Source organism: Heloderma suspectum, chromosome 1 (genome assembly GCF_057233095.1).
Source record: "Heloderma suspectum isolate Gila_16-S chromosome 1, 16-S_ref, whole genome shotgun sequence".
Taxonomy (NCBI): domain Eukaryota; kingdom Metazoa; phylum Chordata; class Lepidosauria; order Squamata; family Helodermatidae; genus Heloderma; species Heloderma suspectum.
In genome coordinates, this window is record NC_139458.1 from 440741580 (window position 1) to 440876556 (window position 134977).

Consider the following 134977-nt stretch of genomic DNA (forward strand, 5'->3'; position numbering starts at 1 on the left):
CCAGCGCACCTCGCGGCGGCGCGCGGCCGGGCCTGGCTGCTCGGGGCGGGGGCGGGGGCGGGGGCGGGTCGTCTTTTCGAGCCAAGATGGAGCCCAGAGACACACCGACGCCTCCAGCAGCTAAATGGACACCGCGGAGGCCGCAGGCGGAACAGGGAGCGGCGCCCAGCGTGCAGACTGGCCCCCCACCCCGCGCCCCCGCCACAGAGGAAGGAGGCCCAGGCAGTCCCCCGAAAGTATTTATTCCCCACGTGGAGCAGCGGCATAGCAGGACGGCTCCCCCACAGCACCCATCTCCCGGAGAACGCAAGAGCAGCTGGGGTGCGGGCGCGGAGGGGCACGCTGGCCTCCGCCAAGCACGGAGGAGGAAGGGGGCAATGGCGGCAGCGCGGGGCAGCCGCAGCCCCCTCTCCGGGAGCGTCCCGCTGGGGGAGGGGCCGCCGGGTCTCGCTGGGATTCCAAGCACCGGTCCCGTCCGCGGGGCGCGCGCTTGGGGGGGGGGGCGCTGCCTCCGGGCAGACCTCCTCTCTTGGCCCGTCCAGGCAGGAGCTCAGAAGTCCTCATCCCAGCCAGAGAACTCCTCCTCGGGCAGCTGCCGCGAAACAGAGAGCCGCTTGAAGTTGGCATAGGAGGCGCCCTGGAAGATAAAGAAGGGCTGGCGAGTCGGGGCAGCAGCCCTTCGCCCAAGTGGCCTGCGCTGTATGGGACAGCAGGAGTGAGCGTGCGGGTGCCACGGAGCCCAGCCCCGTCCCATACCTGCTTGAGCAGCACTGTGGTGGGGGCTTCGATCTGCCGCAGGGCCAGCTTCTTCCAGGAGAGGGAGCTGAACCACCTGCGGGCAGGAGGCGGCAAAGGCTTGAGGAGGAGCAGGTGGCCCAGGAGAGCCAAAGCCCCTCGTGGGAGCTGGCCCAGCAACTGAGCCTTTGCATCCATGGCGGCCGCTTGGCTCTCCAGCCCTGCGCTCTCCCTTGGCTCCCCCTCCCTTAGAGAGAGTCCCTGGGGCCACAGAAAGAAGGCAGCAGTGCACAAGAATCTGGGGAGCGTGCATGGGTTCCTGGAGCTGGGCAGAGGGGACCCAAGAGACCATCTGGTCTACCACAGACCATCTCTAGAGCAGGAGGACATATACTTGTAGGATGCACTAACTCAGAAGGTGGGGATGGCCACTGACAAAGGGGCTAGACCATAAATGGAGAGCAGGCCTAGCGATGGCTGTTGGCCAGGATATCTGATAGAGCCTCCATGTACAGAAGCAGTATCTCCCCCTCTCTCACTCTGAATACCTGATGCCAGGAACAAGCAAACAGGAGGGTCCGGCTGTCGCTTCCGCCATGCCTCACTTCTCGTTTGCTTCCCAGAGCAGCTGCTGCTGCACTAGAGGGAGCTTTGGACACGCAAGTGCAGTCCGCACAAAGGACGCTGAATCTGTCACATTCTGGCCTGGCAGAAAACACCTTTGCACGGTGCAGAGCTCCCAGGAAAAGTTTGGGGCCTAGAAGCTGCCACAGCCTCGTGATGGGCTGTGGTCAGAAGCACCTGGCCCCTCCCACCTGTGGCCTCACCTCCTCTGGCACTCGAGGGGGGGGAACTCCCTGCCACTCCTTCTGGCAGGGGGGCCCTGGCATCTGCCCTGGCCTGGCCACTTGCCCAGCCCTCTTCCCTGCAGGCCTACCTGTGCTTCCGGATGCCTCGGATGCCACTGCTGGTGTTGCCCAGTCGCTGCCCTGGCCGGCGCCTGCCATGGGGGGGGGTCAGGGGGAGAGGTCAGTGTTATTTCTTTGCACAGGACAGAAACACACTCACACAATAAGAGTTCGCTTATGGATCGATAACCCCTGAAACAACAGGAAGCTTTCCATAAATGAGCAGTTCTCACAAGGAAGGGATGTCAGCGGTGGGACCCCCCAATGATCTGTATTGGGACTGATGTTTTTTCTCTTATTCATAACAAATGATCGAGAGTCAGGGGTGAGCAGTGAGGTGGCCAAGTTTGCTGATGACAACAAATTATTGCTGCTTAAAACTAAAAGGTACAGCAAGGATCCCCCAAATGGGTATCAAATTGGCTAATGGAATTCAACATAAGCAGGCGTAAAGTGATGCACGCTGGGGCAAACGTATACACTGCTGGGGTCTGAGCTGATGGTGACTGTCCATGAAAGGGGTCTTGGGGTTGTGGTGAAGCACAGCTCCATGGAAATGTCAGCTTGGTGTGTGGCTGCTCTGAAAATGGCAAAGTCCATGTTGGGGATCATTAGGAAAGTGATGAAAAATAGAACGGGAAATATTGCAATGCCTTTCTACAAATCTATGGTGCTGCAGCTGGAATGCTGAGATTCCCGACAGACAAGAAGTCCTTTTTCACACAGCGCATAGTTAAACTGGGATTTGCTACCACAGGATGAAGCGACGGCCACCACTTTGGATAGCTTTAAAAGGGGGTTGGACAAATTCCTGGATAGAAGCCATCCCGGTGCTTCTAGATGGCGTCCAGTCCTGATGGCTGCATGCTCCCTCTCAACGCCAGTTGTTGGGGAAGGGGGGAAACAGCCAGTTGGGAGCAGGCAATTGCCTCAAGTCCTGCTTGTGGGCTTCCCAGGAGCATCTGGTTGACCACTGTGGGGAACAGGGTGCTGGGCAAGCCATCCATCTGATCCAACACTCCTCCATTTCTTCCTCGGAACAACTGCCCTTTGTGAGCAGCCCTTGTCCTGCTACACCTGCAACAATGCAGGTTAAGCTGCAAGCTCGGGGTGGAGGGAAGCACAGGCACAACGGGCCTCGATCCACGCATCCTCCCATGCCCTGTTCCCACTTCCGCGATGTGCTTCGTGCGAGTTCACCCGAGTGTGGTGCCCACCAGTCCCCACCCTCTTTCCTACTTAGGGCGTGGCCTGAGCACCCCGCAGCCCTGCCTGCCTTCAGGGTGACCTGGAGCAGGAATCGGCGGGAGACGCACCTGCAGAGCCTGGACACGAGGGAGCAGGCAGCCTCACTCACAGAGACGGGGAACGAGAAGACGCCATCCAGGACCTTGCTGTAGATCTTCTGGGGTTCGGCGCTGTGGAATGGGGGGCTGGAAGCGTGGGGGGGTGAGTGCTGCTGTGGGGCAGGCCCAGCCACTGCCCAGCAGCCAGAGGCTCCTCCCCCTCGCCGCTCCGTCCTCGCCGCCTCTGTGCTTGGCACGGGCTGGCAGGACGTGGCTGAAGTGGAATCTGGAAGGCCTCCCTGCAGCAGCCTTGATGGACCCCCACCCCAGCCAGGCTAGTGGCTTAGGGACACCCCTCAGAATCCGCAGGGCACCCCTGATGCCCCCTACAGCTCCTGCCCTCCGCAGCTGCTGCTGGGAATGCAGAGGGGGGAAGGCACACACAGGAAGCAGCTTGCCCCGTTGCCATGCTGCATGTGCGAGGGGCAGATGTGGGGAAGGCCTCACCGTCCTACAAGCATCTCAAAGATGAGCACACCAAGGGTCCAGAAGTCCACAGCACAGTCGTGGCCTTCATGGCGCAGGATCTCAGGGGCCAGGTACTCAGGGGTCCCACAGAAGGAGTAGGTCTTCTCCCCGCGCCTCAGGGCCTTGGCAAAGCCAAAATCCACCTGCAAAGAAGCTGGCAATTGGGAGCTGTTGGGGGGGGGGAGAGCAACAGGCAAGCCCCCTTCACTTGTGTCCCCCAGCCACGCAAACGACAGGCATGACATGGCGCCCCAACTGCCTTTGTGGCTTCACCTAGTGCATTGTTTCATGGAATGGCCATCAACTGAAGTGTCTTTCGAAGAGGGCCAGGCAAATTCATGCGGGAGGAGGAGGCCACATCCACCCTGGGCTATCAGCCATGGCAGCTAAGTGGAACCTCCATGTTTAGGGGCAGTCTGCCTCATAAATCCTAGCTGCTGGGTGGAGAGGAACAAGGCGGGGGGCTGTTGCCTTCCTGCCCTGCTTGTGAGTATTCTGTGGGTCTCCAGCTGGCTACTGTGGGGAAACGGGGATGCTGGAGGAGGTGGACCATTGACCCCACCAGCAGGGCTGTTCTTATGTTCTTGCCTCCCCGTCCCCAGGAGAAGGGCCAGCTTCGCACCCCTTCAGGGTTCATGGTGAATTCTGCCCCCCCAAGCTATCCTAGGGATCTTTTCTGGAGGCGGCAGGGGCTTGAGGCATCAGGCCCAGAACTATCAGCCTGAGGCTAATGCAAAGCACCCCTGAGCATGTTATGAGTTTTTGCCCAGTTGCCACTCATGGCATCCATCCACCGCACCAGGGGCTTCTCAGGCAGGCAGGCAGGCAGGCCCGCAGGCCCTGGCCCCCGCCTTTCCAGGAATCAACTCAACCCACCCACCCCCGCCCCAGTACCAGCTTGAGATAGCCCTGGGCATCCAGCATCAGGTTCTCGGGCTTCAGGTCACGGTACACGATGCCCTGGGCATGCAGGTAGTCCAGGGCCTCAACTACACAGGCTGAACAGAAGATGGCCACGGGCTCAGAGAAGCAGCGGCTGCAGGGGTGAGAGTGGGGCCGGGCTCAGCCAGGGCCAGCCTGGGTTCAAGCCTCCCCCCCCCGGAGAGCAGCTGCAGAAGCCTGGTGGGGTGGGGCGTCTTCCTGTGGGCCACACCTGTCCTGTAAAGGGCAACGGGGCTCCCTGGGGCTGAGACAGTGTGAGCAGCAGCTTTCTCCTGGCCAGGACGTGTTTTTGGGGAGCTCGACATCTCCAGGGGCCCTCCCGAACCAGGCGGGCACAGCGGGGGCAGGCATGGCTTCGAAAAAAGTCGGGGCCCTTGCAGTCTCTGGGCTGAGCGGGGCACCACTCTCAACCCAATGGCCACATCAGGAGAGGCATTGCAGGGGGGACCCAAGAGGGGCAGATTGGGACCCTGGCCTGAGCCCCCACAGCCCCTCCAAGGGATCCCCCTGGTTTTTTGGGCGGGGGGCATTGGCCTGGGCGGGCATAGTCTTCCCCTCTGGGATGGGGCTTCTCTGGGGCACGACCTGGCTCTCAAGCTTGGGGCCCAACACCGAGCCCGAAGCTCCCCTTTGGCTGAGGGCCTCCCATGCCAGCCGCCCCTCCTCGCCCACGAGCCCCTGCCCACATTTCCTGCCCCAGCAGTCCCCCCTCTGGCCCCGGGCTGCCTCTCCGTACACCTCGCGCAGCTTGGCCCACAGCTCGCCTCCTTGGCAAAACTCCAGCAGCAGGTAGACGTGGCGGCTGTCCCGGAAGGTCGCAAAGAGCCTGTGGGGGGGGGGGGGAGGGAGTTAGCGCTGAAGGCAGGGAGGGGCCTCTCTCGAGCCACAGTCCCACCAAGATTATCCCGGCCCCGTAAACCCCCTTTGCCGCAGCCCAGACTCTAGGGGGCCTTCCCAGCAGTTGCTCCCCACAAAAGCCCGCCTGCTCCCAGAAAGGGCAGCCGCGGGTATCCAGCTTAAGTCTGTTTCCGATCAAGTGGCGGGGCGGGGGCAAAAGACCACAGCATCCCCCTCTTCACACACACACCCCCCGCCTGTGCAGAAAAACTCCTCCTCGGGCTGCCTCTGCTTTGCAAGAACAATGAGAAGCCCTGCAGCTGAGCCAACCCCAGGTGGCTCCATCTAGCCCAGCAGCCTGTTTCCAGCTGCGTGCAGCCAGGGGCTCCCGGGAAGCCCCACTCTCCGCTGCAGGCATTGGGGTAACGCCCTCTCCTATCAAGCTGGGGCAGGGGCTCTCTCAGGGGAACCAACTGGCTTTGGCGTCCTGCTGTCGCTGCTTGCTGTTCTGCCGCCCTGCCCCAAAGTCGTCCGTCTTGGGAAGTGGTTACATGCTCCTCCACCGCCCCTTAGCTGCTTTCCTTCAGTCCCCCCCAAGCTCACAACCTCGTTCTTCTGGAAGTGATGATGCAGCAGCCAGCCCAGCTGTATCTCCCCAAGGCTGCAGATAATCCTCCTCCCGATGGCAGCCCCATCACACTCTGCCTCCCCATCTGTTAGTGCGGCTGAGAATGGTGTTAGCCTTTTGGGTTGCAGCAGCACACCAGGAGGTCAAGTCAGTTAGCTGCAACTAGGGCACCCCCTCTGTGGGATCCCGGACACAGCTCACTCCTCCCGCCCCCGCTGCTAGCCTTCCCCATGTTCCCTGGATGCCTCCAGGCAGGGTGGGAAGGGCAGCTGGGTGGCCCCACCTGACGATGAAGGGGCAGCGGCTGTGCTGCAGGACCTTCTTCTCCATTAGCACATGGTCCTGCTGGCATTTCTGCACCACATGGTCCTTCCTCAGCCGCTTGAGGGCAAAGAATCCCTCCTGGGCCCCCTCCTCTGCACTTCGCACCTGTGGGGAGAGGGAGGGAAACGGGAGGGGGCACGAAGGGACTGTTGGGACTCCAGCTGGGGAACCACAGGAAGCTCAGCCGCTCTTGAAGCAAGATTGCTCTGCCAGCCCCCCCCCCCCGAAGGGATGTCAGCTCTGGAGGAAGCAAGGGGGGCAGGGGATGACCTAAGGGCCTCGCCAGGGGGGCTGCCAGCGTGCACTCTTCACAGCACTGGGGCTCCAGGGTGGTGCTGCTGTCTGAGAACGCAGAGTGGGCGGGGACCCCTTGGTGACAGCACCTCTGCTCGCTCGCTCACGGCACTTATGTGACCCAGCTTAGGAGGCTGGGGGCCAAGGGGCAGTGAGGTGCAGGGGAGCCGTGGCAGGGGCGTTCCCCACTGGGCAAGAAGGAGACCACTTCAGACAGGGTTGCCAGGGACACATTGCTGCTGCCTGAGGCAAAGAATGAGAGGGAGCCCGCCACCCACTCACCACTCCACCGGCAGACAGGTAGAGAAGACAGCATCCCCCACAGCACGGAGGGCAGCGGGCCAGCTTGGGGGTGGGCAGGTTGCCTGGGAGGCACTGCTCAGTCCAGCAGCAGAGGGAGTGGCCCGGGGGCTGCTGCTGCTGCCCACTCTACAACATCCAGCTCCTGCTGCCTGAGGCCCCCGCCTCGCTTTGCCTTATGGTAGGGTCGGCCCTGGAGGAGCAGTCGTCACAGCGGCATTTGCCCTCCAGTCACAGCCAGTCCTGGGAAGCACTTCTGTCCCCCTTCCCCCATCCCACCGTCCAGGACCATGGAGCTCCTGGACAATCTCTTGTTGCCTTGCCACGTTTGGCTGTCCAGCATGCTGGTGCAGCTGGCAAACTTCCACCCTGGGCCTGGGTCTCCCTATGCCTGGGGAAATCGAAGCAGGACCCGGGAAGGAAGGACAACCCCGGGGCCCCCTGGGCCAGTGTTTGGGGGCCAAGGCAGAGTCGGGAGCCTGGCGGGGTTGCAGCCAGATGCCCAACGCCTCCACCTGTCTGGGCCATGTGCCCCTCCCCTCCCCAGGCTTTACCAGCTCCACAGTGCCAAAGCCCCCGGTGCCCAGAACCACCGGCCTCCCTCGCTGCTCGCCCTCCTCGTAGAAAACTGGTAGCAGGTCCTGGAGTCGGCGTGGGGCTGGGGGCCCCTCTAGGAACGACCCGCTAGGGGGAAGAGAGGCAGTGAGAGCGCGCGCGTGAATGCTTGGAGCGGACCCGAGAGCGCGCAAGGCCCGTCAGCAACGCAGCAGCCTCCCCGCCGCTGGGCGTGCGGCCGTCGGGGCAAGCCAGCTCCCCCCCGCGCCTCCCGGGACACCTGCTGCAGAGGATCTGCTGCTATGCCTTGCCCCCCACCCGCCTGAATCTCTGTGGTGGGACGGGGGCAGATGCCGAACGGCCTTTGCTGCTGCCCCGATTTGAGCAGGATTGTAACTCGTCAGTGGATGTTTCCAAATCTCAAAGATTGGCCTCCTTTTTCCAAGCATCAGAGCCCCACAGACAGTAACAGCCCCCCTGCTTTCACAGAAGTAATGCTGTCCCCGCTTCCTGTTCTGCACTGGGGGGCCATGACCCAAATGGGACCCTGCATTAACATGGATGTTTTTAAAATGCAAATAGCAGCCCCTGGGAGCAGGAGGTGGGGGCGAAAACCTCGTCAAAGCTGGCTGCGGGGGGGGGGGGCTCCCTTCCTGCAGCTATCAGAGCTGCCCTCTCAACAAAACGGCAGCTGCGGGGCCACGCAGGGCCCACGTGGGTGCAGAGCAGGCACAGGACTGCTGCAGCCCCCTTTGCTGGGGCGCCGCGGCCGCCTGCTCCCCACGGTGAAGCGCCCTCTCCACTTCTCACCCTCGCCAGCCCCACCTCTTCCTATGAGCAGGGCCCAGAAAAGCCCCAGCCCCTCACTGGCTAGAGCAGCGCTCCTACAGAGGCTGATCCTCTGAAGCCTCAGGCTCCCTCCCCCGCCGCCAGGATATTTAGGGGCCATCAGCATAAGTCACCAGGGTAAAGTCTGGGCTGCCCCTCAACACCTGGAGGGGCTGATATCGAAATCAGATTGATTATGTCCTTTGCAGCCAAAGATGGAGAAGCTCCATACAGTCAGTAAAAACAAGACCTGGAGCTGACTGTGGCTCAGACCATGAGCTGCTTCTTGCAAAATTTCGGCTTCAATTGAAGAATGTAGGGAAAACCACTAAACCATTAAACCACTAAACCATTAAACCACTAAACCATTAAACCACCATTAAACCACTAAACCATTAAACCACCATTAAACCACTAAACCATTAAACCACATTAAACCATTAAACCACTAAACCATTAAACCACTAAAACCACTAAACCATTCAGGTATGACCTAAATCATATCCCTTATGAATATACAGTGGAGGTGAGGAATAGATTTCAGGGATTAGACCTGATAGAGTGCCTGAGGAACTATGGATGGAGGTCCGTAACATTGTTCAGGAGGCAGCAACGAAATCCATCCCAAAGAAAAAGAAATGTAAGAAAGCCAAGTGGCTGTCTGAGGAGGCTTTACAAGTAGCTGAGGAAAGAAGGGAAGCAAAAAGCAAGGGAGAAAGGGGAAGATATATCCAACTGAATGCAGAGTTCCAGAGAATAGCAAGGAGAGACAAGAAGGCCTTCTTAAATGAACAATGCAAGGAAATCGAGGAAAACAACAGAATGGGAAAGACTAGAGATCTCTTCAAGAAAATCGGAGATCTCAAGGGAACGTTTTGTGCAAAGACGGCATGATAAAGGACAAAAAAGGCAGGGACCTCACAGAAGCAGATGAGATTAAGAAGAGGTGGAAAGAATACACAGAAGAACTATACAGGAAAGATCTTAATGCCCTTGATAGCCATGATAGTAATGTCCTTGATAGCCATGATAGTGCGGTCACTGAACTTGAGCCGGACATCCTCGAGAGTGAAGTCAAGTGGGCCTTAGGAAGCATTAGTAACAACAAAGCTAGCGGAGATGACAGTCTTCCAGCTGAGCTATTTAAAATCCTAAAAGATGATGCTGTTAAAGTGCTGCATTCAATATGCCAACAAATTTGGAACACTCAGCAATGTCCGCAAGACTGGAAAAGGTCAGTTTACATTCCAATTCCAAAGAAGGGCAACGCCAAAGAGTGTTCAAACTACCGCACAATTGCGCTCATTTCACATGCCAGCAAGGTGATGCTCAAAATCCTACAAGCTAGGCTTCAGCAGTATGCGAACCGAGAACTACCGGAAGTACAAGCTGGGTTTCGAAGAGGCAGAGGAACTAGAGATCAAATCGCCAACGTTCGCTGCATCATGGAGAAAGCAAGAGAATTCCAGAAAAACGTCTATTTCTGCTTCATTGACTACGCTAAAGCCTTTGATTGTGTGGATCACAACAAACTGTGGCAAATTCTTAAAGTGATGGGAGTACCAGACCACCTTACCTGTCTCCTGAGAAACCTGTACGAGGGTCAAGAAGCAACAGTAAGAACCGGACATGGAACAACCGAGTGGTTCAAAATTGGGAAAGGAGTACGACAAGGCTGCATATTGTCACCCTGCTTATTTAACTTATATGCAGAGTACATCATGAGAAATGCTGGGTTGGATGAATCACAGGTCGGAATTAAGATTGCTGGGAGAATTATCAACATCCTCCAATATGCAGATGATACCACCCTAATGGCAGAAAGTGAAGAGGATCTCAAGAGCCTCTTGTTGAGGGTGAAAGAGGAGAGTGCAAAAGCTGGTTTGAAACTCAACATTAAAAAAACGAAGATCATGGCATCTGGCCCCATCACTTCCTGGCATATAGAAGGGGAAGAAATGGAAGCAGTGACAGATTTTACTTTCTTGGGCTCCAAGATCACCGCAGACGGTGACTGTAGCCATGAAATTAAAAGACGCTTGCTCCTTGGGAGGAAAGCTATGGCAAACCTAGACAGCATAGTAAGAAGCAGAGACATCACCTTGCCGACAAAGGTCCGTCTAATCAAAGCTATGGTTTTCTCAGTAGTAACGTATGGCTGCGAGAGCTGGACTATAAGGAAGGCTGAGTGCCGAAGAATTGATGCTTTCAAACTGTGGTGCTGGAGAAGACTCTTACGAGTGCCCTGGACTGCAAGGAGGTCAAATCAGTCCATCCTAAAGGAAATCAACCCTGACTGCTCATTGGAAGGACAGTTACTGAAGCTGAAGTTCAAATATTTTGGCCGCCTAATGCGAAGAGAAAACTCCCTGGAAAAGACCCTGATGCTGGGAAAGACTGAAGGCAAAAGGAGAAGGGGACGGCAGAGGATGAGATGGCTAGATAGCATCACCGATGCAATGAATATGAACCTGAGCACACTCCGGGAGAGTGCGCAGGACAGGAAGGCCTGGCGTGCTATGGTCCATGGGGTCACGAAGAGTCGGACACGACTGAACGACTGAACAACAACAACAGCAATCCAGGTGGGATGCGGCTCAAGGGGGGCTCCACCTCTGCATCCCAGAGGTGGGAGGGCTGTTGCTGCCTTCATGCCCCGCCTGCTTGAGGGCCTCCAGGAAGCACCTGGATGGCCAGTTTGGGACGATGATGCTTCTGGGCAAGGTCAACGCAATCTAGCTTGATCCAGCAGGGATATTCTTATGAGTCTCGCTCAGTAAAGACTGCCTGGATTGCTTGCGATCAGGATATGGCTGGTCACCAGCGCATGTTCTCCATGGCCTTATTGGCGAGTGACTCAGCAGGGTGTGGGAGGAGGGGACAGTTCTTGCCTTTGCCTGTTGTGTGTGCATGTGGCTTGAGTCACTCACTTGAGCCACCTGGACTCTGGGCTCCACAAGCCCCTTTTTGGCACTGACTCCTCTCCTCTCTGATCACTGACATCTGGCATGTGTGGGTTGGTGTGCAGAGGGCAGGTGGGCAGATGACCCCCCCTCTTGCAGCAGTGTGTGGAGCCCCTGGGTTTCTGGGAGTGACACGTCTCTAATCTGAACTCAAGCCTTTCCTAGAAGATACTGGGATGAGCTGCAGGGAAAAAAAAGCCCTTGCAGCGGCGAGCTCTTCCGGAGCATGGCAGCGCAAGGTGCTCAGGAGACAGCCAGAGGCTTGGCACTCCTGGCCAGAAAGGAGGTGGGTGGCTGTGCTTGCGTTGTGTTCACCCTGACGTGGAGGGTGGGGGGTCTCTGGGAGGACAAGATTTGTCTGCCCTCATTACAGTGGCTGTCCCCGTCTCCCCTCAGCCCTCCCCATGAACTGCTCCACAGCGTGGCCAGCCTGGGGCCCAAGCGCTGGTGCAGCCCTTCTTTTCACACATTCAGTGCCGCCGCTGTGCGGGGCAGCCTCCCCGAAGGGGCTCCGCGCACCTCCAAACGCCCAGCAGAGGCCCAGCTAGGGATGTCAGAGAATTCCGCCACGGATCTCGGGGAGGCCGAATGCCAGCGCATTCGGCCCCCCAAAATCAGTGGCAGAACGGTCTGCCCCCCCGCCCCCCCCCCCCGGGATGAGACTTACCTGGGGCGGATCTTCCTGGTGGCGGCGGCTCCGGCGGCGGCTCCAGCCGCAGTTCGGCGGCGGCTGCGGTGGCCAGTCTTCCGACTGGCTGCCGCTGCCACCATTTCCAGTTAAAACAACCCCCCCCAAAAAAAGTGATAGGCTACGTAAAGATTTACGTAGCCTATCACGGCTAGATTTTAAAAAAACACCGTGATAGGCTACATAAATGTTTACGTAGCCTATCACGGCTGACTTAAAAAACAAAAAAACAAAAACGCACGTATGCAAATGGCGGCACCCATGGGCACCACCATTTGTGTTCTTTATTTTGGCACATCTTAGTCTACGTAAACATTTATGTAGACTAAAACGGTGAACATAAGGGGAACGCAAATAGCGTAGCATCTACGCTATTTGCGTTCCCCCTATTTTCACCGCCTTAGTCGACGTAAATCTTGACGTAGACTAAGATGTGCCAAAATAAGGAACGCAAATGGCGGCACCCATGGGCGCCGCCATTTGTGTACGCGCATTTTGTTTTGTTTTTTGTTTACTCAGCCGTGATAGGCTACGTAAACATTTACGTAGCCTATCACGGCTGACTGCAGGGACGCAAACGGCGGTGGCTACGGCTGCCGCCATTTGTGTCGCTGCTAGCCAGCGGCCGGATGTCCGGCTGCTGGCGGAGCCGGCTGGCGGCTCCGCAGAATTGCTGCAGAGCACAGCTGGCCAGCCAGGATTCCGGGGGGGGGGAGGAACGGAGCGCCTTCCCCTCCTGGCGAGGATTCCGGGGGGAGGGACGGAATGCCTCCCCCTGTACCATCAGCATAATCCCCGAAAGGTAAGTACCGTTCGTACATCCCTAGGCCCAGCATGGGGCAGGAGGGAGGCGGAGCCTTGACGCAGGTTCACATGATGGCTGCAGCTCCTCGTGGCTCATTTAAGCCACGACGAGCCGCAGCACCCATGGGCACCATGCTGAACACGCACAGCTTGTTGTGCCGTCTGGACCTGGGGAGCACAGGCTACGCGAGAGGCAAGCAGCCCTCGCAGAGCCCACGGCAGTGGAGGCCGGTGGCTCCATTGTCAGCAGGGCAGTGAATCCACACTGGACGCAGTCAGGACTCTAAAGGGGCTCCGCACCTTGATAGCTCCTTTGGAGTTCTGGCTGAAACTGATTGAGATTCTCTGCCCCACTGACATCGGAGCCACCAGCCTCCACTGACCCAGGCCCTGTTTTAGGTTGTTTAACCCTTGCATAACCCGCAGTCCCCGGGTTCGGATGGCACGGCAGCACAACAGGCTGCGGTTGTGGCTTGACTATTCAAAAAGCCACAGCAGGCTGCTCGACCATGCGAACCAGCCTGCCTAGCTGAGTGGAATGGACATGGCCTGTGCTCCAGTGCAGGCAATCACGAAGTGCAGGAAACGATTCAGGCAAGAGATCTGCCTTGACAGCTCCCTGCCTGGCTGTCGCTGCCTCCCTTTCTTCTCTCATGATGGGGCTGCCTGGAGCAGCAACAGCACCAACAGGGGTCAGAAAAAGCAGCTGTAAGGCTGGAAACCAAAATCAAGAAAGGAACAGCGGCACCAGCTGAATTCCCAACACATTCCAACACTGGCCTTTATCAAGGGAAAAACACCTGGAGATTCTTCTGGAGCATCCCCTCTCCCTTGCTTCTCCCAAAGAAGACTGGAAAGTATTCTACCTTTCCAGGCATATGCAGGGCACCATCTGATTTTAACCAAATTAAATTGGGCTTAATTCACTCCAACTGGGGCTGACACCCCCAGCAACGCCACACCAGCACACGCATGCACAGAAGGGTTAGCACTGACCGCCTGGACTCTGAGAATGGGAGAACCTCTTGCACCATCACTTCCCTGGGAGCGGGAAAGAAAGAAGACATTAGCAGAGCCACACGTCCCTTCTCCCTCAAGTGCACGCGCGCACGCATGCGCCTCTTTCCAGGGCCAGTGGAGCCGCCCACCCCCTGCAGGAGCACACGGGGCACTTCCTGGGGGCTGGCAAACCCATGCCCACAGCCCCCTCTCAGGGCAGGCGGGGGGTGCGTGGTGGCAGGAGCTGTTTGACCCTCACAGAGCCCCCAGTGGCCAGCTTTGGACAACATGCCGCAACCCCATTGGGGGTTGTATATTCAACATGGTGCCTGGCAGGGGTCATGGCTCATATAACCCACAGTCTCTCTCTAGGGCTCCATACAGCCCATGCTGAACCCCAGAAGGGAGGAGGGAATATGCAGGAAAAACACAGCAGCCAGGAATTGCCACAAAATAGCGTGCGAGATTTTGAGATCACCAGATCTCTTCATCAGACAAGATGTTAAGAAAAAAATAGGGTGAGGGTGGGAACTTGATACTGAAGTCATGAAGCCTGCATGGTCAGAGTCCTAAGGTGCAATGCGGAAAGAGGTTCAAATGTGGCTCTGCCCAGCACTGTAATGGCTTGTGCCTAGGACCGCCCCAAGTTGTGCATTGGGATGAAGAAAAGCATGGCTGATCTCCCATTTGGGAATTAGAAAATCCAGCTGTTACTTAGAACTGTTACTTAGAACAGTGTTTCATGTCCTTACATGAAACACTGAGGTCCCTTGGTAGATGGAGAAGAGGGAAATGTAACAGTTTTTCTATTAATGTTCCACTTTCCACCTACTGAGAACCCCGTGTGCTTTGCCCAGGGATGGAGGCAGCATGGCCCATGCCAACCATAGCCCAAACATGTAGAAATACATAGAAAGGAACTGGGTGGGTGAGCCCACCACAAGCTCTGGGCCAGCCCCCATACACCCGCAAGCCCCAGGGAGAGCCCTCTGTGCAAGGGCATCAGCGGCGGGGTGGTGGGCACGTGCGGCTGGGAGCACCTTGCACCAGAAGGAAGCCTTGTGCTAGATGTGACCCAGTGCCATGGAGCAGGGGGTGCTCTCCTAGATCTGTGGAGGCCCAAAGCTCATGAGGGGGTGCACAGCCCCAGCTCTTTTCCACACGATTTGGCTACAACTGGCATTGGCTCGCCCATCTGGCAGTGCCTTATTCCCAAAGGAAGCCCTGGGCTGGATACCACTCAGTGTCATCATATAAGGGACATTCTCCTGCACATGTGGGTGTCTGATCTGGGCAGGGCCAAAGCCTACTGTGGGGTTCATATCTCCAGTTCCTTATTTGTAACTGACTTTCATCTGGGCTCATCATGCAATAATATGCGTTGCACAAAAATGACAGTTCTGATTGAGAGAATTGTTGTTGTTGATCTTGAAGGGGGCAGTTCCCTAATCACAGAGGTATGTGATACGGGGTAATCCAAGGCTGACCTTGGGGCACATACTCTTTAACTCTATATTCCGTTTACTGCTTGACCTCCGTTTCAAATTTTCATGCAGGTGAGGAGCTGGGAATAATAACCAACTACAGCTTCACCGTGTTGAAAAGACATCAAGTTGTTTCATCTCTACAGATAGCAAGGGGATCCATCCTGCAAACATCTTGCAGAATCCAGGTTTTTTTTAGAGGTGAGTGGTGTTCAGCCTGTTGTGGAAGGGGCTGCTCTCCCCTTAAAGCAGGTGTGCAGAACCATTTTTAGATGGGGGATGAATTGCCCCCCACCAGGCCATCTGTCGCCATGCCTGCCCCCTATCTTGTCTCTCTCTCTCTCTGTGCTGGGAGAGGCACAGAGTTCTTTGCCTCTGCCAGGATGGAAAAAGGGATGCTGCTCAGTCCCCAGCTTTGGGCGCCACATGAATGGGCATGGCCGGGGCTTGGAAGAACAGCTGTTCCTCCCACACCAGCAAGTCACCCACCTCCCTGACGTTCTCTCCGACTGGGGATAGCGGAGGGGGGAATTCCTCCGGGGCAAGCCCCACCCCCTGGAGGAGCCCAAGGAGGTTCTGTGGGTGGAGGCGGAGCTTCCACAGGCCAACACTGCCGCACTCCTACCCTGAAGAACCAGGTTCTGAGCTTGTGGGGGCTTGTGGGTCCAACTTTGTCACTAGAGGCCCAAGCGTCTTCTGTGGCATGGAGCACCTTTTACCAGCTTAGGCTGGGTAGGCCAGCTATGACCCTGCCCGGAGAGAGACAAGCTGGCTTCAGTGATCCATGCCTTGGCAACCTCCCAGTTAGATTACTGCAAAGTAATGTATATGGGGCTGCCGTTGAAGACAGTCTATAAACTGCAGTTAGTATAAAATATGGTAGCTAGGGTACTGACTCAAAGTGGATGCTATCATGCCGGTATTGTGCCACCTTCACTGGTTCCCAGTTCGTCTCCAGGCCCAGTTCAAGCTGTTGATAAGCAGTAAAGTCCTTCGCAGCTTGGTGCTACAGTATCTGAAGGACCTCCTCTTCCCATATGCTCCTGCCTGTGCCTGGAGATTGTCCCGAGGCCCTGCTCTGAGTGCCCCCGCACACGGAGTCTTGTGAGCAGGCCGTTTCTGTGGTCATCCCAAATTGTGGAATCCCCTCCCCAAGAGGTCCACCTGGCACCTACTTTGTTGACTTTTCGGTGCCAGGCAAAAGCCTTTCAATTCTCTCAGGCCTTTAAAAAAAAAGTCTTCTTAACTGCTGCTTGTTTTATTTTCAGTAGTAGGTTTAAAGCTGTGTTTTAACATCTATTCCATGTTTTAACTGCTTTGACATTTATTTCTCCTTTTAAAATTATTTTAAGTTATTGTTGCTGCTGCTTTTACATTCTTTTAATGTTTTTCATCGTTTGTTTTATTGCATTTACTTTTATTATATCTGTCACCGTGAGAGCTTCAGCTATAGGGCAACTCATCAACTGAAACAATATTTTGAGTGGCTTGCCTGCACATGTGGCTGGAGTCTTGGGGCCCACTTTGGGTGGGGAGCATGCCTTGTAGGGTGGGAGGGAGACACTAATGGGGTTTGCCTGGTGGGTCTACTAAACTGTCCCAAAGTCCACCACAGAAGCCCCACTCAGCACCCCCTCTCCCCTCAGTGGAGAGGCAAATACTTACGGCTCACGAGCACACATTGGACTCAACTCCTGGAAGTCTCTGTGGGGGCGGGGGTGGGGGGGAGAGGCAGGAAAGAAAAGCCATCAGCAGAGATCCAGCTTGGAGTGTCAGCTAGACACCCCCACCCGCACTGGAATAGGGGTGAGTTTCTGGGATGATGGAACCAGCACCATTACAGGCAAGGCAGCTTTTGAATCGGATGTTCAGACCAAGCTGAGGCATCGTTGGTCTTAACCAGGAACCGTTGGGCAAGGTGATGTGAATGCCGGGGTACCTGCTACGTGTATGTAGCAGAACCCAGGCAGTCTTAAAGAGAAAGACCCCCAATGGAAAGCTGCTGTTGGAGGGGCTATTTTGAGCAGGGCAGAGCCCGTTCGCCCCTTGGCCGCTGGCGTCCCTTGCTCTGCATTGCCCCCTCTCCAGACTGCGCCCCTCCAGCTGTGTGCTTGCATGGCTCTCCCTCTCGGCACAGGAGGCATCTTGCTGCCTGCAGACTTTGTTTGGGACACACGTAAAACGTTTTTGCATTGTGTATCACTATTTGGACTGTGAGCCGCCTTGAGTATTTGCTAGATAAATGGGATTCTGAGGACCACGATGATGACAAGAAAAACCACCACCACAATAATTCTGTTCCACCCTTCTTACGTGTCTGTCACTTCTATATTGTGAGCCTGCCGGCAGGGGGCTGTCTTTCTAAAAATGCATTGCACATGTTAGGCATTTTATGTGAAAGTAAAACCTGATGATGATGAAACCCACATTTGACTCAGAAAGTACATTTATTTATTTTTGTTCATTACATTTCTGTACCGTCCAATAGCTGAAGCTGTCTTTGAAGCTGGCATAGAAATTACCCTCTTGTGTTTCAAGGAGCCTTTCTGGCTCTGCCACAAACCTCTCATTTGATATAACTCTCTTTGGCTACAGACAGAAGATTGTTTTTTCAGAACACTGAAGGTGGTTTGCAAGCAGGAGAGCTTGTGGCTGTACATTCATCACACTTTCATCCCGGGGCAAACAGGGGTTGCCTGTTTTGCATTGTTTCAAAAACCTGCCAAATCTGTTGGACCAGCAGTAGCTGCGGATCAAAAGAAATACATCGGCACATACCATGAGCAGCAAAGCCTTTCTGAATCCACTTTTAGCTCTATCAAAATCTATGTTCTGTCTGTAGCCTTTGTTTACCTGTGTCTTAACCCAACATTTTAAACATTTAACACTCCTAAAACAACAAAGCATCTTGTGACCCCTTAAAAAGCTAAGAGCTTTATTGGGGCAGAAGCTTTCATGTATTAAAGTCCACTTCATCAGATGCATGAAATGCTCTCCTCCACTGGTGTATGTATTTGCCAGCTCACAGAAATATATGGACACAGAGGTCGTGGTGGAGTAAACAGCGGGGCCAAAAGGCTACTGAAATGCAAGAGGTACTGTAGATCTGTTGACATTTTGATGCAAAGCTCAGATTTGTGCAAGACAACACTGGGATTCCCAACAGAATGTCTACTGTCCTTGCATATATTTGAGCCTGGCATAGAAATGGCCCTCTTGTGTTTGAAGGAGCTCTACCACAAACCTTTTCTTCACACTCTGTCCCCACATGCAAGTAGAGCCTACTCAGGAGAACACCACCTGCACCTGATGAAGTGGCTGCTAGTCCAGGAAGTTTCTGCTGCAATAAATTGGTCTGCCTTTAGGGTACCACAGGACTCTTTCTCACATGTGCTGCAACAGACTCACACAAGGACTCCCCACCCTGAACCTCCTGTGCTTGCTTGTCCTACAGCTGGGCTCCCTTCCAGGCAAGATTTGGTTCGCAAGGGGTTGGCTTGACTCCTCTCGAGTGTCTTTGCCCCTCTGGACCAAACACATCTCTCATATACCTGGTAAGATGCCCAGCAGCAGTAGCCCAAGGCTCCATCGAGGCCCTTCAGAGAGCGGAGCTGAGGCAGGGCTGGCAGGCGTTGCTTGCGGGACCTGGCTCAGCAGTTCCAGCACCCCGCCAAAGAGCACGGGAGGGCTCCGACAGGGCAGCTTTGAGCGGCAGGAGGGCTACTTGGGCCCCCAATGCCGGTGCCCCCCGTGACCCCCCCGCACACATAGGCGGCTCCCCCCCCCCCGTGTTACTCACTCCTTGGCTACTGCGATGCACGTGACCTCGTCCTGGGCCCGGCAGCTGGCTGTCCGGCGGATGTTGCTGCGTGCACGGAGAAGTGGAAAGATGGGCATGTGAGGGGAGCAGCCAAGAGCAACAGCTTCCCACCGCCGTCCCTCCAGCCAATGTGGCTGCAGCTCCGAGAGTGGAGGAGCCCCCAGGAAGCAGGCACACGTGTGAGTGGCCTGGTCCAGAGGCACACAAGCACGGGGGTCCCCTCTGAGGGTGCTGGCTGGGGTCAATGGAGTAAGGATGCTGCCAGGGTGCAGGGGGAGGCTCAGCTCATGCGCGCCATACGTCAAGGCCCTGGTCCCTGCCCGCCCCCGGCACTCCCAGGCCCGCCGTGTGCTCCTGCTGTTCACTCTGCCTTGCAAAAGGTGGGTGCTGTGTCAACATTAAGACTCTTAAACAAGCCCCTGTGGGCTCAAGCCCTGCTCCTCCCTCTGTCACGGGCTCATTGGGTGGCCCTGGAGAAGACAATTTGTCTCAGTTCCCGTCTGTGAAATGGGAGTAACACGGATCTATTTCCCAGAGTTGTGACGGAGTGGCCATGATGCCTTGCAAGCGAGCAATGCTCTCACGCTGATCCAACCCATCTTGCCACATCTTTCAAACAACCTATCTGCCTAGCTGCCAAAGCATCCCATTTTTAATCCATCATCTCTCACCCAGCAAAGGGAGAACCAGCATCTTGACGCCCACTGCATAATTCAATAGTGGCTGTCAATTAAATCCACCTCCATCCAAATGTGACAAAATGGACGAGGGTTCTTTGTTTCATCATCACTAGGGTCCTGTGTCACCTGGACATGCTGCCACTCTGACACCCCCAGCTGACACCCCCTTTCCAGGCCAGGATGAGGCATGCACAGCACTCCCAATGTCCCCTGTGTGTGCGTTGCTTCCAAGTATCCAGCGTATGTTACCTAGATTCGTTCTATGTTTTAATTTTATCTTACAGTGTCTTTGCTCCCTTTCCTGCCCCTTTTGATCTTCCCTTCAATCTGAGCTGGCATTCTGGAGTGTGGATTTCCTGACCCAGGACCAGGGACAGATCCCCCCCTACGATGCCTTGCCACTTACCAGCTCCTCCGGGATATTTGGATTCATGTGTATGGGGAAGGAAACGGGGGCTCATGCGAACAAGCCCAGCTCGGGGCTCCCCCACCCCTCCGGTCTAGGCAGTTAATTCGCTCATGCCTCTGGAATTGTCCTGGCCCAGAGGAAAATGGGAATGGGGCAAGCTCAGTCTGGGGGCAATTCACAGAATCACAGAATAGCAGGGCTGGAAGGGGCCTCCAAGGCCATCGAGTCCAGCCCCTGCTCAGTGCAGGAATCCAAGATGAAGCATCCCTGGCAGGTGGCTGCCCAGCCTAGGCTTGACTGCCTCCAGCGTGGGAGTGGCCCCCGCCTCCCCACTTTACTCCTGGGAGGGGAGGTTGTGGAGCAGGGGGCAGGAGGCACCATCGTCACAGGATGCACCTGTCACAGGTGTGCTTTGCAAATGGAAGGTAGTATATAAAAAGCAAGAGGTCAAGATAGGGGTGGGCAGAAGGCCGCTCTCCCGATGCTCTGGACTTCAGCTCCCAGAAGCCCCTGCCAGCATGGCCAGAGGCCAGGAGTGCCGGGAGCTGAAGTCCAGAACCCAGCGAATGCTGCCTTCTGCCCACCCCTGCTGCCCACCACACAGGAATATACAGAAGGGAAAGGGGGCAGCACAAGGCCGGCGAAGTGTTTGGGGACTGGGAAGGGCTGCCATTTGGTGATGGTGGAGGCGGCGGAGATCCCAAGCGCCTCCCCTTCAGGGCTGCCACTGCCGCTCCGAGCCAAGGGCCCACTTGGCAGGATGAGCCCCAGGTGTGAGCCAGGGCCAGCCTGGGCCTCGGCGCTTCAGGGGAGCGCAGCCCATGTCAGGGCCACTGCTGGGTCTGCAGGAGGGCCCCAGCCAGGGTCGTCCCGGAAGCCCGCGCAGGTTCAGGTGGATGGGCTCGGGGCCCGCCTGCAGCCCCCAGCCCCACACACCCCGGGAGGCTCCCACCCAGGTCCTGCTGGGCTGAGGGGGGCTTGGGTTCCAGCCCCCTCCTGACCCTCCCTCAGCCATGGGAGCTGGGCCCCCGGCAGTCCTGTTGCCTCCCCCAGGCCGATCCCCCAGCCCAGGGAGCCCACTCGGGCCCCACACTTACCGGAGGAGGGCGAGCTCCCCGAAGTGGTCGCCGGCCGTCAGCACTCGGATGCGCTCCTCCTGCCCCCCCACACTCCTGGTCACCTCAACCTGCGGAGGCCGGGGGGGGGGAATGAGGGCGGGCCCGTCCCTGCACCCTGGGCGCCTGGGGGGCGGTGTGTCTGGCCATCCCCTCCTGCCCTCCTCTGCAGCAGGCATGGCATGCAGGGGGCACAGGAGAATCGTGGGCCTGGCCCTCTGCCCTGTCCAGCTCTTGCCAGGGGGCTCCGGCAGTGGCCCAGCAGCCCCAGGAAAATGGTTCCTGGGCTTGGGGAGGGGTGGAGCGGATTCCTGAGGGCAGCTGTGAGGCGCAGGGGGGCAGGGACCCTGGCAAAGAGCCTCAGCTGGCGTGGAGGTGCTGGGTCGCTCCGCCAAGCCAGCAGGGGCAGGGCGGTGGTGGAATGAGGGGCGGGGCCGGGGCATGACTGGGAGCCTCGCTCCCTGATCCCACACGTGGACAGCCCTCTGGGGCAAGGGGAGGAACTCTGCACACGCTCAGAGGCTCTTCACTCTGATTTCACAAATTCCGGGATGGTGCAGCGGAGCGTGAGCGCGGACCCACCTGCCCACGAAGGATGAAGAAGAAGCTTCTGCCCTCGTCCCCTTCCTGGATGATGACTTCATTGTGGGTGAAGGAGCGCTGCAGGGAGCACAGGCAGACAAACGGGCGCTCCCTCTTCTGCGAGCGGCAGCAGGGGGCATTCGCCAGGACCCTGGCTGCCCCAGCCAACTCCGTGTGGGGTGGGGCGTGTGCTTACCTCCTCTGCAGAGTCCAGCAGCTGTGAGAGGGCAGCATCTGACAGACCTTGCAGGGGCTTCACCCTGGGGAGGGAGAGGAATGGTCCAGACACCCCAGGCAGAGAAGTGCTGGGGCTCACACCCACATGACAGCCACACACAATCATCTGGAACTGAAGCCTCACCTCCCCACTCATTCCAGACAGAGTTACTCAGCAGTGGTGAAGAAATGCCCTCCATGCATGCTCAGAGGCACCTTCTTCTCACTTGCAATTCAGTTCCACAGTCTGTCAGTCCTCAAAGGGACCCCCCACTGCTTCTTGTTTCCCCACAGGACCCCCCCCATCTGCTCCCACTCTGGCTTCTTATTTCTCCCACTCTGATTTCCGCTTCCTCCCTCCAAGCATCAAGCAGTCACCATTCTGGGAACCACATAGCTCCCTCTGTGGGGAAGCCTTCATGTTGCAAGAAACCCTGCTGCCCCACCTTTTTAAATACATTTATTGCATTTCTGCCCCACCTGTCCTCCAGCATGCTCAAGGTGGGGTTTCCTCCAACCCATTGTCCAGGATCCTAAAGGGAGGTCATTCTGCCACCACCACCACCCTTCACTCACCCACGGAGGCCTGCGAGGATCTCTGCGCGCCTCCGCTTGGCATTCTCAGTGATGATGGTGCGGTACGTCTGCCGGTCAATAGCCCACAGCTGCACCACAGTGAGCGCTGGGGAGACAGGGGCTGGGTTTAATCAGGGAGGGGGCCGCCATGCACCCTTCAACATCTGGCAGTGAAGAAGAGGCATGCATTCCTCGGGTCTGGCTGAGCAGAGAGTCTGCTGTCCATTGGTGTGCAAACGGATGCCATGGCACCTGGCAGTGGCATCCCCTGCTAAAGATGCTGGAAAGATTTCTTTCAAAATACATTTCCCCACATCTCCCAAAGCACAGAACTGTCAGATTTCAATGTCATAAATGTGCACGAGGGTGTTTCAGAACAGAATGGCAATTTTCAATATACAGCGTGGGCAGCTCTTTTGCCATTAACGATCTAAAACACCCTTGTATGTCATGATTGACACATAATGCTTCAAAATCCTGTAATAGTTCAGAGCGCACAAAATCTGAGGGGTACCAAAGTTCTCATTCTGGTACTAGGAAGAGAGTGCCAATTCAGAGGAGTAAACATGCCCCAGTGGGAGGGGCACATTCAGAACACGCCACCAGCCACTGGCCATACACACTGGGAGGAAACAGAGAAAGCAGACACTGTCTCTGTTTGATATGTAGAGTGAATGAGAGAGGATGCAATTGTACCATTGCCATGGCAACAGAACCAAGGATGCCCCAGCATCCAGCATGGCTTACAAAAGCAGAGCCCACCAAGGCCAGAGTACTAATGCACAGCTGCCTTCCCACCTCCACACCTCCCAGCCTCCCCAGGTCCAAGGAGACCGAAGTGCCCCATGCCACTGGGGGACAGTGGTCAGAACCCTTGGCACAGGCAGACACTCATCTGGGCAGGCTTGCTGCTAATGGGCGACGTGCAGGAGGAGAAGCCTTAGAAGGGCCATCCTGAAAACAAGAGACGCATTCAAAGTGTCCTCTCCTGGTTCTTGGTCTAATTATTTTAGATGGGTGGAAATATTTCCCAGCAGTTAAATGTTATGAGTAGCTGCGATCAAATTATTGCATCAAATTCCAGAAGGGCGGCCATGTTAGTCTTTTATAGCAAAAACAACAGAGAGATGCTGAGCACATTAAAGACTAAAAAATATCTGCATGAAAGCTTCTGCCATAACGCCTTTGTTTGTTTTTAAGGTGCCACAGGAGTCTCTTGTTCTGGCATTGTTTTAAAATCATTTTCATAACAATGCACAAACCTCCGACGGCGAGTGCAGCTGACACTCCCTCCGCTCCGCTCCGCTCCTGCCCCCCCCCCATTAGCTTCCCACCCTCCGCCCACCCAGGGAGCCGTATCCGAGGCCGGCTGCGCGGAGCGGGGCTGCGAGGGCCCTCCCATGGCTCCCAGCGTGCGTGAGCGGTGCCTTCGCTGCGCGTGGAGACACGCTGGCGGAGAGTGTGCGGGGCGGGGCGCCAAGTCCCGTGCCAGAGATCATCAGCAGAGCAGCCTGCAGAGCCGGGCGGGGCCGGGCCGGGGCCGGGGCGCGGGCAGCAACACCCCCGCCAGCGCCCTCCCCCTCCTTACCCGTAACGGTCGCTGTGCGCTGGCAGTGGTACAGCACCGCCAGCTCCCCAAAGACGTCCCCCGGGAGCAGCATGCGGAGCTGGCGCCCTTTCTGTGCCACGCTGAGCTCCCCCTCTGCAACACGAGAAGACGCCTGGGTCGCGTGCCTGGAGGCGCCGCTGCCGCTCACCCCGCGACGCCGCCCGCGGGAGCCTCCTCGACAGACACACCACGGCCACCGCCTTCAGTGCCGCTGCAGGGAGCCCGGCCAAATCCGGGGTGCGGGCGGTGGCGGCCACCTCTCTGTGGCGGCCAGCCGTGTTAGCGCGCCCTCCCAGCTCTGCTGGCGCGCTCCAGCTGGACGCAAGGTGCTCTGCGGCTGGCCAGCCCTTGGGCGCCCGCTCCCTGCAGAAACAGCCCTCGTCCGTGAATTCCCGCGCACCCACTTGGGGTCCACACGGCTGCGACTGAAGCTCGCCTGCCTGTAGCCAGCCTGGGGACAGAGGCCTGCCGTTTGGAAGGGGGCACGCGGGCGCTCCCTGGGACCAGCTCGGGACTTGGGCACCAAAGGCTGCGTGGCATGCGGCTCTCCTCTGCCCCGGGCAGCCATCCCGCCCTGTCTAAAGGGGCCCCGAGCTGCTGGCCACCCGCGCACCTCCACGGCTGCCCTGCATCGCTGCCAGCACCCGCTGCCGGGGCGGGGGGTGCCTCGACCAGCAGGCGGTTGCCCTCTCCCCACCTGGCGGGGGAGGAGCCAGCCTTCCTCCACTGTGCCGCCGGCGGGGTTTGAAGGACTCTTTCCCCAGTGGTGCTCATAGGCGCCCTGCACCAGGATGGACAGGCCCTTGGGAGAGCGAGCCCCCCCGCCCCGCCTCCAGCCGGCAGAGCGATCCAACTAGAACTGAGCCAAAAATCCCCAGAAGACCTTTTTGGAGAAAATGTCGGGGGGGGTCTCACGCCCCCCCCCCAGGCCCACCGTGCTCTGGAATGTGCCGGCTCTGGATACTCCTGGAGGGCGCAGAGTGGTGGCCAGTCCAGCCCCCGCCGCCTGAAGCAGCAGCCAGCCAGCCCCCTCCGGGGAAAAGCGGAGCGGCGCTCCTGCCTCCGCGCATGGCGAGCCCCGCCCCGGGACCCTGCTGCAGAATTTCTCCTCTCCCTGGGGAAATCTGCGAGGTTGCCCCCCCGCCCATTCTCTGCTGACGAACGGGATGGAGAACTGGGCTGCGGGCGCAGGGAGGATCTGAGGCCGGCAGGAGAAGCGTCCCTTTGGCCCTGGCTGGGAGAAACCCAGCTGGGTGTCCTGGGCGGGGGGCCGGCACTGCAGCACACAATGCCGTGGGGGGAGCCCCCCACAGAGCTGGTGCCGGGGGTGGGGGGCTGCCTACTGGGGGGCCCTCCTTCCTGGCCTGAGCCGTCCAAGCCAAGGGCGCAGCAGGATGGGGCCTCTGCAGCCGGCAGCCTGGCCGGCCCCCCTCCGCGGAGCATGCCCCTGGCCCCGCCCCGCCCCTCACCAGCCACGATGTACATGGTGTGCCCATCATCGCCCTCAGCCACGACAGTGTCGCCCGGCTGGCGCTGCTCTGGGGCGAAGCTCTCCACAAGCAGCTGGCTTTGCCCGTCACCCAGGCGCCGGAGGAATTCGCTGTGTTTCACCGCTTCCAGGATTAGGCCAGCATCCCTGGGGCAAGGGGGGAAAGGTGCAAGGGGCTGCTTATGCCTGCTGCCTCCCCCCACCCCCAGCTGCCCGCCACCCCAGAATCACACCAGTGGCTGCTGCCTCCTTGCAACCCTGGGGAGAGCACCCCGCCTGGTTACCTGGGGGACTTGGGGAGACGTGGCACCTGCCAGTCCCCCTCCACAGCGAGGGGCTCAGGGACGATGGCCTGCCCCCTCCTGCCGCTCCTGGCTTCCTCCACGGGGGATCGGTGTGGAGTGCCCTCCCCCGCCGGCCCTCCGGCATGCTCTGGATTCCCAGCTACAGCGGGCGTGGGTGGGAAGAGGGGGAGAGAGAGAACGTCTTGGCCTGGCATCCATTAGCTCCCTCTCTTCTCGCACCCCAGCTACACCAGCTCTCTTGTCTGCTGGCTTAGACAAACTGGTGTTTTCCTCCAGCCACCTTCCCGTCAGACTCGCCGGTCCCCTCTTCTAACTGGATGTGGCTCTTCTCTTTCCATACTCATCAGGGGCCACCACTGGATTGCCCTGAATTGTCCCTCACTCTGAAAGCACCACTTCAGAGGCAGCACCAGTGCAGGGGCTATCTGGAGCGTTGGACAAAGGGGGGGGGGACCAGGCTGACTCTCTAGGTGGCCTTGGGCCAGCCCCATCGCTCGCCCAGCCTCCTTCATAGGGTTGCTGTGGGAATAAAATGCAGGGGGCGCGGGGAGAGAGCCATACACACGAAGCTGAGCTCCTTGAAGGACGGGTGGGGCATTCAGCAGACCAATGGACAACGTGCGTCAATAAGTGTCCTGGCTGAGCGGGAGCTAGGGACGGGGCTGCCTTAGAGTGACAACGCCTGAGAGGGGCAGCGGGGGGATCCTTCCGACCAGATGCCCTGGGGCCCCAGGGGAAGGCCTGCCGCACCTGGGCCTGGAAGAGCCCCTGCAGGGATCGCCAAGCCCCTCGCGGCTGGGACGCCCTGATGAGGAGGACGCAGCGGGGCAGCCTTCCCCGACCTTGCGCCCTGGATGCGTTGGACTACAGCTCCCACGCTGGCTGGAGAGGATGGGGGTGGCAGTGCAACACATCTGGAGGGCGCCAGGTCAGGGAAGGCCGCAATAGGCAGGAAGAGCTGGAAAGGCCACCTGTTGAACTGCGGCCGAGCTCCCCCGGGGAGACTGGTTGCTGCCGAAGCCGAGCGGAAACGCCTCGGGGCGCGGCGGGGCGCCACCTGCGAGGATCCCACAGGCGCAAGGGGGTCTCCAGCCTGGAAAGCTGGACAAATCCGCAGGAGGGGGCGTGGGCGGAAGCAGCCTTGGCGGAGACAAGGGGGCGCGGCCCTGGCAGCTCCGGCGCCCCTCGGACTGGCCCACGCGGCACAGTCTCCCAGGACGTTCTCCTGCGCAAGCCCCGCTCACGCGCCCCTGCCCAGAGCCCCGTCGGGTCCGCGGGGAGGGCGCCGGCGCGCGTGGGTTTCCTTCCGCCGGGGCGGCTCTCGCCGGCGAGACCCCGAGGGCCCCCCTGTGCAGCAGCCGTCCTCCTCCCGCGACCCCCTGGGTCCGCCTGCCAGCCCGCGCCGGGGTGCCCCCTTACCTGGCTGGGGCAGCGCCATGCTCTCCAGGAAGCCCCGCTCCTCCCGCAGGCGCAGCTCCCGCAGGCGCAGGTCCATGGCCCCTCCGCGCTTCGGCTCGCGAGTCGGGGAGCCGCGACACCGTTCGTCGCGGCTCTGCCAGGAGGGAGGGAGAAGAGTCCGTCGGGGCTGGGGGAGCCGGAGCCGGGTGGGGACAGGTCAACCCGGGGAAGGGGCAGCGGCCCACCCCCCACCCCGCGGCGCGCCCGGCCGCATCCTGCGCCCCGCCGAGCCTCCCGCCGCCGCCCCCTCGCCCCGCTGTCACCCCCGCCCTGGCCTCTCGCGGTCCTCCCCCCGCGGCGCCCCCGCCCCCGCCCCCGGCCAGCGGCACCTGAGCTCAGCTCCGGCGGCGGCTCTGCTGCGCTCTGGCCGCCGCTCCAGCCGCCGAGCGAGCGCGGTGCTGCCGCCGGGGAGGCAGTGAGTCACCCCAGCCCCTGCGGGCGGGGGAGGGCGGGCAGGTGGGCGTGCCGCCGCCTCGCCGAGGCTCGGCCAGGCTGCTGGCGCTGCCGCTGCGGGCGCGCCCCTGCCTGCCCCGGGCGCTCCGGCGCCAAGCAGGATGCCCGGACGTTACCAGGCAACCAGCCGGGCAAGCATCTCAGTCACTCCCAGGATTCTCCCACTGCAACAGGCATCGGGGGGGTGGGGGGTGTCCCCGAAGAATCCGGAGCCAAGGGGCCCGCCCTCGGGGGCTGGTCGGGGGAAGCTCCCCGGCCCGTCGGCCTCGGGTCAAGGGGAGCAGGTCAAGTGCGCCGCAGACCCCCCCACCTCCCGGGGAACGTTGAAATGAGAACCGCGGGGCGGGCGGAGCCAAACCCCAAATCTTGCGTCTCTGCTGCACTTGTCCCAAGAAACAGAACGAGGCACGACTCCCGGGAGGAGACTCTGTCGCGGGGCGCCCACACAGGAGTGGGTCTCCGTGTTTCGTAGACGGCTCGACGCGGCTCTCTGCAACCTGGTGGCGGCGGCTAAAGACACCCCCCCCCCCCCCGCCGGGAACTGCCTGCGGACTCCCCTGCCCCGCGCCAGCAAGGTCGCCACGGAGGGAGTCGCGCTCAGTGGCCCTCCCACCCACGCCGAGTCCGGGAGAGCTTATTCGGAGCCAGGAAACGCCCCTCCCGCCCCCCAAATCCTGCGTCTCAGTGTCACGGCTCGCGCAGTGGAGGCTGCGGGCTCCGTGAATCCATTCTGGGTTTCAGTCAGAGGAGCTAAAGGAGCTATCCAAAGTGCCGAACCCTGTCCCTAAAATGGGTTCAGAGTTCTGGCTGAGACCCAGAGCGGATTCACTGCCCCACTGACCTCGGAGCCGCCAGGTTGCACTGGCTCGGCGCAGCCCAGCTGGGATGCGGCGTTAGGAACGCCCGCCCACGAAAGCAAATCATGGGAAGCCATACACCGGAGCAGCGCGAGAGTGCCCGTGAGCATGTCAGAGGCGCTCTTCCCTAGCCACTGCGAGGGCGCCCTCCCGGGACCGGAGGCGAGGCCGTGCCAGGGCCGCTGGCCCTCGCATGAGGCTGGCAGAGGGAAGGCGCTGGAGGCCGGAGCCGGCCAGCGCTCGCCCGGCTACCCCTCCGGCCCACTGCCCGCTGGCTTGCCCTCCGGGTCAGCGGGCGCTCGTGTGCAGGGGAGAAGGGGGCGCCTCCGGCCCGGGCCGCCGGACGTCTTGGGCCGGCGGCTCTGAAGGCCGCCAGGGGGCGCGAGGAAGCCCCAGCAGCGCCCTTAGGAGGGCTGGGCCAGATGGAGCAGCCAGGCTGTCGCTCAGCAGAGCCCCCGCCGGCCTGCGGGCGATCCTCCGCGGCGCGCCAGCTCCCTGGCGAGGCCGGCGCACTGGCCGCCTCCCCTCGGGGCAGCTCCTCCCCGCGCGGCGGGCCGAGGGCCCGGCTCGGCCCGTCCCGGGGGCACCTCTGCCTCCGGGGAAGGGAAGGGAGGACCTCCCAGCTGGTTGCACGTGGCCGCCGGCTGTTCCGGGGGACCCAGTTCGCGGGAAAGGCCGCCTGCTTGGGGCGCTGGCGCTGCGCGTGGGGCTCGCCGCCGCTGGCTTGCGACGGGCGTCCTCGGCCCTGGTCGCAGCGCATCGCGCGCGGGGAGAAGGGCCGCCGCCGCCGCCGGCCTCCTTTCGGGCTGGCGTCGGCAGAGAGGGCGACCCGGCTCCCGGGGGCGAAACGCGGCCCGTGCGCGTGCGCGGCAGTGATGTGTGGGGCCGCAGGCCGGCCCGGCCCCCACGTTCCGGAAAGCTCGAGGCGCCAGGACTCTCCTCTGCGAACGCGCGGCCGGGCCCAGGGTCATTAAGTAGCAGTTACAGGAACTCTGGGGGAAAGCGACCAAGTTGTACTTGAGTTCTTGGTTCTAAGGGAAGCAAAAGCCGAGTGTAGTCAAACGCGTACCCTGGATTTTAGGAAAGCTGATTTTCATAAACTCAGAACAATGATCAGGAAGGTCCCATGGCAAGCGACGCTAGCGAGAAAAGGAGTCATAGAATCATAGAATAGTAGGGTTGGTAGGATGGCCTACAAGGCCATCGAGTCCAACCCCCTGCTCAATGCAGGAATCCAAGTCAGAGCATCCCTGACAGATGGCTGTCCAGCCTCGTCTTGAACGCCTCCAGTGTGGGAGAGCCCACCACCTCCCCAGGTCATTGGTTCCGTTGTATTGCTCTTACAGTCAGGATGTTTTTCCTGATATTCAGCCGGAATCTGGCTTCCTGTCACTTGAGCCCATTATTCCGTGTCCTGCACTCTGGGATGATCGAGAAGAGATGCTGGCCGCCTTCTCTGTGACAACGTTTCAAGGACTTGAAGAGTGCTATCATATCTCCCCTCAGTCTTCTCTTCTCAGGGCTAAACATGCCCAGTTCTTTCAGTCTCTCTTCATAGGGCTTTGTTTCCAGTCCCCTGATCACCTTTGTTGCCCTTCTCTGAACCCTCTCCAGTTTGTCTGCATCCTTCTTAAAGTGTGGTGCCCAGAACTGGACACAGGACTCCAGATGAGGCCTAACCAGTGCTGAGTAGAGGGGAACTATTATTTCCTGGGATTTGGAAGCGATGCTTCTATGAATGCAGCCCAAAAGAGCATTGGCCTTTTTTGCAGCCACATCACATGGTTGGCTCATATTCAGCTTGTGATGGACAACAATTCCAAGATCCTTCACGCTTGTAGTGTGGTTGAGCCATGTCTCCCCCATCTTGTAACTGTGCATTTGCTTTCTTTTTCCTAGGTGCAGAACTTGGCATTTATCCCTATTCAATGTCATTCTGTTGTTTTCTGCCCAGCGCTCCAGTCTATCCAGATCACTTGAATTTGGTTTCTGTCTTCCAAAGTAGTAGCTATCCCGCCCAATTTGGTGTCATCTGCAAATCTGATCAGCATTCCCTGCACCTCCTCCTCCAAGTCATTCATAAAAATGTGGAAGAGCCCTGGGCCCAGGACTGAGCCCTGCGGTACCCCACTCGTTACCTCTCCCCAGTTGGAGAAGGTCCCATTGATAAGCACTCTTGGAGTCCGAGTCTGTAGCCAACTGTGGATCCACCGGATCGTTGTTTCATCTAGCCCACTTTGAGCTAGTTTGCTCATCAGGATATCATGGGGCACTTTGTGGAAAGCTTTGCTGAAGTCGAGGTATATGATGTCCACAGCATTCCCACGGTCCACAAGGGAGGTGACTTGATCCAAAAATGAGATCAGATTTGTCTGGCAGGACTTGTTTTTGACAAATCCATGTTGGCTTCGAGTAATCATGGCATTGTTGTCAAGGTGCTTCCAGATGGATTCCTTTATGATCTGCTCCAGAATTTTCCCAGGGATTGATGTCAGACTGACTGGTCTGTAGTTCCCAGGTTCCTCCTTTTTACCCTTTTTGAAGATAGGGACAACATTAGCCCTCCTCCCGTCATCTGGCACTTCCCCCGTCCTCCATGATTTCTCAAAGAGAATAGACAGCGGTTCTGAGAGTTCTTCTGCCAGTTCCCTTATTACTCTAGGATGCAGTTCATCTGGCCCTGGAGATTTGAACTCATTCAAAGTAATGAGGTGTTCCTTGGCCATATGCCTATCGATCTCAAGCTGCAATCCTGCCCCTTCAGTCTGTAATTGGCCTTTGCCAGGGGGGTCATAGACCCTCTTTTGGGAGAAGACTGAGCCAAAGTAGGAATTGAGCACCTCTGCCGTTTCTTTGTCATCCGTTATCGTTTTCCATCCTGATTTAATAGCTGAACCACGTTTTCATTCTTCTGTCTTTTACTCTGAGAGCAAGCATAGTGTAGTGGCTAGAGTGTTGGACTGGGAGCCAGGAGATCCAGGTTCTAGTCCCTGCTTAGCCATGGAAGTTCACTGGGTGACTTTGGGCCAGTCACAGACTCTCAGCCCAACCTACCTCACAGGGTTGTTGTTGTGAGGATAAAATGGAGAGGAGGAGGAGGAGAATATAAGCCACCTTGGGTTCCTTGCAAGAGGAAAAAAGGCAGGATATAAATGCAATAAATAAATAATAAATAAATACTCTGCATGTCTCTGAAGAAAGCCTTTTTGTGGCTTTTAGCATCCCTCGCTAACCTCAGCTCATTCTCAGCTTTAGCCTTCCTGACACCATCCCTGCAACTCTGTGCTACCTGCCTGTACTCTTCCTTTGTTACTTGGCCTTCTTTCCACTTCCTATATGTGTCCTTGTTTGTTTTCAGGTCATCCCTAAGCTTTTTGTGGAGCCACATTGGCTTCTTCTGTTGTCTTCCACCTTTTCTTCTTGTTGGAATTGTTTGTGATTGTGCCTTGAGAATTTCCTTTTTTAAAAGCTCCCACCCATCCTGGACTCCTTTTCTCGTTAGTGTTGCTTGCCATGGGACCTTACTGATCACTGCTCTGAGTTTATTAAAATCAGTTTTCCTAAAATCCAGGGTACGCGTTTGACTACACTCTGCTTTTGCTTCCCTTAGAACCAAAAACTCAAGTACAACATGGTCACTTTCCCCCAGAGTTCCTGTAACTGCTACTTGATCCACTCGGTCATCTCTGTGGGTTAGGATCAAGTCAAGGATAGCCGATCCTCTAGTTCCTTCCTCTACTTTCTGTAGGAGGAAGTCATCCGCCACACAAATCAGGAATTTCCTGGAGGGGCCATGTTTTGCAGAATTTGTCTCCCAACAAATATCGGGGAAATTGAAGTCCCCCATTACTACTACATCATGCTTCCTTAAAACATTGGCTATTTGCTTTTCAAAAGTTTCATCCTCGTCTTCTCCTTGGTTGGGTGGCCAGTAGTAGACTCCGACCACCAGGTTCCTTTTATTCTTTGCTCCATTTATTTTGATCCAGATGCTCTCGATGGGGCTACCAAGCTGCTCCTCCTGTATTTCTGCGCAGAGATATGTCTTTTTCACATACAGTGCAACCCCACCCCCCTTTCTGTTCCTCCTGTTCTTTTTGAACAAGTTATATCCTTCAATTGCTGTCTTCCAGTCATGAGAGTCATCCCACCAAGTCTCAGTTATACCTATCAGGTCATAATTTCCCTCTTGTATTAAGAGTTCAAGTTCATTCTGTTTGTTTCCCATACTCTGGGCATTAGTGTATAGACATCGAAGACCATGTGCTTCATAGTCTGACTTTCTTCCTACATGTGTCTGAAGACTATTATTGGGCGCTATCAGAGCTGTTCTCTCCGTTGCAGTGCATGCGCCTACGTCCATTGTTACCCCCAACATTACATCTCCCTTCCCCGTAGGTTTCAGTCTAAAGCCCTCCTGATGAAGTTCAGGATAAAGAAAGAAAGAAAGAAATGGAGCAAAGAATAAAAGGAACCTGGTGGTTGGAGTCTACTACCGGCCACCCAATCAAGGAGAAGACAAGGATGAAACTTTTGAAAAGCAAATGACCAATTTGCTTTTCAAAATAGCCAATTTGCAAATAGCCAATTTGCTTTGACTTGATCCTAACCAACAGAGATGACCGAGTGGATCAAGTAGCAGTTACAGGAACTCTGGGGGAAAGCGACCATGTTGTAGTTGAGTTCTTGGTTCTAAGGGAAGCAAAAGCTGAGTATAGTCAAACGTGTACCCTGGATTTTAGGAAAGCTGATTTTAATAAACTCAGAACAATGATCAGGAAGGTCCCATGGCAAGCGACGCTAACGAGAAAAGGAGTCCAAGATGGGTGGGAGCTTTTAAAAAAGGAAATTCTCAAGGCACAATCACAATTCCAACAAGAAGAAAAGGTGGAAGACAATGCTGTAGACATCATATACCTCGACTTCAGCAAAGCTTTCGACAAAGTGCCCCATGATATCCTGATGAGCAAACTAGCTCAAAGTGGGCTCGATAAAACAACGATCTGGTGGATCCACAGTTGGCTACAGACTCGGACTCCAAGAGTGCTTCTCAATGGGACCTTCTCCAACTGGGGAGGGGCAACGAGTGGGGTACTGCAGGGCTCAGTCCTGGGCCCAGTGCTCTTCAACATTTTTATTAATGACTTGGAGGAGGAGGTGCAGGGAATGCAGATCACATGTGCAGATGACACCAAATTGGGTGGGATAGCTAATACTTTGGAAGACAGAAACAAAATTCAAAATGATCTGGATAGACTGGAGCGCTGGGCAGAAAACAACAGAATGACATTGAATAGGGATAAATGCCAAGTTCTGCACCTAGGAAAAAGAAAGCAAATGCACAGTTACAAGATGGGGGATACGTTGCTCAACCACACTACAAGCGAGAAGGATCTTGGAATTGTTGTCCATCACAAGCTGAATATGAGCCAACCATGTGATGTGGCTGCAAAAAAGGCCAATGCTCTTTTGGGCTGCATTCATAGAAGCATCGCTTCCAAATCCCAGGAAATACTAGTTCCCCTCTACTCAGCACTGGTTAGGCCTCATCTGGAGTCCTGTGTCCAGTTCTGGGCACCACACTTTAAGAAGGATGCAGACAAACTGGAGAGGATTCAGAGGAGGGCAACAAAGATGATCAGGGGACTGGAAACAAAGCCCTATGAAGTGAGACTGAAAGAACTGGGCATGTTAAGCCTTGAGAAGAGAAGACTGAGGGGAGATATGATAGCACTCTTCAAGTCCTTGAAACGTTGTCACAGAGAAGAAGGCCAGCATCTCTTCTCGATCATCCCAGAGTGCAGGACACGGAATCATGGGCTGAAGTGACAGGAAGCCAGATTCCGGTTGAACATCAGGAAAAACTTCCTGACTGTAAGAGCAATATGACAATGGAACCCATTCCCTAGGGAGATGGTGGGCTCTCCCACACTGGAGGCATTCAAGACGAGGCTGGACAGCCATCTGTCAGGGATGCTCTGATTTAGATTCCTGCACTGAGCAGGGGGTTGGACTCGATGGCCTTCTAGGCCCCTTCCAATCCTACTATTCTATGATTCTATGGTGCCAGATGCGTGGCTCCTCGACGGGTGGGGCATGCACTCTACCCATGCCCAGAGCTTCTCTTCTTTCTGTTTCATGTAGTGCAGAGTGGGGCCGTAAAGAAGTGTTGCCGGCTGAGTCTTGCCACGGATCCAGCTCTGTGCATGGCCCCATTTCCCAGGCACATATACGACTCTTGCAGGTATCGGAGAGATCCGCGCAAAACTCTTCCGGGCTGTGGCTTCGGATGCAAAGACATGCCATTGGGCCCCCAGCAGACGTCCTTGTGGGCCTCCCGCCCCACTCTGATTTGGGGAGGACCCAGTTCCAAGGACTGTGGCCTCGTTCCCTCCCCTCCACACCATGCTCACCCCTTCCCCAAGCGGAGGCCACCCCCCAACTGCCCCCCACCCATTCCATTCACCTCTTACCCCAGCCTTGGCCAAACCTGCCCTGTGCGGGGTGCTGTGTCAGCCTTGCCGGAAGCCTTGTGGGTCCCTGATCTGCCTGGCGCCTGCCACACCCTGCCTGTGTCAGTTACACATTAATCCGGGAGCTGCTCTCCCCCCGCCCCCCCAGATGATGTCTCACCAGCCAGAGGCCTGCAGTTGTCGCAGCAGCCTTTGATCGCAAGGAGACGAGCCGGGAGTCCGGGCCATGGCACGTCGCAAAAGTAGCAGGCGGGGTCTGTCGCATCGCCAGAGGTGGACCTGGAGGTGGAGAGACGGTTGCTGAAACAGCCCCCTTCTGACCCTGGAGGGGTGGACCACATCCATGAACGGGAGGCCCACGCAAGCCCTTGGCCTTTTGCTCTGACGTCCCGTGTTTGACACGGGGGGGGGGCTCTTATGAGGGGTAGAATGGGACTGAGACCAGGTGTGAGCCCCTGAGAAAGGTCTGAGCCCACCCCAGGAGAGCCTGGAGGGGGAGGGAGGAGCCATGTTGCCCCTCACAGAGCCAGCAGCCCCACTTAAGGATGGCCCATGGCGGCGGGGGCGGGGGAGGGAGAGGGCCAGCCTTGATCTCCACAGCCTGTGCCGCTTCTCCCCTGAGGCTGCCTTGGAGCAGCAGAACAGAGCTTTGGCAGCTCCACGGCCCACAACCACAACCGGCCACAAAGCAAGAGCCCTGCACAGTTCCCTCCACTCTGTGTGTGAACAGAGAGGGAAGTGGATTTGCAAAGCGCCAGGCCAGCACCGCTAGGCCAGAGAGCCCTTCACAAAGTGCCTTTCCTTTGTCAGGATGTTCCCTTGCTAAGACTTGGAGATGGAAGACTCAGTGGCAAACCCCAGCTGAGCGGCCTTGCTGCTGTTGGGAGGAGAAGAGGAGCGAAGAAAGAAGGCAAGCAAGGTGGACATCCGCAGTGACTGTGGTGGGTTTCGTTGATCTGCTTTTAACAGGGGCGTCCTGAAAATGCAGAGGGGGGCATTTGCTGGTGAGGTTGGTGACCCAGCATGGGAATGGCAGGAATGCCTGCCTGCCTCTCCGTGACAGATGCACCAGAGAGGAGACGCGGAAGACGCAGCCTCCTGCTGCGTAGAGGGGTCCTGGCCCAGCCCACCAGCGCTGCCCTCCGCTGGCTGAGAGAGGCGCTCCTTCGGGTGGGGCCTTCTTTCCCAGCCCTCCCTGGAGAAGCTGCTGGGGACTGAACCTGGGGCTCTCTGCATGCCGAGCAAGGTTCTGCCCCTGAGCGACTGAGCCCCCCACTCCCCCGCAGAGTATGGCCATGTGGTGAGGAGAGGTGGGCTTGGGGGGCCATTGAGGGGAGCAGAGAGGCAGACAAATCCAGCCCAGGGGGCATGGCCCATCCCCTTCCACAAGCCCCGTGACATGGGTGTTGGAGGGATTCGGGCCATGAGTCGCTGAACCCGAGGTTGAAGGGCTAATATGCACCTGAGTCAGGTGGGAGGGGTCTCTGGGAGATCGCATTGCCTTTTCCTTATCTCCTCCCCCTGCTTGCCTACTCTTTTTCTTCCTCCTTCCTCCTGCAAGGGTTGCTGACCATGAGGCTGACCTCAGCCATCTTACCTTGAGACGTAAGCTTGTTATATCTCCAGCGAAGCCTGTCCTTCACCCACCACTCACCACAGATCTCTTTTGTCTGCATCTGTGGCTACTGACAGGGGGCTGATTCGGGCTTCAGGTTATGAGGCCCAGCAGCCAATAAAGAAGAAAAAGGCTTCCTCAAGCATAAGGATCAAGTACTGAGCAAGCTGAAGCCCACGTCAGGAAACCTGTTACGTGCAACGGCGGGACTAGCAGTTGGGCCAGTAAGAAGCAGGGGGCAGCGGCCACGTCCTCCGCAGAAGCAGAATACGTGGCAGCAGCCAGTGCATGTCAGGAAGTGATTTGGCTCAGACGATTCTTCACTGGCATGGGACTGGAGAACACGCAAGCCACAGGGCTGCACGAAGACAATCAGCGGTGCCTGAAGCTGGCATTGAGCGAGAAGCTGAGGCCACGGACGAAGCACACTGGCGTGAGGCACCACCAGATAAGGACCTAGTAGAGCAAGTGGTGACTGACCAGAAGCATTGCCCAACTGACGAAACGGTGGCAGGGGAGCTGACAAGCCTCTGCCGGGGGAACTGCATCAGCGCCACCTGAGGGACATGGGATTAGTGCAGTGACCCATTGCCCTCAAGAAGGGGTGTTGGAGGATAAGGGCCATGAGTCACTTAACCTGAACTTGAAGGGTTAATGGGTACCTGAGTTGCGGGGGGGATCTCTGGGAGGTCGTCCTGCCTTTTCCTCGTCTCCTCCCCCACTCGCCTATTCTTCTCCCTACTCCCCCTGCAAGGGATGCTGACCATGGGGCTGACCTCAGCCAACCTACCTCGAGATGGACGTTTGCTATATCTCCAGTAAAGTTTGTCCTTAACCCACCACTTGAGTGTGCTTTGTCTACATCTGTGGCTACTGACGGGGGCAAGGGGGCTGATTCAGACTTCATTGGGGAGCTGAACAAGAGCACAGCAGCTCCTGTTCAGGAGGATGTACAGACCATGGTGGCCTTTGGATCTCTGCCTCAGGCACACCCATTTCTATGGCCCGCTGACATGCCTAAGCACGCACAGGCACACACACAGTGTGCCCATCCTCAGGTGACATAGCAGCATGCAACACGTGTAGCAACTTCTGGTCAAATTCTCCCCTTTCCCCTGAATAAAGCTCTGGGCCTTTGAGACTCCTGCAGGTCTAATTAATTTCAGCAGGGGTGGCATACTTCTGGTAGATTGCTCCCCATGTAAGTGGGGGTGGGGTGGGGAGGAGGTCTGGAGAGGCTGTCTGCTAGGGGCATGCTGTGCGGTCTGTGGGGGCCTGTTGCGCTTGTGCTGCTCTTGGCCAAGGGGGTGCGGCTGTGGCCTCTTCTGACCTGGTGATTCCACCATGAAGAGACTCATTCCTGCAGCCTCCTGCACATGAACAAACACTCCCTTTGCAAAGATCTGCCCACATAGCTCATTTTGTTGTCTGTGTGCAGCATTGTTAAGCTCCTCTTGAAGACAAGCACAGTTTGATGGAGCCAGGAAGAGCAAGCAGAAAAGAGTATTTCATTGTTCTATTAACACCAGCCAATTGCACGTTTTAATGCATCATCCTTTTCTACTCCTCCCCCTTGCACCAACCCTGTGATGTAATGCACCTGTTGTACCCATTTTCTGGATGGGGAGCTATAAGTGACTTGCCGAGTGCCCCTCACCATTACACAAGTCTCCTGGCCTTCCAAGAGCCAGGAGACTTGTCAAGTTCTTGTCAAGTTCTGCACCTAGGAAAAAGAAACCAAAGGCACAGTTACAAGATGGGGGATACATGGCTCAACAACACTACAAGCAAGAAGGATCTTTGAATCGTTGTCGATCACAAGCTGAATATGAGCCAACAGTGTGATGTCCAGTTCTGTGTCCAGTTCTGGGCACCACACTTTAAGAAGGATGCAGACAAACTGGAGAGGGTTCAGAGGAGGGCAACAAAGATGATCAGGGGACTGGAAACAAAGCCCTATGAGGAGAGACTGAAAGAACTGGGCATGTTTAGCCTTGAGAAGAGAAGACTGAGGGGAGATAGGATAGCGCTCTTCAAGTACTTGGAAGGTTGTCACAGAGAGGAAGGCCAGGATCTCTTCTCGATCATCCCAGAGTGCAGGACATGGAATAATGGGCTGAAGTTACAGGAAGCCAGATTCTGGCTGAACATCAGGAAAAATCTCCTGACTGTTAGAGCAATACGACAATGGAACAAATGACCCTGGGCGGTGGTGGGCTCTCCCACACTGGAGGCCTTCAAGACGAGGCTGGACAGCCATTTGTCAGGGATGCTCTGACTTGGATTCCTGCATTGAGCAGGGGGTTGGACTCGATGGCCTTGTAGGCCCCTTCCAACCCTACTATTCTATGATTCTATGTGGCTGCAAAAAAGGCAAGTGCTATTTGGGGCTGCATTCATAGAAGCATAGCTTCCAAATCCCAGGAAGTACTAGTTCCCCTCTACTCAGCACTGGTGAGGCCTCATCTGGAGTACTGTGTCCAGTTCTGGGCACCACATTTTAAGAAGGATGCAGATAAACTGGAAGGGGTTCAGAGGAGGGCAACAAAGATGATCAGGGGACTGGAAACAAAGCCCTATGAAGAGAGACTGAAGGAACTGGGCATGTTTAGCCTTGAGAAGAGAAGACTGAGGGGAGATACGATAGCGCTCTTCAAGTCCTTGAAAGGTTGTCCCAGAGAGGAAGGCCAGGATCTCTTCTCCATCATCCCAGAGTGCAGGACACGGAATAATGGGCCCATGTTACAGGAAGCCAGATTCTAGCTGAACATCAGGAAAAGCTTCCTGACCGTTAGAGCAATACGACAATGGAACCAATGACCTAGGGAGGCGGTGGGCTCTCCCACACTGGAGGTGTTCAAGACGAGGCTGGGCAGCCACCTGTCAGGGATGCTCTGACTTGGATTCCTGCATTGAGTGGGGAGTTGGACTTGATGGCCTTGTAGGCCCCTTCCAACCCTACTATTCTATGATTCTCTGATTCTATGATACGACATGGCAATGGCAGCCATATCGCTCGAGCTACGGAGCCAGCCAGCAGTTCCGCATGATCGCCATGAGGAGGACCTGGTGGAGGAGGATCCCAGAGGGTGGTGGAGGAGAGTTGTGCTGTTCTGCCACGGACTCCGGAGGCTGGAGTCTTTATATTCTTTAGAATCCGGTCTCATTGGGGTCCATGTCAGAATTCTCCGCCATCCCTACTTCCGCATCAACGCTGAGTTCTGTGCTGCTGCTGTTGTGTTGTGAATTTCCTTTATAAACTAGTTTTAGCAGTATATTCAAGGCTTTTGAGTGAACCATAAAACCAGTCTTCTGCAGAAAAATAAAGAGACTATTTCATCACTTTTGGTGACCATAAGGCTTAAGGGAAGTAAAGAGCCATGTGGGAATGATGTCTTTAGTCCAGGATGTTCAACGTGACTCATTTACTGTTGTATTAAAACTCTTCACGTTGTATCTTGTGAAAATCCTGAAGTTTGGAAACATACATAGACCTTGTGTGGAGTCAATCCAGCTTTGGAAAGGCTGGAACATGAAAAACACACTGACACAAATCATTGGGATCCATCTTAATTGGGCTTCAGGCCTTGGCATGGGACAGAAACAGCCTTGGTTGCCTTGGTGGATGATATGAGGAGGGCTTTGGATAGCGGTGAATGCTCCTTCCTTGTTCTCCTCGACCTCTCAGCAGCTTTTGATACCATTGACCACAGTATCCTCCTGGACCACCTGAGGGGTTGGGCTTTGGAGACACTGTATCACGGTGGTTCTGGTCCTTCCTCTTCAGCTGGTACCAGAGGGTAGCACTGGGAGAGGAGGTTTCGGACCCGTGGCCACTCACTTGTGGGGTGCCACAGGGTTCCATCCTCTCCCCCATGCTATTTAACATCTGTGTGAAGCCACTGGGGGCTATCATCAGGAGGCTTGGGGGGCAGTGTCATCAATATGCGGTTGACACACAGCTCTACCTCTAATTCAAATCCTCACCAAGGTTGGCCGTAGAATCCCTGTCCAAGTGTCTGGAGATGGTGAGTGGCTGGATGGAGAGGAATAAACTGAAGCTGAACCCTGACAAAACCGAGGTACTTTTGGTGGGAGACAGGGGGAGGTTGGGGGATGTCGACCTGGTGTTGAATGGGATATGGCTACCCTTAAAGACCAGGTCCGCATCCTGGGGGTCATTTTGGACTCCCAGCTGTCCATGGAGGCTCAGGTGTCAGCTGTGAGCCGGACAGCGCTGTACCAACTCCATCTGATACGGCAGCTGCTCCCCTACCTTCCCGACCATCTGCTCCCATTTGTAGTACATGCCCTGGTCTCCTCTCGTTTAGACTACTGCAATGCACTCTACATGGGGTTACCCTTGAAGACAGTTCAGAAGCTGCAGCTGGTGCAGAATGCGGTGGCTTGCCTGATTAAAGTGATCACATCACTCCGGTGCTGAAGGAGTTGCACTAGCTACCAGTTGTTTTCTGGGCCAAATTCAAGGTGTTGGGTTTGACCTTTAAAACTCTATACGGCTCCGGCCCAGCCTACCTCAAGGAGCGCCTCCAGCAACACCAGACAGGCCGTGTAACAAGATCAGCCTCTGATGGCCTTCTCTCTGTCCCATCAGCCAGGACAGCTAGCCTGGTGAGGATGAGGGACAGAACCTTCTCTGTGGTGGCCCCCGACCTTGTGGACTCCCTCCCTAGAGAACTTTGCCATGACCCCTCTCTAATAAGCTTCCGCCATGCATTGAAAACCTAGTTGTTCAGGCAGGCATTTGGGGTGGGTTAGGGTATTTTAGAATATAATGTTTTAATGTGTGATTTTAATGTGTAATTTTATTGTTTATATTGTGTACAACACCCAGAGTGGCTTGGTGACTGGCCAGATAGGCAATTAAGAAAAGTAACTAATACATAAATAAATAAATTGTCCAGAAGAACTGATAAAAGAGAGACTTGGGAACTGGACAAGCTCCCAGGAAGATCAGGGGAATTCATGACACTATGTTAAAACTATCAAACATATCAAAAGTGCATTACCTGTATCCCTCCCTATGAGATAATAAGCATTTACAATGTAATGTATTTATTCAGGCAGGTCACTCATTTGCTAGACAAGATGAAAATGGAATGCACTGCTGCGGACTGAGAGTAAAATTGCATATGGGAGTTGGAGAAGGGGATGCTGTATCACGGCTTCCCTAAATTGTTCATAGATGAATCCCATTGCAAAGTGGCCCCAGCATTTCTGGTTTTTGCTACTTCAGAGAGGAGGCTAAATTTATTTTATTTATTACATACAGTAGCTGAAGCTCTCTGGGCGATTCACAACAGTTAACGTCTTGCCCTCCCTGCTGCCAAGCAGAAGACACCGGCATGCTGCGTCCACACTGGAATGGGGGCTCCAACGCACCAATGCCCATTGGGTCGCAATGCCCCCCCGGCAACCGCGAAGGGCTCTCTGCCCCACCCCCCGCCCCGCGGGTCTTGCGTGGACGTGCGCGCGCCGACCTTCGGGGCCAAAAGCGTCGGACACCCTGGCCTACGCTGCAGGCGGGACGGCGTGGCCCTTCCTCTCCACCGCCACTGCATCCACCCAGGGGTGCGGCTTCATAGCCCGGCGGGGGCTTCTTACGCCTGAATCCGCCGAGCGGCCCTCCGGCAACTGGCTTTGTGTGGCGGGGAGGCAGCGGCGCCCCTCCACCCTTGCGCAGAGGGAGGTGCGCAGGGGCAAGGCTGGGACGGGCGGTGCCCCCGGGTCAGCGGGCGTCTCCACGCCCACCGAGAGCGTCTTGCGCGGAGGGCCCGGCCCCACCCAGCCGCACTTCCCGGCCGAGGGTTCCGAGGGAAACGGCGCAGCCGCACGCACCGCTCCCCGGAGCCGCGTCCGCGGCGTTCCGAGGCGCTTCCCCCCACGGAAGGGCACGCAGGGCGGCAGCCTGGGCTGCCCGGCGGGCAGTCCTCATTGAGGGGCAGACGCGGGGCGCGCCCAGGCCGGGCTGCGCCGGCCAGGGGACGCTGCTGGCTCCGACGCCAGAGGGGCGGGGAGTCCGCTCCGGCCTTTGGTCAGAACCAGCCAGCCGGGACTCCGACGGCGCCGCCCGAGGCGCGGAGCCTATTTGGGGGGCGGGGCCCGCCCCTCGCCCGGCTCCTCCAGGGTGTTGCCCGCTGCTGGCTAAGACGCAGCGCCACCGAAACGGAGCCGCCAGCCTCCACCGGCCCCGCCCCAGGGCGCCTGGCGGCGGGCCGGGGCCGGGCGGCGGCGGAACCGGGCGCAGAGCGCCAGAAGGCGGCCGGAGGCCCGATGGGTCGGGCGGCTCCCCCCGCGCGGGCGAGGGGGCGGGGCGGGGCGGGGCGCCGATTTGCATGTTCCGAGAGCAGCCAACGAGGGCCAGGCCGGAGCGCGCCGCGGCCAATGACTGCGGGGCGCCCGGGCCTGGCGCGAGGGGCCCGCCGGACGCGGGGGCGAAGGCCGCGCGCGCCCATGGGGGAGAAGCGGGTCCTGTGCGTCGGCCTCGCGTGCCTGGACATCATCAGCGTGGTGGACCGCTACCCGGCCGAGGACTCGGACACCAGGTCCGCGCTTCTGCGCCGCCGCCGCCGCCGGGGCGGCCGGCAGGCAGGCAGGCAGGCAGGCGCGGCGCCCGGGGATGGCGGCGGCCGCCGGCGGCGCGGGGGCGAGCGGGGCCCCGGCCTGGGCGCCTGGCGCGACTCCGTCCCGCGGAGCAGCGCCCCGCCCCAGCCTGCTTCCGGGCGGGCGGGGAGGCGGCCGAGGGCGCCCAGGGGAGCCGGCCCGTGGGGAGCCCGGGCCCCGCCGGGAGAGCTTGGGGCCTTGGCCGTCTCGTCCGCCGCGGCCCCCCGCTCGCGAGCCCCGGAGCGCTGCCGGGGTTCGGCCCGGCGCCTGGCCTGGGCGCGGAGCGAAGGGCCGCCGCCGCCGCCTGCCTGAGCAGGGAGGCCGGGGCGGGCGGGCGGGCGCCGGCGCTTCCGGCCTGGCTCGCTTCCCTCCTGGCTTGCTTGCAGGTGCCTGTCGCAGCGCTGGCAGCGCGGGGGGAATGCCTCCAACACCTGCACCGTGCTGGCCCTGCTGGGCGCGCCGTCGGCCTTCATGGGCTCGCTGGCTCCGGGCAGCGCTGCGGAGTAAGTGCCGGACCGGCCGGGGCGCGGCGGGCGCGATGCCTCCGTCCGCTGGCCTGGTGGAGAAAAGCGATGGGGGGCGGGAGCAGCTACCAGCAGGGCCGCTCTCAGTTTGCGGGGGTCTCCGACGCGGGGCGCTCCCCCCCGGGCGGGTCCCTTGCCCAGCAGCGCTTTGGCGACGCCCGGGGCAATCGGCTAAGAGGGTCAAGGCAACAGAGCCCAGTCTGGCGAGGCGAGCGTCGGCGCCCCGGTGGCAGCGTGCCGCTGGGCCCCTCGGAAGGCGCCCCCGCAGCCAGGCCTCAGGGTGGCGGCGGTTCCGTCGCCCTGCCCTCCCGGAGCCGGCCCCCTTTGCTCATCCTTCCTGCGTCCCTGCCATGAAGCCGGCTTGTGCCCGCCCTGGGGTGGGGGAAGCCTGCCGGCGGCTGTGCTAAGGTCTACTCAGAAGTAAGTCCGATTGAGTTCAGTGGGGCCTACTGTGAGGTAAATAGGTTTAGGATTGCAAAATAAATGTATTATCACAGAAGCTTCCCTGGACTGCTCTTCCTCGTGTGCATGAAGTGCTACCCTCAGCGGGCAGGTGCGGTGTGTGTTTTGTATATTGGGGGTGGAGAATGGAAACTGTGGCTAAATTAGTTAGTTAACATTACAGTGCTAAGATTGGCAGCGTTATCGCCAATTACTGCTACTGTGAATGATCAGCTGTGCTTATCTTGCATACATTTAACCGAGTAGTCACAAACAGTGCTTTTTGCATTCCTTGCCCTTTGACTGCACAGCTCACCAGCGTTTCTGTGTGTGCACGCGCATTGCACGTGTGTTCCACCCGTACCTGTCAAATGAAGATAACATTCCATGCATCTGATGTGAAGGTCGCAGGAGCCCCGAAGTTGAATCAGACCCAAGGGGCCTCTCTGGTCCAGCGCTGCCTTGGGAAGCCCAGGAGGAGGAGGAGATGGGGGCAACAGTGACCTCCCACTCATGTTCCCCAGCAGCTGGCGTGCAGTGCCTCTGACACTGGCGGGAATATATGTCATTTTCCTCCTTAAATTAGCACCCTCTGGGCACATGGCACTATACAAAAAATAGGCATGATGGGTCACTGCTGCAGCAAGGTTATAATCTGAGCTAGATACAGTGAAGCAACAGAGGACGGGGGAAGCGGAGGGGGCCGTGGGTGTGCGGGTGCATATAGGATTATTTCAGTTGCACATGCTTTGTCTTACAGGATGGGCACCTTGTGGCCCTCCAGATGTTTTGCTCTAAAACTTCCGTGATCACTCACCACTGACTGTGCTGGCTGGGCTGATGGGAGTTATAGGCCAAAATGTCTGGACGGCCACAAGTTGCCCACCAAAAAAATAAGGCATAGGCACTGGGGGATGATCCAAAGGCTTCACCCCAAAAATGAGATGTGAGGAGGGGCTTAAAAGAAAGATAGGAGGTGGCCACATCAGATGTTCTGGGAGGCTGTACCAGGCATTAAGGGTAGCCACGGAAAATGGAGGGAGTTGTTTTGGGCAGCAGGAGACCTTTGTGTGGTTGAGGGTGGTGGAGTTGGATGAGCAAAGGCCACGGGGAGGGACGTATTGGGATAGAAGTGCAGAGCGGTCAGTAGGGGTGAGGCTTTGAAGGCAAGGACAAGACTGTCATGTAGGATCCAAGAGTGGATAGGAAACCAGGGGAAGGATATCAGGAGTGCCTGAGTCACACCCTCAGAACAGGGGGATTGTTCTGGCAGCAAAGTGCTGGCTGGATGCGGGTGAGACAGTGGAAGACCAGGCAGAAGAAGGACGTGGACTCCAGCCCATGAAAGCTTCTTGCATCTGATGAAGTAGACTAGAGTCCATGGAAGCTGATCCTGTAATAAATGTGTTAGTCTTCAGCATGCGACAAGATTCTTGGGTCGTTGCTTTTTTGCTGCAAGTGTTACCCTTCTGGAAATTGCTACAACATTTGTTTGAGCACAACCACTAAACCGCACTAGCTGTGCAATCCAGTGCCGGTTTATTTGGAGGAAAGCCTGACTCCCAAGGCAGAGGGGCTACACTGATTCCCACCCCCACCTCCCAAATTTCAGTTCAATTATTTTGGACTAGGAAAAATTTGAGATAAATAGCACATGAAATTAACTTACTTTTAACAGCATACTTTTCCCTCTGTCTACTAAATATAACTCAGACATGCTGAATCAGATCTCAGTTGCCTTAAAGCAGCAGAATATTTTCCAAACCAACCTTTTTCCAGGAAACCTAAAGCAAACTGGTTTCTAGCCACACCGCACATTGTTGACTCTGGAGGGAGAGCTGGTCCTAGTGTGTTGCTCAGAGCCACAAGTCCCGCTGGGACTCAGCATTTCATCCTTGCTGTCTTACATGATTTCCAGATTTTGCCTAGGTTTTGCTAAGATGTACTTGGCTTAATTCAGCTCTGGAGCCCAGTACAATGATGGGACTCAGCTTTGAAAAATATGAAATGAAAAAGCAATAATAAATACAAAACCATCAAAGAGTCTTGCACAATTAAAGACGAACACATGTATTACAAGTCAGGAGCAGTCCTTGCTTGAGCCAGGGCCCAGTAAGAGTCCTGGCGCTTGGCTTCAGGCAGTGGGGGAGAGTAAAGAAGCACGTGCTTCTGTGCATGTACAGAATGCCTTGAGTCATCTCTGAGCAGCCCCGCAGCTGAAAGGCAACCCCACGCTTTATTCGAGGCGAGGGGGTGGGGCATTCCCACGATGCCCCTGCACCTCTGGTTTCTAGAAACTAGCTGTGAGTATTTGGAAGTGGGATTCTGCGTTATTCGCATGATGGGGACCCCAAGCACGCCGCTTGTAGCGAAGGGAAAGCGGGGCTGGCGCCATCCGCACTCGGGCCCACCGCCTCCAGCGCTCCCGTGGCCTCACGCCTCGCCTTAACGCAGCTGGAATCTCATCGGTTCGCCTCTGTTCGGCGGGGCGGGGGGCAGAGGTGACGCGGCTCTTCGGCCGTCTCAGGGTTGTCGGCTGGGCTGGGCTGGAGCCGGAGGGCGCCCGGCCGGGGGCCAGGCTGCTGGGGGGGGCGCGCCTGCCGCTCAGGAGCTGCTGCCTCCCTCGGGCGGTTCCTGCCGCGCCGGGCTCTCCGCGGCGCCAGCCCCCGCGAGCCGGCAGCGGCGCTCCTGCTGGCTGGAGGGCCCCGCGCGCCTGCCTTGAGAGCCCCCATGCCGCTGTTCTCCGCCCCCCCAGCTTTGTCCGCGAGGACTTCCGGCGCTGCGGGGTGGACCTCGCCCACGTGGCCGTGCGCCCGGCCTGCGCCTTGCCCATCTCGGTGGTGATCAGCAACTCGGCCACAGGCACCCGCACCATCCTGCACGCTGCGAGGTGCGTAGGCTGAGCGTCGCTCGCCCGGAGCCCTAACCTCTCTCTCTCCCCCCGGCCCCAAGCTTCATCCTGTCTGATTTCCAGCGCCGCGGCGTGGATGTCGCCCACGTGGTCTGGCAGGGGCGCGGGGAGACGCCGTGCGCTTGCTGCCTCGTCAACTGCCGCAACGGCTCCCGGACAGTCACTCTCTATGACACGTAAGGCCCGGCCCAGCGCGGCTGCCGCCGCCTCGACCCCCCCTGCCAGTGGGGGGCGCCAGAGAGCTCGCTGCCTTTTGCGCCCGGCCGGCGGGGGGGGCAGGGAGGCCCCGGCAGCCCGCCAGGCGCTGCCACGGATCTCGCCAGGGCCACGTTCGCGCGCACAGCCCTTTGGGCGCGAGCTTTTAATGCTTCCATTCCGCTTGGGGGGAAGGAGAGCCCTGCCCTGTTCAGAGCCTCCCCGGAGCCCCCGGGCTTGTCTGGAGGCGGCAGAGCGAGCCGGCCCCTCCCCTTGGCGCGAAGAGAGGCATTCTGGGAATTGGGCAGCACTCCCCCCCCCGTAAAGGCAAAGCAAACACATTCGGGGGCAAGGGGGCACGTTCTACACCGCGAAGAGCCGAGCTCGGGGGCCGGTGTGAACCGCCGGAGCGGCCGCCCTGTTCGCCCGATGCAGCGAAAGCAGCAGAGTCTTGGGTGCCACAAACCGCCTTTGGCGTTTTGCTGTAAAAATTAAGCGCCCCGTGCGCATTTGCGCAATTTAATCTGCATCTTAACGCGCTTGCGTGATCTGTTCTGCTAAGGATGGGCAGGGGCCGGGCGCGACTCAGGGCGCGGAGGGGCCGTCGACCAGCCGCGCCTCCCGCCCGGGGCGCTTCGCTCAGCCGCCCTTCTCGGCTGCTCCGATTTCAGCGGGCGGCCGCTGCTCCGCCGCTCCCGCTGAGGCCTTTCAAGGGCCAGGGAGACTCGGGGCCACGCTGCACGAGGCGCGGGGAGGCCCCGGCTCTCCTCACAGCTGGGCGAGAGGGTTCTGTAGCCGCGTGGGCGGGGCGCGGGATCTTCTCCTGCCCGACCGCCCCCCCCCCCCCCAGCTGCTGTTAGCCCCGCGGCGCTCTAGATGGAGGCTGTTTCCCCACCGCAGGGCTCTGAAGAGGCCGATTAGATCGGGAAAGGGCTGCGCACACGGGCGCGCGTGCGCGTGCATGGCCGCCTGAGCAAATAGGCAGCGCTCTGCAGCTGTGGGAGCCTGCTGGGAGGCCCAGTAGCATCGTCTGGCTCTGCGCTTCTCCCTTGTGTGAGATTTCAGCAGCAGGCACAGCAGCTTCCCAGCCTGGACATTTACTCCCAGGGCTTCACTGCACGTGATCCTCCCTTGTCGCCCCCCCCCCGCCTCCCCCCTGAGCCGTGCTTCCAAGAGCTGCCTTGCAGGCCCAAAGGAAGCTCCTGGCGGCGCCAGAGGCGGGAGGGGGTGTCCTTGCTTCCAGCGCCTGCTCTGGGGGCAGCTTCCACTCAAGTTGGGCTGGCCAGAGGCGAGGAGGCCCAGGCTCCTGTGCCGTTGTAGGAGGGCGGGCGGGCGGGGGGCAGGAATGCTGCCCTTCATGGCAAGCGGCAGCCCTGAACTGCCCCTTCTGTACTGCTGCTCCAGACAAAGCCCTTGCTTGGCCCTGAGCACCAGACACCTTTGGCCTTGGCTCCCAGGCAAGGGAGCTGCCTGGGCCCAGGACTCCTGGGTTCCCCGGCAGGGAGTAAGAATCAGGGAGCCAGGACTTTCAGGCACTAGCCCTGAGCAGGAGCCCTGCAGGTCACAGCTTCCCTTCTCTCTGTGAGGGGCCTAACAGGTGGAGCGATGAAGAGTGAGGTGACATCTAGCATGCACTCCTTCCACCCCACTTCCTCGTATTACTAATTATTCCTAATATTAATGATTAATCTAGCATGTTGAATGTACAAAGTGCATTGTAGTTTTTATCTTGTTGGTCATTACTCAGTAGCAAAGTTGCCCCTTTTTTCTAGCAAGGCATTTCCTTCTGCCTTTAACAGCAACACAGCAAGCAGGGGCTCCAGAGGCATCAGGGGGCAATGCCCCACAGGCCAAATTTCTGCTTGCCACACAGCGGCTAAAGGCGAGTTGTCAGCCCTGCATGCTCACTGCTGTTCCCATTTTACTGACAGGAGGCCATGAGCCTGAGAGATGGGGGCTGCTCAGTAAGTCAGAGGCTGAGCAGCTAAGATGCCCAGGGTCCCATGTAGTGATAATCTTTTTTCCTTTTTGAACTGTGTTTATTTTCTACTAAGAAACAACACAGGAACAGGTCCCCCCCCTTGAGATCTAATCATAAAGATACATTCAGACAATACAAAAAATGCAGTTCAGAGCCACATCACAGTGGTCATAACTCCCCAGTACATGTAAATCAGGGAATATTGGGCACCCCTGTGGCTGCAACAGACACAGATGCTGTGTCAAGTCCCAAGACCTGAACTTGTCTGTAACCTCTGGCTTACGGCCCAGTTTAGGAGCCAAGTAGAGAGGCTTGCTGGAGCAGGTTCAGAAGGGCGTAGATTCCCCTGTGCAGTACCCCGGAGTGATGCCACCCACTGGGAGAAAAAAAGGGAACATCCCTGCATGGACAGTCAAGATCTCATTCACTGTTAATTCTTGGTAGATTGCTAATTCAGCCCAATGCAGCCAATCAACTTCACCAGTGCTAATTCCTGATCCTCCTTCCTGGGAATTGTGTGCTGCGTTTTTTTCGTGACTTCCTGTGATCCCCCACGAGCCTCTTTGGCTCACGGGATGAGAGTTGCTGGTGTTCCAGCCCAGAGCAGGAGCCAAACCTGGGCTCTGGATCATAGCAGGTGAGAGGCTGGGGCTGCCCAGGACCCCACCAAGGAAGGCAGACACCAGCCTCCACCCTCTGACTGTGCTTTTTGGAAATTGCAAATAGCTAAAAGGGCTGTTGGGAAGAAATGGGGCAATGCTTGTGTTGGAGAGAAAAGGGGAATGGGAAATCCCCTCCTTCTCCCCCTCAGAGGGCTTTGAGTAGTCCCCCCTCCATCATGTCCCTCCTTCTTAGGAGGCGGTGGGGCACGGGTGGGGGCGGCTCCATTTGCCCCTTCCCCATCCTGGCCTCTCAGTGTTGGAGGCTGAGGGGAAGGGCTCAGCCTTTGAGAAGGATGCAAGTCAGCTCCTCCAGGCTGGGGCGGGGTGTCCTTGGCCTCTCTCACCTGCTGGGAGAAATGCACCCTGCCCCACCAGCAGGCTGTTATGGCCTGGTTAATGATCCCCATGGCCAGGATGCCGCCCACAGCACTTTGCAAGGCAGCTGTGGTGGCCTTTGTACTGGGGGCCAGTCCCACCTCTCTGGTTCTGGTGGTTAATCATTGAAATGGGCCCATTTGGGTAGAGTTCAGCCTCTGCAAATGGAGGCTGAGAGCCCAATATTAACCCTTTGCAGGATGAGCATCTCCATCTCCAAGGGCTGCCCAGTGTGGAGCCCTCAAACTCTGCTGTCAGCGTGCAGGATCCCCGGCAGAAAAAGACAGGTGTTAAGAGCATAGGAGGAGCCCGTTGGCTGCAGCTGGGTCAGACCAAACACCACTGTACTCTAGCATTCAGTTCACACAGGTTCAGATCCCTGACAGAGAGTCCCCAAGCAGGACATGAGTGCAACAGCATCCTCCTGCCCATGTTCCCCAGCAATGGCTACACAGAGGCAAACTGCCTCCAATACTGGAGGCAACCTATAACCATCCTGACTAGTAGCCATGGATAGCCTTCACCTCTCTGAATTTTTCTAGTCTCCTTTTAAAGCCATTCAAGTTGGGGGCCATTGCTGTACCATGTGGTTCTGAATTCCCTAGTTTAACGCTGCACTGTGTGGAGACGTCCTGCCATGGTTTGTTTTCATGGGATGACCCCACTGGGTTCTAGTATTATGAAAGAGGTAGAAAAACTATCTCCGCACCACGTATCCTTTTATGTATACATTTTATGTATAATTTTATGTGCCCCTCGCTCGCCTTTTTGAAGCTAAAGATCCCCAGCCTTGTAACCTTCCCTCAAAGGGGAGCTGTTCCAGCCCCTGGACCATTTTGGTTGCCCTGTTCAGCACCCGGTGCCACAGGGAGATCAGAATTCTACAGTGCACTCCAAATCCAACTTCCTTTGGCTGTGGAGAGCATTTATTTCCATGCATGCTGAATAGACACAGTCAGGCTCCACAGCGCTGGGCTCTTGGGCAAGAGGGAGCGACTCTCCCAGAGGTTTCCACTTCAGCCCCTCTCCGTGGAGGCCTGCAGCGTCCCTGGCTTGCCAGGCAGGCAGTAGGCACAGGACCAGAGACTGCTGTGCCTTTGCCCCAGAAGAGCCAAGGGCCGAGACATTATCCCGGGCTGGGCTGGACCAGAGGCTGGCACCGAGAGCTCCAGTGGCCCCAAAGCCCTGCCAAAGGCAGCTGCCCAGGGGGTTGCGTCCCCCCTTGGAGTTTGCAGAGTGGAGGGTGAGCGCATCGGGTGGGACACACGTATCAGTCCATTCTAGTCCGTCACACCTTGGAGAACATGAGCCAAGAGGTCCGCCACATTAGAATTGCACTCTGAGATCCCTTCTGCCCAGACCCTAAGGCCAGCTGTTGGGCATGCAAGTTCAGGAGGAAGAAGGGCCATAGCAGCTGGAGGGCAGCTGCCAGGGTGGGGTGCGTCACGCATCCCCACTGTCCGGATTTGGGAGTATGGATGCCCAGGCTTCTCAGTCCAGTTCAGAGACATGCTTAGAGGCAGCCACTTAGAGATGTGTGGTCCAAACATCATGGTTCTTTATAGGACTATCTGAGAGAGGTACTGGACAAATTCCAGCAGGCACTGGTCAACATTAGCAACATTTATAAATGTTAAGAGAATTACAATTTTTTATGAACATTAACCACAAAACTGAAAGTACTTTAATATCCCTATAATCTCTCATAACCCTGTAACTGTTGCAGCAGTTCACTTACAGGCTTTCCTTGTCTTTGGAGAGCTGTATCTTGCTCTTCAAGACAGCTGGTGATCGGTGTCTCCCTCTGTCTCATTCTGTAGCTGCAGGCCTCCCGATCTACCTGCTCCTCACAGCCATCCTGTCCCACACCATTCTCTCCACATCCAGTTCTTCACTGTCCACAGTTCTCTCCACATCTAGTTCCTTCCCGGTCCTACTGGCCAACTCAGCACCCTGTCACCCCATCAGGCTTCGCTTCCCTCCATCCTTCCAACCATCTCTTAACTGCTCCCCCTGTCCATCTTCCTCCTCCCCAACATTCCACTATTACAGCACTTGCCACACAAAACTCTTTGGGATTGGTAGATCAAACCCAATACCATGTTGTTGTTGTTCAGTCGTTCAGTCGTGTCCGACTCTTCGTGACCCCATGGACCATAGCACGCCAGGCCTTCCTGTCCTGCGCTCTCTCCCGGAGCGTGCTCAAGTTCATATTCATTGCATCCGTGATGCTATCTAGCCATCTCATCCTCTGCCGTCCCCTTCTCCTTTTGCCTTCAGTCTTTCCCAGCATCAGGGTCTTTTCCAGGGAGTTTTCTCTTCGCATTAGGTGGCCAAAATATTTGAGCTTCAGCTTCAGTATCTGTCCTTCCAATGAGCACTCAGGGTTGATTTCCTTTAGGATGGACTGATTTGACCTCCTTGCAGTCCAGGGGACTCGTAAGAGTCTTCTCCAGCACCACAGTTCGAAAGCATCAATTCTTCGGCGCTCGGCCTTCCTTATAGTCCAGCTCTCACAGCCATACATTACTACTGGGAAAACCATAGCTTTGATTAGACGGACCTTTGTCGGCAAGGTGATGTCTCTGCTTCTGACTATGCTGTCTAGGTTGGCCATAGCTTTCCTCCCAAGGAGCAAGCGTCTTTTAATTTCATGGCTACAGTCACCGTCTGCGGTGATCTTGGAGCCCAAGAAAGTAAAATCTGTCACTGCTTCCATTTCTTCCCCTTCTATATGCCAGGAAGTGATGGGGCCAGATGCCATGATCTTAGTTTTTTTAATGTTGAGTTTCAAACCAGCTTTTGCACTCTCCTCTTTCACCCTCAACAAGAGGCTCTTGAGATCCTCTTCGCTTTCTGCCATTAGGGTGGTATCGTCTGCATATCGGAGGTTGTTGATAATTCTCCCGGCAATCTTAATTCCGACCTCTGATTCATCCAACCCGGCATTTCTCATGATGTACTCTGCATATAAGTTAAATAAGCAGGGTGACAATATGCAGCCTTGTCGTACTCCTTTCCCAATTTTGAACCAATCGGTTGTTCCATGTCTGGTTCTTACTGTTGCCAATGAATTGCTCCCAATTCACATAGCAGGAAAGAGAAACTGACATTCTCCTCGTCAGTCCTCTGTACAAGACAGGAATAGAGCCTCCATGTTCCGAGGCAGTCTGCTTGTTTACTGGAGCCTGGAGACAAATGCCAAAGGGTCCCTCTTGTCATCCTGCCCTGCCTACGAGCGCCTCAAAGGCATCTGTCTTGGGGCTGTGGAAACAGACTGCTAGACTGGATCCTTCGGCTTCCAGTCATGGCAACTCATGTTTGAGCTGGGGTGGGTAGTTGGGAGGAAAGGTTTAGCATTGTTATGTCTTGGTACTTTTGAAACAGGCATGCACTTTTTAATCCGTTACCTGCTCCGTGCCTTCAGGTTTCTTTCATAACCTTGGGTGGGAGAGGGATCCATCAAGCCTTTGTGTCCATCCATCTCATAGACTTTTGTTCCCCCCTCCGTACACAGCAACCTGCCAGATGTGACAGCTGCTGATTTTGAGCAGGTCAACCTGTCTCAATACAAGTGGATCCACTGGGAGGTGAGTGAGCAAGATTCTGACTGGGAGACGGGGGGATCCAACCTGCACCATCTGTTTGCATGAGGGGCACTGGGGGTGGCAGGAGCTGCCAAGATTAGGCTTCCCTGGCACATGGCCATCTTTTTGCCCACTGGCGGCTGTGGCCAGGTGCTGCTCAAACTGTACCCTCCCCCTCCCCGACAGTAGCTGGCCTGTGGCTCACACTTGGCTTCCAGGCTTCTCCAGTAAGACGGCCACTGCCACTATGCCACCCGCCCACTGCTGTTGGCGCCCCCACCTGCCTTTATGGGCTTGAACATTTGGGGACATTTATTTGAGGTTTTTAGGCCACTTTTGGATATAAATGCCCAATGTGGTGTGCTACATTGAATTATAGCTATCAGATCTTAAAACAACAAACACACAAATACACAATAAAAGCAAAACCAATAAATAAAGGAGGCCCAACTTCCCAAAGCACAATGGAAAAGGGTTTTACTGGCTTCTGGAAGGATGACAAGGAAGGAGACACAAGGGCCTCCCACAGGAAGGCATTCCAGTGTTCCAGGGCCCTGGCAAAAAAGGCCCTGCTCCTCATGGAGGCCATCCTTGCATCCACATAAACTGGTATTTTTGGCAGAGCATTAGTAACTCTTTGCAGTGAGCAGGGGGAGCTCGCCTGGGAGGAAAGGTTCCCTGGAATCAGATGGGCAGCCAGTGCGGATCCTTCAGAGTGTGCCAACTTAGGCCTATTAGCTCTTGGGAAGGCAGCATTCTTCACTAGCTGTGAAATTTCCTGACCATCTTCAAAGGCAGCCCCACACAGAAGGCGCCGCAATAATCTAGCCGAGAAGTGCCCAAAGCATGGATGACGGCGGCCGGCTGGCGAGTGGTGGTGCAGCTGGCCTAGCAGCCGAAGCGGAGAACGGGCACCACGAGCCCTGCCTGGGCTCGCAAGAGCAATGTCTGGTGCCTGCCCCCCAGCCGAACACGCTCTTCTCTCCCTCCCAGGGCAGGAACGCCTCAGAACAGGTGAAGATGCTGCAACGGGTGGAGGAGCACAACCACACCTGCCCAGCCCCTGAGCGCGTGACCACATCTGTGGAGGTGGAGAAGCCCAGGCCCGACCTGTACCAGCTCTTTCCCCACGGAGATGTGGTAGGGAGGGAGCCCGGGGCGTGTGCATGGCTGCCCTGGGTTGAAGGAGAAGCCACAGTGCTGGGGACCAGCCTGCCCCTGCCCCGGGCTGCTCTGTGTGGCCGCAGAGTGGTGCCTCTCGCCCTCTGCACCCTGGCTGCGCTCGGGCGGTTCCCATCGTGGCCTGGCCGTGTGCCCCCCACGCCCCTTTGTGCACAGGGAGGGTGACGCCATGCAGAGCTTTGAGGGCTGACCCAGGGAAGCAGTGGTGACCTTGCTGCTGCTCCCCCCCCCGCCCCTCCAGGTGTTTGTCAGCAAGGACGTGGCCAAGGAGTTTGGTTTTGGCTCGGCCCCTGAGGCAGTGAAGGGGCTTTTCGGGCGTCTGAAGCTGGGGTAAGTGGGGGAGGGGGCAAGGTTCCCTGGGCCCCTGCAGGGAACCTTGCAGGGAACCTCCCCTGCACGAAGGGGAGCAGCGGAACGGTGTGGAACAGCCTCCCCAGCCAGGTGTGGGCACTGCACCTCCCATAACTCCCAGGCTGAGGAAGGCTGCAAGGGAACCCCAGGGGTGGGGGGCACCAACCATGGCACGGGGGATGGGCTGGGCGGAGGGCCCCTGCTTGGCATGCAGGAGGGCCCTGGTCCCATCCGCTGCAGCATCTCCAGGCAGGGCTGGGAAAGGCTCCTGCCGAGAGCCCGGAGGGGGCCGGCAGCGCTGGTCTAGGCGGACCCAGAGCCCAGGCAGCTGCCGGCGTTCCTCAGGGAGCCCCAGACAGCTGCCCTTTGGCTCCTTGTGGAGGCCTCCCGGTAGCAGCCTGGACTGAGGGTGACTGTCCTTTTTGGGGGCGGGGGGCGGCCACAGTGCCGGGCTTCCTCTCATTTGGCAGGGCCACTGAATGCTGGAGAGCGGCTCCTTGCTGTTGCCTTTCTCTGCCTGCCTTTTGTTAGGGCTGAAGGAATCCCTAAGGAGCGAGTGTCATAGCTGCCCCCACGACCCTGAAGTCATCCCCTCACCAGGTCACAGATGACAGGGGTACCCACCCGTCTCCTCCCCGGGCCCCCAAGGCAGGGGGCCGGGCTCGGGGTGGAGAGTGGGTGGGCCTCACGGGGGGGGGGTCCCGCGCTCCGTGAGCCAGTTTAGGGACCTCCGCAGGCCAGAGGGGCTCACCGACAGGCCCAGCGCCTCCGAGAGAGAACCTGGTGGGGGGGAGTGGTGCTGGGCACGGCCATTCCTAGGCTCCACCCACAGTGGGCGGGAGAGAGAAAGGAGCCGCCACCCCCCACCCCCCGCCGGCCAGGCCTCTGCTCTCAGCACCACTCCTGCCAGCGGCCGCGGGGTCAGTGGGACGGGAGGCAGTCTCCACCCCCCTCCACCCCAGTGTTCCCTTCCCAGGGCCACCTTGATCTGTGCTTGGGCCGAGGCCGGGGCCGACGCAATGGGGCCAGATGGGCTGCTGGTGCACTCAGACGCCTTCCCCCCAGAGACGGTCGTGGACACGCTGGGCGCCGGAGACACATTCAACGCTGCCGTGATCCTCGCTCTCAGCACGGGTGAGTGGCGGGCGCCGCTCCTCTCTCCCCTGCCAGCCCCGTGTTGCCTGCACGGGGCCAACGTGCTGCAAAACAGCAGGAGGAGGGAGGGGTCAGGGGCTCCATCCTGCCCCCTCCAATCCCCTCTGTGCCCACCTGCCTCGGGGCTGAATGGGCACTCTGCTCCGTGGCAGGGAAGCCTCTTCACGCTGCACTGACCTATGGGTGCCAGGTGGCTGGCCGGAAGTGTGGGCTGCACGGCTACGATGGGATCGTGTGAGCTGCGTGCCGGAAGCCGCACCTGCTGCTGGGGTTGTGACCCACCAGGTGCCAGGTCTTCCACTGGGGCACAGGCGCTGCATCTGGTGCACGCTCCTTGGGCGGGGGGGTGGGCTCAGCCAGGCTCTCTGACCTGCCTATACTGGGTGGCTTTTCCTGGGCTTCTCCCCTTGCTGGTGCAGGGGAGGGGGCTGGCCTGCGTGCCACTTCTCAAATGTAGACCAGTAAAAGGCTCAAACCTGAGGCTGGCCCTCTGTGCAAGCAGCTCCACCCAGGAGGGAGGATGTAACGCCTCGGGCCTGTAACCTGAGTAGTTTTAGGGGGGCCTAGAGATCCACAACACTTAGCTTTGGTTCATTATTAAGTGCAATTTCCTTGCTAGTGGGCCTCTGAGCTTGTGAGATGAGTCAAAGGTCAACATCGCCACCTCAGCACATTCCATGCTAATGCACTACCGTTTATCTTATCAGGGCCTAGGAAGTGCCTGAGAAGTGAGGCTCTGTTTACAGGTGCTGGGGAAGTTCTGCTTGTTTTCCTCCTGTTAGGCTATGCTGGAAAAGTTGCAGATGAACGCTAATTAATGCTTGCTGCTGTCATGCTGCCTCACTGCTAACATGTATGGTGTAAGACCCATTGTACTCCTTGGCTCTGGGTTCAGAGAAGCTGTCTGATCTGACCACTGGGCATGCCTGTGTACTGTAAGCACTCAATAAAGTCTCCTTGTAAGCAAACCTGGATCTGGCTTGTCACTTCCGTGGAACCTCCAAACCTTAGCAGCCCACGGCTGGGAAATACGGAGGCGCTCTGCCCCAGCCAACCAGGAGGCGGAGGAGCAGCGCAGGCCAGGCCAGAGGCACCCGCAAGAGAGCGGGGTGCTCTCGGCCCACCTGTTGCTCCTCAGGTGGCTGGGCACCAAGTGAGGCGGGAGCCCTGACCTGGGACCCAGATCATGGCTGCTGCTGGTGACTAGCAGGTGCCTAGCTGGCCATGGTCCTCGGAGGCCATGGCGAGCAGAGAATGGTGAGCGGCGCCACTGGCTGCCTTGATCCGGTATGGCTGCGACTGCCTCGCTGCTCTAGGCCCCGTTGCAGCAGCTCCCTCCTGTGGCGAGTGCCAGACACCAAAGCCGAGCCCAGTGGCCCTGTACGCCTCCCCTCCCTGGTTCCTTGGAACTCATTGCTCCCCTCTTCTGGGGTAGAAACACGCGCATGTTAGAGACGTTTTATCGGCAGGCCGAGGGAGGGGGGAGAGAAAGGACACCGAGGCACAGCAGGGAAGGGATGCCACCGCCACACGGCACGGCCCCTCCGCCAAAGGAACTTGCCAGGAGTGGCTGGGCAGGAGGCAGCTGGCCTCCCAGGCCCAGGGAGAGGCCAACCCTCGCCCTCTGCTCTCCAGGAAGGGAGGAAGGAAGCCGCCTCTGTTCTAGGAGGAGACCTCCTCTTGGGCCAGGCCTGGGGCTGAGTGAGACTGAATGGGTAAACCCAGCCAGGTGGCAACCCGGTGGGGACACCCCTTGCAAACTGCTGAGAGCTTCGGCTGTTGGGCAGCGTAGAGGTAGAGATGATGACAGTGGCGAGAAGAAGGGCAGCCGCCTGTGTCCACCTGCGGAAGGAAGGGGTGGCGGGCCAGGGAAAGCGGGGCCATCTGGCTGGGCAACATACTGTTGCTCCCCACTCTCAGCCGCCACCCTGAATGGGCCGGGCTGGGGATGGGCATCCATGCTGAGGCCGGGAAGGGGGTGTCTGTGGAGATGCTGGAAGAGCTGGGTGCAGACTGGACAAGAGGGATATTTGGGACTCCTCTGGCAAAACGGGCTAGGTGGGAAGCAGCAGCAAGCCGGGATGGGCAGCATGGGCGGGGAATGCCACCCTGGCTGCCCGCCTGCCAGTGCCCCTCCCTGAAAGTGCCCCTGGCAACCTCTGGGCCTCGGCCCCAGCCACCCAGTGATGGCTCTTCTCCTGGCCCAGGCAAGTCGGTCCCCTGGTGCAGGAGCCTCGACCCCTTGTGGCGGTGGGTCCCTCAGTGCTTCCTGGCCGCTGCCCCCTTCGTGCTTCTGTGGGAGGGGGCCTGGCGAGGGGGCCTCCGCCCCTCCCTGCTCCTGAACTGCCAGTGGTGCAGCCGGGGGCTCTGCTGCACCTTCCAGGGCATGGGGATCTGGGCCCCCGCCCCAAGTCTGTCTGCATTGGGAGGAGCCCATAGCTCTGCTCCATCTTCTTCACTGGGGTGGGGGCAAAGAGGGCCTTGCCCTGCTGGGGGCATGAAACAGCTCGGGGGGCTCTAACAGTCCACCCCAGGTGAAGTCCCAACTCTCCAGGAGGCAGAGGACAGGGCGGAGGGAGCATTTCCCGTGTTAACACACGCCTCTGCCAAGCAAAAATGTCATCCTCGGTGGCTCCCCTTTTCCTGTGCTTTTGTTCTCTGCTTGCACGTCTGTGTTCTTATTCAAATATGAACATAAATGGAGCCATGCAGGATCAGGCCAAAGGACCCTCTGCTCATAGGCATCCAGTTGGCCCCTGCAGGAAGCCCATGAGGAGCACGTGTGCGCAATAACCCCCCCCCCCCAGCAGCAAGCAAAGTGCAGCTGTCTCCGATCCTGGGGGGTGGCACACAGGACCCACAGACTGCCACTTCCTCCACAAACGTCTCTAGTCTGCCTTTGAAGCCGTCTGAGCTGGTGGCTGCCACAACCTGTGGAGGCTGCTTCCACAGTTAACCACTCGCAGCATGGCAAAGGCTTTCCCTTCCTCTGTCCGGAGTCTCCCACCACCCAGAACTGGATTGAAATAGACCTGAGGACAGCCCAGGGTGCCTTCTGTCTGCGCCCCGCATCTTCCATCCAAGCCTTAAAATTGCCACTGGCTTATCCGTGCCAAAGGGAGCCGCGGCATAGAAGAGAGGGGTTGCGTGGCAACCAAGGGCAGGCTGAGGCCCTGTCTGATGCAGAGGTGGGACACCAGGCAGTGAGAGCCAACCCAGCCTCGGGGGCTGCTTTGGGGGGTGGGTGTTCCTACTCCAGCCCTTTGTATGAGCCGCCTGTGGGTGATGCTACAGGTTTGGGCCTGGACTCTCCGCCATCTGCTCTGGTGCCACCGTGACTGCTGGCCACAAGCCGAGAGCCAGGCCCGTGCAGGAGCTGCATGGAGGACCATGGCTGCCCACACAAATACCGCTGCTGGAAGGCAACTCCATGGCCCCCTGCATTACCTGTGGCTGACCCTGAAGCTCAAATGGTGGAGGGGACTCCATGGCCTGATGGGGGACTGCCCGGTCCCAGCAGCCTCCCACCCTCAGATGTCTGAAAGCTCCACAGAACAGGTGAGTCCGGGGGAGCCCCACACTCAATCAACAGGTTCCCAGGAGGCTCCAGCTGACTTCCCCTGCAGATGCCACCCCCACCGGACACCAAGAGGTGGAACCGTGCCTATCACGTCAGCTGTGGGCTGCCTGTGGGCCTGTTGGGATGCCAGGTCATTCAGCAGCTGCATGAACTCCATGCTGTTCAGCTGACTGCTCTTATCCTAGCCGTGGAGAGCAAAGAGAAGCAAGTGCACTACAGACATGGGGGGGGGGGGCAAGGATGATGTGAGCCACAACGAAGCAGTGGCCCAAACTGCCCAGAGTGAGAGCCACCACTGGGGACCCACTGGCCATTGGGCTGCTGTTTGTCTCTGGCATAATACAATCACAGAATAGTAGGGTTGGAAGGGGCCTACAAGGCCTTCGAGTCCAACCCCCTGCTCAGTGCAGGAATCCAAGCCAGAGCATCCCTGACAGAGGGCTGTCCAGCCTTGTCTTGAATGCCTCCAGCGTGGGAGAGCCCACCACCTTCCTGGGGAATGGGTTCCATTGTCGTATTGCTCTAACAGTCAGGAAGTTTCTCCTGATGTTCAGCCGGAATCTGGCTTCCTGTCACTTGAGCCCGTTCTTCCGTGTCCTGCACTCTGGGATGATCGAGAAGAGATCCTGGCCTTCCTGTGACAACCTTTCAAGGACTTGAAGAGCGCTATCATCTCTCCCCTCAGTCTTCTCTTCTCGAGGCTAAACATGCCCAGTTCTTTCAGTCTCTCTCCACAGGGCTTTGTTTCCAGTCCCCTGATCGTCTTTGCTGCTCTCCTCTGAGCCCTCTCCAGCGCATCTGCATCCTTCTTACTACCCACCTCTCCTTCCTGCCCACCGGAAGAGCCACCGCAGCCCAGCAGTCGCTTGTGCAGGCTAGGCTCCTCCCCTGCCAGTAGCTGCTGGACTGGGGTGGGAGCGGGAGCATCACCACTATGTTGCTGAGCTTTCTAAAAAAGCACCAAATCAGTCCTTGGCTGCTGACGGAACCAAGAGGCTGGCCTGGAGGCACTTCGCTGGGTTTGAGCAGGGCTGGGTCTGGTCAGCGAGTGGCTGGATGGGGAACTGCTTGGAAGCCCCCCCCCCCCCCCATTCCATCACGGAAGAAAAGCAGATTATTAAGTGTCAGAGATATATTTGCTAAACTTTGTAGCATGGAACAAATGTGCCCTGAGACACACCACCGTCAGCCACATCTGTCTCCACACAAGAATCCTACACTGGATTACATCGTTCAATTTGTCCACGGTCATCAACCTCCTTGACAGCTGGGCTGCAAAGCAGACTTTTCTTGGGCTGGGAAGCAACTTGCACGTCTGCCTGGAGCTTGCTACAGATTCTGCAATGGGTGGGGTGGGTGGGGGGAGACTTGTGCAATTCTCACTGCGTGCTGAAAGCCTACATTTGTAAATGGACAGATTACTGGAGGGGGGGCAGACGACCACATGCAACCCCCTCCTCTCCCTACCTGGGGCAAAACAGCCAACCCAAAAGTCGAGGCACATGGGAACAGTGGGAAATTGCTTGATAAATCTGCAGACAGCAGTTGCAATCAGCAGTCTGTTAAGACTTCTAGTCAAGGTGAAAAAGAAGATAAAAAACTTTATTCAAGGTAAAAAAAGAAACACACTTAGTAATCCCAGCTGTCGGAAAATAAAACAGCACCTCAGTGTAGACGGTGGAGAAGAAAGTGAGGAGGCAAGATCAGAAGAGAAGTGGTCAAAACAGAGCAGCGAAGAGGGGCAACTAAAGATGGTTAGGCAAGTTAACCTCTTATTTAGCAGAGGGAGGATTAGTCAGCAAGGGCAGAAAGATGATCACAGCTCCCGCCTCCTGCCAGCCCAGACAATTGGCTAGCAAGCGTTGTCGCCCTCCCTAACAGTGCAGGCAGGGTTTGCTGCAGCTGGTTAAGGCTGAGCACAAGGTGGGAGCAGCAAGAGAGAACTCCAGAGGGAGCTGTGTGGGATCGGGCCACCCCTCAGGGCTAGAAGCATGCATCTTTTAATCCGGGATCGTTGCTGGGCTTGCTGCAGTTCAACCCACAACTTAAAAAGCAAATGTTTCACATCTGATGCTCTTTGGCAGTTTCAGTGAAATACAGGAGTGGCTTAACTGCAGCAGAGGAGTGAGAGCGGGCTGCTGCTGCGGCCCAGAAAGAGCCCCCTGCCCTGCAAGCTGAAGGGGGCAGCTGGGTGGGGCTACTTTCCCGTCAGCCTGGCGAGCTGACTAAAAGGAGAGTGTTAACTGCTTTCTGGGTGGGGGAGGGAGGAGAAGGGGTCTGTGTGTTGCGGGGTGGGGTGGGTGGGAAGCGTTGTGTCCCTTGGAGAGGAACCAGGGCTGAGCTGCTCACCTTGAGGATGTGGGGCAGGGGAGAGGCACCTGGGGTTCAGATTCGGGGGGGAGGGGAGTTCTTGAGGGTATCGGTGGGATGGATGAGAGCTAGGGTGTGAATTAGAGGTTGGGTCAGGGGCGTGTGTGTGTGGGGGAGGAACCTTCCTGCCAGTCTGTCCCCATCTAGATATGGCCTGTGCCAAGTCTGTGGCCCTCCCCTGGCCCTCTGGCCTTCTCCAGCAGGCAAAGGGGTGATGCTGGGTCCAGTGGGGACAGGCGGTGTGATGCCAATGGGAACTCAGAGACACCTTCCCTGGGTGAGGGGGGTTCAGGATGGCGTGACCCCTGGAATCCTGGGGGTGGACCCCAAGGCAGGGAGGGGCGCCAAGGAGCTCCCAGGTCCCCCTCCACATGCTCTGCTGGGATTAACGGGGCCCCTTCAATGCCCACAGCCCCCCACCTCTGTGCCAACTGCCGCCCCCCGCTCCTCGTGCCTGCGGTGCTGCCCGGCTGGCTGGCAAAAGGAGCAGCGAAGCAGCCCGCCGCCGCCGCGTCCCCTTCGGGGCCTGGCCTGGCGCCAGAGCCCCCCCAGGTCACGTCCTGCTGCTGCTGCCGCCAGTGCCAGAGGTCGGTGCGGTGGCAGAGTCAGGCACCTGCAGACACAGGGATGCCAGAATTGGGCCAGTGACATGGGGGCGGCTGGAGAAAACGGCACGGGGCGCATGGAAACGGCCCAAGAAGGCGGGCCGCCGCCCAGCGGGAGCACGCATCCAGCCCCCAGGTCCAGCGCGGAGTGCTCCCCGGCATTCCGTCTCCGAGTGCGGTCAGCCAGCCAGCCACTCCCGCGGCCAACGGCAGCCTGGGCGCAAGCCCTTCACACGCGCGCACTCCCGCGGCCCCCGAGAGGAGGCGGCGGCAGAAGCCGGGACCTCGGAGGGGGGGGCTTGCGGGACGGGCTCTCCCGCTTCCAGCGGCGGGGGCTACTTTCCGCACATCACGCCCGCAAGCAGAAGCCCAACGCATCGGGGAGAGCGGCCTTCTCCCGGGCACTCCGCTGGCTGAGCAGGGAGCGGGCCGGCGACTCCCGGAGAGGCCAGAACCGGCGCCGGACGGCTTTGGGCTCCAGGGCCTGCACCCACCCGCGGGGGCCGCCGGTGGCGGGGGACACAGACCTCCCCGCTCCTGGGACTGGTGCGTCGCTGCCGCCAGCGCACGCCCGGGGCCACGACGCAAGGCGGGCGGCGCTCCCGCCTGCCCCTGGAGTTGCCTCCGGCCCCTGGGCCGCCCAGTCTCTCGTCGGCTGCCCGGGCTTTCGCCACCACGGGCAACCTTCGGCGCGTCACGCCCCGCAGACTGCCGAGGGCTGCTTTCGGGTTTCACAGAGCTCTGGTGAGCGTCATGCCAGGCAGGGCGCCTGCGCAGAAGGGAGCGTTGCGAAGGTGCACCCCCTGCCATCCTCGGCCTTTGCCTCCCCCCCCCCCCCCCGGCCCAGATGTGGCTCCGATCAGAAGGCCGGAGCGGCGCGGGAGGGGGTTTCAATAGCTGAGGGTGGCGAATGGCCCAGTTCCCAACACCTACCATGAGATAACTGAAAGATTAATTCCTGTCATAAACCAACATAAATACAATTAATTTCTCCAATCCTATTCTTGCTGCATTTACAGGTGATGGTTGTTTTTGCAAATATCTCAACTTGATGTTCACTGAACTAAAACAGCCAATTCACTTATCCAAAGACATCCTTAAATCTAACAATCATTTCAGTCGGATCTCTGCATAAAATGGGCAGTATATGTTGTGTGACGCATGCAGCCTCTCCAACCCAGGACATAACCTGCATGCAGCCAAAGGCATGCCCTGAAATCTCCTTTGTAGCAGCAGTACAGAGGATAAAACACTGACCCACCCCACCACACCACACTAATCTTAGTATTTTGCCATTTAATCCCTTGATTGGCATTCACACCCACAGGAACTGGTTTCATGTTCTAGAGACCGAATATTTGGGAGGTCTAAATCCTGGGATTCTCTGAGACAGAAACTTTTAGCCTGAGTAGCCTCTTATCATGATCAAAACCTCAAAGGGTGTATGTGCGTGCAAGAGCCTGTGTGTGTCTCTTGTTCCAAAGCAATTTCATCCATGCAAAAAGTATGCACTTTTTTGCATTATGTAGCTAGTTCCCAGACCCCTCGCACAGACCCTACAGCTTCCGCACAATGCACCTGAATCCAAAGGCCTACGGGGGCCTTGAGTCAGGCTGGAGATCTCACTTCATGGAATTCTATCTGTTCAGGACAGATCGGAGGAAGGGCTTCTTCACACGGTGCAGTTAAACTATGGGATTCGCTACCACAGGATGTAGTGATGGCCACCAGTTTGGATGGCTTTAAAGGGGGGCTAGACAAATCCCTGGAGGAAAAGACTACCAATGGCTACTAGTCTTGATGGCTATATGCTACCTTCAGTACCACAGCAATGAGCCTGTGTGCTCCAGTTGCTGGGGAGTATGGGCGGGAGGGTGCTGTTGCGCTCATGCCCTGCTTGTGGGTTCCCAGTTGACAGCTGGTCGGCACTGTGTGAACAGAATGCTGGACTAGATGGACCCTGGGTCTGATCCAGCAGGGCTCTTCTGATGTTCTTATGAAACCAAGCTCCAGATAAAGAGCTGAGGCCCCAACACAGTGTGGGAGGCCAAGAACTGACCCTGCGAAGACTGCTGGCACCACCCCACTCCTTAAATCCAGACTGCAGTTGGGTGGCAGACTTGAACTTCATTTATTTTTTTAGTGTTGAGGGAACATGGGAACTACCTTTAAGCTACAATCATATATTCACTTACCTTGGAGTAAGTCTCCTTGAACTCACTGGGGCTTACTTCTGAGTAGCCATATATAGGATTGCACTGTTCACTGTAATAAAAGCAGAAAATTGCAGAAGCTACATTCCTTGCCCCAGCCAAAGATTTAAAGTAGGTACCCAAATGCTTACAGTTTGAGACTTGCTCCATCTGATTACTATTGTCCATGTTCTCCTACCCCTACAGAAAAACACCTTAGCTTGATCATAATTAATAATTGAATTGTGAGATAAAAACAATCGAGAGGCATCTTCATGATCAACAATTTTACTGTGGCGGAAGTGTTCATGGACCTGAGTCAGGTGAAGCAGACTTGAGTTGGGGAACGCTTCTGCAACGATAAACCTGTCCCTCCTGAAAGTGCCCCTAGACCCTCTCGTTTTCCCCTTTTTCCAGAAGGGGCCTGGAAATTGTTAGACCCAGTGGGTTCCTCAAGCCAAGTCCCTTTCTCAGTCTCAGTTTAACTTTCCTCACTGGGTTGTCATGTGGAATAAAATGGGACAAAACCCTGCTGCCCTCAATTAAAAGCTTGATGCAAATGTGATACACAAGAAGAGGTTCAGGGGATTGAAATTCCATGCCAGGAACGTGAGAGGCTGGCCAGGGAGCCTCTGGTGAATGTGACAAGGGTCTTTTGTCCATGCTCAACGGCACTCCTTTCATATCTCATGAGCCAGGGCGTTCGAAGCCCCCCCCCCCGCCGTTTTTCCCCTCAGAGAACCACACCAGCTTTCCCCCCAGGACTACAGTCTTAGCAGTCCTCTCCCGAGATGCCACTCTCTTGTCCCATGCGCTTTCTCCCTTCGGCCCCCACAAATGCCCTCTTCCGGCTCATTCTCTCTAATTCTAACTGCCCGCCCCCCGCCACTATCATCCCAGGGGCCCCGCCGACGCTCCTGCTGCTCCCCTCCCCGCGGGCAGGCAACGTTAGGCCGTAGTCTTATGGCGGGGGTCAGGGGGGCGCACACCTACCGCTCCTCTTCCGCACAGCGGGCCATTCCATACTTTGAAACTGCTTCTACGTCGCTGATACGTTAGGCAGCGAGAGGAGAAAAGGTCCTACCCGACCCTGCTGAAGAAGAGGAAAAAGAAGTGCTCTGCGCACGTGCAGCTCCGCATTCCAAACGCAGCGGAGTCGTACACCGTCAGGCTAACGGAGCGCGCCTGGCGCGGAACGGGGCCGCGAGAGTGGGGCTGGGGCTCCGATCTCGGCGGGCCGCGCATCCCTAAGAGCCAAATCGCTTCGGCACCTCGCGCCGCTCCTGCGGAGTTCCGGCTGTTCTGACCAAACCCCAGAGCCGGTTCCCTGACATCGGAGCCAGCCGCCTCCGCGGGGAGCGGCCGACGTTTTGCTGCAGAAAAGGGGAGCGGGTCGAGGCGCGACCGGCGAGGGGGCGCCTCGGACCACGGCGGCCTTCCTCGCCCAGCGCCCCGGCCCGGCCGCACGCGCGCCGCCTCCTGCCCGCCCGGCCGCTGGAGCGCGCCGGCTCGCCGGGCGGGCGCCCCCGGGCGCGCGGAGAGCTCCCCGGGGCTCGGAGGGCCGGGCGCCCAGGCAGCGCGGGGCGGCCCCACCACGGCGGGCGCCCAGAGGCGCGGCCTGGCCCGGCGCCCGAGGCGGCCCGCAAGATGGCCGCGGGTGGGCGGGGCGGGCGCCGCGGGAGGGCCGCCCTCGCGCCTCCGTGGCCGCCGCCGGCCGGGCCGGGCCGAGCCGAGCAGGATGCCGGGGCTGCCGCTGCCGCTGCCGCTGCTGCTGGGCTTCGGCGGCGCGGCGCTCGCCTACTACTGGGCGCGCGTCTCCCAGGTCAGTGCCCCGCCGCGCCGCGCCCCGCCGGCACCCCGGGAGTGAGCCGTGGCTCGGCCGGCCGCGCCGCGCCGCGCCCCGGCCCTGTCGCAGAGCGCCTTTCGCCCGCCGCTGAGAAGCCGCCAAGCACGGCACCCAGGAGGGCAGGCGGCGGGCCGGGCCGGGCCGGGCCCCCGACGGGCTTCTAGGCAGGCGCCGGCTGCCGCTGCGCCTCGCGCGCCCCCCTCTCGGGTGCCCCGCCCGGCACGGAGAGCCGCCGCCGCGGCGGGCGGGCGGGCCGGCTGCCTCCCGGCCCTTGCTGCCCGGCAGTGCTGAGCTGATGGCGGCCTTGGCGCAAGGCGGCGTCCTGTGTTCTAGACAGCCTTTGAAGGCAAGCGCTCTGCACAGCCTCAGAGGCATGCGTTGTTACCTCGGGTGTGCTAAGGCTGATCCTTACTCCTGCAAGCAGGTTCTGGAACTTTCAGTTGAGTATCGGCCCCGGGCAGTCACCAGACACGTTCCGCCGGTGCTGCGCCCCGCCTCCCACGGCCGCCGCCTCCTCTCGCGCTCCCCGCCCCTCCGCAGCGCCCGCGCTTGGGCCGGGGGCTCCGCGCGCCCCGGGCCTTGTCCGCAGGGGCGCCGCTGCCCTGCCGCAGGCAGCCGGGGCGGCCTGCCGGGGCCTCGCCTCCGGCGGCTCAGGCGTTCCTCCGTTCCCACAGAGACGCGGCTTGCTGGCTTGCGCCTCCGCCCTGCCTGCGGAAAACACCACACCTGGCAGGGTGTTCTTGTGCAAACAAACGCCTTCGTAGCAGGGCCGGCCCAGACTGCTGGTGGGTCAGGAAGGGGCTGGCCCAGACCCCGCCAGCGGGCAGCCTGGTGGGATCATGGGCCCAGTGTGCGGCTGCTGTTGAAACGGCGAACTCCAGGCTAAGCGTCATTAGAAAAGCCACTGGGGACAACACAGCCAAGATCATGCCAGCAGCGGCGTGGTGGCAAAGCCAGAAGTGTGGGGCCCCTTTGTGGCAGTCACTGCCACGCTCCCTTCTAAGCTTGTACAAGCTTGTAAGATACACACAGTGCAGCTGAGAGTGAGGCCGGGGGATTTCCATTGGACATTGAGAAAAATGCAGGGTGGGAGAATCTTTTCCACCCACTCAAACACAAACGTTTCAGGTTTTCAAAAGATGATACTCTATGGAATCTCCACCCTCATGGACAGATCCCGTCTCCTTCAAACAGCCCCCTGGCACACTCCCTTAACACCCCAACATTACCCATTAGCCTTTCCTAAGCTCCTTCATTATATCTCTCCCATCCTGCAACAGAAACATCCACACACCCAGCTGGATTGAAACACACACACCTTCTTTCGCCCCTGAACTGATTTTTTTCTGTTTCCCTCCCCTCCCCCAAGGTTTGTTTGCCCAGATACATGCCAACCTTGCACCAAAAATTGTAGCTGGCAGAGCATAGAATCATAGAATAGTAGGGTTGGAAGGGGCCTACAAGGCCGTCGAGTCCAACCCCCTGCTCAGTGCAGGAATCCAAGTCAGAGCATCCCTGACAGCCTCATCTTGAAGGCCTCCAGTGTGGGAGAGCCCACCACCTCCCTAGGGAATGGGTTCTTCCAAAGTATTAGCTGTCCTGCCCAATTTTGTGTCATGTGCAAATTTGATCAGCATTCCCTGCCCCTCCTCCTCCAAGTCATTCATAAAAATGTTGAAGAGCGCTGGGCCCAGGACTGAGCCCTGCGGTACCCCACTCGTTACCTCTCCCCAGTTTGAGGAGGCCCCATTGATAAGCACTCTTTGAGTCCGATTCTGTAGCCAACTGTGGATCCACCGGATCGTTATTTCATCTAGCCCACTTTGAGCTAGTTTGCGCATCAGGATATCCTGGGATACTTCATCGAAAGCTTTGCTGAAGTCAAGGTATATGATGTTCACAGCATAACCACAGTCCACAAGGGAGGTGACCTGATCAAAAAAATGAGATCAGATTTGTCTGCCAGGATTTGTTCTTGACAAATCCATGTTGGCTTCGAGTAATCGCTGCATGGTTTTCAAGGTGCCTACAGATGGATTTCTTTAGCATCTGCTCCAGAATTTTCCCAGGGATTGATGTCAGACTGACTGGTCTGTAGTTCCCAGGTTCCTCCTTTTTACCCTTTTTGCAGATAGGGACAACGTTAGCCCTCCTCCAGGCATGTGGCACTTCCCCCGTCCTCCATGATTGCTCAAAGAGAATAGACAGCGGTTCTGAGAGTTCTTCTGCCAATTCCCTTATGACTCTAGGATGCAGTTCATCTGGCCCTGGAGATTTGAACTCATTCAAAGGAATGAGGTGTTCCTTGACCATATGCCTATCGATCTCAAGCTGCCCCTTCAGCCTGTACTTGGCCTTTGCCAGGGGGTTCATAGACCCTCTTTTGGGAGAAGGCTGAGCCAGAGAAGGAATTGAGAACCTCTGCCTTTTCCTTGTCATCTGTTATCATTTTGCCATCCTGATTTAACAGCTGAACCACCATTTCTTTCCTCTGCCTTTTACTATGCACATAGCTGAAGAAGGCCTTTTTGTGGCTTTTAGCATCCCTCGCTAACCTCACCTTCCCCAGCACCAGATGGCAATGGCGCAGTCTCAGGCGCAGGTGTGGTGGCAGCTCCTCCATCTCTCCCTCCCAGAGTGAGAGGAGGCGGGCTGCAAGAGAGGGTAAATTCACCCTTTGCCAGGCGAGGCTGCCTTGCCCAGGCAGTCTCTCAGGACAGGGGAGGGGGGAATTCGCTGTTTTTCCTGCCCCAGGCCTGGAGCTTTGGGCAGAGTAGCTGCTGTAGCAACAGCAGCACCCCCTCACAACAGCATCTCAGGCTCTTCCGGCCGCCTGCCCCAGAGCGGTAGGCTGGGGTGGGAGGGACCCGGCTGAGACTTGGCTCTAAAAAACGTCATGGGTTTTTGTCCTGGTGAGACCGCCCACTCCTACACCCCTGCATACTATTCTTCCACAAATCTATGGTGCAACCATACTTGGAATACTGTGCAAGGTTCTGGTCACTGCACTTCAAAAAGGAGATTGTAGAGATGGAAAAAAGAGCAGGAAAGGGCAACCAACATGATCAAGGGGCTGGAGCATCTCCCCTATGAGGGAAGGCTACAATGTCTGTAACTGTCTAGCTTAGAAAGAAGGCGAGTGAGGGGAGACATGACAGAGGTGCATAAAGTCATGCCTGGTGTGGAGAAAGTGCACAGGGAGACATTTTTCTCCCTCTCTCACAATACTAGAACCCAATGGGGCCATCCCATGAAACTGAATGGTGGGAAGTTCACGACAGACCAAAGGAAGTCCTCCATCACACAGCCCAGGGTTAAATCACAGAATTGGCTACCAAAGTTAGTGATGGCCACCAGCTTGGATGGCTTCAGAAGTGGATTAGAGAAGGCCACGGTGGAGGAGGCGGCGGCCATCAGTGGCCCTGCTAGGACGATCGGCGGGGGAAATGGTGCATTGCGGCTTGTTTCGCCTGCTCCCCCACGTGCCAGGTGCGCACCCAGCATTTCTTTAATTTCCTGTGCTGCGTTGCGGTCGCCATGTGGTCCGAACCAGGTGCACGGCATGGTGGGGATGGTTTCTTGCCCACCCTACAACCCGAGGCTTGCAGTAGGGGCTGTGGGGTGGGTGAGAAGCTTGATGTCGCCAAGTCTTGCGCCAGGTTTGGACAACACAGCCCCTCGTGGCGCAGTGCGTGTTATTGGGGAAATGCTGGCCGTGCGAGTGCACGGGGGCGGGGGAGCAACTCGTGCTGTGCCGCTTCCCCAGCTGATCATCCCAACGTGGCTGACATCTGCTACTCCTGATGGCGCTATGCTGCCTCCCGGATCAGGGGCAGAATGCCTGTGCACACCCGTTGCAGGGGAACCTGGGCAGGGGGATGCTGTTGCCCTCCTGTCCTGCTTTTTCCCCTGGGCAGCTGGTTGGCCACTGTGTGAACACGGTGCTGGACGAGGTGGTCTGATCCAGCAGGGCTCTTATGTCCTTGGTCCCAGGGGCAACTGCCCTGGCTTTCAGCCAAGGGCCAGGGAGGCCACAGCCCTCCTGCCCCCCATTTGGATGAGCTCAGCTCCTCTTCACCCAGCCACAGTGGCCACAGAGGACGTCTTTGGGACTTGCACAAGGAGGAGACCCACTCAGAGGGCAGGTCCTGGGGTACCTCCTGCTCCTGCCTCAGTTCCCTGCTGGGTTTTTTTAAAATTACAGATTGGGTTTTAAGAACTGCAAAATTGTCTTTGTGGACAGAGTTGCTCTGGCTTCTCTTGCAAAATCTGCCCTGCTTGCAGATGCTGTCTTCGTTGTGATGGCCCTTGGGGTGCTGAACTGGGAGCTTGAATTTGGGAGGAGGCCCTCTTTCATGCTCTCTTATTATTAATTAATAATACTAATATCATCTTTCCTTCTCAGTAGTTTGGCATCTCTGCGGCAGACACTGGGCACGGCTCCTCTTGCCACAGCCTTGCCAATAAGCCCACAATAACCCCACCTTGGCTGCCCCCCCCAGAGACCATGTTTGCTGCTTGTGGCACCCTGGCAGCCTGAAAGAGGTGCAGGGCCAACTTCCTTCCTGCTTGGGAATGCTTTTCTGCCTGGTTGCCTCAAGGTGATTCCTGCGCGCCACAGGAGACCGGGTGGCTGTCTGTCTGCGAGGCTGAGCCCAGTCAGCTTGCGGCCTTCCTCCCTGGAGGCCGGGGGCCGCAGCGGGGCCTCCTGGGGTCGCCCTGCTGCCTGTGACCTCCCTCCGGGTGGCCTTGCTCTCGCCCTGCAGCGCCCCCTGCTGGTGGCTTGCCCGCCATTCCGCTCCTTCCTGGAGAAGTACTGTCCCATCGTGAGCGAGACGTTCTACCCCACCCCCTGGTGCTTTGAGGGTTGGCTCCAGACCATTGTGTGTGTCTTCCTCAAGTCCTGCCCGCCTGTCTCCTACCGCAGGTGGGTCTGAGGAAGTGGAGGGGCTATCGGAAGTTCTGGGGGCAGTTCTTTGGGCGGGTCCAACTGAGCCATCAAGCCAGCTGCTGGTACCTGCTTGGGGAGGTGGACACGCCATCTCGCGCCTGGGTCACCAGTGGGCAGCGTGGCCTTGGCCCGTCCAGCCTCAGCCTCCTGTTTCCCACTCAGTGAGGTGCTGCGGACTGCTGACGGAGGGCAGCTGTTGCTGGACTGGGCTGACGATGACGAAGGTAGGAGCTGTGGCCACCCTGACCCAGAGAGGGGTCCCATTGTCCTGTTCCTGCCCGGCCTGACAGGCAACAGCCAGGAGGCCTACATCCTGCACATGGTGCGCAGCACCCAGCAGCAGGGCTACAGGTGAGAGAATGGAGGCGGCCGGTGTGCATGGCCCTGGGCCCCGTCTTGGGCCAGGGTTCCGCCCTAGCATCGTAGCAGTGGAGAAGAGCGTGCTTCAGCCCTCTGCTCCCTTGCCCACAGTGCCATGTGCTGGGGGAAGGGGCCCTTGCCAGGCTGAGGTTGGGCACATGTTGCTCTGTCGGCCAGCCGGGGGGGCAGCTGGGGGGCAGGGGGAAGAGCTGGGCAGAGGCACCTCAGGACAATCAGGGTGGCGCTGGGCAGAGGGTGATGCGAGCTCTCCTCCCACCCAGGGCCGTTGTCTTCAATAACCGAGGGTGCAGAGGAGAGGAACTGCTGGTAAGGGCTGCCGCGGCCTGTCCCGGCCTCCCCGTGGTGCTGCGGGAGGCTTTGCAGCGGGTGGGGGTGATGCGTTGGAATCTCAGGGTGAGGCAGCGACTGCCTGGGCTGGGCAACCCAGCGCTCTCTCCCGGAGAGGCGGCTCTTTGCTCCGGCGTGCCTCTGATCCGCACCCCCCGCTCCCTCCTCAGACTCCCCGGGCCTTCTGTGCCAGCAGTACGGAGGACCTGGAGCTGGTGGTGAGCCACATCAAAAGCCAGTTTCCCAGCGCACCGCTGATGGCCGTCGGCGTGTCTCTGGGCGGGTGAGGGTCAGGGTGGGGAAAGTGATGCGCAAGGGGAGGGAGGCGGGCAGTCAAGGGGCTCCAGGGCAGCAGCCCGTGGGGACAGGGCGCCCAGCGGCCTTCTAGCGCAGGACTCTCCCTCGTCGGAAGGCAGCAGCCTGAGCCAGCATGAGCTTCCCTGCAGCTCTGGAACGCCACAATCTGACTTCCTGTGGTTGGGCTTCCTCCTTTGGGGCAATGCTCTTGCCAGCCCTGCCCCACAAGCTGGCTTGGATCAGGACCCAAGTCGCCAGGAATGGGTGGACAGTAGCTTCAGCCTCGCGGTGAATTTCCCACTTGTCGGCTGTCTTTATGAACCACCTTTGGCCTCAAAAACAACACCCAGCGCTCAAGGCGATGTAGAGCAAAGTTCACACGTTTCATTTTTTAAGCCACACTGCTTAGCAGAACCAAAGTGTGCTGCAATTCTGCTCCCAAGTCAAGTGCTCCCTTGCATCAATCCTCCTGGATGCTCACTGCCCTTCCCGACTTTGGGCCAGCAAGCCAGGTTCTTCCTCGGTAGTCCAGTCATCCTTCCCGAAGGTTGTAGGTGGACCCCCCACCGTCACCTGGGAGCATTGGGAAGGAAAGGCCTCCTCCGAGGGGGCCTGCGGGGCTTGCTCAACAGTGCCACTGGATCAAACGGGGGGCCAGGGGGGCACTCCGATTGAGCCAGGACCTTCCAGGGTGTAGCAACAACTGAAGCGAGAAATGCAGAGAGCAGGTTCCCAGAGCAAACCAGCTTCTCCGCGCTCTCTCTTGGGACCAGCCAAACACTGGGAACAGCTTGCCGAGAGAGGGCCGTCTCCGAGAGGGGAAGCCCAGACGCTGATGGGCCTGGCACTTGCAGAAGCAGGCGAATTGGCAGCGCCCCGCTGCCTGTCTCTTCCCGAGCATCCAGCCTGAGGAAAGAGGCCTGTGGGATACTGAAGCTTGCTTCTAGTGCCGTCAGCATCTGCTGTCTCCTTGCTTGCATGATGCTTCGGAAGGGGAAAACATTTTTGTGTGCTTGCAGGAAGCCTCCTTGCGCTCCCAGGTAACCATTTTCAGGAGGGATCTGGGCTGCATTTCCGCATGCTCAGCCAATGCTTGTGCAGAGACAAAACTGCAGACAAAACGGGGAGCCGGACAGGCTGGGCAGAGCTCTGGCTTGAGGCAGGTCTGGTGCTGCGGCCCCTTTCCCTGCCAGCGCCGGCTGCTTGTGCAGTTGATCCTTGGCAGCTGCCTGACACTGGGGGAGCAACTGCAGCTGCTGTGGCAAGTGCCAGGTCAGCCTTCTCAGATGCCGCAGGGTGGCTCATTTGGAGCAGCCAAGTGTCCTGGTCCTTCCCACTTTGCCACGCTGAGTGGACCCGGCGGCTCTTGGGAAGCCAACTGTGGCCTCGTGCCAATGCAGAGTTGGGACCGGATGCTGTTGCCTTTGAAGCTGACAGCTAGGAGGGTGAAACAGAAAAGGGGGAGGGCCATGTGCCATGGCTGGGGCGGGCAGAAGATGGATCTCCAGCTGTCTTGGTCTTCAACTCCCAGCATTCCTGACCACTGGCCATGCTGGCAGGGGCTTCTGGAAGTTGCAGTCCAAAACATCTGGAGATCCACTCCCCCCCCCCCCGCTAGGGGAATCCAGTAAAACATCTCCGCTGAAAGCATCTGCTGACCCAGGGTGTCTCTTCCCTCCCCATCTTTGCAAGGGGCCCCCCTCCGCACCAGCACGGTGGACGTTTTTGCTGGAGCAGCCATCTGGGCAGAGAGGCCTTTGGCTTGCACCCATGGCTGTCTGGAGAGGAGTGCTGTGTCACCTGAAAGCTGCCCTAAGCCTTGGTCCAATAGAAGGTGCTGCTGTCTGTAGCAATGGCAGGTTGCAGGAGCTCATGAGGCTGCTGCCTGCTGCCCATTGGGGAGGGGAGGGTGGAGGGCTCGGCCCCAGGCAGCTCTGAATACAGCAAGGCCTTCCATCCTGCGGGCAGGATCCTGTTGCTCAACTACCTGGGGCAGAAGGGCCAGCAGGCTGGGCTCGTGGCTGCCATGACTTGCTCTGTCAGCTGGGACTCACTTGAGACCACCTACTCCCTCGAGAGACCCCTCAACCTGGTACTCTTCAACCAGCGCCTCACAGCCAACCTGCGGAAGCTCATCCAACGGTAGGCGGGGGGGTTTCCAAAGAGGCCCCCACCACCGTGGCTTTGCTTGGCTCAGGGCAGGAGCTTTGGAGGGGGTGGGGAGGCCTCTAGGAAGGAGCCCCCCCCCCCTTCAGATGTCATCTTCCATCCTGAGAGACACCCATGAGAACCCCCCCCCCCCGCACACACCCTGCTTTCTCCCACTGACCTGTCCTCTTTTCAGGCACAGGAAGGTCATCGCGGAGAGGCTGGATGTGGATCATGTTCTGAAGGTACCACCACTGACCCAGTCCAAATTCCCTGCCTGGAACCCCCCCCCCCCACTATCCTTTGAAGCTTGTGCTCTCCCCCCCACCCCCAGGCTCGCAGCATCCGGGAGTTTGACGAGCGCTACACAACGGCAGCCTTTGGTTACAACTCATGTGAGGAGTATTACCGTGCATCCAGTCCCTGCCGGAAGGTGCACAGCATCCGTGTGCCTGTACTGTGCCTCAACGCCTCCGACGACCCCTTCTCCCCTCAGCACAGTGAGTTTTGCCCCCGCCCTGTCCCCTCCCCAGGGGAAGGAGGAACTCTCTGGAGAGCTTGCTGTGACATGCGGACTGACTTCCTTGCAGCTATCCCCATGGCGGAGGCACGGCGTGTGCCCACACTGGCCCTCCTGGTGACGGCAAGAGGTGGCCACATCGGCTTCCTGGAGGGCCTCCTGCCCCGCCACAGGAGTTACATGGACCGCGTCTTGGCCCAGTTTGTGGGTGCTGTCTTTGAGCACCAGGCAGAACTGGCGGCTGCAGTGGGAGCAGAAGGGGGCCAGCCGCTCAAGGAGGCCTTGTAGACCAAGCCCCAGAGCAGGAGCCATGCAGGATCCAGGCCTCTTCTCTCCACCCCTGGCCCAGGCCCTGTGAAGCCCTGAACTTGCCTTCCCTCGCAGGGAGGAGGCCCGCCGGAGACTGCAAGGGCTGGTGCCATTGTGCTAAAGAGCCCCTCTGCCCTTGAGAAAAGGCTCCAACACGCGAGTCACACCCTGCGGTGGGAGCAAGCAGTGAGGCAGAGCCCAATACAGGATCGTTTCCCCAACATCTTGGTGTCGGGCTGTTCTGTTTCAAGCACGAAGGAAGATGGGCTGCCCTGCACAGAGCGTGCTTTCACGGAGTGAGGCCTCGTGCTTTTGTTGAAGGTTCCCCCTCCTCCTGGCTTAAGAAAGCAGTTCATTAAGCCTTTAGGCAGCGAGAGGGGGGGTGTCCATACCAGGAACCCTACTTTGCCAGACGGAGACTATTGCCAAGCTCCCTGCCGCACGCACACGCCCCTCGAGTCCCGCCTCCAGCCCAATCGTGGTACAGCCCAGGCTGAAGGCAAAGCAGCCGGCATTGCCCCTGCACCCAGGATGGGGTGAGTGGGCGGGCCATCACGCGCTTTAACCTTCTGGAACTGCTCCTGCCCAAATGGAGAGAGGGTTGGGCCCCTCCGCTCTGGCACTGCGTAAGACCCAAGCCAGCATACCCCCAGAGGGATGGGGAGGCTGTCCAGGCAGAGCATGGATGTGGGGGCATGTCTACACCAGCGATTCTTACAGGGAAACATCACCATGGGGCGAGAACTCCCTCTCACCATTTTGCGAGATCACTGAAGGAGACACATGGACAACAGGGTGAAATAATCATAAAAGCAGATCACGTTCCAAAGGAAGGAGCCTACCATGCAGTTTGCTCCCCCCCCCCCCCCAGCACACCAGCACTGCAGAGGGTGGGGGGATGTTGCTCCTTCACACTCGCAGCCCGTCCCCTCCAGCTGAAGTGGTTTCTTTCGCCATGTGAGGTGCGCCTACCAGACAGAGGGAAGGGCTATGGCTGAGTGGCGATGCGCACCCCCACAGGTCGCAGGCTCTATCCCCGGCATCCCCAAGGAGGGCTGGCAAAGGTTCCTGTGTGAACCCGACTGCCCACAGGCACCGTCTGGGGCAGATGGGCCAAAGGCCCTGCTCGGTACGAGGCAGCCTCCAAGGTTCCGAGACAAGGGACATGGCCGGGCTGTTCCCCGGAAAAGGTGCACTATCCGCATACGTTTCGGTCCTCCTTGCCACACAGACGGGTGTAGTCTTGGGCGCACACGGATTTGGGGAGGGGCCATGCTTGGTGGCATGTTCTGGACTCAGAAGGCCCAGGCTTGATGCCCAGCGCCTCCAGCAGGGGGGCTGGAGCTCGCTGCCATGCAGCGCTGGCCATCCTGGGCCAGATATATCAAGGGCCGACTCCATCCGAGGCTGCTTCTGTTCCTCTCTATGCTCACTTTCCTGCCGGCCACAGAAAGAGACAAGGCCCTCAGAACGTGGCCTGCCAGAAACCATCCTTTGCTTTCTCCCCAGCCAGAGAAGCGAGAACAAATTCCAACCTTGCATAGCACATGGGAGGACAGAGTAACCCCCCGCCTCCTGCAGAACCTGCCCCCTGGCCTGCCTCACCTTGGCTGAGCTCTCCAGGGCAGAAAGGGGCTTCCACGAAGAGCCCCTCCACATGGCCGAAGGGTGGGTGTGGTTCCCCACTCTCGAGGGCATGCAGGATGACTGCCATTTGCAGGAGGTTATCTGTGGTTGACCCCACAGAGTCCTGGCCCAGAGGGCAGCCCTGGGCCAGAACTCCTCCTGCAGCGAAGAGGGAAGCGCTTGCTGTCTCTGCTCCCTTCATCCTCCAAGTGACGGACTTGCTCAGGGGGTGATGGGGAACCAGGTCAGAGACTGGCCCTGTGCTTCCTGTGAACCAGGTAAGGCTTGCTTCCTCTTCTGCATCCCTGAGCACGTATGGATGCGGGAATCCAGAGGCACCTGCCTCAGCAGTCATTTCAGGATGCAAACCTGCCCAGCCAAGAGCTCTGTCTGCTGGCAATTCTGAGCGGGCACAAGTCTCACCATTGCAAGCACATTGTGCTCCCGCTCGCCCTTGGAAATGCAAGGAGACAAGCTGCAGCCTGGGCAGTTGCAACCCACCTCTCATGCCACGGAGGAAGGGGTCACACTAGCAGGGGCGGGAGGCAGAGAGGAGCTGGCCGCTTCATGGTGAAAACAAGGCTCCCCAAACGGCCGGCCAGAGCCAGGAAAGAGCGGCAGAGCGATGCTGCAGTCCCTGGGCTTTGCCACCCAGGGAGGGGCGGCTGGGGTCTTAGGATGCGCTCTGCCTGCAGCTGGACGGTGAGCCAGCCCTCAGCGGCTCCAAAGGCACATGCACCCCCCATGTGCTTTGCTGTGGCTCAGCCTTGCACCAGCCCTCATCGCTCTATGCATGCGCACCCTCTGCACGGAAAGTGCTCGCACTGCCCGGCGCTCTCAACGGATCACCATGGCCATCTGCCCAGCTGGGAGGGTTCCAAGACACCAGGCCCTCCCACCCTGCCTCCCTCCCACCCTGCCTCCCTATTTTCATGCAGCTGCGGCAGAGGAGCGGCCTGGCTCCACCTTCCCAGGGCCGGCAGGGGCCGTGGCCATGGCAGTCTACCAAGGCCACCTGCGCACCCGGCATAGCCACGTGGCGGCAGCCCCAGCTCCCCTCCCCTCCCCTGGGCCGCAGCCCCATCCCAGCCCCAGGAAGTGGAGAGGCGGCAGGCAGGGAGGGTTTGCGCCATTGCCCTGTTTAATTGTAGCTGCAATTGCCTGTCGTCGTGGAATGCTGCTCACGGAGCTGTCCTAAAGGGAGGAGTCCAGCTCCCCACTGCCCCCGGGCGGGGCGAGAGGGTTGCGGGCCTGAGCCCTGATCCACGCAAGGACCTGCCGCCAGTCAGCTAGGTGCCCCTAGCCAGGCGCGCTGCTGGGCGGCCCTGGCTCCAAGGCTCCTCTCCCGTCCGCCGGTGGGCCCAGGAAAGGACGAGGCCTCCCCGCAGGCAAGCTGGGCAGAGCGAGGAAGGCCCCTGCGCCGGCCAGGACAGAGGCCGCTCACAGGAAGCCTGGGAGGGCCAACCGCAGCAGCAAGACTGCGCCCACGATCAGCCCGGCACAGAGCAGCAGCAGCAGCCAGACGGGGAGACTCCCTGTGAAGAAAGAGAAGCTGTGAGCCGCAGGCAGGTGGGCATCCCCCATTCCAGCCACCACAGCCAAGGCCCCCCGCCTGCCGTTGCCGGAAGGCCCCCCGGGCAGGGCAGGAGCTCCAGCACTGGCACCAGCACCCCCTCCCGCCCCGGGACGTACGCCGGCAGGGGATCCGGTGCAGGTGGCAACGGCTGTCCACAGCCACACTCAGCAGGGCTGCCTCGTTGTCCTTGAGCAGGTCCGGGGTCTCCGGCAGGAAGGCCACAGCCGTGACCACGATGCCGTGGGCCTCCCGGACGTAGTACAGCCTCTGTGGGGGTAGGGTGGGGGGGTTCCTTGAGAAGGGGCGGGGCCGCAGTAGAGGCTCGACTGGATCCAGTGCTCCTGAAGCCGGGCGGGGCGGAGTGCTCAGCATTCTCCCCCTCTGGAGCCCCCAAAGGGGAGAGGCTGATCACGGCAAGATCCAAGCAACGCCCCCCTTGCTTTGCAGCCTTGCCTGCTGGTTGGACCAGTGCCGCAGAAGCCTTTGGCTAGGCGCGTCTCAGCTTCGTGCCCCCACCCGGCTCGTGCCCGGATCCCGTCTCTCGGCCACAGGCTGAAGACTGAAGACTCTTACCTGCAGCGAGAAGGCCACAAAGATGGCCACAGAACCCGTGACAGCACCCAGCCCCAGGAAAGTGCCCGTCTCACTGCAAGCAAAGACAGAGGGGTAGCTGTGAGCTCTGGGCTCCCGCCCAGGTGCGCAAGCCTGCCCACGCGAGGACAGCGCTTCTCGGAGCCTGCCAAGTCTCAGCCCTGGAACGCTCAGGCGTGACTCCCACACCTTCCCTCCTGAGCATGCACTGCACCGCGTGCCCTGGCCACCGAGAATTAGGAAGTGGCCTCTGCCCCTCTTTGGGCAGGAAGAAAACGCTACAGATTTATCCTGGATGGTTCCCCTCCCCACCCCAGAGAAGTGCAGCACATGAGAGGGGCCTCCTCTTACCTGACAGAGAGGCAGGAGATGACCTCACTGCCACAGGGCCGGGTGAGCAGGGGCAGGAAGCTGTGCCCGTCCCACTTGGTGATGTAGCAGGGGGGCGGCCGGCGCTCTCGCTTGTAGGGAATCTGCACCGTGTACAGCCGCAAGGCCTTGGCTTGGTCCTCCACTGTCCCAAACCTGGGCCAGAAGGGGGAAGCATCAGCAGGCAGGCTGCGCTCTCCAGGCCGAGGGCAGCAGCCCTGCCCCACTCGTTACCTGCAGGCCTGATAGCGGTAGGCCTTGTCTGGAACTCCCGGAAGGTTCTCGTTCCAGTGCAGCCCTGCCACCATCTGGTCCCGCTGCCACACGCAGCACCGGAAGTCCCGGCCCACCGTCACCACCTGCAGAAAGGCAAGAGGGCTGGGCTGAACACACCCTGGGGATGCCCACCCCTCGCCACCTGCCCATGCCAAGAGCCCCAGCCAGGCTTTGCCCAGAGAAGCTCGGCCTTCTCAGCTGCCCCGCTTTTCTTCCTCCAGCTCTGGAGACACTTGGGTGCCATGCTCTGCCCTTTCTGTCTCCTGCCTCCAAAGGGACCTGTGAGGCTAGAACGGCGGATGGCGATGTTCCAGCTCTGCGTGCCCTCATCCAGGCCCCGGCACTGCCTTCCCTTTGCTCCAGAAAGCAGCGCACCTGCCTCTGCCGGAGGGAGGAAGGGCTGCCACCCTCGCCTCCTGCTTCCCCCAAGTCCTGGGCCCCAAAGTGCAGAGAAGGAGCTCTCCTGAGGGCCATCAGAAATGGGTCCTGGGCCTCGGATGTCTTGTCCCTGGTGCCTGCAGGAGAGGTCAAGCCCCCTCACCTTGTTGTCAGGACTCAATGCTATGTCCTCAATCTCCCCGTTATGGGCTTGGAACTCAACAGCTTTCTTCATGCTGGGAAACTGCAGAAAGGGCGAGGAGAGACAGAGAGAGAGAGGCTTTGCACTGCCGCCGCCACGTACCCGGAGCAAGCCTAACTCGGGGCAGGAGTGCCTCCCCTTACAGAAAGCCCCCTCCCCCATAAGCAAGCACCTGCCCTGGGCCTCCCTGACCCTCCTCCCAGCGGCAGAGCACTTCCCGGCCTGCCCAAGCGCCCGTACCTCCCAGACCCGCAGGAAGCCGTCCACGCCGCCTGTGGCCAGGAGGGTGTGGTCATCGCTGAAGCAGACGGCCTTCTGCAGGGCGTCCGGGCTGGTGTCTGTCTGGACGCAGTGCAGAGTCTCCACAGCCACCTCGCGCGTCTCGCTGCGTGTGCCACTGCTGTGGCCGCCTGGCCCGCTGGGGGCAGGGGGCTTGCGCCTCCGGGGGCCCTCGCCGCCGCCACCTAACGGCGCAATGAAACTGCTCAACGGCCCTGGGTATGGCACACCGCGCCCTTCCCCACAGCCGAGCGCGCCCTCAGAGGGCACAGAAGGGGGCACCCGGTGGGCCCGGCCAGGCCGCGCCAGTGTTCCGGCCTTCCCTGGGGCCACGGCTCGCTGCCGGGAGCGATCAGGGCTCCTTTCCTTCCGCGCGCTCGCGAGGGGCTTCTGTCGGCTGGCTGCCCTGCGCCCCCGGCCCGCTGCGCTGGGCTCCGCCGCCGACCAGCCGCCAAGCCCTCACCTGCGCTACGGGCGGCGGCGCCCCCGCTGCCCGGCACGGGCCCGCCGCCTGCTTTCCGGCCGGGGTCGCGCAGGCGGAAGCTCAGGACGTGGCAGGCGGCGTCCTGCCCCGCGGCGATGACCTCCCCCGCCAGCGCCATGCTCATGGTGGCGCGCGTCTCCGTGTCGTGGGCGTGCAGCAGCGAGGCGGACAGCTGCCCTCCGCTCCAGCGCAGCTGCAGGAAATGCTGGGGAGACGCGAGAGAGGCGTGTGGGGCCCGGCCCGCCGCCGCCGCCCGCCGCCCGCCGCCCTCCCGCGGGCGCTGCCCGGGGCCGCGCGGCGCCCCGGGCCAGGCCAGGCCGCGGGCGTACCAGGCCGTTGGCGATGCCCGTCTTGGCGGCGCCGCCGCCGCCCGCGATCAGCGCCAGGCCGGCGTCGCGGTGCACGCGCAGCGCGTAGAGCGGGAACGGGGCCCGGTAGAGCTCCGGGGGCCGCCGCCGGGGCGCCATGGCCGGGCGGCGAGGCGCGCGGGGCCAGCGGTCAGCTCGCGCCACCCGCGGGGCGCCGCCGAACCCGCCGCGCTCCGGCCGCGGCTGCGCTCGGGCCCGACTCGGCCGCCGCCGCCGCGCAGGCGCAGCCCGGCAGCCCACGTCAGCGCGCGGCCGGCGCGCCGAGCGCGGGTCACGCGGCCCCCGGCTTCGCGGGCGGCGCGCGCCGTCCCTGCCCAGGGCGGAGGGCGGGCGGCGCGCCCTCGCCGCAGCGCGCGGCCGCAGGCTTCGCGGGAGCGAGCCGCGCCGGCTTCCGGCCCCTCGGCGCAGAGCCGCGCGCCCCTGGGAGAGCCGGCGGCGGCGGCGCGCGGAGGACGCCCCCGCCGCGAAGAGGGGCCCGGGCAGAGCCGCCGCGGGGCTGCGCGGTGCGGCGGAGGCGGCCGCCTCGCGGAGCCGCCCGGGAGTGCGGCGCGCCCGGGGCCCCGCCGGCCGTCGTGGCCACGCAGGGCTCGCGGGCCTGGCGCGGGCGCGGCGCTGGCCGCCCCGCCGCTGCCGCCTCGAGCACGCGGAACGCGCGCCCAGAGCCGGCCGCCCGGGAGAGCTGCAAAGCGCCCCCCGCGCCAAGGACGCGTGTCCAGCCGGCTCAAGCCCGCAGTCGGCGTCTGCTCCGCTTCACGCAGAGCTGCGCGAACGGCGTCCGTCCTCGTGGCCGGGGGAGGGCCCGTTCCGCGCGCGTAGCCCGTCGCCTCGCGGGAACGTTAAACGGGGCCCCGAGACTTCTGGCGCGCGACGCGGCGGGGCCCCTTGCTTGGCGGGCGCCTGGCGCGTCCCGCTCTAGTTGCCCGTGGCGAGCGCAGCTTCTCGGCGCTGAAGCCCATCGCGGCCTGCTCGCGGCCTGCCGTGGCGGATGCGAGGCGCCCGTCGCTTGCGGCGCTAGCCGGCGAGAACGGCAGCGCTCGCAGCCGTGGCCTCGGCCGCCGTGCTACAGTGCGCGCAGGCCAAAGCGCGCAAGGCCCGTCCTGAGCACGGCAGCGCGCTGCCCGCACAGCAGAACTGTCGCACGGTTACTTTCAATTCTCTGTGTCGTGTAGCAGTTCCCATCTTTCGGTAGGGATATTCTTTAGAATATCCATTCTTTTTAACTCTTAAAAATAATAAAGAAAAGTTATAAAGAAGGTATCCAGCCAACCTCTTACAGCTTATGCTGTGATTTCATTACTATTTATGTAGCGTTTATTGTGTTTTGTTCAGTTGTTCGGTCGCGTCCAACTCTTCGTGACGCCATGGACCACAGCACGCCAGGCCTTCCTGTCCTCCGCTCTCCCCTGGAGCGTGCTCAAGTCCATTTATTGTGTTTACAGCATTTTTAAGTGCTAAGTGCTCAGCAACGTTGCCTCAAAGTAAAGTTGTGTTCCTCCTAATGCTAATGTCATCAAGGTGGAAATGGAAAAAGAAACATACTTTCAAGCCGACTGAAGGAAAATCATTTTTGTAGTTAGTAAACAAACAGCCTGTATAGATCCTTGGAAAAAAAGGTGACAAGACACTTGCTTTTTGCCACCTTCGCTCACTGCAGAGTTCATTAAAAAAAACCCAGCCACTCAGCGTCCCCCCACACCCTAGCTTGGCACCCACCCCTAAGGCCAGCCCTGCGTGCTCTGAATTCAGCACTAGAGGCATCCCATGGGCCGGACGGCACTGCAGGGACCAGGCGAGGGTGGGCAGAGGGAGTGGTGGCGGACGCCAAGAGCCCAGGTGTGATGCGAGCCTTGCGGAAGGGCAGGCTGAAGTGTTAAAAAGGTGATGGGAGGAAAGGGGCCCCACTCTCCCAATGGCTCCCAGTCACAAGGGCTGCAAGCTCAGCCCCTCCAGCATCGGAGGCAGGATGCCTCTGTACACCAGTTGCCAGGCAGCACGAGCAGGAGGCCACTGCTGGCGGGCATGGGGGTGTACGCATATGCCCTACCTGTGGTGGTCTGAACTCACAGGGCCACCATGTGTGACTTGTTGGGGAGGGGCCCCTGGGCCAGGTGATCTCCCCCTCCTTTATTTGTACCCAGTTGTCTGGCCTGGCCCCAAGAACCCTGTAACCCCGCCACCACCGCAATGCAGCTGCAGCAGCAGCAGGGTAATGCAACGGCTCTGGATTTCCCCAATGGCTCTCGCAGACCACGTCCCGTGTGTGTCTTGCGGAAGCAGCCCATGCAGTCCAGCCTCCACGGACTCCTGGCCTCCTGCGGCTGCCCCCGACGCATGGGCTCTGCCAGGCCACAAGCCATGTCCCTGGAAGGGCCCATCTCCGTGAGCCGCGGGGCAGTCGCCCCCAGTGACAGCTGCACCATCCCCCCCCCCCCCCGTGCTTCTCTTCACCTTAGAATCAAAGATAGAATCATAGTAGGGCTGGAAGGGGCCTACAAGGCCATCGAGTCCAATCCCCTGCTCAATGCAGGAAACCAACCTTAAGAACTCTGTGTGCATGAGAGCCACTGCCTAGTTGGTTTGTTTTTATAAATAAATCCAGCATTAGCAACAGGTTGCTAATGGCTAATGGTCATTGTGCAATGAATATGGACTTGAGCACGCTCCGGGAGAGAGCACAGGACAGGAAGGCCTGGCGTGCTATGGTCCATGGGGTCACGAAGAGTCGGACACGATTGAACAACAACGGTCATTGTATCCCACTATTATTCTACACCCAATTTCAGCTCTCCGAAGGGACAGAACACCACAACATAATTATGCTGTGACTTATAGTTCTGTGTAACAACTGGCTGTTACTAGGCGTTGTGCTTGTTTCTTTACCTTTTCCCCCGTTGTGATCTCCAGAAGTCTTACCCTTCTCCCCCCCCCCGCCCACCCACCCACCCACCCACCAACCAACCATATTTTTGGAATTGAAGGAGGAACAACTTGAATGTTGGATTACTGCAACGCATTGCCCATGGGGCGGCCTTTGGAAACTGGTGCTTTAGTTAGGCCAGAATACAGTGCCGAGATAGAATCATAGAATAGCAGGGTTGGAAGGGGCCTACAAGGCCATCGAGTCCAACCCCCTGCTCAGTGCAGGAATCCAAGTCAGAGCGTCCCTGACAGGTGGCTGTCCAGCCTCGTCTTGATGCCTCCAGTGTGGGAGAGCCCACTGCCTCCCTAGGGAACTGGTTCCATTGCTCTGACAGTCAGGAAGCCTTTGGGTCACTCGTTGCTGCACCTCCTCTGGCTCCACAATAGCCTTTTTTAGATGTGGCAACCAGAACTGTACTTTGGGTTGTATCGAATGGTGGTTTTACTTAAGAGTAGACCCATTGAAATGAATGGGGCTCACATTAGTCTAACATTGGATACAACCCAGTATTCCAAGTGTGGTTTGCATTGTATAAGGGCAGTATCATATCGGCAGTTGTATTCTCAGTTCCCTTCCTAATTATGCCTAACATGGAATTTGCCCTTTTCACAGCAGCTGCGCTCTGGGCTGACATCTTCATCGAGCTGCCCACCACAGCCCCAAGATCTCTTCCTTGGTCAGTCACCACTAGCTCAGCTCCCATCAGGCTGTGCTTGAAGTTGGGGTTTCTTGCCCCAACGCACTTTGCACTTGCTTACTTTGAACTGCATTTGCCATTTTGATGCCCGTTCTCCCAGTCTGGAGAGAACTTTTTGGAGCTCCTTGTGATCCCTTTTTTGTTTTAACCAGCCTAAATTTGGTGTCACAAGCAAACATGGCCACCTCACCCCAACTCCAGATCATCCATGCCCGAACTGCTTGTCCCCTATTGGTGACAGCAGGGGTTGGCAAGCAGGTGCCCCTGGTTTGGGGGTGGTTTGCTTTTTTGAGCTCGCTTCTGCCCTTGCGTGCCACACCACGGTCTCCTGGAACACAGAGTGTCCCTCGGAAGCACTCTGGTGCGCCAGCTGGACAGCAGAAGGGCACAGAGAGCCGTGCCCCGCTCACGGTTGTGCCGTACGCGTGGCGCACCTCCCCTCAGGTGACGCATCGGCGCCGAGCAGCTGCTGGAGGTGCCCTAGCACCTTCCCACGCTGGCTGGTGCCCTAGGGTCAAAGGCCGGGGGGGGGGGGGAGCTGCCTGCTCACTGCCTCACAACTATTTTATTGCATTGCAAATGGTGTTGGGGCCCCTTTTTCTGTGTGGCTACCTGGAGCAATACTTAGTCGAATGAATTCTTGGCTGGTGCTGTTAGGGGGATGGGCAAAACAGGATGTGGAGCATGCCTGAAAGCGTGCCGAGGAGGAGCTGTGGGGCCACAAGGAGCAGGGATTGCTGGAGGGGGGTGGGGGCACAGCTGTATCTCAGCAGAGCACTCATTTCTTCACCAGCCCCCTCCCTATGCATAGAATCATAGAATAGTAGGGCTGGAAGGGGCCTACAAGGCCATCAAGTCCAACCCCCTGCTCAGTGCAGGAATCCAAGTCAGAGCATCCCTGACAGGTGCACCCTTCACCATGTGCAGGATCTCTTAGGTGGGGACACCAGGAACCCACCAACCAGAGTTCCACAGAGTTGAAACAAGGATCACAACCCTGCTTGGCCCTCCAAAAGCACGGTACAGTCGTGACAGCTGCAGATCAGCCCCACTGTTGAAGCTGCCCCGCCCCACCCCACGGGTGCCTCACAGACCCCTCTGTGGGCAGGACGGGAAAGAGGTGATGTGCTCGGAGGACGGGAGTCCAAGGACAGCCCTGCCTGCGGCCTGCTTTGTGCTTGGAGCTCTCGCCTCCCTCCCAAGGCCACCGGAGGATTCTGTGAGGGAGGAGTGGCCGCCTGGCTGGGGAGCCCAGGGACAAGTGAGGTGGTGGCAGGGCAGGGCAGGGCGGAAGCGGGGTTGCCCCAGCCACCAGGCACAGAATAACAAGCGCCCACAAGTAACTTCTTTTTTTACTAACAGCAGTCATTGCTGAGCATCAGAAAGACAAGGACCAGGAAAATAGAGAGCTTCTCGCAGACATGAAATGCAGAGTACAAAAACAGAGATGACAAGGGGAAAGGGGTGACATTTGGCTTGGCCCCCAAACCAGCTCCCCCCAAGACAAGGCCTTGGGGGGGAAGAGGAGTTGCCACCTGGGAAGCAGGAATGTCGCAGGGCTTTGGAACGAGCAGCCCTGGCCGCCCTCTGCGCAGCGCCTCCTGGCGCGAGGAGGCCCTGCAGGGGACCCTGTGTGCAGAAGGGAGGAGGGTGGGAGGGCCACGGCAGCCGGGTGCCCCTGCTGCACCATCCAGTGGCCTCTTTGGCCAGGCCCGCCCTGCAGCTAGGCCAGGTAGGCTGAAGAGATCTGACCGCAGGGGCGAGGAGTGGGGAAGGAGGGAGGCGGCGCTAGGAGGCCATGGAAATCCCTGCCAGGGCCTTGTGTGCTTGGTGCCGGGGGGCTAAGGCCCCTGCCCGCCCTCCCCTGGAGGCTGGCGCATTCACAATGCGATCAGAGGAGCAGTGCTGAGCGCTGGAAAGGGGTGCTCCACAGGCAGGCTGGCTGGCGTGTGAGGCCTGGCCCGGCCTGCTCTGGTGCTGCTGGCAGGAGCTCCTCTGGGGCCCAGCACATGATGGGCCAGACCTGACACGGGTGCGGGAGAGCTCCTCGCACAGGGACAGCCGGGACTGCTCTCCTAGCCCGAAGGGAGCCCAGGGCCGGCCAGCCTGCCAGTGCTGCCGTTCAGAGAGCTGTCTCCCGCAGGACGTGAGTGGGGGCTCCCTCGGCCTGGGCAAACCCCTCACCCTGCCCCACGCTCTCGGCGTCGCCCCCTGGGGGCAGGCCCTCCGGGAGTCCGTTCAGCATCCCATTGCTGGTTTTCTCCATGGCCGGAGAGGCTGGCCCGGAGCAGCTTCCGTCCTAGGGAGACAGAGAACGCCAGTCAGCCTCCGACCATCCCCAGCTCTCCCGGAACACTGCTCTTGCTGCAGCAGCATCACAGCCTCCCCTCCCCAGCACCACACACACGGCCCCCTGGCCCCTCTACTCTGCCTGCCCCATCCCCGAGCTCAACATGGCACAGCGTTCCAGGCCCCCCCACCCCCCAGTCCTGCAGCTCCAGGCCGCCTCCCCGCGTTGCGCAGGATTGGCCGAACTCAAGCGCGCACCTCCCTCGCACAGCCACGATCGCAAAGCCTTGGTCAGAACGCCACCCAGGGCTCGTGCGAGTGGCGGCCTGCCAGGCACTGCAGAGCACCAGCGCGACAGCACAGGCCCGCCCCAGGGGGCTTGCAGGGGTCTACACGGAAGGGGCAAGCCAGGAACTGACACGCAAGCTGTGTGGTGAGGAGGCAGCGCGGGGTCCCAGGCCAGGGAAGGTTTGCTGGAGGGCGGCTTTAGGGAGAAAGGGAGCGCTCAAGGAGCGGTGGGGCAGGGGCCTGGCTCTGCAGCCGGGGGGCAGTGGAGGAGAAGGCAACACAAGGGCCGGGGAAGGAGGGTGATGCGGGGTGCCTGCGCTGAGCGGGGTGGCGGAAGCAACGTGGGTGGGAAAGTGAAGGAGAAGGTTGTCCGAGCACAGCCAGGGTTCACGGTGGGCAGAACCCGCCTGCTCTGTAAACCTGTCCTGGAAGAAGGGGGTGGCCGCACCTCCGGCCCAGGCCCCTCATACCTGCGCTTAGGCATGTCAGCCGGGAGCACCACCAGCCATGATGGAGCAGTGGGGGAGGGCGGGCCCATGGCAGAGGGCAGGCAAGGCAGAGATCTGGCACTCTGGGGCAGGCCCTTGGGCCCCCAATGACAGAACAGGGGCTAGGAATGTGAAGCCGACACAGCGCATGGCAGGGAAGGTGCGAGCAGGCTCTTCTGTGCTGTGGGGGGGTTTGGGCGCCGGCACCTCTGAGCACCGAATGGAACATGCAGCCCATGGAGGGGGCAGCGTGGCGGGAGAGTGTGCCCTCCCCAACTCTCGCGCCATAGTGTGCTTCTTTTCGGGGCTGCAAAGAACAGGGAGGTCATATCAGGGCTCTACCACCCCTAGAGCCCCCCCCACTTACCTCTGCAGGGTCACGGACCCCACAGCGCAGCTTGGCACGGTACCGCGCAGGCAAGCAGCAGAGTAGGCGTGGCAGCACTGGGAAGATGGTGTGGGGGTTCACATCCTCCCCACGCGTGGGGCCTGTGGCGGACAGAAGGGGGCATCACTGGAGGGAGGAGCCCTGCAGAGCCACACACCCCCTCATGCAAGCCCTGGGCTGGAGGGGGGGGGCACCACCCCGAGCCTCACGCCACCCACAGGGAGGCATGGAGCTGCCCCCCACCGCTGCAAGGGCCAGGGGGAAGGCCCTCTCCCAAGGCAAATCGAAGGGGGGGAAGGAAGGCTGGCTGGAGACCGCCCCCCTCGCCATGGTACTCCAAGCTTTTGCCTCCCCCCACCCCCTGCCGCCGTTATTTTCTTCCCTGCCTTTCTATAAACTATTGTGGCAGCTTACAACAGGAATGCCACAGGCCGTGGTTGCCACGTTCCACCGAAGGAGGGTGTGCTGAGAGGTGGTGGTGCCAGGAGCAACAGCAGCTTCCTCTGGCTGCCCCAGTCTCCCAAGCCCCATCCGCACTGTCCCACGTGCAGAACATGCGTGCGGCACATGCGGAGCCGGGCAGCCTTCAGCGGCCCAGCCCCACATCCCCCCCCCAATCACCCCACGTACCAGTGAGGAAGCTGACCAGCAGCCCCACAACTATGACGGTGGTGGAGTTGTGTGCACTGTACCACATGTACGACAGGTTGTAGAACTTCCGCAGCCCCGTGAGCCTGGAGGGAGCACCAGGTGACAGTCAGAGCAGCCCCCTTCCCGTCCCCGCCGCCATTGGAACGAGGCTGAGCCCCAGACCGCGGTCCTCTTCCACCAGAAGGACCCCCCAGCTCCTGCGGGCCTGAGGGCGCTTGCTGCACTGTCTGGGGGGCCCTCAGTTCCTCCTCCTCTCTCGCACACCGGCTTTCAGGGAAGAGGAGCAGAGCTCTCCGTCTTGTTTCAGAGATCTCCTCTGGAAAGGGGCTCCAGCATCCGCCCCCCTCCCCAACCCACACAGGGCTCATGGGGGAGGGCATCCGCTCCACTCCCACTAACTATAAGAGCAGAGAGACCAAAGCACAAATTGCCATTTATGTGGCACACTGAGTCATGTAAATGCTAAGGACCGGTGGAGGGGTTGGGCATTGGAGACACCGTACTGTGGTGGTTCCAGTCCTTCCTCTCCAGCAGGTACCAGAGGGTAGCACTGGGAGAGGAGGTTTCGGACCCGTGGCCGCTCACTTGTGGGGTGCCACAGGGTTCCATCCTCTCCCTGATGCTATTTAACATCTATGTGAAGCCGCTGGGGGCTATCATCAGCAGGTTTGGGGGGCAGTGTCATCAATATGCGGATGACACGCAGCTCTACCTCTCATTCAAATCCTCACCAAGGTTGGCCGTAGAATCCCTGTCCAAGTGTCTGGAGACGGTGAGTGGCTGGATGGGGAGGAATAGGCTGAAGCTGAACCCTGACAAGACCGAGGTACTTTTGGTGGGAGACAAGAGGAGGCTGGGGGATGTTGACCTGGTGTTGAATGGGGTACGGCTACCCTTGAAAGACCAGGTCCGCAGCCCAGGGGTCATTTTAGACTCCCAGCTGTCCGTGGAGGCTCAGGGGTCAGCTGTGAGCCGGACAGCACTGTACCAACTCCATCTGATATGGCGGCTGCGCCCCTTCCTTCCTGACCACCTGCTCCCATCAGTAGTACATGCCCTGGTCTCCTCTCGTTTAGACTACTGTAATGCACTCTACATGGGGTTACCCTTGAAGACGGTTCGGAAGCTGAGGCTGGTGCAGAACATGGCGGCTCGCCTGATTAAAGGCAGCCGCCGGCGAGATCACATCACTCCAGTGCTGAAGGAGTTGCACTGGCTACCAGTTGTTTTCCGGGCCAAATTCAAGGTGCTGGTTTTGACCTTTAAAACCCCATATGGTTCCAGCCAGCCTATCTCAAGAAGCGCCTCCAGCAGCACCAGACAGGCCGCTTAACAAGATCAGCCTCGGATGGCCTTCTCTCTGTCCCATCAGCCAGGACAGCTAGACTGGGAGAGGGCCTTCTCTGTGGTGGCCACCACTCTGTGGAACTCCCTCCCTAGGGAACTCTGCCATGCCCCCTCTTTAATTAGCTTCTGTCGCGCATTAAAAATGTGATTGTTCAGGCAGGCATTTGGGGTGGGTTAGGGTATTTTTAGAAATATGGTGTTTTTACTGTAGAATTTTATTGTTTTAGACTATTTTTATTGTTGTGCATTGCCCAGAGTGGCTGGGTGACTGGCCAGATGGGCGATTAATAAATTTAATAAACAAACAAACAAATAAATACGGTGCTCCAACACGGAACAGAGAGAGAAAAATCAGGAGAAGGGAACTGATGTGGGAAACGGGACACATATAGCTGGAGAACAGATGGGGAACACTGGTTTCCAAATATATGGAGCATCTCGCAGGGGAGGCGGAACTCTATGCTGAGTGAGAACAGCACACCACAGTCCACACTGGGCATTTAGGCTCAGGGCTAGTCTGCCTGCACAAGCAACCTAAGTGGTCACCTGGGGGGGAGATACTTGCGGGGGGGGGGGCAGTCCAAAGCCGAAGGGGGGCATCCTAGGATCCTCAGCTGTGTATGGTGCATCTGCTTAGTGCTGGCAAACATCTTGCACTGGTCAGATTCAGGTTGAACAGACATGGCAAAGACCATCTGCACTGTGCAGTGGAAAAAGTGGCCCCTGGAGGGGGCGGTGGGGGGAGACTTGACAGGCACCTGGAGGAACTAAAGCTCCTTGTGCCTCCTGGAAGCTACAGAGCCTTGGGGCAGAACTACCTACTGGATCCTGTCCAGGCTGGGTCCACGAGGAAGATTAGGAAAGAAGGTGCAGTTTCGGAGAACAAGGCCCCTGCCTGCCCCAGCCACATCCTCGAGTCTGGGCTCCCCTCATAAAGCAGTGCAGAATTTTGCAAGGAGCGGTCTGTGAATTTCAGAGCCACACCATCCCTGGATAGGGATCACCTGCAGGCTTGGGCTTCTTCGTGGGCTACGTTGTGCACCCCACCCCGCCGCACCCGCCCAGAAGCTGCTGGGACTAGATGCTCCTCTCTTGCCATCACCTCTCTGGGGCTGTTGTGGAGGTCAGCAGCGTTGTCATGATGGCGGTAGTCAGGTTCCCATCAAGTGGGGGGATGCTGGGCACGGGCGGGATGGTCTGCAGGTTGGCAACCATGCTTCCAATCCCCACCCAAAATGCCATGGCCAGTCCAGCAACCAACCCAGCGACAGCACCCTGAGGAGGAAGAGGAGGAAGAGAGCGTGAGGGGTTCCTCCGGAGGCAGAGAGAGCCACGTCCCCTCAGTGGTTGGAAGAAACACACGCTGAGGGGAGAGGCCGCACTCTCTAAAGCACCCGCCCCCCAGGCACAGGTACCCACATCCCAGCACTGCTGTAAGCTGCTCCCACGGCAACCATGCCTGCGCTTCTGAGGGGAAAGCGGGACGTCTGCCCTCGGCACTCCAGCCCAGCCCCAGCCCTTGGTCCCAAGAAGCCCCCCGCCCCTGTCCTCCCCAGGGCCACAGCCCCGTGGGGGCGGGGGCCTTGACGCGCCCCTAAAAATCTGGGGCAATGAGGGGATGCAGGGGGAGGACGGAGCAGGCCCCTTAGGCCACAACACTCACCACAGAGTTGGCACAAGGGAAGAACATGCCCAGGCAGAAGAGTCCCAGCAGCGGTCCTCCCACCATGCCGAAGATGCTGATGGCAGCCTAAGGGGAAGGGGCGACGGGGCATGACTGTGGGGCTTCTCCCTCACTCACTGCGGCTCAATCTTTCCAGGCGCATGAGGCAGGCGAGGTGCTGGGCAGAAGTGAGAGCAGGTCACCTGGCCCAAGATTACCGGGGGCCAGCCGGGAGTCTCCTCCCAATCCAAGCAAAAGCTTCCGGCGAGGGATTTTCCTCAGGACTGAAGCAGGCGAGGAGAAAGGATTCCTGCATTGAGCAGCGGGTTGGACTCGATGGCCTTGTAGGCCCCTTCCAACCCTATTACTATTCTATTCTATTCTATTCTATTCTAAAAAAGGAAATTTTAAAGGCACAATTACAAACAATTCCAACAAGAAAAAAGGCAGAAGACAACAGAAGACGCCAATGTGGCTTCAAAAAAAGCTTGGGGATGACCTGAAAACAAAAAAGGGCACATATAGGAAGTGGAAGGAAGGCCAAGCAACAAAGGAAGAGTACAGGCAGGTAGCACAGAATTGCAGGGATGGCGTCAGGAAGGCTACAGCTGAGAATGAGCTGAGGTTAGCGAGGGATGCTAAGAGCAACAAAAAGGCTTTCTTCAGATACGTGCAGAGTAAAAGGCAGAGGAAAGAAAACGTGGTTCAGCTATTAAATACGGATGGCAAAAGGATAACAGATGACAAAGAAAAGGCAGAGGTGCTCAATTCCTACTTTGGCTCAGTCTTCTCCCAAAAGAGGGTCTATGACCCCCCTGGCAAAGGCGAAGTACAGGCTGAAGGGGCAGGATTGCAGCTTGAGATCGACAGGCATATGGCCAAGGAACACCTCATTACTTCGAATGAGTTCAAATCTCCAGGGCTAGATGAACTACTTCCCAGGGTAATAAAGGAGCTGGCAGAAGAACTCTCAGAACCACTGTCTATTATCTCAGAGAAATCATGGAGGACGGGCGAAGTGCCAGATGACTGGAAGAGGGCTAATGTTGTCCCTATCTTCAAAAAGGAGGAACCTGGGAACTACAGACCAGTCAGTCTGACATCAATCCCTGGGAAAATTCTGGAGCACATGATAAAGCAATCCATCTGGAAGCACCTTGAAAACAATGCCATGATTACTCGAAGCCAACATGGATTTGTCAAGAACAAATCCTGCCAGATGAATCTGATCTCAGCATAGTAAGAAGCAGAGACATCACCTTGCCGACAAAGGTCCATCTAATCAAAGCTATGGTTTTCCCAGTAGCAACATATGGCTGTGAGAGCTGGACTATAAGGAAGGCTGAGCGCCGAAGAATTGATGCTTTCGAACTGTGGTGCTGGAGAAGACTCTTACGAGTCCCCTGGACTGCAAGGAGGTCAAATCAGTCCATCCTAAAGGAAATCAACCCTGAGTGCTCATTGGAAGGACAGATGCTGAAGCTCAAATATTTTGGCCACCTAATGCGAAGAGAAAACTCCCTGGAAAAGACCCTGATGCTGGGAAAGATTGAAGGCAAAAGGAGAAGGGGACGGCAGAGGATGAGATGGCTAGATTGCATCACCGATGCAATGAATATGGACTTAAGCACACTCCGGGAGAGAGCGGAGGACAGGAAGGCCTGGCGTGCTATGGTCCATGGGGCCACGAAGAGTCGGACACGACTGAACAACTGAACAACAACAAAAAACCTCCCTTGTGGACTCTGGGAATGCTGCAGACATACCTTGACTTCAGCAAAGCTTTCGACGAAGTGCCCCAGGATATCCTGATGAGCAAACTAGCTCAAAGTGCGCTCGATGAAACAACGATCCGGTGGATCCACAGTTGGCTACAGAATCGGACTCAAAGAGTGCTTATCAATGGGACCTTCTCCAACTGGGGAGAGGTAACGAGTGGGGTACCGCAGGGGTCAGGGCTGGGCCAAGTGCTCTTCAACATTTTTATGAATGACCTGGAGGAGGAGGTGCAGGGAATGCTGATCAAATTTGCAGATGACACAAAATTGGGCGGGATAGCTAATACTTTGGAAGACAGAAACCAAATTCAAAGTGATCTTGATAGGCTGGAGTGCTGGGCAGAAAACAACAGAATGAGATTTAATAGGGATAAATGCCAAGTTCTGCACCTAGAAAAAAGAAACCAAATGCACAGTTACAAGATGGGGGATACTTGGCTCAAACATAGTACAAGCGAGAAGGATCTTGGCATTGTTGTCGATCACAAGCTGAATATGAGCCAACAATGTGATGTGGCTGCAAAAATGGCAAATGCCATTTTGGGCTGCATTAATAGCAAAGCTTTCAAATCCCGGGAAGTACTAGTTCCCCTCTACTCAGCACTGGGTAGGCCTCATCTGGAGTACTGTGTCCAGTTCTGGGCACCACACTTTAAGAAGGATGCAGAGAGGGTTCTTGGGCTCCAAGATCACCGCAGACGGTGACTGTAGCCATGAAATTAAAAGACGCTTGCTCCTTGGGAGGAAAGCTATGGCCAACCTAGACAGCCTAGTAAGAAGCAGAGACATCACCTTGCCGACAAAGGTCCGTCTAATCAAAGCTATGGTTTTCCCAGTAGTAATGTATGGCTGTGAGAGCTGGACGATAAGGAAGGCTGAGCGCCGAAGAATTGATGCTTTCGAACTGTGGTGCTGGAGAAGACTCTTACGAGTCCCCTGGACTTCAAGGAAGTCAAATCAGTCCATCCTAAAGGAAATCAACCCTGAGTGCTCATTGGAAGGACAGATAATGAAGCTGAAGCTCCAATATTTTGGCCACCTAATGCGAAGAGAAAACTCCCTGGAAAAGACCCTGATGCTGGGAAAGACTGAAGGCAAAAGGAGAAGGGGACGGCAGAGGATGAGATGGCTAGATAGCATCACGGATGCAATTAATATGAACTTGAGCACGCTCCGGGAGAGAGCGCAGGACAGGAAGGCCTGGCGTGCTATGGTCCATGGGGTCACGAAGAGTCGGACACGACTGCACGACTGAACAACAACAACAACAGAGAGGGTTTGGAGGAGGGCAACGAAGATGTTCAGGGGACTGGAAACAAAGCCCTATGAAGAGAGACTGAAAGAACTGGGCATATTTAGCCTTGAAAAGAGAAGACTGAGGGGAGATAGGATAGCACTCTTCAAGTACTTGAAAGGTTGTCCCAGAGAGGAAGGCCAGGATTTCTTCTCGATTCCAGAGTGCAGGACACAGAATAATGGGCTCAAGTGACAGGAAGCCAGATTCCGGCTGAACATCAGGAGAAACTTCCTGACTGTTAGAGCAATACAACAATGGAACCCATGACCTAGGGAGGCGGTGGGCTCTCCCATACTGGAGGCCTTCAAGAAGAGGCTGGACAGCCATCTGCAAGGGATGCTCTGACTTGGATGCCTGCGTTGAGCAGGCGGCTGGACCGGACGGTCTTATAAGCCCCTTCCAACCCTAATATTCTATGATTCTAAGGGTTGAATTCCCCCTCTCCATCTCCTGTGAGCCCTATAATTATCACCCCCACTGATGCTCTTTCCCTTTAAATAAAGGCACATCTAATACCACGGCCCAAAATTACTACTACCGTAGTCACCATCATCCAACTGAAAATATCTTCGTTGAGTAACAAGTTTATTGTTGTACTGAAAATGAATTAAATCTGCACATGAATATAAAATACTTCTGAAGGAGGAAAAAAAAACATTCTCCTTGTTTTTCGGCAATCGTAGACAGGGCCCCTGCTGTTGTGGGAGATACAGGAAAGCCTCTTCCGAGATGGAACCTGCCACCGGCAGTTTGCAATTAAAAGAAAGTTATGCCTGATGAATCAGACTAACCTTTTTAATGAAACTAAAGGCTGTTAGTCATCTACTCTAATCAACTGAATATAAGCTGCAGCCCTAATCACATCACCATTTGAAAAGGGAGAGGGAGGGTCAGGACAGAAAAAACTCTGCCGTCTGCTGGGAAGGCCACAGAATTATGTATTTATAATACACTCAGAAAGCTCTCAGAAATGGAAGCAGGGAGTGAAAATGGGCCAGCTGGTCCCTGGCTCAGCCCCTGGTCTCTTGCCCTGGCCCAGAACTGGGGGGGGGGGGACAAGTGCAGACGCTGAGCCAGCAAGAAGAGACACAAGCAACAGAAGGGGGAGGGTGGCGGCCAGGATGGGGAAGCACATGGCATGAAAGCAGGAGAAGGAGGGTGAGGGACCAGGAGGCGACTTTGTTGGCAAGGTAAGGAAAACCAATGGGCCAGAAGAGATCAAGGAGGGTGACATGAAGAAGAAAAACCAAGGAGGCAAAGAAGTGCTGCAGACAGAAGCCCCTGCTCCTTTTCAGGGACCTCCACAACTGCAGGCGGAGGGATGGGTAGTGTGGGGTTGCGCCCCAAGAAAGTGCCCTTGAGGATGAGATGGGGGATGATTTTCTCATGCTCAGCGGCTGACGAGCCCCACCCCAACAAGGCCAGAAGGGACTGCCCCTCTCAAGGATGCCGCCCTTTGGGCATCGCGCTGCAGCATGCGTGCAGCTGGCTCTCTGCTCCGCAGGCTGGGCTCTTGCCACACGCCGAAGGCCTTGGAGGACTAAGACAGTGGGTCAGACATGGGAGAGAGGAGAGTGCTGGGGTTTGGTGGGGGTCCTGGACCAGGGGGCTCCTGGGTCTTCCCAGCCCACATTCCATGACTCTCATGGGTTGAATGCCCTCCCATGGCCACTAGAACCAGCCATGGGCTGGACTCATTGGCCACTAACAGCAAGATGTGGGGAAGCAAGAGAAACAAAGTGGTGTGGGGAGCAGGGTAGGGGGCTGCCCAGAGGCTAAGCACACAGGACAGGAATGAGGCGGTGTTTGGACACCCAGAGGTGCCTGCCTGCCCCTTCACGGCCATGCTGCGCCCTCACCTGCAGCACGGAGCCCATCATAGAGGAGAGGTATGCCATGCCCAGGCAGAGGAGTCCGTAGCCCAGAGCTGGGGAGAGAAGGGGGCCTGGGATCAGTGTCCCTGTTCTGGGGCTGCATCTGCCCCCATTTCTCCCCCACTTCCTCCAGCCCCACAGAAATGCACCTCACCCAGCAACTTGGAGTAGAGCGTGGCACGTCCCTCGGGAATGCTGGCCACATATGGGCGGATCAGGTCCTCCATGGTCACTGTTGCCAAGGAGTTGAAGGCTGAGGAGATGGTGCTGCCGGGAGAGAGAGAATGGGTGTGTGTGTGTGTGTGTGTGGCAGAGTGAGGCCAGGATGTCCCCCAAGATGGCACCTTGCCCTGGGGCCAATGAGAAGAGACTCACCTCAGGGAGCCGCTGAAGAGGCAAGCCACAAAGAGGCCGGGGAGGCCGGGCACTTCCTGCAGCACATCCATCACGAAGTAGAGGACCAACTGCAAAGCGGAGGGCATGGGGTGAGAAGGAGCGGGGGGGCACGCACAATCAGTGCTGCGAGTCAGATGGGTCGAAATGGCACCACGGTTGGCGTGGATCCAGAACAGCCAGGCGAAGAGCATCCGGGGCACGCAGGACAAAAATCCGCAGCAAAACAGTGGCTGTCGGCGGCATCATCAGCATCAGCTTCTGGAGGGAACACCCCCTCCCTCCCCCTGCAAGGACTCCAGCCACACCTGGGAGCTTCTACCGAGGGAGACTCTGCCGCCGGCCTCTCAGCCTGTGAGGGTGCGGGCCGGGGGGGGGGGGGAGGAAAGAGGCCCTTGGCGCCAGAGGGCCGTGGCGCGCAGTCGAGGCCCGTCTCAGCCCCAGGTGTGGTGCGGGCCGCGAGAACCTGACCCACCTGATCGGGTGAGGCGGCGCTCTGCTCCTGGGACAGCCGATGCTCCTGGTAGTAGGCAAACATAACCAGGCCGGTGAGGCAACTGAGGCACAGCACGATTTGCTGGCAGGGGAACACGGCGTAGCAGGAGCTGGGGGGGCAAGGCAGGGGCCCGCTGGAGCAGCCAGGCACGCAGCCCCCAGCTGCCCCCACGTCCTGCTTCCACCCTGGACTAAGGCACCAGGATGGCGGGGGCCACGTGGCGGTCCAGCGCGGTCCGGCGCGCACCACACACACGCAGGCCCCGCAGCTCGCCGCTCATACTCACAGCACCGCTTGGCGCTCCGAGCGGGAGCTCAGGTACCGCTGGACTTGCGCCTGGTTCACCCCATAGAGCGCGAGCATCATGAAGATGCCCCCGAAGGCCAGCGTCCAGAAGGTGTGCCGCTCATAAGGGTCCGGGTCCAGGCTGCAGAAGAGGGATGTCAGACGGCAAGAGCACATGCTCCCCATCCTCGAGGCCGCCTGGGCCGAGGGGCCCCACAGTGCACCTGGGGGGCAGAGATGGGGGGCCCGCCCAGCCACACTTACTCCATGCCTGACACTTTGCCCTGCTCAGCAGCCAACTGCCAGACGCGGCCCATGCCGCCCACCTTGACGGTGCCCACCACGATCACCGCCACCTGCCCTGCAAACATGACGAACGTCTGGAACACGTCTGTCCAGATCACAGCTTTGAGGCCGCCCTGCGAAGGGAAGGACGGGGGCCTGGTCAATGGGAGGGGGCAGAGCGGCTGGGGCAGGGCAGGGCAGGGCAGGGGGCCAGGCGAGAAGGGCGCCACTCTCCAGCACCCCTGGGGCAGGGAAACCAGCCCAGGGCCCCAGGAGGGTGGGGAGGAAAAGCACAGGCGCGCCTGGTGGGGAGGAGGCGGAGGGCTCAGGCGGCCCCCTCCGCGCGTGGGGTCAGCACTCACCAGGGTGGTGTAGAGGGTGCAGACCAGGCCGATGGTCAGCACTGAGACCCAGAGGTCAAAGTTGGTCACTGCAACCAAGAAAGGATCCTCAGGGAGGAGCCCGCTCGCAGAGCCCCTCCGCCCAGCAGGCGGCCGAGTGAGGCCCCTTCGGGGCCGCGGCGCCCGGCTTCCTCCACCCTGCTCCAGCCACTCCTGGGCAGCCGACGGGCCCCCCTTCCCACTCCCTGCTTGCGGTTTTAAAGGGCAGCTCTTCCTGCCCTCCCCTGCTTCCCACAGGGAAGGGGGGCGCCCCACTCCTCTCTCGGCCCCCCTAGGATCAGGCCCTTTGCTCACCTGCATTGAGAGCCAGCGCTGGGGCGTAGAGGACGACTCCCATGTACACCACCTGTGGGCAGGGGGCAGCGCTGTTGCTGGAGCACGCCTGGCCCTGCTCCCTCGGGCTGGAGGGAGCTGGGGGGGGCGGGCAGAGCCACGTCTGCTGGCTTCTCCCTGCCCTGCCCCCCTGCGTCCCACAGGCTCTTAAGGGGCCCTTTCCCCAAGGCCTCGAACCCCTGTGCCTCCTGCCAGATCTTCCCTGGGGACGGCGTTCCCAGCGGGCAACTGGAATTCTGCTGCTGCATGTTCATCCCACCCTACCCCCCCACCAAGAGATCAGGCGAGAGAGGGGGACTTGCTTGAGGCCATCCAGAGAGCTTTTTATTTATTTAAAACAACTTGGGGTGGGGGGGCTTTCTCAGCTTCATGGCTGAGCAAGGATTTGAACCTGGGCCTTCCCCCTGTCCTCCAGGCAGAAGGCAGAGGGAAGGTGAGCCTGTGGTGCTTCGGAAAGGCTGGCCAGGGGCCAGCGTACCCCCCCCCCCCCGAAGCAACAAAAACAGGTTGATGGCTGGCGCTGCGGCAACAGGAGGGAACTGCCCCTCCACTCCTGTGTTTCATCAGGCAGGACAAGATGAGCGGCACGGCCCTGCGAGGACGTGAGCTGCAAGCCGGAGCGCAGGAGAGGAAGACGAGTGAGAGGGGCAGGGGGGCTGCTGCGCTCCTGCCCTGCCAGTGGGCTTCCTGGCCGAGCCTCTGGTTGGCCACTGTGGGAGCAGGATGTGGGAGTGGAGAGGCCCCCTGGGGTCTGGCCAGCAGGAACCTTCCGGCACTCTTCGGCAAGGTGGCAAGGGACTTGGCGCAGGGCCTGAGAGCCAGGTCGCTCCCGTGGCCAGATCAAGAGCGACTGCAGTGCTTCCAGTACTCACCATCTGGAAGATGAAGGTGGCCGTTCCACAGATCCTCACCACCTTGTTGAAACGCAGCTCCAGGTACTGGGAGGACACAGAGGTGCAGTTAGGGAGAGCCAGTGGGAAGGCCACGGCCAGAGGAGGGCTGCCCGGCCAGGCCCCGTGCCCAGGGAGCCAGGGCAAGGCCACATCCAGGACCGGGCAGGGGCAGCGCCACGAGCCGGGCAGGCAGGCGGCAGCACCGGTGGGGCTGGAGAGTCCCCAAGGAGGGTGTGGCTGGGAGGGAAGTGGCGGACACCCTACCCCACAGCCCTGCCCCAGGCACCTCTCGATTCCCTTGCTGGCCCAGCAACTCGCAGCAGGCACGGGGAGAGATCCCCCCACGCAGGCCGAACCTGGAGCAAAGGGTGACACCCCCTGTATGCGCATGCAGGAGAGTCCCCCACCCCACGTGCACCCCACAAATTGCCTCCTACCCAACCGTCACGTACCTGGGCTTCCAAAAAGCTTCAGACCGAGCTACACAGTGCATGCGGGCAGGGCCGGCCCCACCACCGCGCGGGGTCAAGTGCCCGCATCCCGGGGCGGAGCGGGAAAGGCAGCGGATCGCGCCACCCTGCCCTGCCAGGGGCCGCCACTTCTTCCCATCGCGGGTGGCCAGGCCTTCAGCTGCTGCCCGCCCAGCCTTCCCGCTTGGCCAGCCGCTCCGTGTCTTGCTAGGGCGGCCAGCTGGCCCCTTGCTCCTGCCTGGTGCCCCAGCTGCCTGCAGGGATCCTCCGCCACCGCTAGAGGCTCCTGCTGGCAGGAGCAAATGACCAGCTGACCTGGCCGGCCAAGCGGGGGGGCATGCAGGTGCACGGGCTGGGCGGCAAGGGAAATGGGCGGGTGAGTGGGGCGCACTGCCACCACGAGACCTCAGGCCGGCCCTCCACGGGAGACATTCGACAGGCTCTCCTGCCGCCCCCCTGAAAACTAAAACAGAGCCGGGGGGGGGCTGCCAATGACTTTTGGGCAGGGGCCATTTCTACACACTCTTTCCCCAATCCTAATTCTCCCTCCCCCGGGGACCTGTACCCCTGCCCCCCAAAAGAGCAAGCAGCAGCCTAGTCCTCGAATGGATGGGTAACTGGATACAGAACTGGAGATGGCAGGAATAAACGGGCCATGGAGGGAAACATGCGGTGGCTCCCCTCCTCCAAGCCCTGTCTCGGCCCACTGCTATTTCATGGGAGAGCACGAGGGGCAGTGAGATCTCAGGGGAACAGCGGGGAGCTCCCTGAAATCGTCACTGCTCGGCCCAGAAGGCCAGAAATGCCAGGAAAGTGATGGAAAGCACCAAGGGCAACAGATATGGTTATAAATGTATGCCAAGAATTTTTATTTAGCATTTAGAATATTTTATGCATTCTGGTCACCTGACTTCTAAAGGAAGGGGGATAGTAGCAATTTGCATGATCTGTGGAAAGGAATCAATGTCCTTCTGAGGACAGATGAAAAGATCTGGGGCTTCTCGGCTCAGAAGAGACGACAGAGGAAGGGCCAGAAGACAGGTTTCAAAAAGGAGGCGTAGAGAAAGTGAAGAGCGAAATGCTTCACGCCCTGAACACAAGAAAGCTTGGGGAAGTGTTTTTGCACAGGACATGATGTTGTGCTAGCAACGTCTCCTGCCGTTCAGTTTCATGGGATGGCCCATGAAGTTCCACTATTATGACAGATGGGAAGAAAAGTCTTCTCCCCATCCACTTTCTCCACATCAGGCTTAAGTTTGTGCACCTGTATCACATCTCTCCTTACGCACTTTTTTCTAAGCTGCTCTGTAGACTCGTACGAGGGCAGGATGATCTTGGCTATTTTATGTTCACTCCAAACAACAATAAATGACCCATTTTATTTTTTATTCTTTTCCTAATGAAAATTCATCTTTTTCACTGCTACTGCACATTGGGTTCATATTTCATTGAGCTGTCCACCACAACCTCAAGATCTCTCTTTTAGTATGTCACCGCTGGCTCAGATCCCATCAGCATATATGTGTAGCTGGGATTTCTTGCCCCAACATGCATCGCTTTACACTTGCTTACATTGAACCACATTTGCCATTTTGATGCCCATTCTCCCAGTTTAGAGAGATCCTCGTGGAGCTCTTCACAATCCCTTTTTGTTTTATCCACTGTAAATAATTTGGTGTCATGTGCAAGCTTGGCCACTTCACTGCTCACTCCTAATTCCAGATCACTTATGGACAGGCTGAAAAGCTTTGGTCCTAATACAGATCCCTGTGGGACCCCGTTTACTTCCCTCCATTGGGAGAATTTACCATTCATTCCTACTCTCTGCTTTCTGTTCTTTAACCAGTTACCAATCTATAGGAGGACCCGTCCCCCGATTCCATGACTGCTAGGTTTGCTCGGGAGTCGTTGGTGAGGGACTCTGCCAAAAGCCTTTTGGAAGTCCGAGTACACAATGCCTGCCAGCTCACCCCTGTCTACATGTCTAGTGACGCGCTCGGAGGTTAGGCCTGAAAGTGCAGGGCTAGGGATGGGGGCGAACGCAGAGGGGAGCACAAGAGGCAATGCATCTGACATGGCTGAGTTGCAGGACTGGGGAGCCTGGGGCAGAGGGAAAGACTGAAAGGGGTTGGGGGGGAGAGGGGGGGACATGGGGCTGGCACTCTCCCATCCACTCCGTCGCCCCCCTCATTATGGCGACGCTTCCACACCACGCTCCCAAGGCTTGGTGGGCACTTCCCTCATAACCCGAAGGAGCGGCACTGAGAGCTCAGCCACAGAGACTGGGTGTCACCTTTGTGCTCTGCCTGCGGTGGAGGTCAGAAGGCACAGTGGACCGTGGCTCTGATTCAGCACAGGGCAATTCTGACGCCAGTCCTCACACCCCGTCCCACCTGTGCACCACCCAGCCCCGGCACTCACCTCATAGGTGCTGGTTAGGCGCAGGCGGTAGAAGACTGGGATGAAGACGTGAGCTGGGATGAGGAGCCCCAAGAAGTAGGAGCACCCAAGGAACCAGTACTCGGTCCCAAAGCGATAGATCTCGGAGGGGACACCCAGGATGGCCACAGCTGACTGGAAGGTGGCAAGCAGCGAGAGGGCCACAGGCAAGAAGGTCATGCTGCGATTGGCCAGCAGGAATTCCTGGGTAGTGCGCTGCTTCCCACCGCTCAGTGCATGGAACAGCCCGATGCCTGCCGAGAACACCAACAGCAGCACAAAAATGGCATAGTCTGCTGCGCCAAACTTTGTTGCCGGCATGGCGCAGCTGCAGCCACCAGCGCCACCTGGGACAGTGCCGGCTGCGTGGGGCTGTCGGGCAGTCCAGTGGCACCAGTCACCAGCTCTCGACCATCACTGGGGAAGTGCCCAGGACTGGCAGAGCAGCTCCACTGAGTCCCCCAGGGCACCAGGCTCCAATCACGCAGCCCACCCCTGCCAAGGCTGACACCAGCTCATCACCAGGGGCGACGCGTCCCAGAGGATGCAGAGGCTGCTGTGGCCACGGGGAGCCAACCTGGAAGAGAGGAGAAAAGGCGGAAGATGAGCAGGGGGCCGCAGCACACCCAAGGGGCGTGCCCTCCAGAGTCCAGCCAGGGCGTCAGCAGCCTTCCCTCAGCTGCCGCTAATCTCGGCGTCTCAAGGACTGGGCGCGAGCAAAGTCTTCTTGAGCTAGCAAGTGTCGGCGGGCCGCCAAGTGGGGTGAGAGCGGGCAGCCGGCTGTAACCCTCTCAGGCCCAGAGCCCTTTTGCCCGTCCACACAGAGACCCGCTCAGGCAGACACAGCAGGGACAGGTGGACTTTGCGAAGCCGCCCACACACCAGGAGGGCAGCCCTTCCCCGGCTGAAGCAGCGCCTGGCCAAAGCACACCGTCCGAGCGGCCAAGAGCAGCAGCTCCGCTCAGAGGGCTCAGCATGCAGTGCAGGCTTCCAGCCATGGCAACACCCTGTTCCCGGCAACCCATGCCAGGCCATGCCATGGAGCAGCCAGCCACGGGGATGATGAAGAGAGGCCTTGCTGGCACAACCTGTGGATGTTGTGGTCCACCTGTGTCTGGGCTGTGCCACTCCAGACTGCGTGGCATTGTATGTGTGGGGTGTGCTGCCTACTGGTTATAGCAAGCAGAGAAGGGCCAGGTCAGGATCCTTCCCGCTGCCCCACCCCCCAAATCCTTTCCATCTCTGTCTCTTACGCCTCATTCACACAAGCTGCAGACGAAGTGCTCATCTCATCTCCAGGAACTTAAGACCCTGCTGGATCAGACCGACGGCCTTTCTCCCAGCATTCCGTTCCCACAGTGGCCAACCTATGGGGAGCCCTCCCGGTCAGGCACGAGCGCAGCAGCGCCCTCCCGCACACTGCTGTCTCTGACACTGACGGCAACGCACAGCCATCAGGATGAGTGGCAGCCGCTGATAGTCTAATCGCTTCAGACTGCGCATGCGGAATGCGCCTGCCAGGGAGAGAGCTCAGCTAGAGCTGTATGTCCCTGACATGCTGATCTTCTATGTGCAGCAACTGGGATTGCTGGTTTGGAGGAGCGCTGACGCAGGGGAGCCCCACCTGCAGTCCGAGGCAGTGCAGCACAGGTCTGGGCAGACCAGCTGCTGAGTGCAAGCCTCGGAGGAAGAGGGGCGGGCCACACTGCAGGAGGGGCCGAGGGCCTGGCCAGGCCCTCCCGCCTGCCCTCACTCCGAGGGCGCACAGCCTCTGCGGGCAACACCACGGAGGTCGCCGCGCTTGGCCAGCTGGCTGTCCCTGCCCTCCCGGCACCGTAGGCCCACCGGGGGTTGTCCAGGGCAACCGGAACGTTCTCCTGGACAGGCAGTTGGTTTTCAGGCACGGTTCTGCTGAAGAGGCTCTGACCGAGACCAGTAGGCGGGGGCCAAGAGAAGGCTGAGCCTCTGGCAGCCCAGCCCGGCTGAGGCAGCTTGTGATGGGCCTGCAAGGCAGCCAGCACAGCCGGGCTGGCACATGGCGCCGCCTCTGCTGGCAGGCCGCACGGCCGAGTCTGGCACCCGCGAGAATGCCAGTTCTGGTGGCACGGGGCAGCTTCCCCAGCCGCAGCTCGGGACCCCGCCTCTGGAGGCCCCAGCGCCGGATGGGGGCGGGACAGGAGGACGGCGCCCTGGCTGTGGCTCCAGGACCAGACTTCTCGGCCACAAGCCGCCCCTCCTCACCGGTGGGGCTTCCGAGGGCTCCCATGCAAGAGCACCGAGGGGCTGCTGGGGCCACCAGGTGGCTCAGCCAGTTGGGGCAGGGACACCTCCTGCTCCAGCCTTTCCCTCAGGGAGAAGCTGGATGGGAGCCGCCCCCCCCCCCGGCAGCTGGAGGGAACGGGGGACGGAGCGACCTGCAGGGGAGAGCAGAGGGGAGGAACACAGACAGCAGTGCCGGGGTGGGGGGAAGACTTCACAGAAGGGAGTCCCCAGCCAGAGGGAAGGCGCAGAGGAGGGAGCCCTGGCCAGGCTGAGCCCGCAGAGTAACGTGGGGTTTGCGGCAGTGGGAGCAGCCTCCTTGCTCTGCATCTCAGCCCCAAATAGCTCCACATGGCTTTCCCCAACCTGGCACCCTCCAGATGTGGTCTGCTTTGTTGGCTATGCTGGCTGGGGATGATGGGAGTTGTAGTTCAACACATCTGGAGGGCATACACCTGGCTCAGCACATACCAGCTATCCTGACAGCCCGAGCACAAAGTGGGGTGGGGGGCTCACTGGAGAGAGTGGCCCCGGTGGCTCTCTGCCCCCTCCCCCATGAGAGATGGAGACAAGGGCAGCTGGAGGGGGGCAGGGAGAGGGGGGGCCTGTCCAGGCTGCCCTCTCTGGAACCCCCACAGAAGGCAAGTGAGGGTCCTTTGCATGACCTTGACGGAGCTTCCCGCTGAGAACGCTGGACCGGCAGCCATGGTCAAGCCAAGAACAGCACGGGCGGCCTTCAGCAAAGCTCATCTTCAGACAGATTGCATATTTTCGAACACGAACACCAAGGACAAAGCACAACAGCAGATTCAAGTCTTTGTTATTCCGCCCTCTTTGTACACCCACAGCTAGTTATGCTTAATATTTTTCAGTGGCCAAGAATATAAGAAAGCCAAGGCGGAGCAGAGCCTGCCATCTAAATGACATGAGGAACGGGAACGAGGAGAGCATCTCCTGCTTCATCTGCTAGCAATGGAGCACATTCTGAGCTAACCCACGATGCTCAGTGCCATAGGTCCAAGCTGTCCCAGAAATCTAGCCATTCAAGTGCGGCGCTGGAAATGAATGAGGGCTTGCAGAGTATACAGGGGAGCACGGCTATCTTGCAAAGCACTCGGCACTTGGAAAGTGTCCTCCATCATCAACCACATTGGCAGAGGGATTAAACGCCCAAGCAGAGAGTAAGGGGAGAGTGCAGTTAGTCCCCACCATTGCCTGTCTTCTGCTGATGCAGAGGAGCCAGCAGGTCTTGGTCCTGCAAGTAAAATGGGAGGGGGCACCATGAAGAAAATGGGCTTATCCTGAAGGGGAGGAGGGAGCCCCCGGGAAATACAGCCAGGAAGGCAGCAACGCCTGGCACCAGGGATATCCAGCAGTGCACAGCTTCTAGGATTAAGGCAGCAGCAAGGCAGGCGGGGCTTGTTCAGCCTGCCTGGCCCCAGCAGAAGAGGGGGGAGGTCGGCCTGTGGGCATGGGGTCCATGCAGGAGCCCAGGAGGGGGGAGCTTGCAACAGCGCCTTAGAGGAGTGCTCCTGCCTCTGGACAGCCTCCCTCCCCTTCCCCCTGCAGGCTTTCGCTTTGCAGAGGAAAAAGGGGGTGTTACAGCTGCTGTCCTGCCTGCTTAACATTCCAAGAGCAGCAGCATGTTGGGTTTGCCCAGTGCTTTGATTCCATCTTGGCCCCTCCATGGCCAGGGGAAAGTCATGATTACGCAGCAGGGCAAGCCCCTCTGGAGTGTGTGTGTGCGCGCGCATGCGTGCATATGCACACAGCAAGCTGTTCAACTGCCAGAGGCCGTCATCATTTTTCAAGTGCTGCAGCAGGATCCCGTCCCAGAAAGCTGCTCTTATCATAGAATCATAAAATAATAGGGTTGGAAGGGGTCTGCAAGACCCTCGAGCCCAACCCCCTGCTCAGTGCAGGAATCCAAGTCAGAGCATCCCCGACAGGTGGCTGCCCAGTCTTGTCTTGAGTGCCTCCAGTGTGGGAGAACCCACCGCCTCCCTAGCTCATTGGTTCCCTTGTCGCATTACTCTAACAGTCAGGACGTTTTTCCTGATGTTCCGCCGGAATCTGGCTTCCTGTCACTTGAGCCCATGATTCCGTGTCCTGCACTCTGGGATGATGGAGAAGAGATCCTGGCCTTCCTCTCTGTGACAACCTTCCAAGTACTTGAAGAGCGCTATCCTACCTCCCCTCAGTCTTCTCTTCTCAAGGCTAAACATGCCCAGTTCTTTCAGTCTCTCCTCACAGGGCTTTGTTTCCAGTCCCCTGATCATCTTTGTTGCCCTCCTCTGAACCCTCTCCAGTTTGTCTGCATCCTTCTTAAAGTGTGGTGCCCAGAACTGGACACGGTACTCCAGATGAGGCCTAACCAGTGCTGAGTAGAGGGGAACTAGTACTTCAGAAGCCCACAAGCCTGAACTATATTTCGCCTGCAATTCACCTATATGTTCTGAGCTGAAAAATTGCTTCTCCCCGCAGCACCTGCCTGCCCAGGATGACCTCACATGCTGCCCAGCTCAACTTCTCTGCACCTGAGGAAGACTGCTGGGAGGGGGCCCAGCAGATGCCCCAGGCTGCTCCCTGTCCTGGGCTCCGCCACTCTGCAAAGCGCTGACCTTCATCCAAGGACATCCAGGAAGCCTTTTAGCTTCACAGCCACAACCACCATGCAAGGCAGGTTCAGCTGGGGGGGGGGGGGTCTGTGGCCTAACTGGGAGCTTCACAGCAGAGTGAGGATTTCCCATACCTAAGCTGCCCCATGAGTGGTGGCCACGATCCCCTTTGCACTCACTTAATGTCCCAGTAAGACACCCCACAGGCTGGGATGCTCATGGGCCTAGGTCTCAGACCCCCAAGCAGCGCTCTGGCCAAGCCCAGGGCACCTGCCCCCCATTTCGGCCCTCTGGAAAAGCGCCAGCTCCTTGCAGCAGCCACAGTGCGCTCGCTGTGCCGAAAGAGAGGAGCGGCCAGCCGCAATGGCTGCCCTTGGAGCACAGGCAGGGAAGGGCACCTCTGGCCTTGGCAAGATGAGCTCACATGCCTGGTGGCCCAAGCAGAGTCTGGCCGAGTGCCAACTCGAGGTCCCAAGCAGGCAGCCCTGGGCGCCAAGCTCACGCCTGGGCCAGGCAGAGCAGACTGCTGGCCACCCGCCACCACCTCGGGGGAAGAGCCCTTGGCCGAGCGCTTTGCACCTGAACTGCAACACAGTGGCCTTCTGGCCAGCAGGGCCTGGGCGGGGGCCGGGAAGGAACTTGGCCTCAGGGGAAACGGTCCGGGCTGGGGCGGGAACGCCTGCTCTCCGCCCCACCCCTGAAGGGCAGCCGGATCAAGCTTGAATTCTTCTCGCCTCCGTCTGCACGTGGGTGCCAGTTCATAGCACGGCGGCCTCCTCCCGCCCGCCCGCCCACCTTTGGGGCCAGATGGCCAGCTGGACTAGGGCGGGCAGACCAGAGTTCGAAGCCCGTCTCGCCCGTGCGGGCGATCACACCCGAGATCACCGGGAGATCGTGGGCCAAGTGCCACGCTCCCTCGCGGGGTTCTTGTGGGGATACGGGGCGCGTGCGTGCGGGGGCCCGGCAGGGGCTCCCCGGAGGAGGGGCCGAGGCCGCTCTCGGGACCAATCCGGCCGCAGGCGTGAGCTCCGCGCCCGTGACCGCGCCAGGAGAGTCCGGGGCGGGGGCTTCCGCGCATTCTCGCCTGCTGAGAGCAGCCGCGCCCGCGGAATGGCCCCAGCCCGGAGAAGGGGGCGGAGGCGGCCGCCGGCCAAGCGTGGGCCGGGCCGGGGCGCCGCCAGAGCGCGGCTCGCAGGCCGGCCGCGGCACGTGCGCGCCCGTCGGCCCGCGCTTCCGCGTGCCAGCGCCTCCGGCTCTCCGCTCGGCTCCGCGCGCGCTGTCTGGCGCCAAGGCCCGGGCGGGACCTCCCCGCGCCCGAGGCGGGTCAGCCGGCCGGAGGGCGCGTGCGGGCCGGCCCCAGGGAACATGCCGCCCGGCCGCGGGCGGCGGCGGCGGCGCAGAACCTACCCGCGAGCGGGCGGCGCCGGAGCGCCTTCGGGCCCCGGAGGCGCTGCTCGCCCGGTGCCTCTCGCCGCCAGCGGGGCGCTGGCGCGGCGTCCCGGCCAGTCTCGCCGCGGCCCGCCAGGAGGGCCCACGTGCTGCCGCCGCTCGTCTCGGGGCTGACGGCGGCGAGGGCGGCGAGCAGCGCCGCCCCGTGACGCCACGGGCCGGGCATGTCCCGCCGCCGCCATGTCGGTGCCTGGCAGCCGCCCGGCCGGCGGGCGGGGCGGCTGCCCCGGGGGCCTCGCGGAAGCGCGGCGGGGCGGTAAGGGCTCTCCTGGCTGCGCGGGCGGCGGGCGCGCCCTGGCCGACGTTGGGGCTGGCTGAGGCTGGCCCGTCATCGCCGGGAGATCCGGGGGGGGGGGCGTTGCGCACGCTGCCGGGCTTGCCGGCAAGGTGCCCGCAACCGCCGGCGTAACCGCCTTGCCGCAGCCGAGGTCAGCGTGGAAGACGGCTGCGCCTTCCGTGGTGGCTGTTGGAAAGGGTGAGGCGAACTGCTGCGGGGCTGTCATTAGCTCAGGCAGCCGCACGTTGGAAATCGTGAATGGGCCAGATAAGGGCAGTGAAGTTAAGCTGAATGCTGACAAGACGGAGGTTCTCGAGTTCGTCTTTCGAGCATCCTGAAACGGAAAAGGGATCCTCATGATTTCATATGATTTTTAAAGGAGAGACCCACAAAACCACCATCGTATGACAGAGCACATCTGCCTCCATGGATTGAACCAGGAAAATCACAAGTGCACCACAGCGCAAAAACAGGGACCCTTGGCAGGGATCTTCTTGACTTCATATGATTTTTACGGAGCAAATCCCCCAAACTACCATCATATTGGGCACAAAATTGGGCAGGCTAGCTAATAGCCTAGAAGACACAAACAATTCAGAGTGATCTTGATAGGCTGGAGTGCTGGGCAGAAAACACCAGAATGACATTTAAAACATTTAAGAACAGAATGACATCCCAGACAGCCACCTGTCAGGGATGCTCTGACTTGGATTCCTGCATTGAGCAGGTGGTTGGGCCTTGTAGGCCCCTTCCAACCCTACTATTCTATGATAATAGGGATAAATGCTCTGCACCTAGGAAAAAGAAACCAAATGCACAGTTACAAGATGGGGGATACATGGCTCAACAACACGACAAGCGAGAAGGAACCTGGAATTGTTGTAGTTCACAAGCTGAATATGAGCCAACAGTGTGATGTGGCTGCAAAGATGGCAAATGCTCTTTTGGGCTGCATTAATCGAAGCATAGCTTCCAACTCCCATGAAGTATTAGTTCCTGTCTACGCAGCACTGGTTAGGCCTCATCTTGAGTACTGTGTCCAGTTCTGGGCACCGCACTTTAAGAAGGATGCAGACAAAGTGGAGAGGGTTCAGAGGAGGGCAACAAAGATGATCAGGGGACTGGAAACAAAACCCTATGAAGAGAAACTGAAAGAAGTGGGCATGTTTAGCCTTGAGAAGACTGAGGGGAGATAGGCTAGCACTCTTCAAGAACTTGAAAGGTTGTCACAGAGAGGAAGGCCAGGATCTCCTCTCCATCATCCCAGAGTGCAGGACACGGAGTAATGGGCTCAAGTGACAGTAAGCCAGATTCCGGCTGAACATCAGGAGAAACTTCCTGACTATTGGAGCAATATGACAATAGAACTAATTACCTAGGGAGGTGGTGGGCTCTCCAACAAGGCTGGACAGCCACCTGTCAGGGATGCTTTGATGTGGATTCCTGCATTGAGCAAGGGGTTGGACTCGATGGGCTTATAGGCCCCTTCCAACCCCACTATGATTCTATGATTACAGAGCATACCAGCCTCCATGGACTAAACCAGAAAAATCATGGATCTGCCACTCATGGATGCAGCCACGGCACAAAAACAGGGATCCGAGTCAGGGATCCTCATTTTTACAGGGAAAGGCCCTCCAAAACACCTTCATATCGCAGAACACACCCATGCCCAAGGAATGAGTGACAAATAACATAGATTTGGGGCTTCATAGCACTGTGATGTTATAAAACCATGGATAAGACACACAATTCAGTATGGATCCTCTGCTTTTTACATTGGGTCCCCCCTGCCCCCCCCACCCCCAGTCAAAGCACAGAACTCATCTTCGTTCAACTACGCCACTAAGAATCCCAGATCTGCTGCTTAACCTCAAATGGTGTGAACCATTTATGTGAGGCACAGATCCTGATGGATCATCTGGATTTTACATGTAGTGCATCCAAAATTATAGCTGAATCACAAAGCAAATCCATGTCAGTGGCATGGATCCTCAGATCCTGGATTTTTATATAGTGTCCCCCCAAATGCATCATTACATCACAGATCACATCCATGGCCACAGAGCAAAGTATTAAAATTACTGATCCTGTACTTCATGGAGTAAGTGTGATGTAAAAACATGAATCTGTAAGAATCACACTCTCATGCTTCACAGAACCACCATGGCAGAAAAACATGGATTTGGGGGCACAGATCCTATGGATTTTTTTAACAGAAGGTGCCACCAAAATAACCAGCAAACCGCAGATCATTCCTGTGTCCATGGGCTTCATTATGAAAATCAAGAATCCACGGATTTGTGGTACTGTCATGCCGCAAAACATGGATCTGAGGCATGCATACTCATGAGTCTCCTGGATTTTTATGGGGATGGCTCCGAAATCACCATCAAATCACAGATCATGTCTGTGTCCAGGCACTGAACCATAGAAAGCACTGAACCAGAACTTCATGGTGCAGCTATGGTGAAAAGCTTGGGTCCAAGTTGTCGAGCAATATGACAATGGAACCAGCTACCTAGGGAGGTGGTGGGCTCCCCCACACTGGAGGCGTTCAAGACAAGGCTGGACAGCCATCTGTCAGGGATGCTCTGACTTGGATTCCTGCAATGAGCAGGGGGTTGGACCCGATGGCCTTGTAGGCCCCTTCCAACCCTACTATTCTATGATTCTATGTTTCCAGACCCTCATGGATGTTCCAGGTTTTTACGTGGGAATCTTGAATTGGGCGTGGAATGCCCAGTTCCAGCCAGTCCCCTAGCTGCCATATTTTGTACTAAGTGACGTTTCCGGATTGTATTCAGGAGCAGCCCTACATACAAGGCATTGCGGTGATCTAACAGGACTACCAGGGCATGGATCATTGAAGCAAGGATGTCCCGATACAGCAGAGTTGTCGCTGCTGCATCAGCCCAAGGGGGCAGGAGGCGCTTGAGCCTCAGAAGACACTTGTACCTCTGGTGAGAAAGTGGGGTCTAGAAGCACCCCCCAGCTATGGACGTGATCCCAGTATTTGGGGACTGCAAATGCTTCCCAGACAGTTATTTTACTTGATTTATTTTTATTTATTTCATTTCTATACCGCCCAATAGCCGAAGCTCTCTTTAGTTAGCACACCACGCACCTGGAGAGTCCAGCCACCCACCAGCAGGACCTCTGTCTTGTCCGATCGAGCTTCACTTTTTTGGCCCCATTCTGCCCGTTAGCGTGGCCGGGCACTGATTACGCACATCCACTTCCCACCGGGCTCAGGCGAGAAAGGGAGGTGGAGCTATGTGCCATCAGCACACCGATGACACGGCACTCCGGGTCTCCTCATGACCCCCCTCCGCAGCTGCAAGGTGGCCCTTAAGTAGCACGTGGACAAGATGGAACCTTGTTGGGCCCCAGAGCGTGCCATGGCGTTTAGCACACAGCAAATGGCCTTCCAGGTATGAATGGAACGATTGCAAAGCTGTACCACCCGCACGCAGCTCAGACCGCCTGTCCTGAGGGATGCCACGGCGGACGTATCGCGACCCACTGCGAGAGCCAGCAGAATCGGCCGGGTTGCACCTAGGGGTGTACGAAACACACTCACCGGTCCGCGGGGGGGCGATCCGTCCCTCCCCCGAAATCCTCCCCGGCCAGCTCCGCTCCGCGGTGAGTCCGCAGAGCTGCCGGCTGGGACGCAGCTGGATGTCCGGCCGCTGCCACACAAATGGCGCCTGGCGTAGCCGACGCCATCTGCGTCTGAAGACAGGCCACAGCGGCCGGTGGCAGGTAGGATCCGGCCGGTGCGGATTCCCCTGGGTGGTGGAGGCGAGTCTTTCGTTCCGCCATGGACTCCGGGGGGCTGGATTCTTAGAGTCCGGCCTCATCGGAGTCCGCGGCGGAATTCCCCGGCCTCCCTAGTTGCACCCCCCGTTGTCTCCCCCTCAGCAAAGCTCAGGGTGACCACTGCGTTGCCTGTGCCGAAACCCTGACTGAGGGCGGGCCTAGCAACTCGGGTCCATCCACGAGCGACGGGATTTGATCTGCCACCACCCGCTCAAGCCCCTTGCCCAGGGAGGGGCTGTCCGCTGCTGGGCTGTTATCATTCAGGCCTGCTGGACCCAAGGATGTTTATTTCAGAGGTGGCCTCACCACTCTGACCAGCGGGGAAGAACTGATAGCCTTCCGAAACGAGCCAGTCATCCCCTCCCTGCTGGGTGTCACGAGCGAGCCACGGGGGCTCGGGCTGACTGAAACCAGCACCTCGTCTACATCCTTGGGGGCAGGCGTGCTCTGTGATACGATGGGGGTTTGGGGGATTTGCTCTGTAAAAATTGTATGAAAGCAAGAGGATCCCCGCCTCAGATCCATGTTATTGCACTGTGGCTGCGCCCATGAGTGGTGCATTTGTGATTTTCCTGGTTCAATCCATGGAGGCAGATGTGCTCTGTGATATGGTGGTGGTTTGGGGGGTCTCCCCGTTAAAAATCATGATAATCCCTTTTTGATTTCATGGATCCTTGTTTTACTTTCTTCCCTTCAAGGAGATGCTGCGTACTCCCTCGGCTGCACTGCCCGGGAGCAGGGTGGGCAACTTGTGGCCCTCCAGATGTTGCTGGACTGAAACTCCCGCACCATTGGCTATGCTGGCCAGGGCTGATGGGAGCTGCAGTCCAGCTGCAAGTGGAGGGGCACAAGTTGCCCACTCCTGCCCCAAAGGGTCAGGGCCGGAGCCGGGGGCGCGCCTAGATCCAGCCTTGGCACCGGACGCTCTTTGCTGCGGCGTGCCTTTCATCACCGGCTCCTGGGGAAAGGCGGCCCGGCCACGGGCACCCGTGCTCGGGTAACGGCCGCGGCTGCTTGCAGTACCGCGCTCTGCGCGGGGCGGCCTTTCAAGGCTGCCCGGAGGCGTCAGTCGCGCCGGGGAGCGCCACCGGGCCGAGCCTCGGCGCTCGGCTCCGCGGCCCGCCCAGCGGGCGGAGGGCGCGCCGTCCCCACGCCGCCGGGAGGCGGGCGCCGGAGCGCGCCCCGGAGGCCGGCCCGGCGCGGCCCCGGCCGCAGCGCGCCTCGAGGGCTCCGCGGGCGCGCGCGGCCACGTGACGCATCATGGCTGCGCCCAGCCGGCCCGGGGCTCTGCTGCCGCCGCCGCCGCCGCTGCTGCTGCTGCTGCTGCTGCTGCCGCTGCCGCCGCGCCTGGCCGCCGCCGGCGGAGCGCTGGAGCCGGGCGGGCGCCTTCGCACGCTGGCCGGCGCTCCCGCTCGGACCCCGCAGGCGTGCGGCGGCGGCTGCTGCGCGGGCCTCGTGCGGAACGGCTCGGCGGTGGCCGCCCTCTGCGGCTCGCGGGCGGGCGCGGCGCTGCGGGGCCGCTGCTGCCTGGACGGGGCGCCGGAGCGGGAGGCCGTCGTGGGGTGAGTCGGGCCGGGCCGGGCCTCGCCGCAGACGCGGCTTCAGCCGGCGGGCCCCTCTCGCGTCGGGGCCGCCGACGGTTCAGCTGCGCGGGGCCCGGCGAGCGGTTTCTCCGCCCGCGCCCCTGCGGGGAGCGGCCGCGTCGGACTCCGTCTTGAGGCCTAAAGCCAGGAGCCCGGCGAGCCTTTCCGTAGAAACCGCCGAGGCCGCCCCTGCGCGGAGCGAGGTTGCTCGCCCGCCACCCAGGCCCCCGGCTCTCTCCCGGCCGCCCTTCCCGGCGGGGCGGGCGCGCGCGCGGGTCTTGGGCTCGGTAAGGCAGGCGGGAAAGCCTCCCGCTTCCCTGCCGCGGTAGAGATCTCGCTTAGCTCGTTTCGGCGACTGCTTTTTTGTAACAAGGGCCACCAAAGATATGCAAGTTTTAATTGCTGTAGAAACACCCGGAAAGCTTTTATAATAGCCAAAACTTGTTGAACTGAAATATTTGATCAAGGGGAAAAAAGTAAGTAAAGCCTGCTTACTGTGGCTTAAAGGTTCAACAAATTTTAAGGCTTTCCTTGGAAATTATTTTTTGTTAGAATATTTTCAGACCTGTGAAGACAGGACCATAGTATGCACTACGGGTGCAAGCCTACGCATGGTTAGACAGAAAAAGGTCTACACATGCTAAAGTAATAAAGGAGCATCCTAGAGTCATAAAGGAACTGGCAGAAGAACTCTCAGAACCGCTGTCTATTCTCTTTGAGAGATCATGGAGGACGGGGGAAGTGCCAGATGACTGGAGGAGGGCTAACGTTGTCCCTATCTTCAAAAAGGGCAAAAAGGAGGAACCTGGGAACTACAGACCAGTCAGTCTGACATCAAGCCCTGGGAAAATTCTGGAGCAGATGATAAAGCAATCCATCTGGAAGCACCTTGGCAACAATGCAGTGATTACTCGAAGCCAACATGGATTTGTCAAGAACAAGTCCTGCCAGATTAATCTGATCTCATTTTTGGATCAAGTCACCTCCCTTGTGGACCGTGGGAATGCTGTAGACATCATATACCTCGGCTTCAGCAAAGCTTTCCACAAAGTGCCCCAGGATCTCCTGATGAGCAAACTAGCTCAAAGTGGGCTAGAGGAAACAACGATCCGGTGGATCCACAGTTGGCTCCAGAATTGGACTCCAAGAGTGCTTCTCAATGGGACCTTCTCCAACTGGGGAGAGGTAACGAGTGGGGTACCGCAGGGCTCAGTCCTGGGCCCAGGGCTCTTCAACATTTTTATGAATGACTTGGAGGAGGAGGTGCAGGGAATGCTGATCAGATTTGCAAATGATACAAAACTGGGCAGGATAGCTACTACTTTGGAAGACAGAAACCAAATTCAAAGTGATCTGGATAGACTGGAGCGCTGGGCAGAAAACAACAGAATGACATTTAATAGGGACAAATGCCAAGTTCTGCACCTAGGAAAAAGAAACCAAATGCACAGTTACAAGATGGGGGATACGTGGCTCAACAGCACTACAAGCGAGAAGGATCTTGGAATTGTTGTCGATCAGAAGCTGAATATGAGCCAACAATGTGATATGGCTGCAAAAAAGGCAAATGCTATTTTGGGCTGCATTCATAGAAGCATAGCTTCCAAATCCTGGGAAGTACTAGTTCCCCTCTACTCAGCACTGGTTAGGCCTCATCTGGAGTACTGTGTCCAGTTCTGGGCACCACACTTTAAGAAGGATGCAGACAAACTGGAGAGGGTTCAGAGGAGGGCAACAAAGATAATCAGGGGACTGGAAACAAAGCCCTATGAGGAGAGACTGAAAGAACTGGGCATGTTTAGCCTTGAGAAGAGAGGGGAGAGGTGATAGCGCTCTTCAAGTCCTTGAAAGGTTGTCCCAGAGAGGAAGGCCAGGATCTCTTCTTGATCATCCCAGAGTGCTGGACACGGAATAATGGGCTCAAGTTGCAGGAAGCCAGAACATCAGGAAAAACGTCCTGACTGTTAGAGCAATACGACAGTGGAACCAATTGCCCAGGGAGGTGGGGGGCTCTCCCACACTGGAGGCGTTCAAGACGAGGCTGGACAGCCATCTGTCAGGGATGCTCCGACTTGGATTCCTGCATTGTGGCAGGGTTGGACTGATGGCCTTGTAGGCCCCTTCCAGCCCTACTATTCTATGATTCTGTGCGTAGGATTATGTTCCTACTTGACCTTATTTTGGTGCAGTGATGACCCTGCAAGCTATTCACATGCTAACATTAGCATTCCTGAAGAGAGAGATGTGCTTCCGAGGGACCGTCATCTGAGCAATGTCAGTGGTAATGTATCTAGCCAGTTGCACAATTTGATTTTGTATTGAGTGAAATGAATTAGTGCCATGGCAAGTTATGAAGCATTGTGGTTCTTAAAGTGGAAATCTTTCAGTAGAAAATCGTCGTATGAAAAATCTTCCACTCCTACATCACTGTTTGGATTCTGGTGAAGCATGAAGTTGGGGGACTTGCCATGAAAAACTCTTTGGGCGCATTGCCCTTTAGGCTGGCTGAATAAATGCTGCACTCAGGAGGCAGCTGTCAGGTGGCCCTAAGAGGTCGGTGGGGCGGCCTGTAGTTGCAGGCTGGCCACTGTACCTTTTCCTGTGACCCAACACAAGTGTGAAAGTCTGTAGGTGTGCTTTGGGGTGAGCCCTACCTAGCTGCCATGAGAAACGTATCAGTCACCTCCAACATAAAAATAATGTCCCCCAAACTTGTCGAGAAGAAGAGCTGGAGAAGGCCAGTGTAAGATGGACAGCGGCTTGGAAGCATTTGTCAACTGCAGGCTGATGTAGCTGCTCCTCCCTCTTTGTCTCTAGGTTGGATCTGGGGAACTGTTCGCTGCACAGGCTCTGTTCCGGCTTCCAAGAGGCCAGCACGGCTTTCGTAATGTGAGTCCAACGTACTCCTCTGCTGTTGGGCTGGATCGCTCCTCCAGTGGGGCACAGAACTCCAGGGTGCAGTTTGGTGGCTAGAGTCCTCCTGGGGTCCTTTGTTCAGGCTGGGGGCTGAGCGAGGACTGGAAGAGAGCAGCTTGTGAGTTCTTGCTTCAAGGCCACCGCCCTTCCCTGCCAGAGGGGCTGCGGTAGCAGAGTTCTGCGCCTTTGAACTCTGGCCTTTGCATTCAGTCATTGTGGGAAGGGCTCAGGCGTAATGCGCTGCTGTGCTCGGCCATGTCATTCTGGTTTGTGTGCAGCCTAGAGATGTACAATTTCCAGAAATTTTGAGGCCATGGGAAATAATTGTTTTTTGGGAGGGGGCAGGATGGAAATTTTGGAAGAATTAAATATATTTTTACCCCTTTCTACAGATCTAAAGCCCTTTGTTACTTTAGGAACATAAATTTTATTTATAACTTAATTTTCTCATAAAATTATCATTACAATTAAAAGTAAACTCAGTTAATACATTTGTAATTATTGTCTGAATGAACTACACTATTAAATTTAGTACACCAAACATGATACTTTTATGAGCAAACCAAATTATTCATAATACATTTTAGAACGTCAGCAAGTAGTCCCTGAAACATCTGAATCATCCTAAAAGCCAGAAGAAGCAGGAAGAGCTGGAGGCAGAGGTAGACTGGTGTACAGCATCTTTTCCTGAGGAATTGGTTCGGGTGGAATTTAGGAAAATCTCGACTGAAGGAAAAACTATTGAGTGCTTATTTAGCTGGGGAAGACTCTCTTACTTATTCGGAATGGAAACCAAGCATATTTAAGTTAAGAACCTTTAAGTGATCTCACCTATTATTTGACATGTGACATTTTATTCCCTTTTTTAAATAATCCCCCTTAATAAACATACTAATTTTTCTTCATTTTGAAAGGTTGTCTTTACTGGTGGTGTCAGTCCCATGCCTACTGAATTTCTTTTAGGTATAGATTATTTTGGTTGCAGCAGTTAAAGTTTTTATAGTTGAGGCAGCATTTCCTAGTGGTGAGGTCTGGGTACTTTATGGAACTCCCTGCCACAGTTTTAAATAAACTCAAGCCGGGGACATCAGTCTTATGCCCCCTAGATAGTGCCTGGGGGACATAAGATTCTTTGGTTTCCTGGCTGCAAGGCCAGAGACAGGGCTCTGATCACATCAGATCAATAATTTTAATGAGGAATGGAAGAAATAACTATACTGGGAATTTTACAGAGAGGGTTTAAAAAAAATTCCTCATGGCTTCAAACTTTCAGAATTTTATTCATCTTTAGTCTTCCTATTACATTGCTTTTAGAAATCATTTTGGGGGAGTAAAAGGCTAGGTAGCCATATATTAACACCTTGTCTTAAACATTTCTTTCATCATTCTAAAAGAAAATATTTCGTAAGTTGAATTGTTCAGTGTTTCCCATTTTAGGGGAAAACAAAAATGGTCTTGGGGTGGTGGGAGGACCCCATTTTTTCCTGAGCCTTCACATCTGTAGTGCAGCCCTGCGTGTGTGATTATAGACTTTGCCCCATTGTGGGTATCAGGAGGGTGCTTGAAGACTGAATTCAGTCATCAAGCTGATGAACTTGCCTTTAGGTTTGGATAGTCCAGCCACAGCAAGTGGTGACTTCCAGGTGATGTACCATGCCAAGAATTGTTTACCGCTCTTGGGAGGGGGAGCAGGGCTCAGGGCCTGAGTGTGTGTGTTTTTCTTCCTCCTCCTCCTCCTCCTCCTCTCAATGCAGCGATCTTACTGGCAATCCACTGGAGCATCTCCCTGAGGATACCTTCCGGGGATTCACCCTGCTGCAGACCCTGTGAGTGGCATGAAGATGGGTGAGATGTGGTGATTGCTGCTCCTACAAATCCTTGATTAGGATCCTGCTGAAGTCACCAGTGTAGCAGGGGACGGCAGGCCCTGCAAGCGTGGGGCAGAGATGCTTGCTTTGGGCTGGAGGCTGGTGCTGCTGCCTGGCGTGAGTGGGAAGCATCCGAAGCTCCGCCTGCTCCCTCGCAACCGGGCAGGTGTCTGGGGTGCGGCTTCCTGGCCCTGCTCTGGCGGGGGGCGGGGGGACCAGTCTTCGCCGCAGCCTCTGATAGAATTTCCGTTGCCCCAGACTCTTGCCACGGAAGCTGGACTGTCCTGGAGGCAGCGAAGGGTGGGATGACATCGCCATCCGAGGGAGCAGCCGGATCTGCCAAGGCCAGAGGACCCCCTGCAATGGCTCGGGGGGGTTTGGTATGGAGGTGGTGGGCAGGGGCTGGCAAGCTGGGACACCGGTGGGGTAGCCAGACACAGGGGGCAAGCAGGGATGTTTCCTTGGGGTGGTGAACCCCTGGGGGGGCTGTCCAGGTTCTCTGCACGTTCTCCTGCAATCCCGTGGTGCACAGCAAGGGGCAAAGCCTGAGCTCCCCTGCAAGGAATGCTCTGTGGGTGGGGAGTGGATGAAGACCGTGCCATGCCCCTTCGAGCGCTGCTGGCCTCAGCCATCCTGGGGGAAGGGGCCCTTGCTGAGCAGGGCTCCCCGTCCTGTTCCTCAGGCCCCCAAATCTCTTTCTTTACGACCAGCGTCAAGTTGCTCCCAGCGTTCACTGTGAATCATGTCAGAGAGGGAGACGGCTGTGCCAGGCTGCCATGGGCAGTGGGCTCCTTTGTGCCGTTGCGGCAGCAGCGGGCTGCGGAGCTGGAGCAATCCACCCGGATGTTCCTCTGCACGAGGCCGGTGCTTCTGCACAGTCCCCATTCAGGAAGTCGCCCTGCAGGAACGCAGGTCTCATGCAGGAGATCTCCCCCTTGCCTTTGGCCCTGAGTGTGGTGGGCTGGCCTTGCTTGTCCCGAGAGGGCGGAGCATCTCCTTTGGCCATGCTGAGCACCTCTGCTCAGCAGGAAGGTGGGCCAGCTGGATGTTTCTGGGGAAGGAGCAGCCTTTCAGCAGAAGTGTGGTGAGGGGCCCTTGCTGGTGCGGGGGCAGGAGGGAGGAAGCCTTGCGTCTCAGACCGGAGGAGGAGGAGCTTGACCTGGTGGGGAAGGGTCCAGAGGGCTGCGTGGGGCAAGAGAGGGGCTCTGGCGGAGGCTGTTGCAGGCTGAAGGAGAAGGGCGAGTGGAGTGGGGCAGTCGCAGCTGGGACGCCTTTGAGGCGAGGGCAGCAGCTGTGGGTCGGCGCTGAGCGGCCGCAGAGGGAGCCCGGGGAGCGCGCATCCCTCACCCTCCTCCGTCCTCTTCTGCAGGCCGGCTGTGCCCAGAGGATGCGCGTTGTGCTCCCGATGGGCCCGGCTTGCTCCGGTGCCTCTGCGAAAGCCCGTTCCGTGGGTACAAGTGCTTGCGCCAGGTGAGCTGGCCCTGGGGGCTGGGGGGGGGTACGGGGGGGGCTCTGGCTCCTGAGCCCGGAGGGGAGAGGAGCAGAGTGGCCCTTTCTCTGCCCAAAGAAGCCCAGGCCGTGGGGGCAGGGGGCTTGGCAGACTGCAGTGCCCTTGCTCGGATCCCACTGTGGGAAGCCTGCCTCTGGGCGCGGGCTGCCGCCAGCCCCCTGGCTCTGTTGGTGGAGGGGCCGGTTCTTCCGTCCAGGTGCACCCTGCCGCTCGTGGCAGCCTGACAGGCCCCTCTGCAGACATGGGGCAGCTCCCCACAACTGCCCACGCAGGGCGAGGCACTGGGGGCTCCGCTGGGGCCTTCCCTTGAGGCTGTGCAGAGGGATCTTCGGGGGCTGAGCTGGGGAGGGTCCATCTCCTCACCCCTCTCTGCCTTCCAGGGCACCTTCCCCTCCCTGCTCTTCTTTGGGACTCTGGGAGTGGCCACCACCACCCTCTCCATCCTGCTCTGGGCCACGCAGCGGCGCACGGCCGAGGGCTCCTAGCAGCCCCTCCTTCCTCCTGGCCACCCACGCTGCGCAGAGGACCAGGTGCTGGCTCTCCTCCTGTCTGTGGCTCCAGCTGTGGCTGCCACCCCTTCCTCTCCCAGGTCTATGGCCTCCAACGGGCCTCTGAGCCCCATGCTGTCCTGAGAGCAGCTGCACTTGGACTGGGACATTCCGGGGCCATCGCACAGTTTCCATGCTTGCCAGGGGAGCTCCAGCACCTATTTTACATGCATGTATTTTCCTCTGCACCCCCTACTCCACCAGAGCACAGTAAGAAGGAGGTGCGCTTGGCTCACAGCCCAGCCATAAGGGTGCAGGAGATCAGTTCCTTGCTTCGCTGTTGGACGTAACCCTTTGGACTGTGTGTGAAGTTTGTAATGCAGCAACCACCGTTGAGCTGGCCTGTGTTCAGGTGTGAAGAGGCATAATCCCTGCAGGAGCACCTGAATCCCAGGCCTTGATCCAAGTAGCTCTGAGCTGCAGCTGGAAGCAGCTGTCCAGAGGGCCCTGGGAACTGCTGTCCATCTGTGGGGGAAGAGCCATGGTCAGCAGCGCTGTGCTCACGATCCCTGCCCCTCCATTTCCAGCTGAGGCCTTGCTTGCTGCGGGGGCGCTCGCAAGGGGCTGCACTGGAGACCCATAAGACACCCCCCCCCCCCGTCTTACCTCTCTGCAGCAACAGCCTCCTGTGGAGAGTCAGGAAGCTCTCTGGATTCGATTTCATTCCATTATGTTGAAAACATTTCATTGCAAATCTTTGAATGTACAAAAGAACAGGAAGGAGCTGACACATCATAGTTCCCAGCAATGAAATTACTGCTACAGAACAACTAAAAAGCAGTAATAAAAGTATACTTAGATTACCAGTGAGAATCAAACCAAATGATTGTTTTTCAGATTTGTGCAGAAAGGACAGGTGGGTGTACATCTGTTTTCTCATACGTTCATAAAAGAAATAAAAGGGTGCCAAATCATGTAAAATGCAGCTGGGCTTGTTTGTTCTTTTAGAAGCCTAAGTTGGCAAGTTAGTTTCTCAGCGGTGGCTGTGTGCCAGCACTTTTGATACCAAACTCCAACTGAAAGGACAGTGTTATTTTCACCGTGTCTTGTGAAGGCTCATCTTGATGCGACCAGTAGGAACAAAACGAGGCCATTGTGCTGCGTTGCATTACGCTCTCCCTCAAAAATGCCCGACATGGCTCCTTTGGGTTCTTGGGGACTCTGTTGCGCAGCAATGGCTGACATTTCTTTCAAGACCTGGATTATATCCTGATGCACCAAAGGCAGAGGACCGGCTGACTCTTCCAGAGGCCTGAGTGGTGCTTCCACGGCCCGTGGCTCCAGGGCTCACTCTCATGAACAGCTGGGACCCAGCCCCACACGGCCTTTGCACCTCTCTGCCCCTTCTTCCTCTGCCTGGAACTCTCTCCCAGAAAACCTGCAGGGTGCCCCCCCTCCGAACCCCCCCTCCAAATCCATGGAGCTTTTGGGGGACTTGCTTAGCTTTTGCTGGGGGGGTGCCAACGCAAAGCCTGTGGAAGTGCCTCTGCACCTACCTGTGTGCCAGTCTGTTGACCTGATTGGTGCCCCGCCTTTCAAAGGTGGAAAGGGCGGTCAAGGCGCCAGGCCACGCGCCCCCCTCAGCCAATCTCTAAACCGAGGAGCCCGTCTTCCTCGTGCTCAGGCTGGGCTCCGCGTGCTGATGGCGCATGGGAAAGCACAGCTTGTCGGCTTCTCTGTTCTCCTGCAGTTGGGGGCTTTCTGGGCCCTTCCGGAGGCCTTCCGTGGCACAGGGGATTCTATCCTGGCTGTTGCCCGGGCTCTTTGCTGCCCCCTTCAGTTTCCAAGGAGCCTCGGAGGGTGCTGGGAAGAATCGTGGGCCATGGGGAGAGGTGGGCATTCCCTGTTGAGTCTAGAGGTGGGCTCTCACAGAAGCAGGAGCCGAGAGGGCCAAAGGCAGGGAGTGTCCTGACGGGGAGTGGGGCCGGGGATGGCCTGACGCCACCTTGGGGGTGGGGATGCGCTAGCTTTAGGAGGGAGCTCTGGGGGTCCCTCAGCTTCCGTTTACAGAATGCAGGAGTCCTTGTCCTCCACTTCTCCGGGCTGCTGTCAGGTAACGTCTTGCTACCTGCCTCACACCGCCATTCAAGAGGTGAGGTAAGTGGCTACGAAGGAGAGCGCCTTTTCAGTGGTAGCACCCCGGTTGTGGAACCCCTCCCCAGAGAGGCTCGCCTGGTGGCTGCACTGAAGTCTTCAGTGCCGTGTGAAGAGCCTGTTATTTTCTCAAGTTTTTTAGTCCTTCGGTTTTATTTTTAAATGTTACTCTGTTTTTAGATCTTTATACTGCTGTTGGCTTTTGTTGTTGTTGTTCAGTCGTTAAGTCGTGTCCGACTCTTCGTGACCCTATGGACCATAGCACGCCAGGCCTTCCTGTCCTGCGCTCTCTCCCGGAGTGTGCTCAAGTCCATATTCATTGCATCGGTGATGCTAACTAGCCATCTCATCCTCCGCCGTCCCCTTCTCCTTTTGCCTTCAGTCTTTCCCAGCATCAGGGTCTTTTCCAGGGAGTTTTCTCTTTGCATTAGGTGGCCAAAATATTTGAGCTTCAGCTTCAGTATCTGTCCTTCCAATGAGCACTCAGGGTTGATTTCCTTTAAGATGGACTGATTTGACCTCCTTGCAGTCCAGGGGACTCGTAAGAGTCTTCTCCAGCACCACAGCTCGAAAGCATCAATTCTTCGGCGCTCAGCCTTCCTTTTAGTCCAGCTCTCACAGCCATACATTACTAGTGGGAAAACCATAGCTTTGATTAGACGGACCTTTGTCGGCAAGGTGATATCTCTGCTTCTTACTATGCTGTCTAGGTTTGCCATAGCTTTCCTCCCAAGGAGCAAGCGTCTTTTAATTTCATGGCTACAGTCACCGTCTGCGGTGATCTTGGAGCCCAAGAAAATAACATCTGTCACTGCTTCCATTTCGTCCCCTTCTATATGCCAGGAAGTGATGGGGCCAGATGCCATGATCTTCGTTTTTTTAATGTTGAGTTTCAGACCAGCTTTTGCACTCTCCTCTTTCACCCTCAACAAGAGGCTCTTGAGATCCTCTTCGCTTTCTGCCATTAGGGTGGTATCGTCTGCATATCGGAGGTTGTAGATAATTCTCCTGGCAATCTTAATTCCGACCTGTGATTCATCCAACCCGGCGTTGATCATGATGTACTCTGCATATAAGTTAAATAAGCAGGGCGACAATATGCAGCCTTGTCGTACTCCTTTCCCAATTTTGAACCAATCGGCTGTTCCATGTCTGCTTCTTACTGTTGCTTCTTGACCCTTGTACAGGTTTCTCAGGAGACAGGTAAGGTGGTCTGGTACTCACATCTCTTTAAGAATTTGCCACAGTTTGTTGTGTTCCACACAATCAAAGGCTTTAGCGTAGTCAATGAAGCAGAAATAGACGTTCTTCTGGAATTCTCTTGCTTTCTCCATGATCCAGCGAATGTTGGCGATTTGATCTCTAGTTCCTCTGCCTCTTCGAAACCCCGCTTGTACTTCTGGTAGTTCTCAGTTCACATACTGCTGAAGCCTAGCTTGTAGGACTTTGAGCATCACCTTGCTGGCATGTGAAATGAGCGCAATTGTGCAGAAGTTTGAACACTCTTTGGCATTGCCCTTCTTTGGAATTGGAATGTAAACTGACCTTTTCCAGTCATAGAATAGAATCAGAATCATAGAATAGTAGGGTTGGAAGGGGCCTACAAGGCCATCGAGTCCAACCCCCTGCTCAATGCAGGAATCCAAGTCCAAGTTCCTCAGGCACTCTATCACATCTAATCCCTGAAATCTATTCCTCACCTCCACTGTATATTCATCAGGGATATGATTTAGGTCATACCTGAATGGTTTAGTGGTTTTCCCGACGTTCTTCAATTTCAGCCGAAATTTTGCAAGAAGCAGCTCATGATCTGAGCCACAGTCAGCTCCAGGTCTTGTTTTGACTGACTGTATAGAGCTTCTCCATCTTTGGCTGCAAGGGACATAATCAATCTGATTTCGATATTGACCATCTGGTGATGTCCATGTGTAGAGTCGCCTCTTGTGCTGTTGGAAAAGAGTGTTTGCTATGATCAGCGTGTTCTCCTGGCAAAACTCTATTAGCCTTTGTCCTGCTTCATTTTGTACACCAAGGCCATGCCTGCCTGTTAGCCCGGTGATTTCTTGACTTCCTACTTTAGCATTCCAATCCCCTATGATGAAGAGGACATCTTTTTTGGTGTTAGCTCTAGAAGGTGTTGTAGGTCTTCATAGAACCGATCAACCTCAGCTTCTTCAGCATTAGTGGTTGGGGCATAGACTTGAATTACTGTGATGTTGAATGGTTTGCCTTGGATTCGTCCTGAGATCATTCTATCATTTTTGAGATTGTACCCCAGTACTGCTTTTCCCACCCTTTTGTTGACTATGAGTGCTACTCCATTTCTTCTAAGGGATTCTTGCCCACAGTAGTAGATATGATGGTCACCTGAAGTAAATTCGCCCATGCTTGTCCATTTTAGTTCGCTGATTCCCAAGATGTCAATTTTCAATCTTGCCATTTCATGTTTGACCACCTCCAGCTTGCCTTGATTCATTGATCTGACATTCCAGGTTCCGAAACAATATTGTTCTTTACAGCATCAGAGTTTCTTTTCACCACCAGACACATCCACAGCTGAGTGTCCTTTCGGCTTTGGCCCAGCCGCTTCACTCTTTCTGGCGCTACTTGGAAATTCCCTCTGCTCTTCCCCAGTAGCATATTGGACACCTTCCGACCTGAGGGGCTCATCTTCCGGCGTCATATCTTTTAGCCATGCAATACGTTCCATGGGGTTTTCTTGGCAAGAATACTGGAGTGGGTTGCCATTTCCTGCTCCAGTGGACCACATTTTGTCAGAACTCTCCGCCATGACCTGTCCATCTTGGGTGGCCCTGCACGGCATAGCTTATGGCTTCACTGAGTTACGCAAGCCCCTTCGCCACAAGAAGGCAGTGATCCACGAAGGAGCTTTTGGCTTTTACTTTGGTTTTATTGTTTTAAAATTTTTAATATTTTATGTTCTGTTGGATCTCATTTTTTTTTTTAGTTCTAATTTTTGTGAATTGCCCAGAGAACTTTGGCTATAGGGGAGTATAGAAATGTAGTAAATAAATACATTTTGCAGAAAACTCCAAATGCTCCATGGTGGGGTGACCCAGGCAGGCTGGTTTTGTTTTGCATACATCTAGTGACTCTGGATGCAAATGGCATCTGCTACGCCATTTGCAGCCAGAAAGCCCTTAGTTTTGCTAAATGCAGCCGTTTACAGCTGCATTTAGCTGAATCTAATTGCTTTCCGGCCGCAAATGGTGTAGCAGATGCGATTTGCGTCCGGAGTCACTCAGCTGCAGCAGCGGTAAGGCAATGGTGGCTGTATTGCTGGCGCTACAGAGCCGGCCAGCAAGGAGGATCTGGCTCCGCGTGGGTCCGGAGGGTGGCAGAGGTAGGTGGGGCCGTTCTGCCACAGACTCTGGAGGTCAGATTCAAACGAATCCAGCCTCATTGGAGTACGTGGCAGAATTCTCTGACATCCCTACCTGCTCCTGCCTTGTGGCAGTGGCAGTTTGTAAGAGAGAAGGCATTTCAGCTGAGGGGCGAGGCAGGAAGCAAGGCTTCTCCTGGGAGCAGCCTAGTAAGGTCTCTGCAGTTCAGGTCCTGACAGCTTTTAAACTGACACACGTCTCAAAGAACATGCTCAGTGTAAAGTATTAACGGGCTACCTCAAGAGCAAACACTGAGATTCTCAATCTGTCGTGGGCAAATGCACATGATGACGGGTTGTAGCAAGGGGCCTGGGGGTTGTGGGGAGGGGCTAGGACCCTCCTAGATCACCAGCTTTCCCCTGCCAACATTACATTCCTTGTCATACATAACTACATACTCAATTCTTCAAAAACAAAACCCACCCCCTGCCATTTCAAGACCAGAATTAAGGCTGTCTCATGTTGGCTCAAGCTCCACAAAGCCAGGAAATTCGAGGCCAACGCTGATGCCTTAGCAGACATGCCCCGTGTTTCGTAGTGATATTGTCCAATGTAACAAATTTAACTTGCTTACTGCTTTCCTTCCATGCGCCTACACTTTTCCTGGGTCTTTCAGGCCCAAATCCAGATGGAATGCCTAGGACTAGCAAAGATCCTCCTCTGGTCCTGTATTGCCTTATGAACAAGGGTACAACTTTTAAAAAAAGGAAATTCTAAAGGCACAATTACAAACAATTCCAACAAGAAAAAAAGGTGGAAGTCAACAGAAGAAGCCAATGTAGCTTCACAAAAAGCTCAGCGATGACCTGAAACAAAAAAGGGCACATACAGGAAGTGGAAGGAAGGCCAAGTAACGAAGGAAGAGTACAGGCAGGTAGCACAGAATTGCGGGGATGGTGTCAGGAATGCTACAGCTGAGAACGAGCTGAGGTTAGCAAGGGATGCTAAGAGCAACAAAAAGGCTTTCTTCAGCTACGTGCATAGTAAAAGGCAGAGGAAAGAAATGGTGGTTCAGCTACTAAATAACAGATGACAAAGAGACGGTAGAGGTGCTCAATTCCTTCTTCAGCTCAGTCTTCTCCCAAAAGAGGGTCTATGACCCCCCTGGCAAAGGCGAAGTACAGGCTGAACGGGCAGGATTGCAGCTTGAGATCGATAGGCACATGGTTAAGGAACACTTATCATAGAATCATAGAATCATAGAATAGTAGGGTTGGAAGGGGCCTACAAGGCCATCGAGTCCAACCCCCTGCTCAATGCAGGAATCCAAGTCAGAGCATCCCTGACAAATGGCTGTCCAGCCTCGTCTTAAAGGCCTCCAGCGTGGGAGAGCCCACCACCTCCCCAGGTAATTGGTTCCATTGCCGTATTGCTCTGACACTCAGGAAGTTTTTCCTGATGTTCAGCCGGAATCTGGCTTCCTGTAACTTGAGCCCATTATTCCGTGTCCTGCACTCTGGGATGATCAAGAAGAGATCCTGGCCTTCTTCTCTGTGACAACCTTTCAAGTACTTGAAGAGTGCTATCATATCTCCCCTCAGTCTTCTCTTCTCAAGGCTAAACATGCCCAGTTCTTTCAGTCTCTCTTCATAGGGCTTTGTTTCCAGTCCCCTGATCATCTTTGTTGCCCTCCTTTGAACCCTCTCCAGCTTGTCTGCATCCTTCTTAAAGTGTGTGCCCAGAACTGGACACAGTACTCCAGATGAGGCCTAACCAGTACTGAGTAGAGGGGAACTAGTACTTCCCGGGATTTGGAAGCGATGCTTCTATTAATGCAGCCCAAAATAGCATTTGCCTTTTTTGCAGCCACATTACATTGTTGGCTCATATTCAGCTTGTGATCGACGACAATTCCAAGATCCTTCTCGCTCGTAGTGTGGTTGAGCCACGTATCCCCCATCTTGTAACTTAATTACTTTGAATGAGTTCAGACCTCCAGGTCCAGATGAACTGCACCCTAGAGTAATAAAGGAACTGGCAGAAGAACTCTCAGAGCCACTGTCTATTACCTTTTGAGTAAAAAGGAGGAATCTGGAAACTACAGACCAGTCAGTCTGACATCAATCCCTGGGAAAATACTGGAGCAGATGATGTTGCACCTCACAATGGATGGGAAGAATGTGTTTGGCCACAGCATGAAGAACTTCATCAGGAGGGCTTTAAACTGAATCCTACGGGGAAAGGAGATGTAATGTTGGGGGTAACAATGAACGTAGGAGCATGCACTGCAACGGAGAGAACAGCTCTGACAGTGCCCAATAATAGTCTTCAGACACATGTAGGAAGAAAGCCAGACTGAAGCACATGGTCTTCGATGTCTATATAGTAATGCCCAGAGTATGGGAAACAAACAGAACGAACTTCACCTCTTAATACAATGGGGAAATTATGACTTGATAGGTATAACAGACTTGGTGGGATGACTCTCATGACCGGAATACAGCAATTGAAGGATATCATAGAATCATAGAATCATAGAATAGTAGGGTTGGAAGGGGCCTACAAGGCCATCGAGTCCAACCCCCTGCTCAATGCAGGAATCCAAGTCAGAGCATCCCTGACAAATGGCTGTCCAGCCTCGTCTTGAAGGCCTCCAGTGTGGGAGAGCCCACCACCTCCCCAGGTAATTGGTTCCATTGCCGTATTGCTCTGACACTCAGGAAGTTTTTCCTGATGTTCAGTCGGAATCTGGCTTCCTGTAACTTGAGCCCATTATTCCGTGTCCTGCACTCTGGGATAATCAAGAAGAGATCCTGGCCTTCTTCTCTGTGACAACCTTTCAAGTACTTGAAGAGCGCTATCATATCTCCCCTCAGTCTTCTCTTCTCAAGGCTAAACATGCCCAGTTCTTTCAGTCTCTCTTCATAGGGCTTTGTTTCCAGTCCCCTGATCATCTTTGTTGCCCTCCTTTGAACCCTCTCCAGCTTGTCTGCATCCTTCTTAAAGTGTGGTGCCCAGAACTGGACACAGTACTCCAGATGAGGCCTAACCAGTGCTGAGTAGAGGGGAACTAGTACTTCCCGGGATTTGGAAGCGATGCTTCTATGAATGCAGCCCAAAATAGCATTTGCCTTTTTTGCAGCCACATCACATTGTTGGCTCATATTCAGCTTGTGATCGACGACAATTCCAAGATCCTTCTCGCTCGTAGTGTGGTTGAGCCACGTATCCCCCATCTTGTAACTGTGCATTTGGTTTCTTTTTCCTAGGTGCAGAACTTGGCATTTGTCCCTATTAAATGCCATTCTGTTGTTTTCTGCCCAGCACTCCAGTCTATCCAGATCACTTTGAATTTTGTTTCTGTCTTCCAAAGTATTAGCTATCCCTCCCAATTTTGTGTCATCTGCAAATTTGATCAGCATTCCCTGCACCTCCTCCTCCAAGTCATTAATAAAAATATTGAAGAGCACTGGGCCCAGGACTGAGCCCTGCGGTACCCCACTCGTTACCTCTCCCCAGCTTGAGAAGGTCCCATTGATAAGCACTCTTTGAGTCCGATTCTGTAGCCAACTGTGGATCCACATGATCGTTGTTTCATCTAGCCCACTTCGAGCTAGTTTGCTCATCAGGATATCATGGGGCACTTTGTCGAAAGCTTTGCTGAAGTCGAGGTATATGATGTCTACAGCATTCCCACGGTCTACAAGGGAGGTGACTTGATCAAAAAATGAGATCAGATTTGTCTGGCAGGACTTGTTTTTGACAAATCCATGTTGGCTTCGAGTAATCACTGCATTGTTGTCAAGGTGCTTCCAGATGGATTGCTTTATGATCTGCTCCAGAATTTTCCCAGGGATTGATGTCAGACTGACTGGTCTGTAGTTCCCAGGTTCCTCCTTTTTACCCTTTTTGAAGATAGGGACAACGTTAGCCCTCCTCCAGTCATCTGGCACTTCCCCGGTCCTCCATGATTTCTCAAAGAGAATAGACAGCGGTTCTGAGAGCTCTTCTGCCAGTTCCTTTATGACTCTAGGATGCAGTTCATCTGGCCCTGGAGATTTGAACTCATTCAAAGTAATGAGGTGTTCCTTGACCATATGCCTGTCGATCTCAAGCTGCAATCCTGCCCCTTCAGCCTGTACTTCGCCTTTGCCAGGGGGGTCATAGACCCTCTTTTGGGAGAAGACTGAGCCAAAGTAGGAATTGAGCACCTCTGCCTTTTCTTTGTCATCTGTTATCATTTTGCCATCCTTATTTAATAGCTGAACAACCATTTCTTTCCTCTGCCTTTTACTATGCACGTAGCTGAAGAAAGCCTTTTTGTTGTTTTTAGCATCCCTCGCTAACCTCACCTCGTTCTCCGCTTTAGCCTTCCTGACGCCATCCCTGCAATTCTGTGCTACCTGCCTGTACTCTTCCTTTGTTACTTGGCCTTCTTTCCACTTCCTATATGTGTCCTTTTTTGTTTTCAGGTCATCCCTAAGCTTTTTGTGAAGCCACATTGGCTTCTTCTGTTGTCTTCCACCTTTTCTTCTTGTTGGAATTGTTTGTGATTGTGCCTTGAGAATTTCCTTTTTTAAAAGTTCCCACCCATCTTGGACTCCTTTTCTCGCTAGCATTGCTTGCCATGGGACCTTACTGATCATTGTTCTGAGTTTATTAAAATCAGCTTTCCTAAAATCCAGGGTACGCGTTTGAGTACACTCGGCTTTTGCTTCCCTTAGAACCAAGAACTCAAGTACAACATGGTCGCTTTCCCCCAGAGTTCCTGTAACTGCTACTTTATCCACTAAGTCATCTCTGTTGGTTAGGATCAAGTCAAGGATAGCCGATCCTCTAGTTCCTTCCTCTACTTTCTGTAGGAGGAAGTTATCCACCACACAAGTCAGGAATTTCCTGGAGGGGCCATGTTTTGCAGAATTTGTCTCCCAACAAATATCGGGGAAATTGAAGTCCCCCATTACTACTACATCATGCTTCCTTAAAACATTGGCTATTTGCTTTTCAAAAGTTTCATCCTTGGCTTCTCCTTGATTGGGTGGCCGGTAGTAGACTCCGACCACCAGGTTCCTTTTATTCTTTGCTCCATTTATTTCAACCCAGATGCTCTCGATGGGGCTACCAAGCTCCTCCTCCTGTATTTCTGTGCAGAGATATGTATTTTTCACATACAGTGCAACCCCGCCTCCCTTTCTGTTCCTCCTGTTCTTTTTGAACAAGTTATATCCTTCAACTGCTGTATTCCAGTCATGAGAGTCATCCCACCAAGTCTCAGTTATACCTATCAAGTCATAATTTCCCTCCTGTATTAAGAGTTCAAGTTCGTTCTGTTTGTTTCCCATACTCTGGGCATTAGTATATAGACATCGAAGACCATGTGCTTCATAGTCTGGCTTTCTTCCTACATGTGTCTGAAGACTATTATTGGGCGCTATCAGCGCTGTTCTCTCCATTGCAGTGCATGCGCCTACGTCCATTGTTACCCCCAACATTACATCTCCCTTCCCCGTAGGATTCAGTTTAAAGCCCTCCTGATGAAGTTCTTCATGCTGTGGCCAAACACATTCTTCCCAGCCTTTGTGAGGTGCAACCCATCCCTAGCCAACAGCCCATCTTCCAGGAAGTATAGCCCGTGGTCCCAGAATCCAAATCTCTCTCGTCGGCACCACCTTCGTAGCCAGTCATTCACCCGGAGTATTTTTCGTTCCCTTTCTATCCCTCTTCTAACTACTGGAAGGATGGATGAGAAAACTATCTGGGCCCCAAAGTTCTTGAGTTTCCTTCCCAAAGCTTCAAAGTCTGACGTGATCTCTTCGTAGCTCCGCTTGGCGGTATCATTTGTTCCCACATGGATGAGAAGAAAGGGATACCTGTCAGTGGGCTTTATGAGTGCAGGCAACCTTTCAGTCACGTCTCTAATCTGTCCTCCCGGGAGACAACATACCTGGCGAGTCCACGGGTCTTCGCGACATACTTGGGTCTCGATCCCACGCAGCAAGGAGTCTCCCACTACTACCACTCTTCTCTTCTTCTTCTTGTAGGCCTGGGTTTCATCGCCTCTGTTTGACTGACCTTCAGCCTCTTGCTCACTCTCATGCAGGTTCCCCTGTGATTCTTCCTCTGCAGGCTGTCCTCCAGTCTCATCTGCAAGTACCTGGAATCGGTTCCACAGCTCCACCGCTTCCACTGGTGCAGAGTGGCGTCTAGTTCTTCTTCTCCTAACTGTCACCGTTTTCCAAGGAGTATCCTCTACTCCATTTTTCTTCACCTCAGCATTTCCCACTGCCTCATCTTGATGTTGCTCTTCAAGCTTCTGGTCTGCCCTTTGCTGCTGTAGTTCCCCCATTCTGTCCAAGAACTCTTCGTGTTCTCTTATTCCCCGGAGGGTTGACAGTCGCCGCTCCAGTCCACTTACTTTTTCCTCCAGCAGCGTGATCAACTTGCACTTGTTGCAGGTGTAGGCCATGTTGTTCTCAGGCAAGAAAACAAACATTGCACACACCTTGCAGGTCACCACCACTGGAGAGTCTTGTCCTTCCATAGCCTCTTCTCCCTTTTTGTGTCTAGCTTTGTGATTGTTCTAGACTAGCC

At 57.5% G+C, this 134977-nt stretch overlaps 6 protein-coding genes and 2 long non-coding RNA genes across 25 annotated transcripts; 4 read left to right on the forward strand and 4 right to left on the reverse strand.

Moving 5' to 3' along the window:
• Window positions 1–221: 221 nt before the first annotated feature.
• On the reverse strand, window positions 222–35219 carry LOC146360415 (cGMP-dependent protein kinase 2-like). Of its 3 annotated transcripts, none has more exons than XM_084835098.1 (21): window positions 27692–27754; window positions 27324–27456; window positions 25884–26043; window positions 25580–25746; window positions 24090–24203; window positions 22502–22607; window positions 21906–21969; window positions 21710–21787; window positions 21110–21198; window positions 18903–18968; window positions 16769–16807; window positions 13617–13661; window positions 7337–7466; window positions 6148–6293; window positions 5136–5225; window positions 4352–4493; window positions 3437–3600; window positions 2960–3076; window positions 1673–1735; window positions 757–832; window positions 222–637 (listed from the first exon to the last, which is right to left on the reverse strand). In XM_084835098.1, the coding sequence occupies exons 2-21, from the start codon at window positions 27397–27399 to the stop codon at window positions 551–553; spliced, it is 2019 nt and encodes a 672-aa protein (XP_084691224.1). In that variant the 5' UTR covers window positions 27400–27456; window positions 27692–27754; the 3' UTR covers window positions 222–550. The 3 variants fall into 3 exon arrangements, with proteins under 3 accessions (XP_084691224.1, XP_084691297.1, XP_084691388.1); XM_084835171.1 differs by lacking the exon at window positions 27692–27754 and adding an exon at window positions 35139–35219 and having other exon boundaries at window positions 224–637; XM_084835262.1 differs by lacking the exon at window positions 27692–27754 and adding an exon at window positions 35146–35164 and having other exon boundaries at window positions 224–637.
• Window positions 35220–35291: 72 nt separating this feature from the next.
• On the forward strand, window positions 35292–37601 carry LOC146360416 (uncharacterized). The gene is made up of 3 exons (XR_014788087.1): window positions 35292–35430; window positions 35956–36086; window positions 36707–37601. It is a non-coding gene; the product is annotated as an uncharacterized LOC146360416 (long non-coding RNA).
• A 5542-nt stretch (window positions 37602–43143) lies between these two features.
• KHK (ketohexokinase) lies at window positions 43144–57721 on the forward strand. 6 transcript variants are annotated; one of them, XM_084836047.1, is made up of 8 exons: window positions 43144–43326; window positions 43771–43887; window positions 47105–47239; window positions 53991–54063; window positions 55054–55200; window positions 55484–55572; window positions 56570–56727; window positions 56901–57721. In XM_084836047.1, exons 1-8 carry the CDS (start codon window positions 43166–43168, stop codon window positions 56984–56986), a joined length of 966 nt encoding a protein of 321 aa, XP_084692173.1. In that variant the 5' UTR covers window positions 43144–43165; the 3' UTR covers window positions 56987–57721. The 6 variants fall into 6 exon arrangements, with proteins under 6 accessions (XP_084692173.1, XP_084692355.1, XP_084692088.1 ...); XM_084836229.1 differs by having other exon boundaries at window positions 55054–55149; window positions 56901–57720; XM_084835962.1 differs by lacking the exon at window positions 47105–47239 and adding an exon at window positions 47302–47436 and having other exon boundaries at window positions 56901–57720.
• Window positions 52023–67847, reverse strand: LOC146360418 (uncharacterized). Its single transcript, XR_014788078.1, has 4 exons — window positions 67727–67847; window positions 66489–66585; window positions 65499–65568; window positions 52023–53437 (listed from the first exon to the last, which is right to left on the reverse strand). It is a non-coding gene; the product is annotated as an uncharacterized LOC146360418 (long non-coding RNA).
• On the forward strand, window positions 67202–77105 carry ABHD1 (abhydrolase domain containing 1). Of its 3 annotated transcripts, XM_084835388.1 has the most exons (10): window positions 67202–67317; window positions 72108–72268; window positions 72455–72643; window positions 72934–72979; window positions 73171–73283; window positions 74071–74337; window positions 75266–75439; window positions 75642–75690; window positions 75780–75945; window positions 76036–77105. In XM_084835388.1, exons 1-10 carry the CDS (start codon window positions 67234–67236, stop codon window positions 76251–76253), a joined length of 1467 nt encoding a protein of 488 aa, XP_084691514.1. In that variant the 5' UTR covers window positions 67202–67233; the 3' UTR covers window positions 76254–77105. The 3 variants fall into 3 exon arrangements, with proteins under 3 accessions (XP_084691514.1, XP_084691606.1, XP_084691696.1); XM_084835480.1 differs by lacking the exon at window positions 74071–74337; XM_084835570.1 differs by lacking the exons at window positions 74071–74337; window positions 75266–75439.
• Window positions 77106–79020: 1915 nt separating this feature from the next.
• Window positions 79021–82625, reverse strand: PREB (prolactin regulatory element binding). 3 transcript variants are annotated; one of them, XR_014787993.1, is made up of 9 exons: window positions 82385–82625; window positions 82035–82260; window positions 81533–81756; window positions 81254–81334; window positions 80671–80795; window positions 80419–80592; window positions 79930–80122; window positions 79593–79743; window positions 79021–79435 (listed from the first exon to the last, which is right to left on the reverse strand). XR_014787993.1 is itself a non-coding variant. In XM_084835700.1 (9 exons), exons 1-9 carry the CDS (start codon window positions 82520–82522, stop codon window positions 79341–79343), a joined length of 1287 nt encoding a protein of 428 aa, XP_084691826.1. In that variant the 5' UTR covers window positions 82523–82625; the 3' UTR covers window positions 79021–79340. The 3 variants fall into 3 exon arrangements, 2 of the variants coding, with proteins under 2 accessions (XP_084691826.1, XP_084691957.1); XM_084835700.1 differs by having other exon boundaries at window positions 80050–80122; XM_084835831.1 differs by lacking the exon at window positions 79930–80122.
• A 4739-nt stretch (window positions 82626–87364) lies between these two features.
• On the reverse strand, window positions 87365–104508 carry SLC5A6 (solute carrier family 5 member 6). Of its 3 annotated transcripts, none has more exons than XM_084829563.1 (15): window positions 104081–104508; window positions 101169–101234; window positions 100258–100309; window positions 99925–99992; window positions 99542–99696; window positions 99279–99419; window positions 98972–99101; window positions 98479–98567; window positions 98258–98370; window positions 98089–98156; window positions 93155–93241; window positions 92594–92766; window positions 90124–90227; window positions 89473–89594; window positions 87365–88339 (listed from the first exon to the last, which is right to left on the reverse strand). In XM_084829563.1, exons 1-15 carry the CDS (start codon window positions 104417–104419, stop codon window positions 88163–88165), a joined length of 1884 nt encoding a protein of 627 aa, XP_084685689.1. In that variant the 5' UTR covers window positions 104420–104508; the 3' UTR covers window positions 87365–88162. The 3 variants fall into 3 exon arrangements, with proteins under 3 accessions (XP_084685689.1, XP_084685688.1, XP_084685690.1); XM_084829562.1 differs by having other exon boundaries at window positions 87373–88339; window positions 98479–98729; XM_084829564.1 differs by lacking the exon at window positions 93155–93241 and having other exon boundaries at window positions 87373–88339.
• An 11240-nt stretch (window positions 104509–115748) lies between these two features.
• ATRAID (all-trans retinoic acid induced differentiation factor) lies at window positions 115749–123872 on the forward strand. Of its 5 annotated transcripts, none has more exons than XM_084836826.1 (6): window positions 115749–116085; window positions 118924–118995; window positions 120777–120848; window positions 121149–121270; window positions 122260–122360; window positions 122781–123872. In XM_084836826.1, the coding sequence occupies exons 1-6, from the start codon at window positions 115784–115786 to the stop codon at window positions 122883–122885; spliced, it is 774 nt and encodes a 257-aa protein (XP_084692952.1). In that variant the 5' UTR covers window positions 115749–115783; the 3' UTR covers window positions 122886–123872. The 5 variants fall into 5 exon arrangements, 4 of the variants coding, with proteins under 4 accessions (XP_084692952.1, XP_084693032.1, XP_084692856.1 ...); XM_084836906.1 differs by having other exon boundaries at window positions 121149–121234; XR_014788144.1 differs by lacking the exon at window positions 115749–116085 and adding an exon at window positions 116712–118387 and having other exon boundaries at window positions 122781–123864.
• The last annotated feature ends 11105 nt before the right edge of the window (window positions 123873–134977 follow it).

What these genes read in the sequence shown, in the direction of transcription:
- LOC146360415 (XM_084835098.1), bottom strand. Translation starts at nt 27,399, where the DNA reads ATGGACCTGCGCCTGCGGGAGCTGCGCCTGCGGGAGGAGCGGGGCTTC. An exon ending in CACCATGTACATCGTGGCTG is followed by an intron (nt 24,204 to 25,579) that starts GTGAGGGGCGGG and finishes CTCGTGTTGCAG; the next exon opens with AGGGGGAGCTCAGCGTGGCA. An exon ending in TGGGCCAAGCTGCGCGAGGT is followed by an intron (nt 4,494 to 5,135) that starts GTACGGAGAGGC and finishes TCACCCCTGCAG; the next exon opens with CCGCTGCTTCTCTGAGCCCG.
- KHK (XM_084836047.1), top strand. Translation starts at nt 43,166, where the DNA reads ATGACTGCGGGGCGCCCGGGCCTGGCGCGAGGGGCCCGCCGGACGCGG. An exon ending in ACAAGTGGATCCACTGGGAG is followed by an intron (nt 54,064 to 55,053) that starts GTGAGTGAGCAA and finishes TCTCCCTCCCAG; the next exon opens with GGCAGGAACGCCTCAGAACA. An exon ending in TTCGGGCGTCTGAAGCTGGG is followed by an intron (nt 55,573 to 56,569) that starts GTAAGTGGGGGA and finishes TTCCCTTCCCAG; the next exon opens with GGCCACCTTGATCTGTGCTT.
- ABHD1 (XM_084835388.1), top strand. Translation starts at nt 67,234, where the DNA reads ATGCCGGGGCTGCCGCTGCCGCTGCCGCTGCTGCTGGGCTTCGGCGGC. An exon ending in ACTGGGCGCGCGTCTCCCAG is followed by an intron (nt 67,318 to 72,107) that starts GTCAGTGCCCCG and finishes CTCGCCCTGCAG; the next exon opens with CGCCCCCTGCTGGTGGCTTG. An exon ending in ACCCAGCAGCAGGGCTACAG is followed by an intron (nt 72,644 to 72,933) that starts GTGAGAGAATGG and finishes CCTCCCACCCAG; the next exon opens with GGCCGTTGTCTTCAATAACC.
- PREB (XM_084835700.1), bottom strand. Translation starts at nt 82,522, where the DNA reads ATGGCGCCCCGGCGGCGGCCCCCGGAGCTCTACCGGGCCCCGTTCCCG. An exon ending in CGCCGCCGCCCGTAGCGCAG is followed by an intron (nt 81,757 to 82,034) that starts GTGAGGGCTTGG and finishes TTGCGCCGTTAG; the next exon opens with GTGGCGGCGGCGAGGGCCCC. An exon ending in ATCTCCTGCCTCTCTGTCAG is followed by an intron (nt 80,123 to 80,418) that starts GTAAGAGGAGGC and finishes CTTTGCTTGCAG; the next exon opens with TGAGACGGGCACTTTCCTGG.
- SLC5A6 (XM_084829562.1), bottom strand. Translation starts at nt 104,419, where the DNA reads ATGCCGGCAACAAAGTTTGGCGCAGCAGACTATGCCATTTTTGTGCTG. An exon ending in CCACCTTCATCTTCCAGATG is followed by an intron (nt 100,310 to 101,168) that starts GTGAGTACTGGA and finishes CCCTGCCCACAG; the next exon opens with GTGGTGTACATGGGAGTCGT. An exon ending in CTCTTCAGCGGCTCCCTGAG is followed by an intron (nt 98,371 to 98,478) that starts GTGAGTCTCTTC and finishes CTCTCCCGGCAG; the next exon opens with CACCATCTCCTCAGCCTTCA.
- ATRAID (XM_084836730.1), top strand. Translation starts at nt 115,784, where the DNA reads ATGGCTGCGCCCAGCCGGCCCGGGGCTCTGCTGCCGCCGCCGCCGCCG. An exon ending in GAGCGGGAGGCCGTCGTGGG is followed by an intron (nt 116,086 to 118,923) that starts GTGAGTCGGGCC and finishes CTTTGTCTCTAG; the next exon opens with GTTGGATCTGGGGAACTGTT. An exon ending in GGTACAAGTGCTTGCGCCAG is followed by an intron (nt 122,361 to 122,780) that starts GTGAGCTGGCCC and finishes TCTGCCTTCCAG; the next exon opens with GGCACCTTCCCCTCCCTGCT.